This window comes from Hyperoodon ampullatus, assembly GCF_949752795.1.
Source record: "Hyperoodon ampullatus genome assembly, chromosome: 3".
NCBI classification, from domain to species: Eukaryota; Metazoa; Chordata; class Mammalia; order Artiodactyla; family Ziphiidae; genus Hyperoodon; species Hyperoodon ampullatus.
The window spans coordinates 31,577,718-31,701,442 of NC_136916.1; the positions used below are offsets into that span (position 1 = coordinate 31,577,718).

General features: G+C 45.2%; 3 protein-coding genes across 3 annotated transcripts; 2 read left to right on the top strand and 1 right to left on the bottom strand.

The window, feature by feature from the left end:
• Window positions 1-43,538: 43,538 nt before the first annotated feature.
• Window positions 43,539-63,036, bottom strand: MCEE (methylmalonyl-CoA epimerase; the record flags this gene model as incomplete). The annotated part of the gene is made up of 3 exons (XM_079700596.1): window positions 43,539-43,933; window positions 54,306-54,643; window positions 62,997-63,036. 3 exons carry the CDS (start codon window positions 63,034-63,036, stop codon window positions 43,781-43,783), a joined length of 531 nt encoding a protein of 176 aa, XP_079556722.1. The 3' UTR covers window positions 43,539-43,780.
• A 2,770-nt stretch (window positions 63,037-65,806) lies between these two features.
• MPHOSPH10 (M-phase phosphoprotein 10) lies at window positions 65,807-79,798 on the top strand (the record flags this gene model as incomplete). The annotated part of the gene is made up of 10 exons (XM_079699061.1): window positions 65,807-66,376; window positions 66,928-67,082; window positions 67,604-67,775; window positions 69,855-69,996; window positions 70,842-70,909; window positions 72,347-72,484; window positions 74,999-75,109; window positions 77,848-77,955; window positions 78,977-79,207; window positions 79,569-79,798. 10 exons carry the CDS (start codon window positions 65,807-65,809, stop codon window positions 79,716-79,718), a joined length of 1,845 nt encoding a protein of 614 aa, XP_079555187.1. The 3' UTR covers window positions 79,719-79,798.
• Window positions 79,799-91,853: 12,055 nt separating this feature from the next.
• FAN1 (FANCD2 and FANCI associated nuclease 1) lies at window positions 91,854-120,254 on the top strand (the record flags this gene model as incomplete). Its single annotated transcript, XM_079699505.1, has 13 exons — window positions 91,854-93,111; window positions 95,631-95,771; window positions 98,460-98,661; window positions 100,229-100,462; window positions 105,127-105,258; window positions 106,679-106,787; window positions 107,911-108,030; window positions 111,380-111,544; window positions 111,980-112,127; window positions 115,729-115,832; window positions 116,368-116,562; window positions 117,177-117,305; window positions 120,008-120,254. 13 exons carry the CDS (start codon window positions 91,854-91,856, stop codon window positions 120,143-120,145), a joined length of 3,075 nt encoding a protein of 1,024 aa, XP_079555631.1. The 3' UTR covers window positions 120,146-120,254.
• Between the last annotated feature and the right edge of the window lie 3,471 nt (window positions 120,255-123,725).

Below are 123,725 nucleotides of genomic sequence, written 5' to 3' on the forward strand. Positions count from 1 at the left end.
GCTTCCCTGGTGGCGCAGTGGTTGAGAATCCGCCTGCCAATGCAGGGAACACGGGTTCGAGCCCTGGTCCAGGAAGATCCCACATGCCGCGGAGCGGCTGGGCCCATGTGCCACAACTACTGAGCCTGTGCTCTAGAGACCGTGAGCCACAACTACTGAAGCCCACTCACCTAGAGCCTGTGCTCCGCAACAAGAGAAGCCACTGCAATGAGAAGCCCGCGCACCACAATGAAGAGCAGCCCCCGCTCGCCGCAACTCGAGAAAAGCCCACGCGCAGCAACGAAGACCCAATGTAGCCAAAAATAAATAAATTAATTAAACAAAACAAAACAAATCTGATGCAAACTGGGCCCCAGTGGGACATGGGGGGGTAGGGAGGATGGAGGAGATGGGGGAGTCGGGCGGGGGGTGGTCATGGGGCTTTGTGCTCTCCATCCAATACCAGCACTGCCCTGAAACAGCAGCCCCCTCGGGCAAGTCACAGCTGCCTGGTCCTCAGCCTCCTCACTGCCAAGTGAAGACCTGTCTCTCGGGCTTGGCGGGAAACTATTTAAAACAGCACATGCAGAGGGAGAGAAGGCAACAGCACAGAAGTGCCCAATGACGTGTGTTTAATTCCAGTTGGCTTCTCCATCCAAAACCACCTTCGAATGCCAGCATGCTTCCGTTTTCAGAAAAACCACAAGATGCAAACATCTCTGTGGTCAGGAGACACCGGCATCTCAACCCCGTATTTTTTCTTTCTTAATTTTGATCCTTTAGACGCAAAACCACAGATGCAGCCCCTTACATCAGAATGGCACTTTACACTTTAGGAAGCACTACATTCTCTTACTAGGTTGTACATGAAGCTAGCAGAGCTGACCCTTCAAACTCTCAGTAGAATAGGAGAAGCCACAGCAGGCCTAGGGCCACCAGCACCCCACAAAGCTCCGGTCTTCATGTACCAGTATCTCAAATCAGTTCAATGCTGGATCTCGTCTGGACCTCAAAACTGTCTCGGCGAGAGCTGTCATGCACATGTGACAGATGCTGAGAAAGGTTCCCAAAGCCAGTGACTCGCCCAAGGCCCCCGGGATTAGTGGCAGAGCCTTTCTCCTTATAAAACCAGAGCGCCTTCCCCAGCAGGGCCAGAACACAGGCAGGGAGAATCAGGTGGGGGAAGGCTGGCAAACAGGGTCAGGCAGAGCGGCCGGGAGCCTGGAGACGTCGGGTCTGACATAAGGGAAAAGACCAGTTTAGAAACCTCCAGATGGAGGAGAAAGGGAACCTGGCCAAGTGGGGCATCAGAGTTCCCTGGTGGCGCAGTGGTTAAGAATCCGCCTGCCAATGTAGGGGACACGGGTTTGAGCCCTGGTCCGGGAAGATCCCACATGCCGCAAAGCAACTAAGCCCGTGCACCACAACTACTGAGCCTGCACTCTAGAGCCCGCGAGTCACAACTACTGAGCCCAAGAGCCACAACTACTGAAGCCCGCGCGCCTAGGGCCTGTGCTCCGCAACAAGAGAAGCCACCACAACGAGAAGCCTGTGCACTGCAACGAACAGTAGCCCCCACTTGACACAATTAGAGAAAGCCCGCATGCAGCAACAAAGACCCAACGCGGCCAAATAAATAAATAAAAAGAAAATAAAATATTAAAAAAAAAAAGAGGGGGCATCATTCCCAGCACATCCGTAACCCAGCTGACTGCAGGGACAGCCCGAGTGCAGAACATCCAGACAACCGAAAAATCCTAAAGGGAGTTTCTGTGAAGGATCAGAATGCCCACTCCTGGGGCTGGATTGCCGTCCCGGCCACGCTGTCTTCTGGCCTATGTGACATCTGACCTGCCCCCCACCATTCCATGGCTCTCTCCTGCCTGTCCACTGCGGGCAAGGCTCTGTTCTAGGCTCTGGCAGTGAATCCAGCTTGGTTCTGGCGCTGGGTCTTGGGAAGGGAGCAGCAGGGTGCCAGGCTTGTGCTGGAAGGAAGCATGATGCTCCTGGGATTTCATTCATTTGTTCATTCATTCATCCAACAAGTACCACTGAGGATGTACAAGGTGCCAGGCACTATTTTTCCTCCGGGGATACAGAGGTCAACAAAGTCTCTGTGTTGGAGCAGTAAGAGACAGAATAAACAAAGTATAAATAACAAACTGTATTTGGTACAAAGAAGAAACACAAAGCAAGGTTAACATGAAAGGGGGAAGTGATGCTAATTTATGTAGGGTGGTCTGGGAGCTGAAATACAGACAGAGAAGGAAGTAAGACAGCAAGCCAGGTGGACATCTGGACGAGGCATGTGCCAGGGAGGGGAAGGGCAGGTGCAAAGGCCCTGAGGTAGGCAGGAGTTTGGCAAACTTGGTGACCAAGGGATAAGAGGAAAAGAGCCCATATTCATCTGGGATGATCAAGGATGGACACAGGGCCCCAGGCTAAGGTGGCAGGTGGGGATGGAGTGGGGACAATGCAAAGCAAGCCTGGGCAGTGAGTCTGCCTGACCAGAGCCTGGACAGTATGGTTGGGAGTGAGGAAGAGAACTTGAAAAAAAATCAGGCTGAGGAATGTGGGTATGGAATGGGCACTGGGGAGCCACTGCGGGCTTGAGTGACAAACACCAGACCAGCCCAACCTGGGACACCCTGCAGCTGGCACAGAAATCACAAGTCACACAGCAACAGCACCCGCCAAAACGGAGGGGGTTCCCAAGCAGACTCAGGAATTTCGAGCCCCACAGAGAGAGCCCAGCTGCGTGACACTGAGGTCACTGCCCTCCCTGGGCTCCCTTGTCATCCAGGAGGACAGGGAGAGCAGAGGACTGGCTGCTGGAGAGGCAGGGAAGACGGCGCCCACGACAGCTGACTCAGCCTGTGCCTGCAGGCTGCTCTGCTGGACCAGACCCAGGGGGTGGGCGGGGTCTCGGGAGAGGAAGGGGCCAGAGAATCCTCCCTGTGGGCACACGCCCGACCACCGACCATCAACCGGGCACCAGAGCCCCCACTTGGCAGCCAGTCATCTCAAACATGACCTAAGTTGGGGATGGAGCCACATGGAAGCCAGTGCCCACGCCACTCCCCACCCCAGCAAGGTCAGGGCTACCTCCCACTCTCTCAAGGCCAGGCTGCAAGGCAGGCGTGCTGCTTTCTGCCACTTGTTCCGGAAGGCCTTGAGGCCAGCTCAGGGCCTCTGTGCCCACCTGCTCCTAGCCCTCCTGACAATAAAGGTTTCTCCAAGACTTCAGACCCTAGTGTCACCAGAGGCATTGACCTGTTGAGGCTCTGGGTCAGGTGTACGGGGTCAAGGATAAGAAGGCGGGGCGCCCTGGAGGCGCTGAGGCCTGGAGGGGGCTTGCGACGCCAGGCTCTGCCCCCACCCTCCCCCAACAGGCCTCGGGGGCCACCCAATCTAAACAAAGCCTGGCTACCACCACACGTGCTTCTCCTCTGAATTCCTCAGTTGTGTCTAGGAAACATCAAGGTGTTTTAGCACTCCCTCTCAGCTTCAGGGGTATGACTGGTGTCTTTTACAATTATCTTTTATTTTTATCCAGCATTTCTTAGCTCAGTTGGCAAATTGGATTATTTATGCGCCTCCATTTCACAATCCATCCCCACCAATTATTCCTGTGAAACTAATTTTTTTTTTTTTTTTAAAAAAGGGTTCGAAGTAATCAAGAGAGAGTCATGCAGACAAGTTAACAAGCCACAGCTTGAGCCCGGGGTGCCCGAGAAAGCAAGCAAGGTGCAAAAGAGTAAGAAACTGACCGGCCTGGGCTTCTCCAGCCTGCCAGAGCCCACCCCGGCTCTCACGCTCACGCTCACACACACACACACACACACACACACCCCATCTGGTTCAGCCCACACTTCTCCCAGGCGAAGAAGCCCAGTACCCTGGAGATAGAGAGGCAGGCACTGGGGGAGGGACACCACCCTGCTCCCCAACCAATGAGCAGAGGTCTGGAGAGACAGGGCACCCCAAAACTAGTGCCACCGCGCAGACCTGGCCCAGCCTGGAGACCACTCCAAGGGTCTCTCTGCCAGTACTGTGGTGCCCACCAGGGAGGCTGCCGCTCAGCAAGCTGACCCCCAGCAAGCTCCAACTCGCCCTGGACACCACCCAGAGTCCCAGGAGGCTATAAGCCGCGGTCCTTCCCCGCTCAGGAGGCCCCCTCCTGAGTGCAAGTGGAGGCAGTATGGACAGCCCCCCAGGAGTGAGGGCACAGGGTAGGGGGTCCTGGCAGCTGTGGACTGGGAAATCCCACTGTGTCCCCTGCAGGATGGACACCACCCACAAGAAGGCGAGAGACCCCCCACCTCACCTCACCAGAAGGACCACTAACCCAGAGGCCTAAGAAAGGAGCCGCCCACCAGGTTCTGGGTACCCAGAGAGCACATCAAATGTGAACCCCGGGAAAAGCTGTCCTGTTCCCACCCTCGAAGCTTTCAGGTCGTTATTTCTAAACGCAGTGTTTATCTCAAAGGCGGTGAGGGGTGGAATTCTCAGAAAGGGGACAGAGCCTGAAGAGGTCAGGGACAGCTCAGCCCACAGGGTGAAGGGAACAAAGGAGATGCCCGGTTTGGGGTACTTGACCGTCCCCACGGCCATTTGTGAGTTCGCTTAACCAGATCTGAGGCTGGCCCCTGCCAGGCCGTATCCGAATAGCTTTGAAAAAAATCAAGTCTTCCTTCTGCAAGTAAATACTAAGTTGAGACCAACTAATCTCAGCCTCCTCGCTCCGCGAGGCCCCGGCTGAGTGGGCCCCTCGAGACCCTCCCTCGGCACCGGCACCGGGTCCAGGGCAAGTACGTCCCCGGCCTTGGCACACCGAGGCCCGCCCGGCGCACAGCCCAGCTCGGGGGCGGGGGGCTCGCCGTTCGCCTTGACCATCAGAAGCCCAACCTCCCAGCAGCAGCCTGGCCGGGGTGGTGGAGGGGTGGGAAGGGAAGGGGCTAGGACGGTGGGGCAGGTCCGCGCCGCGCCCCCAGCCCCGCGCCGGCCGCCCAGGGGAACCTGGCCGTGGAATTTTTAATTGAGGAGTTTCTCCAGCTGGGCCTCGTTATAAAGGGAAAACGGGGAGGGCTCTTAGACAGGGGCTCGGCTTCCCAGGAGGCAGGGAACCCAGAAACGACCCCAAACTCGGGAGTTGCCGCCCGGCACGGGGACTCGGTGCCAGCGCCCAGCGGGGCCGCGGAACCCTCCACCGGCCCGGCCAGCGCGGCGGGACCCGAGCAGGCAGCCACCGCCGGCCCGCGCCCCGGGTCCGCGCCGGGTCGCCCGTCGCCGCGGCACCCCCCGCCCGGGATGCGCGAGCCGCCGGCTCGGCCCCGCCGCGCCCGCCCGCCGGTCCAGGGGGTGCCGGTTAGCTCCCCCCGACCCCCCGGCGCCCCCCGCCCGCGGCGCCGCGCGATCGCGCCCTCCGCGCCCCAGCCCCCCGCTCCCGCCTGGGCGCCCTCAGACTGCGGCCGCGGGCGGGTCGGGCGGCCCGGACTCCCGCTTACCTGGCGCGGGCGCGGGGCCGCGCGGGTGCACTGCCGCCCCGGCCCGCCGCCGCCGCTCCGTCAGCGAGGCCGAGCGCGGGGCCGCCGCCGCAGCTCTTTGTGAGCCGCGAACCGAGATGCTGCGGAGCCCGGGAAGCTGGATAGCAGCGGGCGCGCCCCGGACGCGGCGTACGGCACGCAGGGCCGCCCCTGCCCGGCGCACGCGGCACGGCCCGCGGGTGCAGCCCGCACCGGCCTGCGGCTGGCAGCCCGCGCCGCGCCCCGCCCCGCCCCGGCCTCGCCCGCGCCCCCCGCCCGGCGAGAGCGCGCGGCGGGAAGACAGGGAGGAGGACAAAGATGCGTGCGTGCCCAGCCTCTTCCCCTGAGCCCGCGCCGGGACAGTCAGCGGGCAGGAGGGCGCACCTGGGGTCCGGATGCTGCGGGGCCGGCTTCGGGACTGGGGCCCGAGCCCAGCTGTGGAAGCCGCGGCCCCCCAACCGCCCCGGGTCCTGGGGAGCACACAAATTCTCGGGCGCGCCCGGGACCTGCGGGATCGGGAGCCGTTGGGGTTTGGTCCTCCGGCGGGTGGAACAGGTGACAGCGAGGCTTTCTTGCCCCCGCACCTGCCCTGGGCGCCACGCTGCCCCCTGGCGAGCTCCCGAGCGCGTTCGGCGGAGGGGCCCCGGCGACCGCGCCCTGCTCGGCCCCGCGCGGCGGCGTGGCGAGAGGGAGCCCCAGGCCAGAAGCCCTGGGGGGATCTCGGCCATGGAGAGCCCCTTCCGGACAGGAGGACCCCTGCTGCCTACCCGCCGCAGATCCCCCAGTCGCGGGTTGCATGCCAGATCCCTGGGAACCATCCCGTCACCCCGTTTCCAATGTCCTGTGCTGCCTTGGCCTAGACCACTGGCCTCCACTCCCCCAGGGCCTCGCCCCAGCCCTTTCCCTCCTTGCAGTCCTGAACGGAGAGGACCCAAACCACGTCCACTTCCAGCTCCCCACACACATCCCAAGGAGAGGAGGTGATCCACCCTACAGTGGGAATAATCCCCCTGGAACCCCCTGAAGGATATGCTGGAGACGCTGGTGTCACCTTTGACCCCTCTGGCCATTTCATTCGGTCCCACACAGTCGTGTAACCTGCAGGCTCCACCTGGAGGAGTTCGCAGGGTGCCTTGTCGGTCCGAGCCAGGCTCTGGTGACTCCCTCGCTCAAATCCTGATTATTTGCCTTCTGTTGTCTCTTCTTTTGGCTGGATTAGGGTGCCACTGCGGTGGGGGCAGTTGTGAGGAAGGAAGAGGGGGCCTGCGTGGGCCTCATCCTGCTGCCCTGAGCAGAAGGCCTGAGACAGGCTGAGTCCCCAGCTGGACCAGCGCAGACTTGGTGTGGACTTGCTGTGAATGGGCCCTGTGGGCCTGTCTCCCTCCCTGCTCCCCAGCTCCTGCTGGCACCCCCAGCGCTCACAGTGACCCAGAGGGCCTGAGCCTCCAGTTGGGTGGGAGGGGGGCAGAGGTGTGTCCCGGTAGGGCAGCTTTGCAGCTCAAGTGCTGAAAGAAGGCCACAAAGGCAGAGCCCAGAAGCAGGCCCAGGGCAGGTTCCTGACCCATCCCCCTGGCCCCTGAGGTAAGCTGTCTTTGCTGTTTGTGGTCCACTCTTCCCATGGTCAAGCTCTGGACCAACCAACAGGGTTAGACCCCAGCCCTGCACACGGGAGCCACAGTGGCTGATGTTCACAGTCCATGGGGTCAAAGGCACAGGCCCGCCCCAGCCTCACTCAGGACTCCTGAGTCTGCCGGGCTCCAGCCAACCATCCCTTTTCAGAGGATTTTTAAAGAATCTTGGAGTAGGGAAGGCTCTTCTCCGTATTCCACAAAACTGAAAAGCTGTAACATAAAAGACTGTTAAATTTGACTTCATAAAAATCCCTGCCTGGCAATCACCACCATAAGCAAAGTCAACAACAAACCAGAAGCAAAATATTTGCAACTCATTTCACCAACAGTTAACTTCCCTAATATGTCAATAGCATCTAGAAATAGAAAAAAGGACAACTCAAAAGAAAAAATAGACAAAAGTAAGGAGCAGAGAGTTCACAGGAAAGGAAATACAAATGACTTTTAAACATCTGAAAAGATGTCCTCTGTATTCAGAATAATAAATGCAAATTAACACTATACCTAGATGCCATGCTTTTTGCCTGTTAGAAACCCAGAAGTGCAATAACACAATATGTTCCAGAGGGCAAGGGGAAACCCGAACTTCGGCACTTCTCCTGGGAAGTGTAAATCAGCACAACTTCTATGGAGGAATATTAGATCACTTCTATCAAAATTACAAATGTACAAGCCCTTTGACCTAAGAACTCTATTTCTAGGAGAGGTTTTTTTCTTTTTCTTTTTCTTTTTCTTTTTTTTTTTTTTTTTTTGGCTGAATTGGGTGTTCATTGCTGTGCGCGGGTTTTCTCTAGTTGCGGCAAGCGGGGGCTACTCCTCATCGCGGTGTGTGGGCCTCTCATTGCAGTGGCTTCTCTTGTTGCAGAGCATAGGCTCTAGGAGCGAGGGCTTCAGTAGTTGTGGCACGTGGGCTCAGTAGTTGTGGCTCACGGGCTGTAGAACGCAGGCTCAGTAGTTGTGGTGCACAGGCTCAGTTGCTCCACGGCATGTGGGATCTTCCAGGACCAGGGCTCAAACCCATGTTCCCTGCATTGACAGGCAGATTCTTAACCACTGTGCCACCAGGGAAGCCCATCTAGGAGTTTTTAAACATGTATACCACACATGTGCAAGCTAGCCATATTATTTTGCAGAGTTATTCATTGCATTATTGTGTCACAAATAACTGCAAACAGCCTCGGTATTCTTGACTGGAGGACTGTTAAAAACGTGAGGGCACATTCAAACCCTGAAATACAAGGAGAGAACAAGGAACCATATGATGAATTAACATGGAAGCTTCAAGATAGTTTGTTAAGTGAAAGCACAAAGAGCAGAAGATGTGATCAATGTGCCAACGTGTGTAAAAACAGAAAAGGGAAAAAAGAGCGAGCATACACCTGCTTGTGTGCCATCATACAGCCTCTCTGGAAGGATCACAAGAAACTCATAAATATTGGTCACCTGTGGGAAGGAAACTGGTGGCTAGGGCAGGAGTCACAGGAAGACTTTTCACTGATTACCTTTTCTATTTTTGAAGTATATAATATTATTATCTATCCCATAGCAAAATTTTTTAATTATCATTCATAACCCTGGTTCTTAACCCTTTGGAGAGTAACAGACATCTGAAATCCCTGGTCTCTTTCCCCAAGGGAAGAAAATAGACCCCATTTGATGCCACTAAAGTAGCATCTTCCATAGCATCTTAATCCAAACAAACTTTTTGTCCAACCCAATAGATACCTCCCTGGCTGTAGGGTTGAACCACTGGTCTTGCTCCCTGTCGCCACTTAGTGGCAGTATTCTTGAATTGCAGGCTTGGTGCCCATCCCCTTCAGCCAAGAGAAGTTCCCCAGCTAGGCAAGAATTCCCACAAGGCAGGAAAGTGGAGCCAAAAACCTGTCGATTCCTCAGCACTTGGAATAACTTAGTTTTTACAAATAATGCACACCTTCCCTATATCGGGCAGAAGACTAATCCTCCGCCTCATAGGCTGGGGAGGACAATCCCGAAAGACAGAAGGTTAATTTTTCTTTCATCCCCCCCGCCGAGTGTGTAAGTGATTGATTGACACACACATGCCCTCTCTCTGTGGGGTCAGCAGAACCGCTCTCCATAAGTTACCCCTCGGCACAAGCCTCATTGGGTCTCACCTCGCGTCAACACCAAACATTTGTGCTCATCTTCCTTACCCCTTCATCCTGTGCAGTCGAAGTGCCTTGAACCAGGAGCCAGGGGTCCTGTATTCCAGCCCTAGCTAAGACACCAGCCAGGACAGGGCTCCAAGTAGGTCACCTGGGCCCTCCCTTGTATGGTTTCCTCCTCTGTTCAGGTGAGCGAGTTGACCTCGAAAATCTCCAAGGTCCAGGATGGAACCACCCCCATGGAGGTCTTTGATTCTTTTACCCTCAGGATTTAAGTCGCTGGGGAAATTCACTAGAGTGAATTTGAGTGAACTCTCTAACCTGTTAGAGTTATATCCCACTCTAACAGGTTTTTCCTTTACTTTAGCAGACACAGAGGGAGGTAGTATGGAAATGCCTTTGCCAACCACGGAAGCAAAGGACATTCCCTCAAAGTAAATACTGTTGATTTTTTTTTTTTTTTTTTTTTTTTTTTTGCGGTACGCGGACCTCTCACTGCTGTGGCCTCTCCTGTTGCGGAGCACAGACTCCAGACGCACAGGCCCAGCGGCCATGGCTCACGGGCCCAGCTGCTCCGCAGCACGTGGGATCCTCCCGGACCGGGACACAAACCCGTGTCCCCTGTGTCGGCAGGCGGACTCCCAACCACTGCACCACCAGGGAAGCCCAATACTGTTGATTTTTTCAACCGACTTCAGGACGTAGATTCTGCCCCCAAATTCAGGCTTTATAGCAATAGGTGGATGATTATAACTATGAACCCTCTGGCTCCTGACCCTCCAGATTCAGACCTTCAGTGACCACACAGAATGGGCTGCAGGACACAGGTATCTGTGGAGCAATGTGGAGTACGGGCCTCACCCTGAGGTGGGCCTCTGAAGAGGGGTCCACCACGCAGGTGCTGGCGTGTCTAGAAAAAGCAGAGGTTTGTTGTTTTTGTGAGAGAAGTTACCCACTGCATTTTGATAAAGGTGGGGACAAAAAAATCACCGCAGTGCAGACCTCCTTTATTCTAGAGACTCTGTTGTGCAGATGATAGAGGGGAAGTAGTACAGGCCGTAAGGTGGGGAAGTAGTACAGGCCGTAAGGTGTGGATGTAGCTCGTATGTGAGGGATGGATGGTAAGTAGATGACATGGTGGAGACAGCTGAGTTGATGTCATAGGACAGTACCTTGAGTGAGTCTGATGACAAGGAGTGGGATGTGGCATCACCACCAACGTGAGTGGGGGACAGAGTGTGGGCAGATTGTGACAGGTGTGAGGCTACTCCTCGACACCCCTTATTATGTGACTTGGGTCAAGTGGGGAGGGTGTTGGAGGTGGGTCATTCTTCACACGGAGATCAGACTTCTTGGGACGGATGGGCCAAGACTCCAAATGCTGTTCTCCAAGATGCAACATGAAGGCAGACTCGTGGGGACCCGGATGAACAACATCAAAGCCTGGAGGGGCAGGAGGGCAGAGGGGCTGGGGACATAACAATTCCCCAGGGGAAGGGGGCATCTAGGCAGGACTGCAGGACCCAACCTGAGAGTTCCAGAGGGGTCTGCTTTGGGCACGGCCAGAGAGGGTGAGTTTGGGAACCAGTGGGCAGGCAGGGGGCAGAGCCCACTGTGGAACTCCATCACAGCGGAGCCAGGAGGGCTGTCTGGACCTGTCTTGAAAGCTCACCGTGGGTGTCAAGGAGAGCATTTGGAAGGGATCTGAACCCCCTCGGCAAGGGATGGCTTGGGACAGCTTCCTGCTGAGAGGCAGGTACAGCATCAGTGATTAACAACATAAGCCAACAGAGCCCCCGATTTGTAACCGGTATTTGTGTGGGGAGGTGAGGGGCACCCCGTTTTGCTTTTCCCTGAGCTGCAAATATAGAGGATGTTTTCATGCAGCAACGAGTTGCTTGTCTTCTGGTGACGGCCACTCGGATGTCCCTCTGAGGGACCACCCTTCCCGCATCCTCCACCCTTCCTGTGCCACCTGGGCTGAGCACGTGACCTGGCCCAAGCCAATCTGTGTATTCCTCCCCCCTGACTCTAAGGCTTAACTCAGGGGTGGGTATGTGATCCCAGTGACTCCCTTAAGATTCAACCTGAGGACTTCTGCTGAAGAGCTACACAGGAGATACCCTTTCCTCTGAGATGATGAGCAGTGAGGATAATGCCAGCCTGGAGCTGCCAGAGCTCCCCACGAAGGGGCTCCTGGGGAGCAAGGCTAAGACACAGGAAATCAGGGTTGAGGACAGAAGCATTAGGCCCCCATGATATCACTTGAAGCTCTGGATCCAGCCATGCTTGATCTCCTGCCACTAGACTTTTCAGTTCCATAAGTTAGTTTGAGTTGAGCTCCTGTCCCCTATAACCTGAAGAGTCTTGTCTGATACGATGAGAATCATGATGCTTATTTGTTGTTGCTGGAACCGGTCAGCACTAGGAAGAAACAAAGCCGTGAGATTCCAGAAAGAGCAGCATCTATTGTTGTGGAGCCTCTTTCCGTGCCAGAAGCAACCTCACTTGAGCTCCTCTGGAGCCTTGCAACCACCTCTAGGAAGGGACCTAAAGAACAGGGACATAACGCTTCTCCAGGGGCAGCCCCGAGCTGGAGGACCTCACCCCAGGCTCAGAGTCCATCTCTCCTTCTCTTCCATCCTGCTGTGCTTTGTTTGTCCAAGATTAATCACATTTCCCACATCAGATCATGGGGCCTGACCAGACGATTTCGTGGTGATCAGGAAACATCTGGAGTCATTTCTGGTTGTTGCAGATGGGGCTGATGCTTCTGGCATCTAGTGGACAGAGCCCAGGGGTCCTGCTAAACATCCTGCCGTGCACAGGACAGCTGCCCACACACACAGAAAAGATCTGGTCCAAGCTGAGATGTCAAGAATGCCAAGATTGAGGAACCTACTGTATTACCTTCTAGTGGGTCCATTTATTTAGATGAAAAAAATCTTATACATTTATAACAGTTAACCACAAATAGGGAATGACTTAAAGTAAGGAACAGACATTGCTATATCTCTGTGGTATGGGAAGACAGAGAACCAGACAGTGACAGGACTGTGACCCCAGCTTTTCTGCCCAGCCTGAGATCTTGGAGGATGCTCAAACCCCACACCCCATGGAGTGGGGGGCTGGGAGGCAGGGCCCTCCTCACAGCCTGCCCCATCCTTCACCTCGAATGGCCCCAGCCACACCCCTGCCTTGCCCCTGCACCCCCAAACCCAGACCTGGAGCTGACCTTCCCACATCCAAGTGCAAATGCTGGCCTGGCTCCGGGAAGGAGATGGTTCAAGGCAGCTTCCTCGGTTTCTCTTCCACAAACAGGACTGAGCTCCTGCTCTGTGGGCCGAGGCCTGATGAACTGCTCTGCTGAGCAACAGGGACAACCCTGACCCCTGCATCAAGGGCAAGACGACAGTTGGAAGAGTCCCTGGTGGGGGAAGGCCCACACGGAGGGCTTCCTGGAAGGAGTGCGGGTCCCTTCCCCCATGCCCCTCAGGTCTCTCCACCCCATATGCCACCCCTACCCTGCACCATCCTGCACTGGGTCCCACTGGTTTCCTCTGTCTTGAAACCTTTACACTGAATGCAGCGACCCTGGGAAGCCTCCTTACAATTTCCAGATGAAGGACTCGGAGGCCTTGTGCCTCTGCAGGGGGCTTGCTTTCTCTCTGGCGTGGACTCTGATGCTTTCTCAGAGAAGCTCTGGTTGAAGCCATTCCCAGCAGAGCCTTCAGCCTTGGCGGGGGCCGGGGGGTGGGGGTGGGGGGCGGCTCAGGCAGCCTGGCTGCTGTGCTCCCCGTGGCCCTGAGCCAGGAAGCAGAAGCAGAAGAGCAGGGCATCCTCCCCTCCCAGGGGCCTTTGTGATGCCAAGGCCAGGCATCCTGGAGGGCCCTTCCTTCAGGGCCCCTTGGGCTCTCCAGATTGCTTCTGGGGCTGCCCACAGGCCAGGACTGGCCTCTGAGTACTGCCTGCTCGTGCCAGCCTGTGTATTCCTTCTTGACTTTTCCTGTGGTCTGCAGTTCCTAATTTATTTGCATGATCGTTTAATTAACGGTTCAGTCTCTCTCTCTCTCTCTCTCTCCCTCCCTCCCTCTCTGCTTTGCACAATGCAGGGCACATCCTCAGCTCATGGCCCAGTACCTGGAACATGGTAGGCCCTCGGTAACCATTTGTTGACTGAACAAACACAGGGAAGAAAAATATTGAAGAAGGGGCTCCTGTCCCCAAAGGTCTGTCTGACCAGCCCTGTCTGGGACCTCAGACCTCACCCTGACCACCTATTTAAAGGGTTGTCTCCAGCAAGGCCCCGTCATCACTTGCATATGTTTATCCAGGGGGCACACGGGGCTTCAGCGAAAACTGATTGAGAGGAGAAAAGGGGTTGTTTGAGCCGCCCGGGTCGTGGTCCTTGACTGCGGCAGCCCCGGCAGCCAAGACATCTTCTCTGTGATCGGGAGGCATCAGTGGTCCGTTGCAGCCGATGCCAGCAGTGCCAGCTTGGCCCTGTGCTCACGCCTCCACCAGCCTTGGTGGGCTTTTCCTCCAGGCCTGTCTCTCCAGCCTCCTTGGAGAATCACCGTCCATATACTAGAGCAGAGAGCTGGACTTGCCTGGGATGTCCATCCCCCCTGGGGCAGAGACAGGTAGGGAACAGGGAAGCTCTCTTACTGCAGGGGGGAACGAACCCCGAGGTGGAATTGACCCTCAGAGCGCCCTGTGGGATCCAGCCCCCCTTCCTCAGCTTCTCCCACGGCCTGTCCTGGCCACCCCCACCCCAATGGTCTCTCCTGGGAACTCTTTCCTAGAAGTCCCCTGCACAGGTGTCTCACCTCTGGCTCTGCTTCTTGGGCTCCAGACCAAAGCTCAATGGTCCAGCAGTGGCCCTAGGAGGCCAGCCCTGAGGCTGGGACTCTGGAGCCAGGTGACCTCCAGGCAGCTGTGGGTCCAGTGCCGAGGGTCCCAGTGGCCCTCCGTTCCGGAGCATTGCTGTTCTGAGAAGCCAGGAGGAAGGGGATGCACAGAACCGGGCAGTGTTTCTGGTGATGGAAGCGAGGAGAGAAACCGAGAAGATGCACAGCTCGGGTGGATCCTTTACCAGTTTAGGGCCCAAGGCAGCATTTGTGCAAACCCTTGTCTCCTGCAGCCAGAAGAGGAGAGTCGGGCTGGGGCATTTGGGGAGAAGCAGGACTACAGAGCTGCCTGAATCCACAGCCCCAGCCATCCACCTGGGCCAGAGTCAGGCCCTGATGTGGAAGGAATGGGGTCCCCTTGGTGTGGGAGGGTGTCCCCCGAAGACAGCAGTGAGAGGACACACTCCAGGCTGTGCACCTGGCCACCCACTTTGTGTGAAGCGTGAGGTGGCTCAAGGCTGGACATCTTTACAGGCAGCAGGGAATGGTCTGGCTGGTTGGTAAGGACCCATGCAGCAAGACTGGAGGCTCTGCAACGTGGTGGCTGCACGTGGGTGACCCTACAGGAAGAGGCGGTCTGCGGCAGGATCTTGGTGTTGCACAGAATGCAGTCAGGGAGCACCCAGGAAGCACAACACAGCCAGGTGGATGGGGCACAGAGATGACCCAATGTCCGTCCTCGGCCTGCCCAGGACTTTGCCCAGGCCCACGACGATCAGGGGTGTTGGCAGAGAAGGGAGCTGCAGCGCAGACTTCCTCCCACCAAGGCTGATCCAGATCCTACAGAGCATCCCACCATCAGCCACAGAGACCACGAGGAGCCCCTGATGTGCCACCAGCCCTCACAGAGACCACCAGCTGCTCAGGGGCTGAAATCACAGCAATGTGTCCTGATTGGGATCAGTGTGTATTCCGGGGGGGATTAGCATCTCCTGTAGGAACCACTACTCAAGGATTCATGTGTCTGATTCACCAACCTGGATCCTGCACAAATTACCTGGGACCAGGGAGCCTTCATAGCCCAGAACATGTAGGGCGCAATGGGCATATGACCATAAGATCCGTGTCCCCACCAAACTCCACAACCAGGAGCTTTTGGCCAGTGGAGAAGGGGAACAGCCTCCGGAAGTTGTAGCTGAGTTGCTGGCTCAGGGATCCGCCCTGCAGGACTGGGGACTGCTTCTGGGGGGGTGGGAAGGGGGGGACTGCAGCCAAAGGTCTGTCACGACCTGATGCTCAAGTATAGGAACCAGCAGCACTCCTGGTAGGAAGGGCCCACTCATCATGGTTCCCAGGGACCCACGTAGGGGAGCCATGCTTCCCACCACCATGATTTTAGGTTCTGTGGGTTGACTGAGGGTCGAGAGGTCCTCATTGCCAGAAGAAAGACTCTTCCCCTAGGACACCCAGGAAGATCACACTGGACTTAAAGCTACAGCTTCTACCTGGTAACTTGGGGCTCCTTGGGCCAGGAGACAAGCAGGTAAAGCAAAGGTCTTTCCCTGGTCTGGAAAATTGACCCTGATTTTCTTGTCGAGAAAGGAACAGGAGCAGTGTTTGGATCAGGGGCTCATCGTGGCACCTCTGGGTGCTCCCACACGCAGGGCGAACTCTGACTAGACAGCCCTGCAGCCATCCTGATATGCACGGCAGCCAGGGGCTCCTATCACCCAGAGACAGAGGTGATCTCACCGGGCTCCCCCACCCCACCAGCAGTACGGCCAAGCCTGAGCCGAGTTCAGACCAGATGGCAGCAGAGGGTACTAATTTCCTGGGGCTCCCATATCAAACTGCCACAGACCATGTGACTTAAACCACAGAAATGTATTGTCTGACTGCTCTGGAGGCCAGAAGTTCAAGATGGAGATATCAGCTGGGTGGTTTCCTTCTGAGGGCCAGGAGGGCTCTGGGACTCTGTCCTTGGCTTTAGGTGGCCGTCTTCTTCCTGTGTCTTCTCATCAGCTGCCCTCTGCTTATGTTTGTCTCTCTGTCCCTGTTTCCCCTTTTTAAAAGGACATAGTCTGGGAATGTAAACTGGTGCAATCACTATGAAAAATAGTATGGAGTTTCCTCAAAAAACTAAAAATAGAGTTGCCATATGACCCAGCAATCTTACTCCAGGGCATATTCCCAGACAAAACTATAATTCAAAAAGATACATGCACCCCAATGTTCATAGCAGAGCTATTTACAATAGCCAGGACATGGAAGCAACCTAAAGGTCTATTGACAGATGAATGTTTAAAGAAGATGTGGTACATATATACAATGGAATATTACTCAGCCATAAAAAAGAATGAAATAATGCCATTTGCAGCAACATAGATAGACCTAGAGATTATCATACTAAGTGAAGTAAGACCAACAGAGAAAGACAAATATCACATGATATCACTCATATGTGGAATCTAATCTTTAAAATGATACAAATGAACGTACTTACAAAACAGAAACAGATTCACAGACATAGAAAACAAACTTATCATTACCAAAGGGGAAACATGGAGGCAGGGAAGGGATAAATTAGGAGCTTGGAATTAACATACACACACTACTATATATAAAATAGATAAACAGCAAGGACCTATTGTATAGCACAGGGAACTCTACTCAGTATTCTGTAATAACCTATATGGGAAAAGAATCTGAAAAAGAATGGATATATAACATCTCTATGTAAACTGAATCACTATGCTGTACACCTGAAATTAACACAACTATACTCCAATAAAATTTTTTTAAAAAAAGGAACTCAAGTGATTCGATTCTTCCCACCCAGAGAATCCAGGGAAATCTCCCCATCTCGAGGCCCTTCACCACATCTAGGAAGTCTCTTTTTCCTGTAAGTGTCCAGTGTCCAGAGTCCACTGTCCAGTGTCCTGTAAGTGTCCAGTGTCCAGAGGTTAGGATGTGAGCATCTCGGGGGGCCATTGTTCTGCCTACACAATATACAACTGTCTAAAAATGTCTGTTCCAAAGGAGCAGTGTGCATCGTGATTGAGCAATTCCGGCCAAGCCAGGACTCAGCCCGGGGCTCTGGCCCTGGACAGAGGGTGGGGAGGCAGGGGTGGGGAGAGAGACAGGTGACCTCAGCCCTTAATGGGGACTTCAAGGACTTCAAGGGCTGTAGGGTGGGTGGCCAGTTCTTACTACACCAGAGACCCGGCTGAAAGAAAATGACAAACTCTGAGTTAAAGCTTGGAGCTTACAGAAAACCAGAGAATTTCTATCATGCGCCCAGAGAATCTGTTATTTGCCATAGACATAGAGATACCCTTGCCAAAAGTCAGACACGGGCTTTGTGAATATGGCAGAATTACAATGTCAGTTGAATTCAAAGGTGTGATGGGTATCCTATGTGGACATGCTTTGGAAACAAGTATGACCCTGAGGTCTGGGATGCAAACATCTGAGTAGAGTCTGGGGGAGGTAAGAACCTCGACCCCTGAGTCTGTCAGGACCGGAGTCTGTTTCCGGCTGCTGGGAACAGCCTGCCGGCCTGTGTCTCAGGAGACCAACCTCTCTTGCTCAAAGACCCTGTGCGTGCTCTCCTCTGTGGACCAGGTCTGATGGTGGGAGAGGTCACTGTTGAGACAGACCCGGGTGTCCTTGGTGATGGTGGGATTCCACAGAGGCAAAAACCAAGTGGCAGTGTTTAACTGCCAAAGGGGGCGTATGTGTTGTAATGAGCAGGAAGACAGGCATAACCAGAATGCTTTGACCCATATGACCTCTGGTGGTGGCTAATGGACCCCAAAGAATGAAATGAATAGGGGCCAAATGTCCAGACCCAAGGCAGTTCCCAGACCCAGAGGCCCTTGATTATAGGGGAGGCTGAGCGTCTGAGGAGGATCCTGCAATGTTGCCGCAAGTATATGCTGTCAATCTCCCTCCGACCCCTCCCTGGAGGAGCTCTGGGCCATTGACTAGGGTCATGTATGCCCTGGATAAAGGGCAACGCCAAGACCTTTGGAGATTTCTGGACATTGTCGCTGAAGTGACATTAATTCCTAGGAAATGTTTAGAAAACTCTTAAGAAAGCAAAATATCACTGGGCTCTACAGGCCAACTGGGGGCTCGTGGTCATCAGGAGAGTGAAGTTTCGGCCCAAATCTGACTCCCAATGGGTCTAACAGGCCTGCAGACCTACCCTGCATTTCTTCCCAGTTCCAGACTGTGTCACTGGAATAAACATCCAGGGGCCCTTGCAGAGTTCCCAGATTGGCTATCACACTGATTGATGTACGGATATGGAAAAATCCTTGCATCCCTGGGATAAATCCCCCTTGATCATGGTGTATGATCCTTTCCATGTATTGTTGAACTGTAGTATTTTGTTGAGGATTTTAGGGTCTATGTTCCTCAGTGATATTGGCCTATAATTTTCTTTTTTTGTGGTATCTTTTTTTTTTTTTAAGTTTATTTTTGGCTGTGTTGGGTCTTTATTGTTGCGTGCCGGCTTTCTCTAGTTGCAGTGCATGGGCTTCTCATTGTGGTGTCTTCTCTTGATGCAGAGCACAGGCTCTAGGTGCGCGGGCTTCAGTGGTTGTGCCACGTGGGCTCAGTAGTTGTGGTTCTTGGGCTCTAGAGCGCAGGCTCAGTAGTTGTGGTGCACAGGCTTAGCTGCTCCGTGGCATGTGGGATCTTCCTGGACCAGGGCTCGAACCTGTGTCCCCTGCAGTGGCAGGCGGATTTCTTAACCACTGCGCCACCAGGGAAGTCCTGTGGTATTTTTGTTTGGTTTTGGTATCACGGTGATGTTGGCCTCATAGAATGAGTTTGGGAATGTTCCTTCCTCTGCAATTTTTTGGAATAGTTTCAGAAGGATAGGTGCTATCTCTTCTCTAAATGTTTGACAGAATTCGCCTGTGAAGCTATATGGTTCTTGACTTTTGTTTGTTGGGAGTTTTTTAATCACAGTTTCAGAAGATGTTGTACATATTTATATACAATGGAATATTAGCCATAAAAGAGAGTGAAATAACACCATTTGCAGCAACATGGATGGACCTGGAGATTATCATACTAAGTGAAATAAGTAAGACAGAGAAAGACAAATATCATGATATCACTTACATGTGGAATCTAAAATATGACATGAATGAACTTATTTACACAACAGAAATAGACTCATAGACTTAGAAAATAAACTTATGGTTACCAAAGGGGAAAGGTGAGGAAGAGGGATAGATTGGGAGTTCGGGATTGACATATACACACTATTATATATAAAATAATCAGCAAGGACCTAATGTATAGCACAGGGAGCTCTACTCAATATTCTGTAATAACCTAAGTGGGAAAAGAATCTGAAAAAGAATAGATACATGTACATGTATAAATGAATCACTATGCTGTACACCTGAAACTAACACAATATTGTAAATCAACTATACTCCAATATAAAATAAAAATTAAAAAAATAAAGGCTTGTGCAGAGGAGGTGGGAGGGGGTGTGCAGGCATCAGGCCAGGACTACGAGGCCTCGTCAAAGACTTTATCTAGGAAGAGGAATGGGTGAAGCCATCAGAATGCGTGGCAGGTGGCCTCTCGGCCCTCGATGACCTGCACCTGCTGAGATTCACGTCCCATGTGATCCCCTCCCTTTGAGTGTGGACTGGACTTGTTGACTTGCTTCTAATGAACAGAACACAGCAGCAGTGATGGGGTGTCAGCTCTGAGACTGAAGTACAGGCAAAGACCGTGGTTTCTACCCTGGATGCGCTCTCTTGTTCTCTCTCAGCTCACCAGCTGCTTACAAGGTGGCCTGAGCAGTGACGACCCAGGGATGGTCACGGCCAAGTCCACATTCATGAGGCCGCAGCAGGTGCCCCAGCCCCAGCCGAGCCTTCAGGGAACTGCAGTTCCTAGAGTTCAGCTACCACCTTGCAAGAGGCCACCACCAGGGCCCATGGCTAAGCCATCTCCAGATTCCTAACCCACAGAAACCTGGTGGGGTGGGGGTGGGGGGCAGCAGCAGGGGGCGGGGGGAGTAAATGTTTGTTGTTTGAAGCTGCCAAGTGTGCGGGTAATTTGTTCAAGCAACTGGTAACTAATGCAGAGCATATTCCCTAGGGGGGCTGGCATATTTCATTCATTCATCAAAGACTAGGGAGCTGCTACATGCCTGGCATGTTGTGGGTGCTGCCATAATGCATTTTATAAATTTTTATGTAGCATTTTTTTTTAGTAGGCAACACTGTAACATGGCTTGAAACTAAAGTAGCAGCAGAGGACAGAGGGGAAAGCCCCCCACACACACACAGACACCCAGCTCCCTCACCAGGGCTTAGTGTTAACAGTTTCCAGGGTGCAATTCCAGAGAGATGTGATGCACATACAAACAAATGTACACAGATCCACAGCACCGTTCTGCAACTTGCTTTCTTCACATAACCATTTTCCTTAAAAAACATTCTGTGTTTGTACAAAGAGAACTTCCTCATTGTGTTTCACAGCTATATAGAATTTCATGATATGAATATACCCTTATACATCTTATCCTGTCCCCCGCTGATAAGCCTTATGTTATTTCCAGTCCTTTGCTATTACAAACAATGGTGCAAATAATTATCATATAACACTTGGCCTTCTAGGATAAATCTCTAAAAATGGGTCTCAAAATATGCAAATGTATAACTTTGATAAACATTGTCAAACGACCATGACAATGGCTGGACAGACACTTCCTAATTTCATGGCCTTCAGCAGCGGACGAGAGTGCCTGCTACCCACACAGGCGTCACTAGTGTTAATCAAATGGTCTGCCTTTGCCCATCTGATCGGAGGTCTGAAGTTATCCTTCCCGTATGAGGCCTGAGCTTGAGACTCTTTTGACACGTTTAATAGCTGCTAACACGATTACAGATGTGGCTGTAAAAAATAATAATAAAATTAAACGAACCAACAAACACTCTGGCTGCTGAGTGTAGAACGGACTGCGGGGACCAGAGCGGAGGTGAGGAGCCCAGACCAAGTGGGTGGAGCGCAGCAGATGGTCCAGAGCTGTTTGAAAGACTCGATAAAGTGGCCTTTGTGAGCGCTGGGAGCCCACAGGCTCAAGCGCGCACTGGAGAGCTGGCTGGGGAGGGGGCGGGGAGGGGAGGGGGCGGGGAGGGGAGGGGAGGGGAGGAGGAGGGGAGGGGAGGGGAGGAGGAGGGGAGGGGAGGGGAGGGGAGGGGAGGAGGAGGGGAGGGGAGGGGAGGAGGAGGGGAGGGGAGGGGAGGAGGAGGGGAGGGGAGGGGAGGGGAGGGGAGGGGAGGGGGAGGGGAGGGGAGGGGGGGAGGGGAGGAGGAGGGGAGGGGAGGGGAGGGGAGGGGAGGGGGGAGGGGAGGAGGAGGGGAGGGGAGGGGAGGGGAGGGGAGGGGAGGGGAGGGGAGGGGGAGGGGAGGAGGAGGGGAGGGGGAGGGGAGGGGAGGGGAGGGGAGGGGAGGGGGGAGGGGAGGGGGGAGGGGAGGGGGAGGGGAGGGGGAGGGGAGGGGAGGGGGAGGGGAGGGGAGGAGGAGGTGCCAGGATTTGTCTTCAGGCTCCGCCTTCCTCCCACACCTTAGAGGAGTTTTACATTGTTAACACGTAACTTGGATTTCACATATTTAAAATACCAAGCTAGTAAATCACATATGCAGAGATATGTTAATTCTTTCCCTGCGCATCTACAATGTGCGTCAGAAAGTGGGAGGCTGGGAAGCACAGGGGTCCCTGGTTCAGGCCTGGATGCAACTGCAGGGGATGCTGGTGGACCCGGCTCCCCGAGATTGTCTTTCTCCCATCTGTCGAGCCAGTTGGGGATATCTGAAGTGCTTCAACTTTTCGTTTCTGGGTGTGTAATATGAATGTTCTCCAGGTGGCTGTGTCCCATCCGGTTCTCAGTCTCTTATTCCAAGTGGAGGAGGGAATAACTACGAAAAAGAAAAAAAGTGTGATTTTTAAAGTCATGTATGTACATGGCTTCTTGAAGAGAAAAAGACAAGCACTTTAAAATACCAACTAAACTGGACGGATGATTTGGTGCCGATCCATGCTGTTTTCATTCTGTGACCCCAGACTTCCCTCAGCCCTCCAGCTGTGATTCCTAGCTGTGAGTATTGTCCCCGAGCCAGGAAAATCAGAGAAGAGGTCGGCCACATTCCTGGCTTTGATATTTCAAAGGCAAGGTCTGGGGCTGGGAGAGAAAGGGGAGCACAGTCCCTGCTGTCTGTCTGGGGCTGTGACTCTCAAATTGTGGTTCCCCACCAGTCTGACCTGGTTAGAAGTGGAAATTCTCAGACCTCACCCCAGACCTCCAGAATTGGAGTTTCTTGGGGGCAGAGCCCAGAAACCTATATTTTAACACCCTACAGGTGATTCTGTTGCACGCAGAAGTTTGAGAACCACCAGCTGAGGGGCTCCCCAGGCCTCAATGTGCAGCAGTGGAGGAAGGACAGGCCAGGGGCTTCCTGGGCGGAGGGGCCTGGGGCAGCAGCCTCGCAGAAATAAGTGAAATTTCTGCTCCCAGGGAGCAGGCCTGGGGAAGGCAGATGGCGCCCCCAGCTAGGGGCCCCGGGCCCAGGACAAACTGAGCTGAGACCTGGAGGTTGACCAGAGATCCAGGAATCACAGGCACCTCAGCAGATGCCAGCAGGGAGGGCTGAGCAGGCAGGAGAGGAGACCCTCACGGTGCTGCCAGCGTGAGACAGAGGACCGCCCCGCCCAAATGAGGCCCGGATGCTGCTCCCACACTGCCATCCCCACAGCAGTCTGCAGCCAGGTTTGGCTCCTGGCCTCTGAAGTCTTACTATTTAGTGGTTTCAACGGACAAAAAGCTACTGTCAAGAGAGCAGCCTGACCACGTGCTGAAATCTTTCCCTTCTATGTAACATCTGTGTAGAAAATATTGTTAAAGCAAAGTAAAGCATGGCTTTGATCCCTGGTTGGGGAACTAAGATCCCACATGCTGTGCTACCAAAAAAAATAATAAAATAAAATAAAAAAGAAAGAAAGAAAGAAAAAGAAGAACGGGACAAGCTGCCAGAGAAAACAGATACATTACAAATTACTTATACATAAATAAAAGTTAGACTACGTCGGATTTCTTGTTAGCAGCCTTTGGTACACAAAGATAATGAATAAAAGCTTTAATGTGCTGAAGGAAAATACCTGTGTAATTTGAGCACTGAATTCCATACCCAGGAAAATTATCTTTTGAGAGAGAATGGAACAAAGAAATTTTCAGACACACTTAGAGAATTTTCCACCTTTGCAGAAAGAATTACTAAAGGATAATATAAGAAGAAAAGTGAATCCAGGAGGAAGTAATAAAATGCCAGAAACATTAATGAACATAAGTCAATAAAACACTTTAGTAGGGACTTCCCTGGTGGTGCAGTGGTTAAGAATCCGCCTGCCAATTCAGGGAACACGGGTTTGAGCCCTAGTCTGGGAAGATCCCACATGCTGTAGAGCAACTAAGCCCGTGAGCCACAACTGCTGAAGCCCACACACCTAGAGCCCGTGCTCCACAACAAGAGAAGCCACCACAGTGAGAAGCCCACACACCGCAACCAAGAGTAACTCCTGCTCACTGCAACTATAGAAAGCCCGCGCGCAGGAACGAAGACCCAACACAGCCAAAAATAAAAAATAAATAAATTTATAAAGAAAAAAAAACTTTGGTAAATTTAAATAAGTTTTGATTTGGTGGAGTTGGGAGAGTGTCTGTGAACAGCAAGCTGGGATTAAAATCCTCTGGAAGGGGAACAACAGAACCTCTTCTGGCTACTTGAAGTAGAAAAGGAATCTATTAAATGACATAGGATAAATCGCAGAATCTGCAGGTGGGCCAGAGGCTCGTGCTTGAGGCTATATGGCAGAAACAGTGCACAGGCTACACTACAGGACCCCACACAGGAGAATTCCTGTTATGCCTGTTGCCACCTCTATTAGTCACGAGCATGTCAGCTCTCTGTATTTCAAGCTGGATGTCTACCACTACTGCGGCTGGAAGGGGTTTCATGGTGCTTACTTCTTGAGCTCCCTTCCCTGAATAAAATCTTATAGGGTCTGACTGATCACATGCATGTGCCCCGGATGCAAGGGAGGCTGAGAATGTGAGTTTCTGGTTTCTGCCGTGGGGAGACATGAGCTCAAAAGATAAGAAGTTCCTCCAAACTTAGGAACTTAGGAAAGGTGTTAAGAAGATGCTGAGTAGCCCCCCAAAAGATGAAAATGTTCTGCTATGGGCAGGAAAATAAAGTTTAAAAAGAAAAACATTTATGATTTATTCAATGATAAAATACATTTATACAACTATTATGTATCTGCTAGGAAGTTGATGACCCACTCAAACTGGGTAATTTGAAAAGAGTTTATTAACACTAATTATTTGAAAGGAAAATAAACCTTTTGTAATTATGATAAGAAAGATCAACATTAGAGACAAAAAGGGATGAGAGATATGACTATACACACAGAAGATACTTTAAAAAATCGTAATACATAAGAGATGCATTGCCAGTTTTAAGAGGATGGAGTTTAGATTTATTTGCCTCCTCCTATTATAAATCACCCTGAAAAAGTAAAACATCAGGAAACAGAAATATGAAATCTATTTCAAGTAAAGGAGACTTCTCTGATCCTCAGCCACAGTATGGGAAGATACATAAACATGTGTGTGTGTATGTGTGTGTGTCTGTGTGTGTGCACACGTACTTTTCCAACTGAAAATTATTTTCAAATTGGACACAAAGAAAAAAAACAAATTTAGTTATATTCTGCTTATAAAAGACACATGCTCAAAATGCTTGAATATACTATATATAAAATAGGTAAACAACAAGGTCCTACTGTATAGCACAGGGAACTATATTCAATACCTTGTAATAACCTAAAATGAAAAAGACTATATATGTATATGTATAACTGAATCACTTTGCTGTATGCCTGAAACTAACACAATATTGTAAATCAACTATACTTCAATAATAAGCAAACAAAAAACCAAACTGCTTGGAAACAAAAAATTGATAGTAAAAGGACTGACCAAGCAAAGACTAACTAAATGAAAACAAGTGTAACTATATTAATATCAAATAGACTTTAATGAAAGAGTAATAGAGAGAGAGTTTATCATAATGTTAAAGGGTGAAACCACTAGTAAGAAAAAGTACTTCTAAGTTTGTTTATACCTAATAACAGCCTTAAAATACACAGAGCAAACATTAACAGAACTAAAAGGAGTAAATTAACAATTTAATTTACTTGTTGTGGGGAATTTTAATATCTCTCAGTAACTGATAAAACAGACAAAAACATCAGTAAAGAAACAGAATCTTTGAACAATCCATTTAACAAACTTGGCCTAATTGAAATATGTGGTACACACTGAACATGCAGAACACATATTCTCTTTGAGTCCACATGCAACATTTATAAAAATTAGTCATCTTACATCATTAAGCAAATAACAACAAATTCCAAAGAGGTTTTTTTTTTTTTTTTTTTTTCTTTTCCCGGTACGCGGGCCTCCCACTGCCGTGGCCTCTCCCGTTGCGGAGCACAGGATCCGGACGCGCAGGCGCAGCGGCCATGGCTCACGGGCCCAGCTGCTCCGTGGCGCGGGATCCTCCCAGACCGGGGAACGAACCCACGTCCCCCGCATCGGAAGGCGGACTCCCAACCACTGCGCCACCAGGGAAGTCCCCAAAGAGTTTTAATCATACACATATTTATTTACTCACAGAAGAATTAAATGTTTGGAAATTAATCAAATCATTTTTAATAACCTATCAGTCAAATAAGAAAATGCAAGGTAAATTATAATATATTTTGAAGTGAATGATACTGAAAATACAATACGTAAGAACTTGTGAGATGCAGCGAAAGCCATAATTAAAGTGAATTTTTTAGTCTTAATTGTATATGTTAGAAAAAAATGAAAGCCTAAAAATCAGATAAAAAAGAATATAGGGCTTCCCTGGTGGCGTGGTGGTTGGGAGTCCGTCTGCCGATGCGGGGGACACGGGTTCGTGCCCCGGTCTGGGAGGATCCCACATGCCGCGGGGCAGCTGGGCCCGTGAGCCATGGCCGCTGAGCCTGCGCGTCCGGAGCCTGTGCTCCACAACGGGAGAGGCCACAACAGTGAGAGGCCCGCGTACCGCAAAAAAAAAAAAAAAAAAAAAAAAGAATATAGAAGAATTAAAAAGAATAAATGTGAGCATATTAATTAAATTAATGGCATAGAAAACACTATGGTATGGTAAATATGGTAAACAGATTTTTAAAAAGGCCAAGATTTGCTTTTTTGTAAACACTAATAAAATTGATCATCCCCTAGCAAAATTGATTAAGTAAAAAGACAGAAGATACATATTTCCAATATCAAGAACAAAAAGGGCATCACTGTACACATTACAGGCATTAGAAAGATGAGTGGATATTATGAACAACTTTGAAATTTTAGATAAAATGAATAAATTCCCTCAAAAACACAACTTACCAAAATAAATAGTCATATTTATACAAGAAATTAGATCTGTAGTTGAAGCTATTGTAAGACTTATCTTTATGATCTTGAGGTAGGCAAAATTCTTAAGAAGGATACAAAAAGTACTACAAATTAAGGCAGTGAAAAGGCAAAACACAGAGTGGGAGAAGATACATATATATATCTCCTGGCAAAAGAGTTATACCCAGATTATATAAAGATATAAGGAATTCCTAAAACTCAATTAGAAAAAGATAGATACCAAATAGAAAAATTGGGCAGAAAACTTGAACAGACACATCACAAAAATGATATGCAAATGATTAAAAAATATGAAAAAATATATTTCCAATCACATTAAAAGTAAACAAGATGTACACTAAAACTATAATAGCACACTTATCTGAATAGATAAAATGTGAAAGATAAACAATATTAGGTGTTTGCCAGGACGTAAATCAAAAGGAACTCTCATACACTGTTGGTAGGAGTACAAATTTGTACAACCATTTTTGGAAAACATTTAGCAATACCCACTAAAGCTGAAGGTTCACATACTGTGTAACTCAAAATCAAAAACATGTATAAGAATGTTCATGGTAGTACTATTTATAATAGACGTTACCTGAAAGTAACCTAAATGTCCATCAACAGTAGCACAGAATAAATTTTAATATATTTATACAATGAAATACTATAAAGCAATGACTATAAACAAGTGATAGCTTCACACAATAATGTCCACAGTTTGTGGGAGAGAAACCCCATGAATATATTTATGACTAAATGAAGCCAGATCCAAAATAACATATCCTGTATAATTTCATTCACTTAAAGTTCAAATCTATAATATTAGAAGTTAAGATATTCCTCTGGATAGGAAGAAGGGAGAAAGGATTGGGAGAGTGTGTGAGAGGGATTTCTGGGGTGTTTATAAAGTTCTATTTTTTAATCTGGATGGTCGTTACAAGGCAAGCTTATTTTGTCAAATTCCTCAAAGTGTAAACTTATGATTTATTCATGTTTCTTTATGCATGTTATATTTCAATAAAATGTTTATTAAAAGTAAAAATAACGTAAGGTGACAGAGTAGGTTTTATTCCAGAAATATAAGAATAATTTAGCATTATAAAGTCTATCATAGTAAAGAATAAAAATCATATGAGCTATTCAGTTGATGCCTCCCAAATTAAATGAATTGGATTTCATATGTGCTAACCAATAATAATAAAAGTGATATTTATAACCTGGTAAGAGCACCATAGAACATACCACTTGTTGCTTCCTTGATACCCATCACCTCTTCTTCTGTATTAATGGACGAGGTAGCAACATGCCCAGTTATAAGACTTACTGCTTACAGCTGAGGATTGTAACATAGCCTAGATGCAGCCAAAAAGATGAAAATTGGAAGTCTAACCCTGAAACTTTCGAGAAATCTATGTTTTTCAGATAAAAGGAGACATAACTCAGCCTTTTGGCCTTCCCCTTCCTCCTACCCAGAATGCAACCCAAGACCTGGAGGAACAGCAGCCATATTGTGATTATGAGAAAAAACACATAGTAAATAGAATACAAGGAAGTTGGAAAGAGGCCAGGACTGCCTTCCTCTACACATTTTAGGTGACAAAAATGAGACCTATATTTCTTTAAGTCATTGAATCAGGTTTCTTCTTTATGCAGCTAAATGCAGTCCTAACTGATGTATCTACCAAAAATCTACCACAAGCATCATGCTTAATGAACAAATAATAAAAGCATTAAAATCAGGAACAATACAATGATGCCTATTCTCACAGCTACTAAGTAAAATTGTATAACTATTCTATTTGATAAAAATCTAACAAGAAGAAAAAATATATATATATAAATATTAGAAAGGGAAGTGAATATTATTATTTGCAGACAATATGATTGCCTCCCTAGCAATCCTAGGAAAACCGACTGAGAAACTATTAAACTATTAAGAGAATTCAGCAAGATGATCAGATATAATACCAAACATACAAAAATCAAAAGATTTATATATTACATCTGTGACTAAGCAAAAAATAGGAAAGAGGTAATTTTTTTCTTGTCCCTCTGACTGTTTTTTTTTTTAACTGAAGTATAGTTGATTTACAATGTTGTGTTAGTTGCTGGTGCACAGCAAAGGGACTATTTACAATAACCAAGACGTGGAAACAACCCAAGTGCCCATCCACAGATGAATGGATAAAGAAGATGTACATATTCAATGGAATACTACTTGGCCATAGGAAGAATGAAATATTGCCATTTGCAGCAGCATGTATGGACCTAGAGAATATTTCACTTAGTGAAGTAAGTCAGACAAAGAAAGACAAGTACTAAATGATATCACTTATATGTGGAATCTAAAAAAATGATACAAATGGATCTATATATAAAACAGAAACAGACTCACAGACATAGGAAACAAACTTATGGTTAGGGGAGAGGGAGGTAGGGAGGGGCATATGAGGAGAATGGGATTAACAGATATAAACTACTAAACATAAAATAGATAAGCAACAAGGATTTACTGTATAGCACAGGGAATTACATTCAATATCTTTTAAGAACTTATAATGGAATGTAATCTGAAAATATATATATAAGTGAATCAATTTGCTATGCAGCAAAAATTAACACAATACTGTAAATCAACTATACTTCAATTTTTAAAAAGAAATTCAAGTTAAAACAAAAAATGAAATACCATTGCTTTCCTTTAAGTTGGAAAATAATTAATTTTGATAAGATCAAGCATGGATAAGATTTTGGGTAAACAAGTACTCATAAATGGCTGATGGAAATGTAAGGTTGATCACTTTAGTCGTATCAATTAAAAGCAAAAATATAAAATACTATGGCCAACAATCCCATCTCTAGGGGTCCACCTAGGTAGCAAAAGACACTTGGAGCTAAGGAGATTTGCAGAAGAGGTTCTCTGCAGCACTGTATGTAACAGTGAAACATTGGAAATAACCTAACTGCTTATTAGGGAAACAGCAATGGTGTTATATGGTGAACCAGTAAGCAGAGTGTGTGAAATGCTGTTGTTTACAGAGGTAAGTTGTGAGTGCATTGGAAGGAGAAATTAGTTCTGACCGTGAGTGTTCAAGAGAGGCTTCATGAAGAAATACAATTTGAGCAAATACTTGAAGGACAGTTGGGGATTTCTATGGGCAGAAAAATGGAGTGAAGGGTATTCCAGGTAGAGAAAACAAATGTGTAAGACATGAAGGTTTAAAATAATGTTCAGGCAATACAAAGCTCTATGAGTCATTGTTATAGAGACTGGGTAGCTGAATGCACCCTACCTTCTTCTAGGGGGAGCCTGGGATGCAGATGTGGTCAATGAGACAAAAGAGGATGCTGTGTTGCTTCTGTGGCTTTCCTGATGAACAAAGACGTCATGCCTGTGTCCCCTTCCTTGTCTCCCTGCTCTACATTCAGATATAATGGCTACAAAGGTATCTTCTAGTCCAGAAGGAAGGGTAAGAGAATCACAGAGGTGGTTGACCCTGACATCATGGAGCTCTCAACCAATGCCTGTAAATGCCTCTCTCTAACTGTGTGAGAAAAAGTAACTATTTCTTTAAGTCACTCTAGTTAGGTTTTCTCTTACTTGCAGCTCATACCATTCCTAATTGATTTACTATAATCTTGTTTAAAGTATGACCATGATTGGGAATTCCCTGGCGGTCCAGTGGTTAGGACTCCACGCTTCCACTGAAGGGGCACAGGTTCAATCACTGGTCGGGGAACTAAGATCCCGCATGCTGCGTGGCGTGGCCAAAAAAAATAAATAAAATAAAAGTAAAGTATGACCGTGACAGAAAAGAAGCAAAGAGAACCCCCAAGATGATAAAAATCTCAGGGTAACAGCTGCTGACTGTTGATCTCTCAAACTACCGCTGGAAACACCTATTGATTGGATAGACTAAGTCCATTAGGACTGCTGCAGTAAGGGAGAAAATCATTTTCACAGAAACTTAGTAATGTCTCAAAAATGGGGAAATCAGAGAAGGATAGGGCCTGAGGTTTTAGGGCCTGAGCTGAGTGATTTTAAGGAGGGTCTTGCAAGGTGAGGGGGTGATTGGGTGGGCAAAGTTCAAGACATAATGGCTTTGGATCATTGGGCACCGTGAAGGAAGGTTCTTGGAAAGCCCTGATGAGCAAGTCATGAGTCCTGATAAATAAACTATGTTAGTTCGTTCACTTAGAGCATGTACTTCCTGAAATAAGTAGTAAGTTAATTTGCCTGGTTTCAAGAACGTTTGGTAAAGGGATAGGAAAGTATTTTTGCTTTGGCTGAGTGCAGAGGACAACTCAACCATACTGGAACAGGTCAGAAGGCTTCAGGAGAGACATCTTAAAGAAGACGAAAGTGACATCACCCTTTGAGAAGCATCTTAAAGATGTATCTTGGAGAGGGTGTGGAAAAAAGGGAACCCTCTTGCACTGTTGGTGGGAATGTAAATTGATACAGCCACTATGGAAAACAGTATGGAGGTTCCTTAAAAAACTAAAAATAGAACTACCATATGACCCAGAAATCCCACTACTAGGCATATACCCTGAGAAAACCATAATTCAAAAAGAGACATGTACCAAAATGTTCATTGCAGCTCTATTCACAATAGCCCGGAGATGGAAACAACCTAAGTGTCCATCATCGGATGAATGGATAAAGAAGATGTGGCACATATATACAATGGAATATCACTCAGCCATAAAAAGAAACGAAACTGAGCTATTTGTAATGAGGTGGATAGACCTAGAGTCTGTCATACAGAGTGAAGTAAGTCAGAAAGAGAAAGACAAATACCGTATGCTAACACATATATACGGAATCTAAGAAAAAAAAAAAAAGGTCATGAAGAACCTAGGGGCAAGACGGGAAAAAAGACACAGACCTACTAGAGAATGGACTTGAGGATATGGGGAGGGGGAAGGGTAAGCTGTGACAAAGTGAGAGAGTGGCATGGACACATATACACTACCAAACGTAAAATAGATAGCTAGTGGGAAGCAGCGACATAGCACAGGGAGATCAGCTTGGTGCTTTGTGACCACCTAGATGGGTGGGATAGGGAGGGTGGGAGGGAGGGAGACGCAAGAGAGAAGAGATATGGAGACATATGTATATGTATAACGGATTCACTTTGTTATAAAGCAGAAACTAACACATCATTGTAAAGCAATTATACTCCAATAAACGACGTTAAAAAAAAAAGATGTATCTAACATCTTGAGATAGGTTAAGACAGTTGAAAGTTTTGGGTCACAAATAAGTAAGCAAGCAGACAGACAAAAGTCAATTATTTACTCAAAGGAAAACAAAGCATTTTGCAAGGAAGTAAATCACAGTACAATGTATGACTCTGCCTGGAGTGTAATAATATAAATACCTAATATTGTTCTAACCAAAATTATTATGTTTGCATATGAGAAGAGAATTGGGTGTGTGTGTGTGCGAAAGCACACTGGGGGCAAGGGATATATAGAAAGAGATAAATTTTTATCTTCCATAGTGAGTAGTCAATAGAAAATACTAAGAACTAAAAAATTGAAAAATAGTAATAGAAGTATGTTATTCAGTGATATGAAGGTAAATACTAAAAGAATCAGCTCAGATATTTTAAAGAGCTTGCGTCTGGGGAGGGAAAATGGGAGAATAGGGTGTTGGCATTGGAGGATTCATGTTTTCCATTGAAAAATGTTTGATTTAAACTATGTGCCTAAAAATCTGTAATAATAAATTTTTAAATGTTTTAAAACTGTAAGACAAAAAGCTGTCATCCATAGCCTGTGACTGAGTTTGGATCAGGACTGGCTTTTGTGGTCTAATCATTTTCCACCCACTTTAACTACACCTTCTGCTACAAATTTTCTTAGACAAATTGATCTTGAGCACATGTCAAAATTTATTAACTTGCTAGTAAGGTAATCAGTAAGGGGGTGAAAGCGTGCCTAGTGTCAGGTCCGAAAGGGTATGAAAATTGTGGGGTTATGTATTTGGAAAACAGAATGCTTACATAAGCAGCTAGTTTTTTAAAGTAAGCAATTAAGAATGCAGCTTTATTTCACATGGTCATAGAAACACTGTGTTTGGGGCCTTCCCTGGTGGCACAGTGGTTGAGAATCTGCCTGCCAATGCAGGGGACACGGGTTCGAGCCCTGGTCCGGGAAGATCCCACATGCTGCGGAGGAACTAAGCCCGTGTGCCACAACTACTGAACCTGCGCTCTAGAGTCCACGAGCCACAACTACTGCGTCTGCATGCCACAACTACTGAAGCCTGCGCACCTAGAGCCCGTGCTCTGCAACAAGAGAAACCATTGCAGTGAGAAGCCCGTGCACTGCAATGAAGAGTAGCCCCCACTTACTGCAAATAGAGAAAGTCCACGTGAAGCAGTGAAGACCCAATGCAGCCAAAAATAAATAAATAAATTTATAAAACAAACAAACAAAAAAAACCCTGGGATCCCTCCTTGATTAACCACAGGTTAGGAAAAAGTTACAGTAATGGAAATTTTAAGGAAACCTGAGTTGGGCTCTGAAATTCAAGTCCAGTCTTTCCTCCAAAGAGCCATTTTCCCATGCCTTTGAAATGCCTCTTTGGATTCCTCACTTCTTTAGATTTTGATGATCAAAATTCTGCAATTAGAAACCTGAATATATGAGTATCCAGATTTGGCTAAAGCAATTTGTGTTGGTTTATACACATTGTGAAAGCCATTTTAGCTAACTAATGTATCCCTTCATTTTTGGTTCTTAGGAATCTTTAACCCAGCTGGCTTTCTCTGAAGTCTAAACACAGAAAAGCAAGGAAGATATGGAAATTGTTTTAGTAATTCTGGAACAAGAGATTTCAAACCTCCTTTGAAAAAAATGATACAAAAGTCTGATGCCTTTATGTATTTCCCTGGAGAGTGAAGCATTCTGATAGCCATCAAGCAAGTGTCAAGTGGAATCACTTACAAGGAGTTGTCTTTTCTGGGGGCCTTACTTGGTCTGCAATCAGCAACCTTCACACCCTGAGATTGGTGTCATCACCTTCATGTAGAGCAATAAATGTGTGCATCTGTTACACTAAGATGAGGCTCAGACAGGTCAAAGATGTGATTTAGTTGCCTTTATCTGCTGTAAGGAAACTTATCAAGACTAATAAGCTGTAATTTTACATTTTATTGAACTTCTTTGTAAAATTAATTTCAATTTATTCAACAAAATTAATTTATTCAACAAAATTAATGTTCAAAATTGGTTTATTCAACAAAAATTTACTGAGTACTGACTGGGTGCAAAGTGCTGTGTAAGGCACTGAAATACAGCCATGAACAAAACAGCTTATACCTTAAAATGTACCCACAGGGTCAGCCATGAACTCTGCTAATTAACTTTTTAAAGTAATTTAAAAAGATAAAACATAGTATTTCAAACCTATTTGAATAAACTTCGAGAGTACATTAGCTTTTTTCCTCAATGAAATACATTGCTGAGTTATTCTCGACATGAGTTATGAACACTTGGTCTTTTTTTCTGTACTTATACTAATTAAAGCTTCTTCATGTAGTAGTGAGGGGTTTTGTTTGTTTCATTTTGATGGTCAATGGTACTTTATTAGGATGCTTTTGACACTGAATAACAGGAAACTCAAACTGGCTTAAAAACTACGGATATTAATTAGCTCATATAAAAGGCAGTGCAGAGGGAGAATGATTTTAGAACTGAATAATCCAGCAGTTTAAAATGTCATTGAAAATGGTAGACTTCCAGTTTCTGGTCCAGCATGTAAGGACCTCAGAAGTCCCTACTCCACCTTAATGGAGTTTTTTAATGAAAAGCTGAACAAACTAAAAAATCAATAACTCTTCTCAGATCTGACAGAGAAGTGAGGTCACAGGGCAAACTACAGCCCCCAAAATTGGAGAGACAGGAAGGAGGACACAGACAATCTCAACTTACCAGAGGAGAAAATACTAGTACCAGGGTAGAAAATGTGAGCTGTAACTGATGCACTGCAGGAGGCTCAGTGCAGACAAGCCTGTGAGTTAAAAGGGCTCCAGTGCAGGCAGTGCAATTCTGTGAGTTTTACCTCCAGAAGTTCTACCACAGTCTCTCAGTGGATATAACAGAAAAAAGTCCCCTCAACTTTCTGGCAGAGAGAGGGGGAAAGTAACCATTTTGAAATATGCCAGAGCATTCTGTTCTTTTTAACAAGGCCCGCCCTGGAGATAAACAATTTTTCCAGAGCCTAAGCTCTTGGTATCTTGTTAGAGCCTAGCCAGCCTGGGGGAAGGGAAATACCCAAGTCCAGTGCCCTCCAGCCATCCTGTCCCATCTAAGGGGGAAGTGGGAGGTCTGAGAGGCACCTGTGAAGGTCACAGCCCTGGGGCACAGTCACTAAAGACCTAATATAGGACTATTGAATGCTTCCCCTCCTTCCACAAATTACCACCACATCCATACTAGACAGATTTATGGGAGTTCCTTTTACCCAGTACATCATAAGTGGCTTTCAATAACAATGACATAAAGAATTACAAGGCATACTAAAAGGTAAAAAGCAGTTTGAAGAGACTGAGCAAGCATCAGAACCAGACTTAGGCAGGGAGGTTGGAATTATCAGACTGGGAATTTAAAATAACTATGATTAACATGCTAAGAGCTCTAATGGATAGACAGCATGCAAGAACAGATGGGCAACGTGAGAAGAGAGATAGAAATTCTAAGAATCAGAAAGAAATGCTTGAGATAAAAAACACTGCTACAGAAATGAAGAGACTGGACATGGCAAAGGAAAGAATCTCTTAGCTTCAGAATATGTCAAGAAAAACTTCCAAAACTGAAAAGTAAAGAAAAAAGACTGAAAAAAAAATAACAGAACATATATATATTATAGATAGATAGATAGATAAAATGGAAATAACAGAAGAAAAATAGAAAGGAATAGAAGGAATATTTGAAGCAATAATGATAAGAATTATCCCATATTAATGTCAGATACCAAATCACAGATCTAGGAAGCTCAGAGAAAAACAGGTAAAATAACCACAAAAAATTTTATAATAACCACACCAAAGCATATCATATTCAAACTACAGACAGTCAGAAATTGAGAAGAAAAAAAAAATCTTGAAAGAAGCCAGAGGAAAAATCACCTTACCTATAGAGGAGCAAAGATAAGAATTACATCTGACTTTTCCTCAGAAACAATGAAAGCAAGGAAAGAGTGGAGTGAAATATATAAAATACTGAGAAAAAAGAAAAAAAAACCTAACAACTTAGAATCCTATATCCTGCAAAATTATCTTGCAAGAGGGAAGGAAAAATAAAGGCTTTCTCAGACAAACAAAAATTGAGGGAATTTGTAGCCAGTAGACCTGCTTGCAAGAAACATAAAAGAAATTCTTTGGAGAGAAGGAAAATGGTAAAAGTCAGAAACTTAGAGCTATATAAAGAAAGAAAGTATTAGAGAAGGAATAAGAGAAGTAAATATAAAAACTTTGATTTTTCTTATTCTTAATTGATCTAACAGGTAACAGTTTGTTTAAAATAATAATAGTAACAATGTATTTGGTGATTAATGAAATGACTGACAGCAATGTTCCAAAGGAGGGAGGAACGAGAAATATTTTGTTATTATAAGGTACTTGCACTACCTGCTACATGGAATAGTGTTCTTTGAAAGTGGACTTGGATTAGTTGTAAATGTGTATTATAAGCTCTAGGGCAATAACTAAGAAAAAGTAAAAAAAGGAGAAAGAAAGAAAAGAAAGAAAGAAAGAAAGGAAAGAAAGAAAGGAAGAGAGGGAGAGAAGGAGGGAGGGAGGAAGGAAGAGAAAGAAAGGAAGGAAGAAAGAAAGAAGGAAGGAAGGAAAAAAGAAAGGTAATTAATGTGCTAAGAAAAGAGAAAATGGAATCATATGAAATGTTCAATGAAAACCACAAATGATAGAAAAAATGTAGAAGAGAAAGATGGAATAACAAGGGCAAAAAATAGAAAATAGTAACAAATGTGGTAGATATTAATCCAACCATATCAATAATCATTTTAAATGTGAATGGTCCAAATACACCAACTAAAAGAGTTTAAAAATCACAATGAATCAAAAAACAAGACCTAACTATACATTGTCTATAAGAAATCCACTTTAAATATAAAGACACATATAGATGAAAAGTAAAGTGATGAATAAACCATGCTAACACCAGTCAAAAGAAAGCTAGAGTACTTACATTAATTTCAGACAGAGCAGAGTTCAGAGCAAGGAAAATTACCAGGGATAAGAGAGGCATTACGTAATGATAAAGAGGTAAATTCTACAAGAAGATATAACAATCCCTAATGTGTAAGTGCCTAACAACAAAGCATCAAAGTACATGAGGCAAAAACTTATGAACTTCAAGGAGAAATAGACGAATCCAATCTTACAGTTACAGACTTCAATACCCCTCTATCAGGAATGGGCAGATCCAGCAGGCAAAAAATTGGTAAGTACATAGTTGAACTCAATAGCACCATCAATCAAATGGGTATAATCGAAATGGATAGGATGCTTCATCCAACAACAGCAGAACACACATTCTTCACAAGCTCACATGGAACATACACCAAGATAGATGACATTCTGTGCCATAAAATACATCTTAACAAATTTAAAATAATAGAAACCGATATATTCTCTTTGGCCACAGTGGAATTAAACTAGAAACCAGTAACAAAAAGATAGCTGAAAAATCCCCAAATACATTGAGATTAAACAACACACTTCGGGCTTCCCTGGTGGCGCAGTGGTTGAGAGTCCGCCTGCCGAAGCAGGGGACATGGGTTCGTGCCCCGGTCCGGGAGGATCCCACATGCTGCGGAGCGGCTGGGTCCATGAGCCATGGCCACTGCGCCTGCGCATCCGGAGCCTGTGCTCTGCAACGGGAGAGGCCCTTGTACCGCAAAAACAAAAACAAAAACAAACAAACAAAACACACTTCTAAATAACACATGGGTCAAAGAAGAAATCTCAGAATAAATTTTAAAATATTCCAGACTAAGTGAAAATTAAAATATAACTTATCAAAACTTGCAGGATATAGCAAAATCAATGATTAGAAGGAAATTTATAGCAATTTATTTGAAAAGAATAAAATCAGTAATCTAAGCTCCCACTTTAGGAAACTAGCAAAAGAGCAAATTAAATCCAAAGTAAGCAGAAGAAAAGAAATAGTAAGAATTAGAGCAGAAATCAATAAAATTGAAAATAGTAAACCAATAAAGAAAATCAACAAAACCAAAAGCTGTTTCTTTGCGAAGATCAATAAAATTGATAAGCCTCTATCCAGGCTAACTAAAAAAAAGAGAGAGATGAACAAATTACTAATATCAGAAATGAATGAGCAGATATCACTACAGAACCCATGGACATTAACATGATACTAAAGGAATGCTATGAACAATTCTATGCCCACAGACTTGATAATCTAGATGAAATGGAGCAAAATTCACAAAAGAAATAAGTCAATCTGAATAGGCCTATATTGTAAAGAAATTGAATCAATAATTAATAACCTTCCAAAACAGAAAGCACCAGACCTAAATGAGTTCACTGGTGAATTCTACCAAACATTTAAGGATGAAGTTACACCAATTTTCTACAATCTCTTTCAGAGGATAAAGAAGAGAGAATATTTCCTAACTCATGCTATGAGGCCAATATTACCCTAATACCAAAACCAGAGAGAAACACTACAAGAAAATTACAGACCAAAATCTCTCATGTACATGGATGAAAAAATTCTCAATATATTAGCATATCGAATCCAAAAATGTATAAAAAGAATTATATACCATGACCAAGTGGGATTTACCCCCAGGTATTCAAGGCTGGTTCACCATTCAAAAATGAATTAATATCATCCATCAGATCAACAGGCAAAAGAAGAAAAATCACATGATCATATCAATAGATGCAGAAAAAAGCATTTGACAAAATCCAGCACCCATTATGACAGCTAACTTTATGTGTCAACTTGACTGGGCTAAGGGATGCCCCAGTTAGCTGGTAAAACGTTATTTCTGAGTGTGTCTGTGAGGGTGTTTCTGGAAGAGCTTAATATTTGCATTGGTGAACTGAGGAAAGTAGATGACCCTCTCCAGTGTGGGTGGGCATTATCAAATCCTTTGAGGGCCCAAATAGAACAAAAAGGTGGAGGGAGGAAAAATTCACTCTCTCTGCTTGAGCTGAGACATCCATCTTCTCCTGCCCTCAGATATCCACACTCCTGGTTCTTGAACTTTTACACTCAAATCGGGACTTATAACACTAGCTTCCCAATTCTCAGGCCTTTGGACTTAGGCTGAATTATACCAGTGTTTCCTGGTTCTCCACCTTGCAGACAGAATATCTTGGTACTTCTTGGCCTCCATAACCATATATATGTATATATATATGGGTTCTGGAGAACCCTGACTAATTAATTCACTCATCCATGATTAAAAAAAAATCTTAGCAAGCAAAGTATAAAGCATAAGTTCCTCAACTTGATAAAAAAAATTTACAAAATAATTTACCACTAACATCACACTTAATGGTTAGAAACCCAAAGCTTTCCTGCTAAGATCAGGAATGAGGCAAGGATGTCCCCTCTCACCACTTCTTTTAAACTTTGTATTGGAAATTCCAATTATGCAATTATACAAGAAAAGGAAATAAAAGGAATACAGATTGGGAAGGAAAAAATACAACTGTCTTTGTTCACAGATGATATAATCATCTATGTAGAAAATCCAAAAGAATTGCCAAAAAAACCCTCCTGGACTACTAAATGATTATAGCAAGGCTGCCGCACACAAGGTTAATATTCAAAAGTCAATTGCTTTACTATAGCAGCAATAAACAAGTAGAATTTGAAAATAAAAACACATTAACATTTACATTAGCACCTCCCAAAATGAAATACTTAGGTATAAATCTAGCATAATATGTACAAGATGGATATGAAGAAAACTACAAAACTCTAGTGAAAGAAATCAAAGATGACCTAAATAAACAGAGAGATATTCCATATTCATGGATAGGAAAAAATATTGTCAAGATGTCAGTTCTTCCCAACTTAATCTATACATTCAATACAATCCCAAACAAAATTCAAGAAAGTTATTTTGTGGAAATCAACAAAGGGATTTTAAAGTTTATACACTGAGGCAAAAGACTCAGAATAGAGAACTCAATATTGAAGGAAAACAAAATCAGAGGACTGACACTACCTGACTTTTAGACTTACTATGAAACTATAGTACTCAAGACAGTGTGATATTGGTGAAAGAACAGACAAATCAATGAAACAGAATAGAAAGCCTAGAAATAGACCCATATAAAGACAGTCAACTGATTTTTGACAAAAGAGGAAAGGCAATACAATGGAACAAAGATAATCTTTTCAACAAAGGGTGCTGGAACAATTGGACATTTACATGCAAAAAAATTAATCTAGACACAGACTCTGTACCCTTCACAAAAATTAACTCAAAATAGACTATAGACCTAAATGTAAAACGTAAAACTATAAAATTCCTAGAAGAGAACACCTAGGTGACACTGGTCATGGTGGTGATTTTTAAAATACAACACCAAAGGCATGATCCATGGGAAAAAAAAAAAAGAACTGATAAGCTGAAGAAAGAATTGATAAGTTTGACTTTATGAAAATTAAAAACGTCTGCTCTGTGAAACAGAATGTCAAGAAAATGAGAAGACAAGCTGCAGACTGAAATATTAGCAAAAGACAAAAAGGATAAACAAAAAGACATAAAGGATTGTTGTTCAAAATATACAAAGAACATTTAAAACTCAACAATGACAAAAACTCAATTTAAAAATGGGAAAAAGGCATGACTGGTCCCTCACCAAAGAACATACACACACACACACACACACACACACACACACACACACACACAGAGATGGGAAATTAGCATATGAAAAGATGCTCCACATCCTATGTCCTCAGGGCAATGCAGATTAAAACAGCAAGATATCACTACACACCTATTAAAATGGCCAACATCCAGAACATGGACAACATCAAATACTGGCAAGGATGTAGAGTGATAGGAACTCTCTTTCATTGCTGGTGGGAATGAAAAATGGTGCAGCCACTTTGGAAGACAGTTTGGTGATTTCTTACAAAATGAAACAAATCCTTGGTATTTACCCAACTGAGCTGAAAAATATGTCCACACAAAAAAACCGCACACTGTGTTTATAGTAGCTTTACTTACAATTGCCAAAAAGTGGAAGCAACCAAGGTGTCCTTCAGTAGGTGAATGGATAAACTGTGGTACATCCAAATGATGGAATATTACTCAGCACTAAAAAGAAATGAGCTATCAAGTGAAATGAAGCCAATCTAAGAAGGCTAAGTACTATATAATTCCAATTATATGACATTTTGGAAAAGGCAGAACTATGGAGACAGTAGAAAGATCAGTGGTTGCTGGGAAAGGTGAATATATAGAGAACAGAGGATTTGTGGTCTAGCAAAACTATTCCGTATAATATGTAATGATGGATACATGTCATTTTACATTTGCCAAAACCCAGAGAACGTACAACACCAAGAGTGAACCCTAAGGTAAACTATGAATGTTGGATGATAATGATGTCAGTCTAAGTTCATCAACTGTAACAAACGTACCATGCTTGTGTGGGTGTTGATAGCGGGGGAGGCTATATATGCATTTGTGGGGCAGGGGTTATATGGGAACTCTGTGCTTTCTGCTCAATATTGCTGTGAACTTAAAGCTGCTCTAAAAAATAATAAAGACTATTTAAAAGGAAAAAACATAAATGTTCTACACAGAAGAGTCAATTGGATATGTCAACAATTTCCAATATATAAACTCTAAATTATAATTTTGATGAAAACTTAGGCAATCATGTATTTTAAAATATTATCATACTGAAAAAAATTGAATTTTTCAGAAAAATGCAGTAATGAGGTCTTGCAGATAGATATGGCTAAGGCATTTATTAAAATATCTGAATAAGTATTGTAATAAGAGTAATTAGTTTGCTTATTTATTTTTTTTATAGCATTTTCATGTTTAATCAGTATTCTTTTTTTTTTTGCGGTACGTGGGCCTCTCACTGTTGTGGCCTCTCACTGTTGTGTCCTCTCCCGTTGCAGAGCACAGGCTCGGACGCGCAGGCTCAGCGGCCATGGCTCACGGGCCCAGCCGCTCCGCGGCATGTGGGATCCTCCTGGACCGGGGCACGAACCTGCGTCCCCTGCATTGGCAGGCAGACTCTCAACCACTGCGCCACCAGGGAAGCCCTTATTTTGTTTTTAATGTTTGTAAAAGCCATATAAAGGTTTTAAAATTATATAGATGTAGTGGATAAGTATTTTTAGTTTTCAGAAATAACTTTTCAGTGAAAATAGTTTTTTTCTTAACTAAAAAAAAAACCCCCACCATTATAATAGATTCAACTTGTTACTCAATAATAATTTCTTTGAAAATGTCATTGAAAAGGGTTTTTTTTGTTTTTCTGTTCTGCCAACCAGAGTCACCCTGACCTATGTGTTTTTTCCATAGTTCTAGTTCCTGTTTGCTTGTTCACATCTGGACAGACTGATCTCTCATGGCTCTCACTGAAAAGTGGGAAAGAACACTCCCAGAAGCCTCTAGAAACCTTTATTCACGGTCTTTGTGCAGATACAGATCACACACTGTGAACCCATCACTGGAAGGGTGATGGAATGTAAGTCCAACTTGGGGACTTTGGACATTCTTCAAGTGGGTTATTTGGACATTCTTCAATATTCCATTCTGAATTATCTATATTTATGAGTATATCTCTTTGTTTCGTATTTTCAATGGTAACTCTAGGGATTGTAATACATATGTGATGTTTATTACAGTCTACTAGTATTAGCATTTATCTCTTCAGGTGGAATGTTGAAACTTAACCACCATTTAAGTCCCTTTATCCCCGTCCCCCCATGATACAGTTATCTTAAATATTACCTCTACAAGCATTGAGAATGTCAGATAATGCTATAATTTTTTATTGTAACTTCTAAACGACAAGTTTAACTAGATGTTATACCTGTCTTCCATAACCACAAGCTCAGCATGTGCACACTACTCATCACTCAACATCTAATCATCCATGAATTTAAGACCAACCACTTTCCCATACATTGTGCATTCCATACATACCTCCGGGATCCCTGAAATTCATCTGATACTTGTTTCTCTTTGGGAGTCTGACCAAAAACCTGATATGCCTCTAACTAAGCACAATCTCTGAGATCTATATTCCTTTCCCTTTCCTTTCCTTTTCAACTCATTCATGTTGTTTTATAAGTACACTTAGTTCATGAAGTAGTTTTCCCAACTGGACCATAAATTTCAGGGCAGTGGGTTTCTATTCATTTTGTATATTCCTCTAGGACCTGTTGTGGTGTCCTAGTACTTGACAGATATCTACAAATTCACTGCCCTTTCCATGTTTACTGATTTAAAAAAAAATTCATCTATCTATGCATCCACTAGATCAGGCACCAAATTTTCCACAGAACTTCTTGCTCATACATCTAGCACTAGCACCCAAAATACTGGCCCATAAGGAACTTGAGCTGTTCCAGAAGAGCAAAAATTCTGAGGTAAAAACTCCTTAACCTTAAACAGTTTGCTCTACAAACCTCTCTATAACATCCTTAGGAATCACTTTGTCCCAGATATGTAGCCATGCACAGCTGTCAGGTGTCCTCTGTGCATCCATTCTTAAACACACACACACACACACACACACACACACACACACACACACACACACACAGTACTCAATTATCCCATTTTAGAACAGGAATAATTTATTTCTATGAATATGATTTTAATAATATTCCATAAGTACTTAGTAATCAAAGGTTTCTCCAAATCAGGAAAAAAATCAAAGTAATTAGCAAATATTTTATGTGTGTATATGTATATATACACACACATATAATTTTAAAAAATCTCTTTCTGTGATTAGATTTAACTTTTAAGTGATGGAAGCAGTGAAGAACTCAATGTCAAAGCACATTTTGATAAGGCTTTTTCAGGGCAATTAATTTAGTTTCTTGAGAATATAAGTCACACTTGCTCCAATTCCACAAGGACTCCACCACAGTCTTTAGGATGGAGAAAAATCACTGGTTTTCCATGTGCTCCTATTTTGGCCTCTTCACTTAGAATACGAATCTTCTTTTCTTTCAAATCCATCACAGCCGCATTTATATTATCCACCTTGAGAAAAGGAAATAAATAAGAACACATTTGAGAACATAAAAATACCAAATTATAATATCGTAAGGCTTAGAAGAAACTGCGAGCTCTCTGCCTTTGGGCAGAACCATTCTTAAACCATCACAAAAATAAGCTTAATACTTTTAGAGAAGGAAAAGGAGTTGCTAAATTTTCCTAGGTAAGCAAGCACAATGCTTAAGAATTTTCACCATTAGTAAACGTTTCTCCTTACAACCTAGATAATGTATGCTACACTTCATAGCATGTTCGTCTAGCAGTACTATTGACGATACTGCATAAATTGTTTTTCCTAAGAGCCTTGGGTTCTTCATTTATAAGAGGGACATGAGGCCTGCCATATAAATGGCCAAGAGATTAAAATAACAGATAAGAAGCTTTGAGCACAGTTTATAGAAGGTACTCAGCAAATATGAGTGCTTCCCTGATCTCCAAACCTCTCACCTGACAAACTGTCTGGTTATTACTTTTGAGATTAGAACTTCATATACATGAAAATCACTATTAAACTGTCACCAAAATGTTTTTCTCCATTCTAAAAAAATCCAAACATTTATAATTTTGCAAGTCTCTTCTAAAACATTTCTATTTTCTTCATACTTATTAGCAGTCTAGGAAAGGGGCAAATCTGTTTCTAAATACCTGATGGAAGAGTAATTCTCCTCTGTCTTGGAAAATCATCCTCTTACACTTGGAACCCAGTAAGTGGATAGAAAGGGATAGTAAGAATCCCTGCATTCCTAGGCAGTCATACATCACCCTGGAGTTTAATGATCTAATAGCATTACAAACAATAATAAAAAAAATCCAGAGAGAATTACACCCATGTACCCAAATATAGATTTAACAAATGTTCATATTTATACAATCTTACTTTCAAAGAGCCCAGGATTATATACTGGATTCTAAAACTGGTCAAACCACTGATAAGGATACTAAATATTACTATAAATAAACTATAATTTCTTCAGAGTACATTCTACTCGTACATTCCTGACAATGTTTCTTTTTAAACCTGATAGCTACTTCAAAGTCATGCCCAGACTATGATGGTCATTTCATGCTATTTTGAAATAGCTGGTCTAGTCTCATCTTTCTCAGAACAGTAGGATTCCTGATAGCTTCCCTTTTTGTATCTGCATATAAAGAATTTCATTCTACTGAATTTGACTTCTTTTTCCATTTTCCCAAAGTTAGTCTAAATTCAGTCTTTCCATTTAAAGATAATTTTAAAATTATACAGTACATGAAAATTTAAACATACAGGTAGAGCTAAGAACCCCTTGACTACCATTAATAATACTTCCTGCTCCAGAGGTAACTACTATCCTCAGTTTGATGTATGCTCTTCCAAATCTTAAAATATATTTATAATCCTTACATATGTATGAAGTAGTAAAGAATCTGGTTTTGTCTACGAGGGATCTGGCCTTGACTTCTGGGAGATAATTTTTGTAACCTTGATAGGAGTGTCTTTGCCCTTGACTTGTGGGAGATAACATATAACCTGATAGGAGTGTCTCTGGTTGGGTAGAAGCTGACCAATCTGGATCTTCAAGTAGAGCTGCCATCATAGTCTTAGGGTAGGGGCTGGCCATGCCAGAAACCATGTGATTTAAGGTGGGAGCTGTGGGTCACATGATATCAGCAGATCTGGAGACTGTGTTGAACCATGTGGGCAATCAATCAATCAACCATGCCTAAGTAGTAAAGCCCCAAGAAAAACTCAACATTTCAGTTTGTGTGAGCTTCCCTGGTTGGCAATACTCAATGCATACTGTCGCACATCAATGCCAGAATGGTCACGTGTCCTGAGGAAAATGGGAGCTTTGCATTTAGAGCCCTCCCAGATGCTGCCCTCTGTGTTTCTTCCTTTGGCTGTTTTGGTCTGTATCATTTCTCTGTAATAAACCATAAGAATGAGCGTAATAGCTTTCGGGGACCTCTGTGAGCATTTCTAGGGCGTTATTGAGCATGAGGGTGGTTTTGGAAAACCCTAAATTTGCAGATGATGTCGAGTAAGGGCGGTCTTCTGGAGGACCGTGTGTCCTCTAAACTTGATAGCTGGCTCTGAACTTTGCAGTCTGACTAACTAACATGTATATCAATTAAAGTGTATACACACACACACACACACACATACATACATTGTGTGTGTGTGCATGTGTGTACAGGGGTACATGATGCTTTCTGTATGCATTATTTGTATTTGATTTTTTATGTAATATATCTTAGCAATTTTTTCATGTCAGTACATATAGGTCAACAACTTTTAACCTACTACATAGTGTCCTAACTAATTACTTTATAGAAATACGAAAGGTGACCTAATCATTCCCCTACTAATAAACATTTAGGTTATAAGAAGGGAAATCTGGACTCTTCTTAATGGTTAGACAATAACTTGTCCTTCTCTAGTGTTGCCTATTGAACAAAAGAGTTTGGTGACAGTTCATGGACAAGATTCCACTGGCGTTTGAAGGTATATGCACATAGCAGGGACTGGGGAAGATAGATAAAAATATGTTAAAGCAATATTAAAAGATATGGAAGACAGATTCAGATATTCTAGAAAAACTGAGCTAAAGAAAGAGACCAGATGGAGTGACAACAGCAATATTTGAATAGATACTGATAATTTTCCATAATTGAAGAAAGACTTGAGTCCTCAAATTAAAAGTGCACCTGAGAATAAAGCAGGATAAATAAAGATAAACCAATACCTATACCTATAATAGAGAAACTGAATAACATCAGTGATACAGAGAATATCTTAAGAGCTCTCAGGGAAAAACAACAACTCCCTACAATTGAACTGAACAAATTCTTACTAGTAGGAACGGAGACCAGAAGATACAGGAGTAATGTCAAAGTACTGAGGTAAAATTATGTCAATCTAGAATTTTAAACTAGCTAAGTTATCATTCAAGACCCCTGCTTACACACACACACACACACACACACACACACACAAAACTAAATAACAAAAAGGCTCAAAGGACATATACCAACCAGCAGCAATGTGTGCCCATTATTGGGATTTTAATTCAAACACACTATAAAAAGTTATAGAAGAACAAATCTGAATACCTACTAGGTATTTCATGATATTAGAGGATTATCATTAATTTTGTTTTAGGTGCCATTATGATTTTGTATAAATACATAAAAAATGCAATAAACACATACACACAACTAAAATATTTATGGATGAAATTACATGAGGTCTAGAAATGTCTTCACATTAACATAAGAAAAGGGAAGTGTGATAATGTGATGGAAGGAGTACATATGGAATAAGATTATCCATGAATTGATAACTGTTGAAATTGGGTTTAGGTACATGAGAGTTCATTATATGACTGTCATTTTTTGTGTTTGAAGTTTTCTGTAAGTTAAAAGAATTAAGGCTAACTACTAAACAAATCGAACTAGAATTTGTAATCTCTAAAATAGCAGAGGAAGAAAGAATTTAAAAAAAAAGTTTCTCAATTCAATAGAAGGCAAAAAGGAGAAAAGAAATAAAAACCAAAAAAAGTTAAAAAGTTCAAGTACATTAGTAGTTATTATAAATGGAGAAAGGTTAAATTTATGAATTATAAAATGAGATTATACAAATATAAAAATTTTTTAATATATTTGTTGATTGAGAGAGATATACTTAAACAACAAAAAAAATTTAGCTATATGCTCCTTTTTAGAATATAAATATCTTCTAGGAATAGACATAAAGAAAACCACAGGGCTTCCCTGGTGGCGCAGTGGTTGAGAGTCCGCCTGCGGATGCAGGGGATACGGGTTCGTGCCCCGGTCCGGGAGGATCCCGCATGCCGCGGGGCGGCTGGGCCCGTGAGCCATGGCCGCTGAGCCTGCGCGTCCAGAGCCTGTGCTCCGCAACGGGAGGGGCCACAGCATTGAGAGGCCCGCGTACCGCCAAAAAAAAACAAAACAAAACAAAAAAAACCATAGTCAATAATAACCCATCTAAAAAAAATCTGCTTTTATAGTCCTTTGTACAATTACAATTGTGTAACATATAGCTCTGTAAGACCTTAAATGTCATTGGTGAATATCTGGGCTATTCATTTCAACTTCTTATCAGTTTTGGGGGGTATGGTAGGGTGGGGACAGGCAGCAGGGGGTATTGTATCTGTGTCTGGGAATTTATTTTGATTTTCTCCTGTAATTTGGAAATTAAGAGTGACAGTACTCCAAATAAAAAAATGTTTGGATTGTCACAGTCAGAATTCAGAACCTTCAGGTAAATCTTATACTCTCTTTGGTCCTCAGCTGCCTCATCTGAAAATGGTAATGCAATCTTGTTTGTTGAAAGACAAGAAGTTGGACTAAATAATATCTTTTTAAAAATCTTAAGGTATGTAATTCACAGTGACCAAAATTTATGAACAAGTAATAATGTGCTACTTTTAATGGTGCATATTTTGATTAATCTTAAAAATATAGGCTTTTTATTTTATATAAAATTATAATAGTGCTTATTGATACCAATAATGAATGAATTTAATCTTCAAACTGATATAAATCCATGGAAGTTAAAATTAAAAGTCTGAATGAAATATTTCTGTTTCAACTGTCTTTTCCCAAAAAACAAAAAACTAAGTGAATTATGCAAACCTAACACTGTTCTCACTTTGTATTGTGTTCAGAAGGTTCCTGTGTAGTCTTGGGAATTATTTCAGAAGGGCACACACCCTCTGCTCCCAACATGCTTCCATACTTGCTATGTGGTCTGGTGTTGGCTATATAGAAAGTTTCCCAAATGCTGCTCTGAAATTTTCACCAGTTGATAATAAAACTTTGAAAAAACTAAATATCTTAATTGACAGAACTCTTTTATTCCAAGAGGATTTCTCCTTTTTCTTCTCCTCTGTTTTTTCTTGGTAATAAAATGCCCTTTCTTTTCCAAAATGATGTCAGCAAGAGACAGAATTTTTAAAATTTTTCCTTATTAAATAACAGAGAAAGTTAAAAAACCTAATCAAACTGCCCACTTCTTTTGTTCTCTGGAAATGTTATCATTCTACAAAAGCCCCACGTCTGGGAACCCATGATACACAGATCACTTGTAGAGCTTAGCAATTCCCTAGGGTTTACTGTAAAGCCAAAATGAGAATGGAGTTTTTCAAAAAGTAGAATTTTCTCTCTTCTTCATTGAAGAACAGACATTTCCCAGCATGCAGGAAATAAGTTACCTTGCTAGTCTCTCACCTTAAAGTTTTTTTCTTTCATAATCTAACTTCCTTTGTGTATTTGTACCACCATCTCCGACACTGGGGAGCTATACCCACTCACCTGATACGCCTCCCCTGTAACCAGTCCTTACCCTGCTGCTGCCCCTGCCGCAGCAACGCTCGCTTCACCCCATGTGTCCTCCCCCTACCCCATCTGGTTGCTTCCTCACCCCACCTAAGCTCCCATTCCCTGGGCCTGGCCCCCTGCATCAGGGCCTCCCACCCCACTCCCCGTACTCAAGTCCTCGCCACCTTGCTTGGGTCCCCCCCTCCTGCACAGAGTGGCCCCAACGTGTGTACACCTTCCTCACCCTGCTCAGGCCCTGACTGCCCAGAGCGGCCACCCCATGCAAGGACATCCGCAAGCCCGCTTGGCTTCACCTCCCCATGAGTCATTGTCTCCCCCGGCATTGACACACTCCACACACAGCTCATGCCCCGCCTCCCCACGCCAGGTGCCCCCTGCACGTGCGTGCACACGCGCACACATTCTGCTCAGGCTCTCACACCCTCTGCTCCCAACATGCTTGGGACCCCACTCCCTGCATCGGGCTGGCCCCCGGCACTGCTGCCCTGCTCACTCTGACGCCCCAAGCCTGGCGGCATCCTCTGCTCAGACCCGGACACCCTGCGCTGGAGGCTCCCTACGCGTGGGTACCCTACTCGGCCTCCAGCTTTCCTACAGCAGGCAGCTCTGCTCGCGGGGGCGCCTCATGCCACGTGGCCCCGCACCCCGCTCTGGGCTCCCCCGCTCTCCCCAGCTCTCCCCAGCAGCGTGCACTAGTGTTTGGCTCTGCTCTACCTAAAGTCTCCAGGATAGCACGAAGGGAAGGGAAGAAGGGGAAGGGGCCACGACTGTCTTTTTATTTTTTATTTTTTTGCGGTACGCGGGCCTCTCACTGTTGTGGCCTTTCCCGTTGCGGAGCACAGGCTCCGGACGCGCAGGCTCAGCGGCCATGGCTCACGGGGCCAGCCGCTCTGCGGCATGTGGGATCCTCCTGGACCGGGGCACGAACCCGTGTGCCCTGTATCGGCAGGCGGACTCTCAACCACTGCGCCACTAGGGAAGCCCTGTTTTTAATAGTATTTATTTTCCCTTTTGTTTTGGCAACTAGAAGGAAATATTTGACAGAACGAGTGGGTACACTAATCTTACCTTGAGTTTTCTCTTGATTCATTTTCCTCTTTGTTCTAACTTGCACTGTTACTTAGGTTTATCCTTTGGTATCTCATAGGCTGTATTTTGGCCAGTCACCTCTAATCCTCTGTGGGAAGTGCAGGGCACACATAAAAACGTGCAGCAGCGGGCAATGCTGAGAGGACCGGGACTTTTTTGTTTAGCTACACATCCCGGCACCTAATGCAGTGAAAGTCACAGTGACTCTGAAAATGCTTAACGACCAGGAACATAAAAGACAAAGACACCAACCAAACAGAACAGAAGGGACCTTATCCGGGGGCAGAGTCCTGGAGGACCCCCGCTGTACTGCGTAGTAAGCCTTCAGTTGCTGAATTGTGCGTGTGTGGTGGGGGGAGATGTCTGAGGGGTCTCAGAGAAGGGTCCTTCTGGAAGGAGGATGTTACTCAGAAGGTTTAGAGCAGCAGCTATTTACCGACCAGCATGGAAGCACTTGAATATTTTTAAACAGTACTAATTTGTTGAATAAGTGAATATTTTCAGTGGCCTTTAAGGTTTTCACTGTGACATACCTTGCTAAGTTATTTAGCGAAAGCAGGGGTAGTTCTATTTGATACCAGAAACTTCTCCTCAGGGAGAGGCCTGCGGAAGGTCAGAAGCACACATGCACGTCAGCACAGCTGTGCCAGACAATTGAGGCTGCTCGGTCCGCACGTCAGCAAGAAAAAGACGGAACAAGATGACCTCCAAACTTCCTCTAGGGAAAGCCAGACACACGTGTATTTATCACCTTCCACCTTTCAAGTACCCCTCTCTCGAGTCTCCTTCTATTCACAAAGGCTAGACAGGTTGCCTCCTCTTGCAGAGGGAATGCTCCTGGTTCCCATTTCTGGCTATTTGAAAATAAAATCGTTCTAGAGCTTCTAGAAGTTTCACACACATTCCTTCTGTTTAGAACACATCACTACATGGATGGCTGTAGCACTTGTAAGACGCGGCCATAGCTTCTCGGCTTCTCCTCTCCCCCTGCATCTGGGCAGCCTTGAGGACTTGTTTATGACCAACAGACAGCGGAAGTGCTGCTGTGGGACTTCCAAGGCCAGGACGGAAATGCAACACAGTCCCACCTGGCCTTCTTGGACATTCACTCTGGCCGGTAAGGAGTCAGCAAGTCCACTGCCTGGTAAGAAGTCCGACTGTCCTGAGAAGTGCCCTCAGCTTGTGGAGCTGCAGGGATCACACACATGTGCTCTGCTGGGAGGCCCAGCTGCACACCCGGCGTCCAGCCAGCAGCAGCCGCCAGCACGCGCGTGGGACACCCGGCCCGGCGGAGCCTCACTTCCATGTTTGACCGCAGCCGCAGGACAGACCCCAAGCAAGAACTGCCCAGCAGAACCCTCCCCCAAACTCCCAACCCACAAAATCCCCAGCAACATACAATAGTTGTCATCACACCCCAAAGTGTAGGGATAATGTATTATGTGGCCACAGAAACTGGAACGACCAAAGAAATATTTTCTGACGAGTTCTATCACCTTTGTACTTCCAGTGGGAGACAATTTCAGACCTAAGTTGTATTAGCAGGAGAGACTAGGTTACACTACGGTAAAATAATTAACTCTGAAATCTCTGCAGGTTCATTCAACAAAAATGTTTTTCCTGTTCAAGGATCGGTGAGGAATTCTGCTCTCTCTGGTGAGTTAGGGAACCAAGCCCCTGCGTGTGGTGACAACTTCATTTCACAGGTTTCCACAGCAGGTGACAACTATTCTCAAATGACTCCACCTTAAAGCATACCTTCATTCAGAAAAAAGTGTCATGCTATCCCTGCAATACCACTTTTAAAAATTTTAACTAGCATAAACTGGTGGCCTCCAGTACCCACTTTCCATTTCCTCCTTTGAATTATACCAGGCCCCAGGTTTTAGCAGGGCATGTAAGTGCCTGACTACAGACTACACGTGAGGTCGAGTGTGCCATGTGACCAAACCAACGACAGGAACAGGAGTGATATGTTTGGTTTCTAGATCACCCCCTGAAGATACCTGCCCTGTATTCTCTCTCTGCCTTTGGTGAGGCCTGGAGCTACCCTGTAAGTCATATGTTACTGACAGCAGAGCTGTGCCATCAGCCTGGGACAGCTCATGTTAGACTGAGAATAGAAAAATAAAATCTACCCAGTCAAGACATTTTATTTTTTACAGAGAGACTAATAATAGGGTGTGTGGCATACTAATGCAGCAGCTAACTAACCACTCTTCACAACTTCTCCTATCATCTACCTTCATTTCATACTGACAAACATTTTCATTTCCCCCCCTTAATCTGGACTTTTGAATTCACTTTTACATTACTCAACTTCCACTATTTTTTACTTAACTGAACTTCTAACTCACAGTGGCTTCCTTTGAAGGCCTGGGTTCTCTGATGTAGAACACAGACAGTATAGTGTGGGAGAGAGATGAGTGCGTTCAAGGGCTGATGATCCTGCTTCTCATCCTGCGGAGTCTTAGACAAGCCCTCAAGTCCACTGAAATAAAGACTTGCAGCCAAAATTAACCTCCTAAAAAAGGGATAAAGGTTAAATATTGGGCCTTGTTTAGCTCCTTTGTCTACCATCTTATGGCTTCCCCACCTGAAATTTTAAACTCAGCTAATCCAATGAAGGCAATCTGGCGCCATGGCTAACACTGCAGATCCTGGAATCAAAACAAACCTGGGTTTGAACCCCACCTTTGCCATGTCCTACATATGTGACTGCAGACAAGTTAACTATTCTAACTACTCGCCTGTCAAATGGGGTTAATATAGCCCTCAAGGGTAGCTACGAGAAATAAATAAGCCACGTCTAGTATTTCGTAGCCTGCCAGAGGACACAATGCTGGTAGTTATGATAACCCGATGCCTTTCTATGTGCTTTCCTTCTGCCTAGAATACCTTCCTCCCTTTGTCCACCTGGGGATTCCTTCACATTCACTGTAACTCATGCCCTGCAATACCTTACCACCTCCTTGGCCTGCCAGGAGCAATCAATCTTTCCTTCATTGCACAACTAAGAAGACACATTAATTCTGCTTATCCCAGTGCACTATAAGCAGCTGTCCCTCCTGACCGCAGGCACGGCCATGCCTTTCTTACTCACTGCTGAATCCAAGCCCTCAGTGGAGTACACTCGGTAGGTTCTCAAATATATTTGCAATGTAAACTGAATAAATCCTTGGGTTCATGCTGGAACCAAACCCCCCCTCTCTCCTGGATTGGGAATGAGGCCTAACTATGAATTATGTCATTCCTTCTATCAAGAGACTTGTCCTACCAAAATAATTTAAATTGAAGCATAATTGGTAATGCTGATATTCCAAAAGCAGTTATCTGAACATGAACATCTGCAGATAAAGGCTCTCTAATGAGAATGTTCTTGTCTAACACTTCATGTTGTTTTTCAGGAATTGTTAGCAGATGCAACTGAGAAGATCTGAGAAATCACAGTCAGTAATTGAAAATGTATTGCCTTTGTAATAAGGAACAAGATATTAGAATTTTAAAGATAGAAAATAATTATAATACTTAGCATGTATATGGAAATTCTTACTTTATAAAGTCTTGTCACTTGTTTCTTCTAATTGCCTTGTGACAGCGAAAGCAGTGTGTTCCTATCGCATGGAAGGTCATATGTGGTCAATAAATACTACAGCAAAGATGCAAATCTGTTTTGGCCAACTTCAGTGGCCTTTGTATAGTTGAACCCAGACTTCAATAAAACATATTTTCATTATTATTTGCAGTTTTCTAGAGGGAAAGAGAATATATCTATAGATCCATCCTTGAAGAGAACCAATTTTACCATTTCCCTGGAAGAACTTAATGGAAGTTTCTGATGACAGCGGCAATATGTAGCCTTCAAAAGTAAAAGACATTTTAAAAGAGAAATTTACAATACCAAGGATTAAAACAATTAAAATACCTCAATGCAGATGTGATGCATTCCTCCAGCCTTGTTTTTCTGCAGAAAACCTGCAATTGGACTGTCATTTCCCAGTGGATGAAGCAGCTCCATCTTGGTATTTCCCAGGTTGACAAAAACAACGGATACTCCATGCTCAGGAAGAGGGACCGTCTCACCTACCTGGGCCCCGAGAACGTTCTTATAAAATGCCTTGGCCTTTTCCAAGTCTGGCACTGCTACTGCGACATGACTGAGTCGACCGAGGTTCCATACAGGACCAGACACTTGATGCGAGGACAGGGACATGGAAAAAGTTCTTACTGTTGGAACTGGAGTTTGAAGTCTGGGAAAAAGCCCTGAAAAATGGAGCAGGCATTGAGATCCTTCTTCTGAGAATTGATGCCCTTCTAAAATTAATTTTTGAAAAAACAAAATATACTCATATATGTAAAAATTATTTACATGCCTTTTCTTTTTAATTAGTGAAATTAAATCAGAGTACATAAATGAAAAAACTTATGTCAGAATTACTCACTCTGCTCTGAAATAACTGTCTGGAATTTAAAAAGCTAATTCTGCGCTTTCTAAATTCAGGACAAAGGATGACATTTTTCATAATAATTTATATTTACCAATAACACTTAAAGGATAGCTGCATATCATTACGGATTATTTGCTATTCTCTGCATTTTTTTTTTTTTGCAGTATGCGGGCCTCTCACTGTTGTGGCCTCTCCCATTGCGGAGCACAGGCTCCGGACGCGAAGGCTCAGCGGCCATGGCTCACGGGCCCAGCCGCTCCGCGGCATGTGGGATCTTCCCGGACGAGGGCATGAACCCGTGTCCCCTGCATCGGCAGGCGGATTCTCAACCACTGCGCCACCAGGGAAGCCCCTCTCTGCATTTTTTAAAGGGTAAGTTTGAATGTCATAGTGAAACGACATACACTTAATGATGAGAGCAAGCAATTTTCTTCTCTACCTACAACCAATTTTTTGTCTTACGTTCTGCAGTAAGTTCATCGAAGTTAGAACTATAAATACCTTTTAATGTGTACTTTATTTGGATGATTACCAACGAAGGAAAATATCTCATTATTGGGGGAAAAACAAGCAAAGATCAAGAGGGTACTTAAACTTACGAGAGTTTCCTCTGAGCGATATTTTTAAATGTTCTTATAATTCTGAAGGAGTAGAAGCAGAACTGCTTCTAATGGGAAGAAACCTTTCATCTGGAAACTGAAGCAGCCTGCAATGTGTCCTCCCCATGTACTACTAGTTCTTCAGTCCCCAAAATACTGGACTTTAAGAGCCAGATTCTCCCCAGAATGAAAACTATACACATGCACGAGGTCTAATATAATCCTGCAAAACTACATCACTTAATAAAAAAGTATGAAACGGCAAATTGAAGAATACATATTTTAAACAAAGGGCTATTAGCTCTTAATGAAATAACACTTTAAATAGTACCTAGTATTACAGAGCTTCAGCTAACATAAAATTAATTCCCCTTTACTAAAATTTTTGATAACAGGGAAATTAAAGTGGCACTATTTGATCTGATTTAAGACCATATACCTTGTCGGGAAGGCAGTCTCCTCAGCCGCAGGGGGCCTGGAATGCTTCCTCACCAAGAGATAAAGAGCCCACAGCCTGAGTGGCTCTTATCACCTTGTGGGGACTCTCCCTCTTTCAGAATCAATAAATGCTCCTTTGTCTCTGCTTAAAGCATGACTGTCACAAGGCCAGCTCCATTGTCACACCTGTCCTCCACAGGGAGGGGACAGGGTTCCTTGGACTGTGGCAAAGGGGAGCGTGTACAGGCAAATTGTCCTGCTCTGGCCACTGGGAGAGGCCCGCTGGCTGGGGGGGACTGACACCCAATACTGAGGTCATCCAGCTCTGTCTCTTCTCTACGCACTGTCCCACCCGGTCTTGTGTTCTCCTTGGTGACTCCGGTTCTTTGGACTCATTGTGTCATCATGAAATTGTGTACTCCAAACCAGTACACACATACATAAATGTACCATTGAAATCAAATTTTATAAAAAGAATACCTAATCCTTACTAGATGTGATGTGCTCTAATATTTTCTGTTCTATTGTATTTTATTTTAGCTTCTTAAAAAATACTGGTACTACCCACTAAATATCTACCTTGCTGGTTTGCTGTGAAAATTAGATACTTGATGTAAAAAATGTAATGCTACAGTGCAAGACATTTGTAACAGGTGTACAGTAAATTCAGCCATCCTTATTGTTAATGACACACAGCAACTGTTTGCTGGTTGAGTGGCATGCAGGGTTCTGTGGAGACCAAGAAACCATCTGAAGGGCACAGTGCTACCAACCAACAAAACCATCAGTCAGACTGCTCTTCCCTTCCTTCCTTGCATCCCTACTATGTGTGCAATTTGCAATTCAAGTTCAATATAGAACATATCTGTATTAAAAAAAAAACTGGAGATACAGTCGACGAGCTGTAGAGTAATACATACGCTAGTGTTGTTTTGCTCTGTGAAGCTTTAAGAGTATGTCAAACAGTGAATCTGGGTATTTCTGAATTCTCCTTACCAGTGATAACTTTACAAGAGATGGGGCAGCAGGAGGTTCTCTGGCAGGCATTCTATCGCCAGCAATGGAACGTATGGCAATGTCAAGGAGTAAATTACAATACGTCCAAGTGAAGGTGAAGCTTTATATCCTATGCCAGTTTGCTTTAGGGACATTCCAAAAACTCTGGCACTGAAAAGGAAGCCCAAGCAACTCATGCTATTAGAAGCCTCACTACAGTCCTTCTCCATAACTTCCCTATCATTTGGAAATGAGAGGAGGGAACAGTTTACAAGAATGACTGATACTTTTTCCTTTTAACAGAACACAAAATCTTCTTTGTGTGTTAGGAAAATAGAAAGATAATAACATCTTTATATAATGTAAAAATCAAGATTTTATGGCCATGTTTTAGTTGATCTTATTTCTAGAAGTGTAAACTAGTTTGTGAAAGGAAACATCACTTTATTGGTTTTATTTGGTCCCTAAAGCATATATTCTAGGAATAGGACAAAAATAAATATGGTGATACTGGTGAGAATTCAATAATTCCACTTCTTTAAAATGAAGGGTAGGGGACTTCCCTGGTGGCGCAGTGGTTAAGAATCCGCCTGCCAATGCAGGGGACATGGGTTTGAGCCCTGGTCCAGGAAGACCCCACATGCCATGGAGCAACTAAGCCCGTACACCACAGCTACTGAGCCTGCGCTCTAGAGCCCGCGAGCCACAACTGCTGAAGCCCGCAGGCCTAGAGCCCGTGCTCCACAACAAGAGAAGCCACTGTGATGAGAAGCCCGCGCACCGCAACGAAGAGTAGCACCCCCCCCACCGCAACTAGAGAAAGCCTGTGTGCACCAACGAAGACCCAACACAGCCAAAAATAAATAAATAAATTATAATAAGAAGGGTAAAGGATTTAAAAATGGCCAAAAAGCACATTAAGATATTCAACATCATTCGCCATTAGTGAAAAACAAATTAAAACAACAATTAGATATTACTTTACACACACACAAAAAAAGTGTTAATGAGGAGTCTATGAGTGAAATGTGAAATCCTACAGACGAAGCAAATTGGGGTAAGAAACAGAATAAAGGGGTTACAGTGATATAGATTCTTATACTTTAAAAATTGTGTTGCTGAAGAATTTGTTGTGAACTGAACTTTAAAAATATTAGTTTCTCCTTTGACTTTTGCCAACTTTTAAAAGATATTTTTATTTCGGATTGCACCCCAACTATAGGAATCCACAGCTTTTAGTTTTAGGCTTCTCTCAGAAAGTACAATAGAACTACATTACTTTGAATTCCATAATGTGTAATTCGTGACTATTCCAAAAAGGATTACTTCCCATGAATAAACTACAATGTATACATATGTGTGAATAAAGGTATGAGACACATAAAAATAGGAGTGTTAAAAAAAACAAACAACAGGATTGTAAAGATGAACAACTGACTTTCACTCACGTCAGGAATCTGATGTACAAGAAATGGATATGTTACCAAATCTGGTATGTAGATTAACTCTAATTTCAAATTTTTCAATATTGTTTCTTGCTAAATACTTTTAGTGCTTTGACTTAAAAATAACATTGCATTCCTTTCCATTCAGATTGTTTTTATTTCAGACCAGGCTTTCTCAACATCGACTCCAAGTAAGAAAGGTTTAGCTGCAAGGGTCTATACTCAAACACATTAAGGGTACTTACTATTTAAAGAAACTATATGTTAAATTTGTAGATAAAGTGTCATAGAATGTGAATAATCATTTGAAATAAGGTTTTCTTAACAGAAATATTGAGATATTATATTGAGATATAATTTATATACTATAAAGTTTACCCATTTGAAGTGTCCAATTCTGTTTTTTGTATATTTGCAAAGTTGTACAGACTTCACATAATCTAATTTTAGAACATGTAATAAGTGTTTTTTAAAAATTAATTAATTAATTAATTTATCGCTGCGTGGGGTCTTCCTTGCTGCACGTGGGCTTCTCTAGTTGCAGCGGGCGGGGGGTGCGCGGGCTTCTCATTGCGGAGGCTTCTCTTGTTGCGGAGTATGGGCTCTAGGCGCACGGGCTTCAGTAGCTGTGGCTCACGGACTCTAGAGTGCAGGCTCAGTAGTTGTGGCGCACGGGCTTAGCTGCTCCGCGGCATGTGGGATCTTCCCAGACCAGGACTCAAACCCGCGTCCCCTATGTCTGCAGGAGGATTCTTAACCACTGCGCCGCCAGGGAGGCCCCTGTAATAAGTTTTTAAGTTTGAATTTTTGCACATCTGGTTTGAGGAGACAGACATACTTAGAAAGTCGTTCATTACAAGTGCCTTCAAGTTAGTTTGGTAAGAAACCTATTCATTTTCAGCATTCAACCAGAGGCACCATACACGTATTTTCACCCTGTTTAAAACTATGATTAGGAATAATTTTTTACTTATTGCAGTTAGTAAATAGACAACAGTTCTGTTACCCCACTTCCATGTGACTCCATCATAGATCTATCCTCACAGTCATGTAACTTGGCCACTCTTGTCTTTAACAGGTTCAGCTTCCATTTTCAAAACTAACTTTTTTCACAAAGCCAATCCTTTGCAAGCCAAATTGAAATGAATTGTGTGTGTTTAACCTGATTTTGTTTTCTGAGCTTCTCCTGTTTTTCTGCTAGTTTCATGCTCCTTAAAAGTGGGGTCATAACATAAAATTACCATTTGACCCAGCAACCCACCTCTGGATATATACCCAAAAGAACTGAGAGCAGGAATTTGAAGAGGTATTTATATACCCATTTCCTAAGTGTATATTCACAAAAGCCAAAAGGTGGAAATAACCCGTATCCATCAACAGATGAAAAGATAACTAAAATGTGGTCTACACATACAATGGAATATTAGCCAACCTTAAAAAGGAATGAAGTTCTGACATATAACAACATGGTTGAACCTTGAAAACATTAAGCTAAGGGAAACAAGCCAGTCACAAAAGGATACACACTGTATATAAATTGTATACACATTCCACCTATAACAGGCACCTAGGGTAGTCACACTCAGAGAGAGAAAGTAGAATAGTGGTTACCAGGGGCTAGGGTTTGGGATAATGGGAGAGTTATTGTTGAATGGGTACAGAGAGGTTCAACTTGGAATGATGAAAAAGTTCTGGAGATGATGACGGTTGCACAATATGAAGGTACTTAATGCCACTGACCTGTATACCTAAATATGGTTAAAACTGTAAATTTTAAGTTAGATATATTCAACCACAATGAAATAAAAAGTGGAGTCATCTAAGGTTCAAGCCTCTAAAATAGGATAGATCAAAGCCAGCCTTTGGAATACACTATTTTCATTTTGCTTTCCCTTTATGCAAAGATGTGCATATAAGTTACAAAAGAAACATGCATCTTTATTAGTATTCAGTTCTTGCAATAAATATATGACTTGGAAGTTATATTCCCTTCCCCTTAATTTCCCCACAACAACTACTGAATAAAAATATTTCTAAAAATACATATATAAAAATGCCTCTTCTCTAATATTCAAATTATTATTTATATGTTCACCTTCAGGTTTTGTGTGTAAGTATGATATAAGAGGTAGCACGCTTTATGGTTAAGAATGTGGGCTCTTGTGCTAGACTGCTCTGGTTCAAATCTTGACGCTACCATTGGTGTGTACCTTGGGCTAGTTACTTACCCTCTCTGTGCCTTTGTTTCTCATATAGGAAGATAATACCTACCTCATAATATTGTCATGAGACTAAAACGAATATTACATACAAAAGGTTTAGAAAAGTGCCCCGCACAAAGTACATTATAAATTCCAAGGATTATCATTACTGTCACTTTTAGAAAGGTTACATCAATAACTAGCTTATAAATGTAAGCATCTCTGACTTCTAATGCATTTTATGTTTTTAAAGGAAAAAGTTGACAGTGCACCTACTCTATACACAGTACTGTGCTTACGTTCAAACTCTTATTTAATAACTAAAGATTGTTTATATTTGGAGAATGTTTCGGCACACATAGTGCTCCTGTAGTCACTGTTTCATTTCATCAATCCACAACTTACTACTTTTTATGACAAGGAGATTACTCTTCTTTCACTCTTGAAAATCTACTCGTGTGGACTCTGATTTTAGAACATTGTTGACAGTATTTCAGTATTTAGTGACTACTGACATCCTCATGGAATAATGCTGCTGGAAGCTATTATAAGCATAGTATTCTTTTCACTTTTTGATACAGGAATACTGATTTACAATTTTTCCAAGTTGAAATCAGTTGCTTTAGCAACCCTCTAATTCGCCCACACTGCTCATGACTGTTGTTTCATCTTGGGAACTCTTTTTAATATCTTATAGAACCTATTACCCCCAATGCAGATATGGCCCAGTCTCTAGGCATTCTCCATACTGCTGGGATCTTTCATCGGTGTAGGACAGATCCCATGGCATAACATCTCGCTGATCTGACCTCTCCCAATAAAGACGCACAGGTTTATTTTGTCATTACTTTTACGCAACAACGCTACCACACAATCTTGCCTATGCAAACTGTGATCACAAATTCTGAAGCAGGAGTGTATCATGGGGTGGCCCAGCTCTGCCTATTAGTCTCAATGGCCATAAATTACAGAGAATAGTAATAGTTCAGTGAGTACTTCAGATTTTTCCCACTTAGAGAAAAAAAATAGACCTGATTAATTTCCTTGCAGGTCACACTGAGTGGCAAAGCTGGGCCTTAAGCCTAGGTCTGTCTGACAACAACGTTGATGTTGTGCAACCATGATATTTAATTTTCTCATCCCTCTGACATTCTTTACCATTCTTTGAAAGTTCTCAGTTTTTAATATCTTCACTGTATGTTCTATGAGCAATGTCTATTTTCTAAGAGACAGCTTTCTAAGAGATGAGATGACTGTTTTATGAGTTCTTTTGAAAAGGGCTATTGCAACGGTATGTGAGCTCAGATGCTGCCTTGTATATTACCAATGGGAGGAAAGAGGGGCCAGGAGGGCATGTTATTATCAAACCTTGAGTATCACCTATTAATTAGAGATTAATTTTTAATAAGTTGTGCTCAGCCTATTGTTATATTTTTTCCTGTATACGTATCACCTCTTTAAATGGATCCACAGCTGAGACAGCTACAACTATTACGGCACATTTTGCATGGTTCTCATCACTTAGCCCCGGTGATTTGCAATGATAGATGCATAAGACATTTTGTGCCTGGTAAGAAAGACTACAGAGATCAATAAAGAACTTGTTCGGTTTGAGACAGGACTTCGAAGGACGACTTGAACTGTCAGTTTGAATAGGTGGAACATACAGCACTTTCTAGGAGAGAAACCTAACATTATTGAAAGTTCATCCCCTCAAACACTTTCTTAAGGTGCTCAGCTGAAGGATTTGTCACGAACGTTCAGGAGTAACTCTGAGACGTCACCACTCGGCACTTCTTTCCTAACAGGGAACTTCAGATTAAGGGAAATAGTTGCCCCCCTGATGAAGGATGAAGAAAAGAAAAAGAGAAAGAGGAGAAAGTAGATGGACTGGGGTGACAGAAAACTTGAGGCTTCTTTTTTTTAATGGTGGTGTAGAGAACTCAAGGCACCTTCCAATCAGTCTACTGCTTTCTTCCCTGATTTTATACAAAATAAGGAATATCTTAGGCCATGTGGTTAAAAACGCTCCTTCCGTATTCTTTACACAACTGACCTTCCAGAGTTCTCAGCAGGATGCTGGCGGAGCCCAGAGTTCAGCCTGCGTTTTCACAGGACTTGTCCTTCCTCTGGTTTCTCCCCCGTCTCTCACGGGGCGCGGTAAACACAACCTCACTGTCCCTCTGCCATTTACTGCATTTGCTTCTGGTCCAGCCTTGCTGCCCCTTAGCCGGGTGCCCTCGCCTCCGGGGCCACTCAGAGAAGTGGTGACTGTGACACGCAAACACACAAGGAAAACCCCACGCTAACCCAGTCGTCCCTGGAAGGCTGGCTCTCTCTGTCTAAAGGTGCTGACAGCCGCCAAGGAACGCATCTCGAGGGCAGAGCGCAGCAGACCAAGGAGCGCTGGCCACGGCGCGGCCTCCTCTGGCCCTGACGTCCCGTCCCGCACACCCCCCTTTGGACAGCCCCAAGCCCGGAGTATTCACCTACGGCGCTCGCAGCAGCCGCCTTCAGCACACGGGCCATCTTGGTAAGCGTTAGCTAATTCCCGATGTACGCATGCGTCGGAAGGGCGAAGGCGCGGCGGGGGGCGGGACAAGAGCCCGAAGGGGCGGGACAGACAAGACTAGGGGGGCGGGGCGAGATCCTGGGGGCGGGGCAGACGAGGCTAGGGGAAGTGACAAGTGGTGCTGCGTTTCCGTGGGTGTTGGGAGCGGGTCCTCTCTTTTACTACACAACGTATTGAAGTCACGGAGTGCATCTAAAGCAGAAACTTAAAAGGAGGACGCGACACCTCCTGTGGGCTCCTCAGAAATACAAAACAAAAAGTTTGGAGAAAGTTCATCGAGCTGACCAATGGCGATTTTCGGTTTCCCGCCCCGCCCCCCCCGAGCCCCCCCCGAGCCCCCCCCACAAGGCCACCCCCGCACCCCTTGGTGAAAGTTCTCGGGCTGCCATTGGCTGTGGCTGGGGGTGGATCCGGAACCTGTTCGCCGCGGAACCTTCGGCTAGCGGCTGCAGTTGGGCGGGGGTGCGTCTTTGTGGCGTGGTTTCCGGGCGGCTTTCCTTTGCATGCGGCTCTGTGTTCTGAGCGGCAGTCAGCCATGGCCCCGCGGGTGTGGCGTCGGCGGACCCTGGAGCGGTGCCTGAGGGAGGTCGGTAAAGCCACCGACCGCCCGGAATGCTTCCTCACGTAAGTGCTCGGAGCCCGGGCTCTGGTGCAGCTCAGGACTCGCATGGGCGCGGGCTGCGGGCCCCCGGCAAGTGCCAGAGTAGGGGGAAGGCAAAGGGAAGGGGAGCTCCCTTTTCCTTAGATTTCAAGTAGTTTACGCTCTCCTAGCCTATCACACTTTTTTAGATGGTTAAGAGCTGTGTAGTGTGGATCTCCCAGTCGTGTGCTGTTGAAATCAAACTAACTGGGTTATTCCTGTTTCGAGGCCTCAGTTGCCGCCCCCCGCCCCCCCCACCCCCGCAAGACGCACCGGGTGGATTGCTCTTTTTTCCATGTGCTCCCAGAGCACCCAGTGCTTACTTACTCATCAGACTTAATTGAAAGTATTAACTTGTCGCTTATCTATCCACCCCACGACTTGAGCTTCTCGAGAGTTAAGGCTGTCTTTCGTCTCCCTTCCCAGCACGAGCTCGTGGTATTTTGTTCAAAGACTGTGAAAAGATCTAGGAAATTATGGCTCTCAGATTTATATTTGAAACCCGACCTTGAAGCTCACAGCAACTACAGCCATACACTCTCAGCATCTCAGATTTAGTATATCCAAAATGAACTGTTGGTTCTGTTTGCTCTCTGTCCTCTGCCCTCCCTGAGATCCTTTCCCCATGCTCACCACCTGCCTTCCCTATCACAGTGAGCAGCATCTCTGGCTTTCCAGTCCTTCAGACACGAAACTAAGCTACTTCCTTGATGTCTTCCTTTTTTCTCAATTCTACATCCAGTTATTAGCAAATCCTGTCAGTTAGTTCTCTGAACTATGCTATCCTGAATTTGATTATTTCTCACCGTATTCACAGCTGTAATCCCAGCGCAGTTCTGCATCCTTTGCCCGGATGCCTGCATCAGCCTCCTGATCACCCTAATTTCATTCCTTTTCCTCAACAGGCCTTCTTTCCAAAGCATAAATTTAAATCATTTTGCTTCTCTGCTTAAAAACCTTCACTTCTAAAATGACAAACTCTTATGTCTGAGACCTTCACGATCTGTCTCCCACCCACCTCTCTAACCTTCCCTTCTGTCTCCTTCACCGCACTCCAGCCAAGCTGGGCTTTCTGCTCCTCAAACTCAACCAGTGCGTTTCTGTCTTAGGAAATTTGTTCTTGCTGTTTCCTCTGCCTGGAGTACATGTTTCCACAGCTTTGTAAGACTGTCTCCTTATAAATAGGTATCATCTCAGATGTCACATCCTCAGAGAGGTATTCTCTGACCACTCTTATCAAAGCAAGTATTGACCATGGGCTGACTGAATGGAGTGGCCTGTAATATAGCAGAGTTGAGAATTTAAGGTTAAGATTCACTCTCTATCTTTAGGCAAATAGATCTGTCACAGTTTCCCTGTCTAAAATCCAGATAGCAGATTCACAGATACTTGGTTGACACCTTTTATATACTAATGTGGTTCTTTGGCAAGATAATACACTGTTGGGGGCCAGAATTTATACATACTTAAAATTAACATTTCATGTGCAGCAACCTGGACCTAGAGAATATTATGCTTGGTGAAGTCAATCAGACAGACAGAGGAAGACAAATACTGTGTTATCACTTACATGTGGGATCTAAAAAGTAATACAAATGAATGTATATAACAGAACAGAAACAGACTCACAGATATAGAAAACAAAATGGTAGTTACCAGTTGAACGGGGGAGCAAGTTAGGGGTGTTGGATTAAGAAATACCAACTACTATGCATAAAATAGATAAGCAACAAGAAGCAACAAGAATATACTGTATAGCAATGGAATTGTCTTGGCCATTTTCTTGAAATAACTTTTAATGGAGTATAATCAGTAAAAATACTGAATCACTGAAACTAATGTAATATTGTAAATCAGCCATACTTCAGTTTTTTTTAAATTTGATTTTGCCCAAGAGTTGGGCTTTTTAAAAAAAATTCTGAGTGCTGTGAACCTATAATTATAAATCTAATTTAACTTCTCCCTGCCCCCTTAATAGCATTCAAGATGAACTGGCATCAAAGTTTACTTCTTTAACAAAAGTACTTTATGACTTTAATAAAATACTAGAGAATGACAGGAAACGTGGAAGTCCTTTACAAAGACTGATGATAAATAATTTTGATGATGAGCAGATTTGGCAACAACTGGAATTGCAGAATGAACCAATTTTACGGTACTTCCAGAATGCAGTTAGTGAAGCCATTAAAGATGAAGACATCAGTCTTCTCTCAGAGAATGAGGTGCAAGAGTGTGAAGAGGATGCCTCAGAGATGGAGGCCGGAGGCGAGGAGGACCTAGAACAAGATTTGGAAGAGGAGGAAGAGAAAGTGTCAGACCTGAGTGGTGATGATCCTGAAGAGGATGAGAGAGCTATAAACTCAAGCAAATTGGATCTGAGGAAAAGCCCAGATTTCAGTGATGAGGACTCTGACCTTGACTTTGATATCAGCAAATTGGAACAGCAGAGCAAGGTGCAAAACAAAGTGCCTAGGAAACCAACAGAAAAGTCCATAGTAGATGATAAATTCTTCAAACTCTCTGAAATGGAGAGCTTTTTAGAAAACATAGAAAAGGAAGAGGAACAAAAAGATGATGAAGAGGAGGAGGATATTGATTTTTTTGAAGATGTCGATTCCGATGAAGACGGAGGACTGTTTGGAAGTCAGGATCTTAAGGTAAAGTTTTGGGAGAGGACAGAGCATTCGTTCTGCCTCCTCAAATTAGATGGGGTTCTGTTTCTCCAGAAGAGGTTTAAAATACTTCAAAGCTCACCAGGGCATAAGTGAAATATTTAGATCAGTTGAAAAAAAAAGACTGAAAAAATTAAACCAAAGCCATTGTTTCCTTATCACAGAATACTTGTTTTGTAGCTTCAGATCCACAGTCACACATGTTAGAGAGATTCAGAATTTTCCCTCAAACATGGATTTTCATCAAGCACTAGAAATAAGAGTGAAAAGAAGGCATTTGTATACTTTATTTAGGCAGGGATATTTTGGAAATAATTGTAGTTAGAAGATTTAGAGAGAAGAATATCATGCTCTATCTAATCAGTCATAAATCAATCTATACTGCCATTCAGTTTGTTGTGGTCTAATAGTTCTTAGGGTTTATTGTAGTGTTTTTAGTTGCCAATTTCCCCTGTACAGTATGCATACACATTTATGCATGATTTAATGTATTTTTCTATCCTTGATTTAAGGTCTTAAAAGTATTTATGTTTTAGTCAGGTAAAAGTTCCAGAAACCTGAAATACAAAGATTTCTTTGATCCAGTTGAAAGTGATGAAGACATAGCAAGTGTCCATGATGATGGTGATGAACTGGCTTCAAGTGAAGAGGAAGAAATTGCTGAAGAAGGAGAAGAAAGCTTTTCTGAGATGTGAGTATTTTGAATCCTTTACACTGTAAGCTGGAGGTACCCCATCCTATTTGTGTACTCCTGGGTGTCAGCTGTGATTGTCCTAAGAATTGGGATTCTCTAAGATCAGAGAGTAGATTCTCTAAGATCAGAGAACCTCAGGATAGCCAGAGGAAAGTCTCCAAATTTGAAGGGACGTCAGAGATGATCTAGTGCAGGTAAGCGTCACTGGCACTAGCACGCAAACCCTTCTTACCAGGAGCTCTGATTTGTTTTTTTGTGTCAGTAAAAATACCCTGTTGTTACTTGGTGAGATAAGTTTGTATTATAGATTGATGAAAAATTTGTTTTCTATGTATTGGACACTTTGTTCTGTTTCACCTAAATCCTTCTGTTCCTTAGTAACTGAATGACTTTAGAAGTTCTAAATATTTAATTGCGTTAAGTCTACAAAAGAAGAACTTTAATTACTAAGTTTGTTTCTTTTTGTTTTTCTATCGGAAAGTGGTGTGTTTCCTTTCATAAGTGTTTTGGTCTTATAGGGATGAAGATAATGACCTTGAAGAAAGTGGAGACAGTAAACAACATAAAGAAACCTTGAAAAGAGTGACCTTTGCTTTGCCAGATGATGAGGAAACTGAAGATACAAATGTCTTAAATGTACAGAAAGACTCTGATGAAGTCAAATCCTCTTTTGAAATAAGACAGGAAAAGGTAATAATTAGGAATTTTAAGGGATTTTTTCATATGCTTGACATGACTGTGGAAATCACAGACTACTAACTAATCTATCCAGTTTTGTTTTTTGTGTTTTTTTGGTGGAACACTTAACTGTCCTTAAAAAAAAAAAATCTTGCAGCTGCTTTCTGTAGCACACTGTATAGAGATAACCATGTGGGAAGCAACTAATTTGCAAAAATCAATGCTGCATTTCCCAACCTGTGGCTTTCAATCTGGGGCCCATCTGTAAAACTTGTTTCTTTTCTTTCTCCGTGCTGTCTTTATATCTGGGGCATGTTTTTCCTAAGTAGCTGTCCTGTGAGCCTCTCCTGGTAACTGTTTCACTTGCTCTTAAGGATACTGCCTATCTCAGATGGCTTCTGCGAGTTGCCAAGTAGCCAGAATTTTAACTAATACCGTCTCAAACACATCTTCCAAAGTCGATAAAAATTATTTCCTTGTGACAATTTCAGACGAACAAAATGTTATTTGAAAACAATAGATACAGCCTGGCTCCAAATATTTGGCTTTTATCATTTAACTATCTTAAAATTAGATCACACAGTTCGAAGTGAGACTAGGCAAATAACTAAAGATACCAAGGATATCAAAAGAATCATTTTAAAAAGAGAATCTGGGGGGACTTCCGTGGTGGTTCAGCAGTTGAGACTCCACAGTTCCACTGCAGGGGTTGCGGGTTTGATCCCTGGTTGGGGAACTAAGATCCCACGTGCTGCATGGTGCGGCCAAAAAAAAAGAGAATCTGAGTTAAATACATGATTGTCAGATTGTTCCCAGAAGAAAAAGTCTTAAGAAAAAAAAAAATTGAAAGAAAATATGAACTTTGTTCTTGAGTTAGTGTCCTTCCCTCCCCACACCCCTGCAAAAAAAAAAAAAGAGAAGCAGGTTTAGTTTTACTGGGGAATTATATCAAACCTTCAAGAAGTAGATAATTTAGTTCTGTTTGATCAGTTCCTACATATAAAGAGTAAAGCTTCCAAACTTTTCTTGTGAAGCTATTGTAACATGAATACCCAAACCTGACAAAGGTAACATTAAAACACACACAGTCTCACTTATGAATATTGATGCAAAAATCCAAAATAGCTCAATGAAAGAATAATGCTACCACAACCAGGTGGGCCTCATCCTCTTGATTCAGGATTAGGAAATCTATTAATTTAATACTTGTTATAATAGGTTAAGGAGAAAAACCATATGGTCACCTCCATATATATCAGAAATGACATTTAATAAAATTCAATATCCATTCCTAATTTTTTTTTTTAACTTCTAGTGAAATATAAACACATCTAGCCAAAAGGTGCCATCATGTTTAATGGTAGAATTCTAGAAACATCCCTTTAAAATCAAGAATAAGACTATTCCCATTACCACTATTACTATTTCCACTGTTACTTAAGATTCTTATAGAAGTGTTATTTAGCCAGGACAACTACAAAAGAAGATGATAAGAGGTGAGAAAAACTGAAGTGAAAGCATTAATATTTGCAGAGAATACTAGAAAAACCAAGCAGATGAATTGAAAAGCTATTAGGAAAAATAATTCAGTAGGTAGCTGAAAAGGCTGGCATTTTATACACTGTGAAGTCATTATAGATGCCACGTTTTTAGAAGTAAGAGATAATTTGGATTGTGGGTGTGGAGTCAGGAGGGTCAGGCTCCATCAAATATTGATGTTCTAATAAAAAATTACTTAGTCTTGGAATGCTCTAATAATTAAAATTGATAGTGGCTTGTGAGTAAATAGGTCGTTTGACTAGAACAGAGCCCAGAAATATACCCAAATGCTGCTGGGAGAAGTAAGTAAATTATAAACATGGCATTCCAAATCAGTGGGGGAAAGAGGTTATCCACAGCTCCTCATCCCACCTCAGGGGACGGGAATAGGTCACTACTGGCATCATTAAAAATGGCAAGGGCAAAACAGAATTGTGTTCAGGAACAGTACATTTCTTGCTCTCCCACTATTAAAAATATTAGTTGCTTTTACTCAACTATAAGTCTAGTTTTCTTCCCTAAACATGTAGTAACTCTTTTTCTGTCTCTTAGATGAATGAAAAAATTGCATCTTTGGAAAAACAGTTGTTGGAAAAGAAACCTTGGCAACTTCAAGGGGAAGTGACAGCACAGAAGCGGCCCGAGAACAGCCTCCTAGAAGAGACCCTGCACTTTGACCACGCCATCCGTATGGGTGCGTGTGGCCACCGGGCTCCTGCAACTGTTTGTGTCTGTGCCTTTTCTATGGTTCTCATAGATTTGGAGTAATATTTCTTTTCCCCAAACTTTATTTTAAAAACTTGTAAACATATAGAAAAGTTGAAAAAATAGTACAGTGGACATATGTATGCCATTCAGCTGGATTCACCAGTTGTTAAGTTTTGGCCATATTTGCTTTCTCCCCCCATTTATGTGTGTGACTGTGTGTGTGCACTTTTTTTCCCGAGTCATTTGAAAGTAAGTAGCCAACATCATGACACTTTAGTCCTGAGTACTTTTATTTTTTTCTAAGAACTAAGACATTCCCTTGTACGGCCACAATACCGTTAATCCACCCAACAATTACTAATATACTAGTGATGCCTAATGTATAGTCCATAATCAGTCCTGCTAGTGATCTGCTTACAGTGCCTACTGTCATTGTCCAGTGATTAAATTGTGATTCCAGCCAGAACCCTGATTATCTCATTGAATTCTTTCTTGTACCCGTTAAGTCAAAATGAATTTCTATTTTATTTAGTGCTAGAGAATGGAAAAGAGGGGGCAAGTCCCCAGGGGCATGGGTTAAAAGTGTTAGCATTTGCTACCGTATGTATTTTGTAGTTTTGTGGTTCTCAAATTTCAGGGAGCATCAGAAAGGCTAGTTAAAACACACAGAGGTATCCCTTTTTCTTCCTCACTTTCTGATTTAGGAGATGTGGGGTGGGTCCAAGAATTTGCGTTCCCAGATGGGGGTGATGCTGCGGTTCAAGGACCACCCTTTTCATACCACTGCTTAGTTTCTATATACCTAATGAGTACATGTCCTGTTTCCTTTAGCACCTGTGATCACAGAGGAAACCACTGTTCAACTAGAAGATATCATTAAGCAGAGGATAAAAGATCAGGTCAGTAAGAATGAAATTTAACTTAATTCAAAATTCACTGAAATGTTTAGAAATATGTAAGAATATTTTGGGAGTAGGAATAACACTCTTTATTTTCATAGAATATTTGTTCTATCAGTTCTTCATTTAAAACCCCTAAGTCTACACCAGAAGTGTCCTTGGCCTTTGTTGTGTGAGGCACTGCCGTCACACAACAAAGATGGGTGTCGTGCCTGAGGAGAATGGGGTGACCAAAGAGTTTTTGTTTAAAACTTGATCTTATTTTGTAAACTTAGAGTAAAACTTGGGTACATGACACGTGCACCAAGAGATGGCTTTTTTTTTTTTTTTTTTAATATTTATTTATTTATTTGGCTGCGTTGGGTCTTAGTTGTGGCATGCAGGATCTAGTTCCCTACACAGGGATTGAACCCGGGCCCCCTGCATTGGGAGCGAGAAGTCTTAACCACTGGACCACGAGGGAAGTCCCGAGATGGCTTTATAACATGTTTGTTTGTTTAAAATAGGAAGGGTTTGAAGGATGGGGACTGTATGCGGAAAATCTTTAAATTTGAAATGAAGCAAACTCTTGTCTTGACTGTTGAGCAAACCACAATGAGGAATTGTGGAGTTCAAGTTGGTAACCAGGAGAGAGACGTATTTAAAACAAAAAAGGGTACTTGAGTGATGCCCTTTCTGCATAATACTTACTGTGACTTGAGTAGTCATTTCAAATGGTGAAAATGAGTTCCTTTTTGCTGTAGTTTGCTTTTGCTTACTCTGGAAAGATTATATTCCAGCGGAGGATTCTTTTTTTTTTTTTTTTTTTTAATTTATTTATTTTTGGCTGCGTTGGGTCTTTGTTGCAGCGCACGGGCTTCTCACTGCGGTGGCTTCTCTTGTTGCGGAGCACGGGCTCTAGGTGTGCGGGCTTAAGTACTTGTGGCGCACGGGCTTAGTTGCTCTGTGGCATGTGGGTTCTTCCCAGACCAGGGATCGAACCCATGTCCCCTGCATTGGCAGGCGTATTCTTTTTTTTTTTAATTTATTTTATTTTATTATTTATTTATTTATTTTTGGCTGTGTTGGGTCTTCGTTGCTGCACGCGGGTTTTCTCTAGTTGCGGCGAGCTGGGGCTACTCTTCATTGCGGTGGCTTCTCTTGTTGTGGAGCACAGGCTCTAAGCCCGCGGGCTTCAGTAGTTTGGGCGTGTGGGCTCAGTAGTTGTGGCTCGTGGGCTCTAGAGTGTGGGCTCGGTAGTTGTGGCGCATGGGCTTAGTTGATCCGCAGCATGTGGGATCTTCCCTGACCAAGGGTCGAACCTGTGTCCTGGCAGGCGGATTCTTAACCACTGCACCACCAGGGAAGTCCCTCCAGAGGAAGATTCTTAAGGGAGCCTAGAAAGAAGTTACAGATTTTATTTGTCAATTTGTGTTCTGTGTGTCTTTCATATTTTAGGCTTGGGATGATGTCGTACGTAAAGAAAAACCTAAAGAGGATGCATATGAGTATAAAAAGCGTTTAACACTGGACCATGAGAAGAGTAAATTGAGCCTTGCTGAAATTTATGAACAGGAGTACATCAAACTCAACCAGGTAAGGACACTGCTAAGGCGAAGCCGTTGTCATTCAGGGAGGAGAGGTGGAGAATCACCTCTGCAGGTTCTACCTGCTCGTCGAAATGTGTGAAATACCGAAGTCTTGAACTTTGGGGTCACCTTGTGTAGTGTGAGACAGCATGCTAGGAATAGAGGGGCTGCAGTGTTCCCACTGAGTGTCAGGGGCAGAGGGCATTTGTTCTGCAGTTACTCATTGGTCACCTGCTATTTTCACAGCTAATTATTAACTTTCCAGCAATTATGCTACAATTTAAAAACCATTTCTCATTTGTACTTTAGAAGTTGTTGATAAATTTTATAAGATTATTTGTGAATTCCTTCATGTATTTAGGTCTGGTGAGTTTTTGGTTCTTGTTTCTTTTTACTTAGAGTGTTAAAAAAATACTTTTAGTTAAATAGGACAAAGTCATATTTCCAAAAATGTTGTATTCCCAATATAACAAATTGAATTATTCCTTCACATTTGATTTGCTGGGAATGTGGTCAGTATGTGCCTGGGGATGTGGTGGCATTTTTATCCTGCAAGAACATTTAAGATTCCATCCAAATTTTGTTAATTAATGCCACTTAGGTAGCAACAGCAGATAGGGCCCTAATGCCACTGTGAAGCTGAAGAACTGGAAGTATTTGAATTAAAATTTTTCCCGGCTGCCTTGCCACCCAAGGTGGTAGTTGAAGGGAGATGTGTACAACCTCAGTCAATGCTTAGTGAAAATCCAGCTACTATGAGGAAATTCAGTAAATACAGGAAGTATTTAGTAACCATGAGAGGTAAAAATGAAATTATGTAGCTTGTATCAGGTCTTTAAGTGATAGTTTTATTTCTGTCTTGGACATCAGCAGCCAGTTCACAAGTTTCTGAGTGTGGACTCAATTTAGGCTAATCCTAGACTCATTCATTCCATTAAGAGTTTGTCTGGCAAGGATGATCTGAATTTCCTGAAGTTTGGCAGCTGCCCTGGAGGGAATAAGCAGAGTGCTGATAAACAGCATGTGAATGAACCTTAACCCTTAGGTCTGTGTGTGTCAGGAAGATGCTGGATGTCAGATGCATTGTTTCACAGATATAACCTGGGATGAGGGCAAAGGACGTGGTTAGGATTTTAAAACGTGTTAAGTTTAAGGAGTAAAAAGCAGTAGTATGTGCTTGGACATGGCTGGAAGGGGGCACTGACAGACACTGGACACACAGACCTGGGTGTGTCTCTGGCATTAGGGTAACCGGGGTAAAGAGCCAGTTGCTTCCCAGTGGTGAGTGGTAGTGGTGGTAGTGGTTTTTCGTGGGTTCATCAATAAGTAACCAAACAAAAACTTTTGGCCTCTTAGAATAGCATTTTGGGCATGGGGAAAGAGAAGTGTGAAATTTACCTTTTCTTAGTGGAAAGAAAACTGCTCTCAGTTTTTTCCAATGTGATTTAATCAGAAAAACCTTTAACAAATTACATATACATTTGTCCCTGCAATCCAAATGAATATTTGGATAATTTTACAAAATCTTCATTAACTCCTTAGTTTTGTTTTTTGCTTTGTTTCTTATTTTTAATTGAGTTGAGATTCACATAACAAATTAACCATTTTAAAGAGAGCAGTTCAGGGGCATTCATGGTGTCGTGCAACCACTACCTGTATCTAATTCAAAAATATTTTCGTCGCCCCGAAATGAAACCCCACACCCACTAAGCAGTTACTCAGCCACCCCTCCCCTGACAGCCACCAATCTGCATTCAGTCTCTGTGGATTTACTTACACTAGGTATTTCATGTAAATGGAGTCATACAACATGTGACCTTTTATGTCTGATGCCTTTTATTTAGCTTAATGTTTCAGGTTTGTGATGTGTCCGTAATTTATCCCCTTTTTTATAGCTGAATAGTATTCTGTTGTGTGTGTACCACGATTTACTGATCCAGTCACCGGTTGATGAGCATTTGGGCTGTTTCTGCCTTTCGTGAATAATGCAGCCAGGGACATGTGTGTCCATGTACTTGTTTGAGTACCTGCTTTAATTCCCATATACCTAAAAGTGGAATTGCTGCTCCTATGGTGATTCTCTGTTTAACTTTTGGAGGCACTGCCAGACTCGTCTCCACTGTGCCTGCACCATTTTACGTTCCCACCAACACTGCCTAAGGGTTCTGGTCCTTCCACAACCTGGCCAATACTTGTTATTTTCTGTTTTGTTTCTTTTTAAATAGCCATCCTAGTGGGAGTAGTTTAGTTACTGACAGAAGTAAACATCAAGGGAACTAAACTGTATGTTCTAAATGTTAGTGGTACAGTTGCCACAGCTTCTCAAGTGCACGTCATGTTTCTTCTTGGGTGGGTGCTAGCGCCGCCCTGGTATTGGTGACTTTGATCTTGCCTTGGAATGTTTCTTTGGAGCTGAAACCTGGCGACGAGAAACTAGTGATACCCTTATCGGCCTTGAGTGTTTTGTCCTGTGATGCCTGTGACGCTGCTTAGTCTGATAACGTTGAACTTATTTCCTAAGCAAAAAACAGCAGAGGAAGAAAATCCAGAGCACGTAGAAATTCAGAAGATGATGGATTCCCTCTTCTTAAAATTGGATGCCCTCTCAAACTTCCATTTCATCCCTAAGCCGGTAAGTGTGTTTACGTCTCAGTGAACAGACAGAGCAGATGTGATTGTAATTCCTCTTTGAGCTTTCGTGAGACTCGTGCTTTATTTGGTTTCAGGATACAAACCTGCAGGAATTCCCCATAAATTACAGGCAGGGCCTCCCATGAGGAAGGCTCGTGTCTGGTCCCATGACAGTTCTGGCTCCGCCCTGCTGGTCTCTGCCAGACCCTTGGCCTTAGCCACGGGGTCTCCTCAGTTCCCACCCTTCTTCCTTGTCTGGTCTCTGGTTGCTTGTGTGATGGTCTTGGGAGCGTGTGTGTTGTCTGTACCTGGCATTTATTGAGCACCTGCCACCTGTCAGATTAGGTCCGTCATGTCCACTAACTCTTAACCCACAGAACCTGAGGCAAATACTACTCCTTCCACTTTGCAGGTGAGGACAGCAAGGCTTCGGGGTGGGAGGTGAGCCCTAACTCCTGGGCCCTTGCTCTCCCCACTGCGTGCTGTTCCCCCTCTGCCTCTGCGACTCCCGCCCAGACAGCTCAGTGCCCATCTGTTCTGCAGCTCCCTCCTGCTCACCAACTTCTGTGAGCCTGCAAAACATGCTGCACCAGCCTTCTGGTACTTGCTCGCCTGGTGCCCCCTGGGGTCACTTGTGTCGTCTGGAAGTGGGATGTCGAGCATCAAGGGCTAGTCCAGAGTCAGAGACCTGAGTCTGTCTGCCTCTCAGTGGCTTCGTGATGTAGGCAAATTGCCTGACGTTCTGTCTGTACAGAGGAGGTGGTAACCTCCGAGGTCCTTTCCGATCCTTTGATGGTCAGGTAACTTTTCCTGTGTGAGTATTTGGTCATCACCTGCTTCTTTGTTTTTGTTTAATCTTGGTGGCCTTTACATGAGGGTACGTTTTTGGTGGTGGGGCCCATCTTGAGAGTCTCAGAGTGCTTGGTCTGACCATGTATAGTGAGCAGGGTGAAGAGAGGAGAGGGATGTCTCCACCTTCTCGGCCAGCAGGTCCTGCTGTGGATAGGTCTTATCATGTGGAGAATGCGATCCCTTCCCTCCTTACAAGGCCCCGCGGGATGTGACTCCTTCCCATCCTTCTGGTCCCCGTGGTTTGCTCCCCGGCCACCCTGGTCTCCTTCCTTCCCCCCGGGCTCCTCCATCTGTAGGGTCTCAGGTTTGACACCTCCTCTTCCCGCGTCTGTCTCTGCCCTTCTCCCTCGTAGCCCTGTGGCACAGGTGCGCTCAGTGGTGGATGGTTCATTGCTCACTACTCATCTTCAAGCCCCACAGTTGTGTGTTTTGTTTTGTTTTGTTTTTTTGGGTACGTGGGCCTCTCACTGCTGTGGCCTCTCCCGTTGCGGAGCACAGGCTCCGGACGCGCAGGCTCAGCGGCCGTGGCTCACGGGCCCAGCCGCTCCGCGGCATGTGGGATCTTCCCGGACCGGGGCACGAACCCGTGTCCCCCGCATCGGCAGGCGGACTCTCAACCACTGCGCCACCAGGGAAGACCACAGTTGTGGGTTTTTTTGCGGCTGTGTTCGTCACACCAGCCTGGAGCCAGCTATGGGGAAGTCCTCAGACATCCCTTGGAATCTTGGGCCACATTATAAAAGCCTTTCTTATTTTTTTCCTTGTCAGAAATGTTATTTCTGGTCTAGCTTCCTCTTGATATTGCTTTTTTCGTATTCAGGTTGGTATTTCACAAGTCATCTCCACGACTGTTAACCAGTCATCAGTTTCTGTTATTTTTTGGGTTGTCTCCATTTTCTCCATATTTCTCTTTAAGTTGTAGAATGGAACACAGTGCTCCTAATAAATAAATGAACAGTGGTCCAGGGGAAGAGATGATTTCTTTCACACTCTGACATTCTTCTCTTATTTAGAGTCCAGGACCCTGTTGTCTTCAGGGCTTGTTTTTGTTCCTTATGAAGGATCCTGGGGTGCATATCTGCCTAGTTAACTGGAACGTGGGCAGGCCTGTGATAGGAAATGAGCTTGTGAGGTGGACAGCGCTGTGCTTTGGGACAGAGCCCTGTCTCCTGGGGCTCAGTCTCGTGTTCGCTCAGGACACCTACTCTTTCCCACTTCATCCTTTACTCCACTGTGGACTCCGTTGCCCCTGCATCAAGATGAGCAGCACTAGTGTACAGAGCAGTAGTGTAAGTCTTCCATGACCACTGTCCTTTTACTACCGTGAGTGGGATGCAACCATTGTAATTTCTGAATCCCTTGGGCAGTTCTTTCAAGAATAAAAAAAAAAACTAAATGACAAACAAATGGCCCTTCAGTTAGTGTTGCATTCTTTCCTCCTGTTTTTATAATTTGTAGGTTGTGTTTATTTCAGTACTGTCTTCATTTTCCAAAACAACTTAGTATCATTTCATATTTCTCTTTATAACATCTGTTTTTAGTTGCTGGAACATGTTGTTCCAATAAGCACCTTTCCTTGCAGCTTTTTCCATGTATTTCTCATAGTGAGCTTTTTTCCTATACCCAAAGGCAAAATAACACTTACAGACACCAATAGATTCTGTTAAACGGTGGATAGGATTGTTTGAGAATATACACCTACATGGCAGGTGGAAATAATTTACTAACAGATGAAAGAACGTGTGTTTGAATATGGCAGACATGTCCTGCAAAAGTATAGAAATAATCTCCATGAAGTATTGTATGTATTATACTTCAGTAGGTTCACAATTTATTTATGTGAGGACCACTTCTGACTTCCTGTTAAGTGTGTTGTCTCTTTTCTAGCCTGTTCCAGAGATTAAAGTTGTGTCGAATCTGCCAGCCGTCACCATGGAGGAGGTCGCCCCAGTGAGTGTCAGCGATGCAGCCCTCCTGGCCCCAGAGGAAGTCAAGGTGAGAAGCCAGTGTTGAAGCTTTAAATATCTGTTTATAAGTTGGTCGTTTATAGTCAGATCTCCATTTAAGCTCATTTTCCTTGAGCTTGTAGTCCCTATTCTAACATATCTCAGCAGTTTCCAAGTATAATCAAATTAATAATATAGAATATTCAAATACGAGTCTTCTGTAATCAGGTATTATTATGAGATACAGATTGAGAAATATTATAAAAGCTAATTGTAAATATCCAACATCAGTATCTTGTTATAATTCAGTTTGAATATTAGAAGTTTGAGGTTAATTAGATGTTAACTTAGGTGTTAGGTTTAAAACAAACTGCATATATTTAGCAATCCTTTGATATTAATCAGCATTTCCCCCTTTGTGTTGTATCCATGTAATGCTTATCAGTAATAGCATTTGGATCTTGGAAGGAGTTGGACATACCACATGCAGGCTGTCCCTGCCTTGTGAGCATGGGAGCTCTTGCCTTGCACAGTAATGGTGGCTTCTGCCGGGGCCTCGGCCTCCTGGCGCCTGGCAGCACGGCCCTCCTTTTTTGTGCTCATTTGCTTTGCTCCACCCACACTCACCCCTTCAGAGCCCCTGCCACCTCTGCTAGGCTGGGCTGGCAGCAGAAGAGAAAAGGGAGGAAATGGACCCTCACCAGCTACGTTTCCTGCCATCAGCCCCCCATGGCTGCCAGCAGCTCAGAGCTGGGCTGCTGCGGGCAGGTCACTGCAGCCCCGGCTGGGGTCTCCGTGCTTCTCCAGGAGGTACAGCCTGACACCCCTGCTCTCCAGGCTGCCTTTGTGAAGGAGTGTTGGGACTGAACAGTCACCGTCAGAGAACGCATCCTGGGTCTTAGAGAGCTGAGTGACCAGAGCCCTTCAGAGTGTAGGCGGGGATGCTCTGCTTCTCACACTTGGCCATCGGTGTACAGCCCATCAGCCACATTCCATGGAGCTGCTTCTCTTCTAATTTCATGAGTTGTTAGTTTAGATTAACGTGTGTGTTTGTGGTTGTTTTTCAATAGGAGAAAAATAAAGCTGGAGATACAAAAACAGCTGCTGAGAAAACAGCTACAGACAAGAAACGAGAAAGGAGGAAAAAGAAATATCAAAAGCATTTGAAAATAAAGGAGAAAGAAAAGCGGAGAAGACTTCTTGAAAAGAGCAACCCAGACCGAGCAGGGAAATACACCAAAGCAGTAGCTTCCGAGAAGTTAAAACAGCTAACCAAGACAGGCAAAGCTTCACTGTTAAAGGTGAGGATGGGGCAGGAAAGCTGCTGGAAGGGGAAGGGGGAGCGGATGGCAAGCTTTAGGTGATCTGGGTGGCGGAGTAACCGAGCCAGCCACCGCTGCACACCTGTGGAGGGGAGGGGACGGGAGAGGCCGTGGGGACTGGCTGGGTTTCTAATGCAGGGTCCTCACGGTCACCTGACATTGTGAGACCATTGTTGCAGCGTAAAATGTATATAATATCTCTGCACTAACTGATGTAAGTTTTCATAATCTTGTCTAGTTCTTTTTCATATTTATACTTTGATGCCCAGTTCTAATCCTTTGGTTTTTTTCATCTTTAAGCACATCTTACAACATGAACTTGTATTATTTTTAATTGCAGGATGAAGGTAAAGACAAAGCCTTAAAATCATCACAAGCATTCTTTTCTAAATTACAAGATCAAGTAAAAATGCAAATAAATGATGCAAAGAGAACGGAGAAGAAAAAGGAGAAAAAACAGGATATTTCTGTTCATAAATTAAAGCTGTAATAGATTTTGCATATAATGTAAATAGTAACATGTAAGCTTATATTCTGTCATTGTTCTGTTTTGTAATAAAATTTTTGAGAACTTTTCTTTGCGTGGACGGCAGATGTTTGAGAAGAGCAAGCCTTCATCTGGGTATGTGGCGGGACCTCTCTTCCCAGACCCTCCCCACAGTGTGCCCGCCCCAGGCCCAGCTGGTGAGGGGGCGGGCCTGCATGCTGGGAACCCCATCACAGCCAGCTGTCCACAGCAGAGGTCCTCACGTGTCTTCAAGAGGCCTTGATTTTCTTCTCCCACTGCCCTGTCATCCTTTCACAGAACAGTGGGATTTCCATGCGTGTGCCTTACATTCTTCCCCTTAAGAAGTGATCTCATGTCATGTGAGCAGAGGCTCGCGGAGGCTGGGGAGGCTTGTCCCCGTCAGATGCAGGAGGATGGGGGTGATTCGGCCATGAGAGGAGGTGAGCTTGCTGGGAGGACAGACTGGCGGTCCTCGGAGCCTTCCACGACCACCGGGTGCTCCCTGTCTCCACCTCCCACCCAGGGAAGACCACCTTTTGTCTGATAGGGTCTCACATTATGCTTTTTTAAAAATTTTATTTTATTTATTTATTGTTTCTGGCTGCGTTGGGTCTTTGTTGCTGCACGCAGGCTTTTTCTCTGGTTGCGGCGAGCGGGGGCTACTCTTTGTTGCGGTGCACAGGCTTCTCATTGTGGCTTCTCTTGTGGAGCACGGGCTCTAGGCGCGCAGGCTTCAGTAGTTGTGGCACGTGGGCTCAGTAGTTGTGGCTCGTGGGCTCAGTAGTTGTGGCTCATGGGCTCTGGAGTGCAGGCTCAGTAGTTGTGGTGCACGGGCTTAGTTGCTCCGCGGCATGTGGGATCTTCCCGGACCAGGGATCGAACCCGTGTCCCCTGCACTGGCAGGCGGGTTCTCGACCACTGCACAACCAGGGAAGCCCTCACATTATGCTTTTGGTAGAAATGCCTTAAGCCTTATGTGGGTAGAGGTTGAGAACAAAGCTGAAGCTGAAGCAATAGCGAAAGCCCTTCTCTTTCATCATCAGCGGGACAGTCACTGTCAGGAGCCTGGAGGTTTGTGGTCTGCGGTCCTGCTGACACAGAAGCTGGCCCCTCAGGGTGCCCCAGTCAGTACTGAACTGTCATTTGTTTCAGGTCTTATTCAGGACACAGTTCTCTACCCTCCTGTGCCTTTGTCTTCTAAACAAAACAGTTGGAGTAACCACCTGGTCTCCCTCTAGCCCTAGTGAAAGTGTCAGGATTTTTAGTGGTGATTGGAGTGGCCCTAGGAGTTGCTATTTTCTTCCTAAAAACAGTTTGGGGACTTCCTGGTGGTCCAGTGGCTAAGGCTCCGCACTCCCTACAGGGGACCCGGGTTTGATCCCCAGTTAGGGAACTAGATCCCACATGGTGTAGCCAAAGATCCTGCATGCCAACGAAGATCCTGTGTGCCACATCTAAGACCTGACGCAGCCATGTAAATAAATAAATATTTAAACAAAACAAAACACAGTTTTCCAGTTCCCACTCATGGCTAGCTTAGTTCTCTTTCTCTTGATTATTATTTTTTTAACTTATTGGAATATATTTGATTTACAGTGTTGTGGTAGTTTCAGATGTACAGCAAAGTGATTCAGTTACATATATTTGTATATATACTTTTTTTACATTCTCTTCCATTATAGGTTATTACAAAATAGTATAGTTCCCTGTGCTATAGAGTAGGTCCTTGTTGGTTATCTATTTTATATATAGTAGTGTGTATAATGATTATTTGTTTCATAATAATTTGTCAGGATCAGGATGTTTGATCCTGGAGCAGTGATTCATTTTTATCTGTCCAAGTTTGATACTTGCAGAGTAAAGTCACTTATCTTCACATTTTCCCCCCACATCTGGGTGAGATATATCAATCCATTTGCTTCTTTAATATCACATTTGATATAAAGATTATATTCATTCTAAATATTTGATTTGTGCCAGGCACTATTGTAGGTACCAGGGTTATAACTGAGCGAAACAGATAACAATTCCTAACCTTATGAAGTGTGTATTCTGGTAGAATATTTACATACATTTCATTTTCTATATAAATTAGAAGCACAATAGAACATCTGTGAAATCACCTTTTACCTAAAAACAAAACAGTGCACTATCTGCTTCACTCATCTGTGTAAAGAGGTAAAGAATTACCACAGTTCTGAATTTCACATTTATCATTCCTTTGCATTTGTTATATTTTGCCATACATTCACATATCCATAGTCAATGCATTGTTTAATTTTCCTAATATGTGAATTTTATGAAAATAGAACATTATATCGATGGGTTGCTTTTTCTCTGTTGACATCCCTCAAATTTATCCAGAATCCTATTCATTCATTTTCACTGCTGCATAGTATTGTATGAACATACTACAGTTTTATTTAACCATTCTCTTGAAGACATTTGTTTCCAGTTTTATACTATTATGAATAATCCCATTTGGACATCACAGTGCTAGTGTAGGCTCTAGCCTCTAAGGTACTTTAAAATTGCTGGGTAGGAAGTCCAAAAGATAACGTGGCATTGTTTCTCAAAGTCGTACAAATTTGCACTTAATCATATCTTTGTCAGCACTTGGGGGGAATTAAAATTTTTTTTGCTATTCTGGTAGGTATAATATGATGAATCTGTGTGGTTTTAATTTATGTTTCTCTACTAATGGGATTGAGCATTTTGTTATGTGTTTATTTTCTGTATCGTTTTTAATTAGCTTTTTTTAATTAATTTTTTTGGCTGCGTTGGGTCTTCGTTGCTGTGTGCGGGCTTTCTCTAGTTGCGGCAAGCAGGGGCTACTCTTCGTTGCGGTGTGCGGGCTTCTCCTTGCCGTAGCTTCTCTTGTGGAGCACAGGCTCTAGGAGTGCGGGCTTCAGTAGTTACAATATGCGGGCTCAGTAGTTGTGGCTTGTGGGCTCTAGAGCGCAGGCTCAGTAGTTGTGGCGCACAGGCTTAGCTGCTCTGTAGCATGTGGGATCTTCCTGGACCTGGGCTCAAACCCATGTCCCCTGCATTGTCAGGCAGATTCTTAACCACTGCGCCACCAGGGAAGTCCCTTAATTAGCTTTTAATTTTGATATTTTAAAGTTCCCGGAAAATTCCAATAAATTTAGCCCCATTGGCTTTATTATTCTTTCTTTTTCTGAACAATTTGAGAGTAAGTTGAAGACATCATGGACCTTTACCCCTAAATACATCATTATGTATTTCCTAAGAATAAGAATAATCACTTATGGGCTTCCCTGGTGGCGCAGTGGTTGAGAGTCTGCCTGCCGATGCAGGGGACACAGGTTCGTGCCCCGGTGTGGGAAGATCCCACATGCCGCGGAGCGGCTGGGCCCGTGAGCCATGGCTGTTGAGCCTGCGCGTCCGAAGCCTGTGCTCCGCAATGGGGAGAGGCCACAACAGTGAGAGGCCCATGTACCGCAAAAAAAAAAAAAAAGAATAATCACTTATATATAACCACAGTATAATCACCAAAATCAGGAAATTTAACATTGACACAGTGCAGTTATCCAATCCACAGTCCATATTCAAATTTGTTGTCCCAATAACATCCTTTATAGCTCTTTTCCCCAGTGCAGGGTCATTCCAAGGTCACTCGTATTTAGTTGTTACATCTCTAGCTTCTAGTAATCTGGAACAGTTTCTGAGCCTTTGTCTTTCTTAACTGTAACATTTTTCAAGTATACAGGCCAGTTATTTTATAGAATGTCCCTCAAAATTGGATTTGTCTGTTTTCTGATGATTAGATTCAGGTTAGCATTTTTGGCAAGAAAACCATAGCAGTGATGTGTCTTTAGTATCTCATCAACAGAGGTTTGATATCCGTTTGTCCCAGTGAAGCTGGTGAGGAAAATGATTAGTTTGTTAAAGTGATGTCAGGTTTTCCCACTATAAAGTTATCTTTTCTTTTTAATAATTAGTAGTTTATGACGGAGATACTTTGATACTGTAAATACCCTGCTCACCAAACTTTCACAAATTTGAGTGTCCACTGATGATTTTCTAACTCCCATCATTTCTTCTGTATCTATTGACATTCTACTGCAAGGAAGAGCTTTCCCTTCTCATTTATTTATATCAGTATAGACTCAGGTTTCTATATTATTTAATGTTTATAATCCTTTCTTATCACTTTCGATGTTCCAGTTGTCCCTGACTTTACAGTAGAAGGCCTTCAAGGTGATTCCTGGGTCATGATAGGTCCCCATCATTCTTTGAGCACTTCCTTACTTTGTGGTGCTACAAAACATCCCAGGCTTTATCCTGTATTTTTACTGGATTTGGCCATTTTTCCAAGGAACCCTGGCTCCTCTTAGTGGAGAATGGTATTTTGAAACAAAAGGTCTAGGTGCTAGGTATGCTCACTGCTACTGTTGCTACTAGGTCCAATCAAAAGACAGAGCTGCGAAACTGTGTGTGTGTGTGTGTGTGTGATGTATTTCATGCATGGGTTCATATCAATACCTCCAATTCTAATCCAGTACCACAGCACATTATATTCTAGTTTCATTCTTTCCGTACTTGTAACACCTCTTCTAACAGTAAGAAATCTTACTCCCATTGTCTTCAGTATATTTATTCATTTGCTTCTAGATGATATAAGTAGCAGTTTCAGAATTATTAAACTTATACCACTGGGAAAAGGAAAAAATATGTGCTCTACAGGTACGCATAGATCTCTGTATTTCAATTAGTCCAGAGCTTTGATAGTTCTGTTCAGTTATTCTATATCCTTACTTACTTTTGGGGGGGGAAGGGGGGTCTAATTCTACCAATTAGAGAAAGATATTAAAATCTCTATGATTGTGCATTTGTCTATTCCTTTGATGTGTCAGTTTTTGCTTCATGTATTTTGAAGCCCTGTTATTAGAAACATAACGATTTATGATTTTTATGTCTTCCTCATGACTGACCCTTTTAACTTTACAAAATGATCTCTTTCTCTGGTAATACTCCCTGTCTTTTTTTTTCCCCCGAGGACATGACTTCTTCAGCAGCTTTTTCAGATGGTAGCAGTTTTCTGATTTGTTTTTCCCCCAGTCTTCACTTGGCCTGGAGGTGGATGGATTAGATGCCCTTGCTTCTCATTGCCCCTTCCAGACCACTCTCTCTCTCTGCCTCCCTACACCCCTCCACTCCTGTCTTTGGTATTCTCTTTTCTTCTATTCTATTTTATTTTTTTATTGAAGTATAGTTGATTTCCAATGCTGTGCCAATCTCTGCTGTACAGCAAAGTGACTCAGTTATACACATATAGACATTCTTTTTTTATATTCTTTTCTATTCTGGTTTATCACAGGATATTGACTATAGTTCCCTGTGCTATAGAGTAGGACCTTGTTATTTATCCATCCTATATATAGTAGTTTGTATCTGCTAATGGCAAACTCCCAGTCCTTCCCTCCCCCACCCATCTCCCACTAGGCAACCACAAGTCTGTTCTCTATATCTGGGGGTCTGTTTCTGTTTCTTAGATAAGTTCATTTGTGCCACATTTTAGATTCTACATATAAGTGATATCATACAGTATTTGTCTTTCTGACTTACTTAGTATGATAATCTCTAGACCCATCCATGTTGCTGCAAATGGCATTATTTCATTATTTTTTATGGCTGAGTAGTATTCCATTGTATATATGTACCACATCTTCTTTATCCATTCATCCATCAATGGACTGTTAGGTTGTTTCCATATCTTGGCTGTTGTGAACGTTGGGGTGCATGTATCTTGTCAAATTATGGTTTTCTCTGGATATACACCTAGGAGTGGGATTGCTGGATCATATGGTAATTCTAGTTTTTCATTTTTTATAAATTTATTTATTTATTTATTTTTGGCTGCATTGGGTCTTTGTTGCTGCACACGGGCTTTCTTTAGTTGCGTCGAGCGGGGGCTACTCTTCGTTGTGGTGCATGGGCTTCTCATTGCGGTGGCTTCTCGTTGCAGAGCATGGGCTCTCGGCGCGTGGGCTTCAGTAGCTGTGGCACGTGAGCTCAGTAGTTGTGGCTCACAGGCTCTAGAGCTCAGGCTCAGTAGTTATGGCACACAGGCTTAGTTGCTCTGTGGCATGTGAGCGCTTCCTGGACCAGGGCTCGAACCCATGTCCCCTGCATTGGCAGGCACATTCTTAACCACTGCGCCACCAGGGAAGTTCCAATATTTAGTTTGTTTTTTGTTTTTTGGGAGTTGTTTTTTTGGGTTTTTTTGGCTGCCCCATGCAGCTTTTGGGATTTTTTGACCATGCTGCAGGACATGCAGGATCTTAGTTCCCAGACCAGGGGTCAAACCCGGGCCCCCTGCAGTGGAAATGCGGAGTCCTAACCACTGGACCACCAAGGAATTCCCGTAACTCTAGTTTTTTAAGGAACCTCCACACTGTTTTCCATAATGGTTGCACCAACTTACATTCCCACCAACAGTGTAGGAGGGTTCCCTTCTCTCCACACCCTCTCCAGCATTTGTTAAATAACAACACTCTTAACCCCCCTTCCCCCTTTAGTTCTGCCCTACCTGTCTGTTCTCCTTCACTGCTAAACCTCTTGAAAGAGTCATCTATACTTTCCGTCGTTGGAGAGGAAAAACTTTTCCTCTGCTCTCTTAGGTTGAGTCCCTAGGGGCCTGTGAATTAAACTGACAAAAGACAGATTAACAGGAGAAGTTATTCATATACGTATTGTAGTTTACAAAAGAAGCAGCTAGGTAAGTGGTTAAAGTTAGAGATTTATACACCTAATTTAGCAGGGAAAAGAAAGGGGGTAGAAATGTCTGTTAGGGAAAAGCAAATGGGTTTCTAGAAGAGCAAATGGGAGATAAGAAAGTCTGTGATGGGCTTCCCTGGTGGCACTGTGGTTGAGAGTCCGCCTGCCGATGCAGGGGACATGGGTTCGTGCCCCAGTCCGGGAAGATCCCACATGCCGCGGAGCGGCTAGGCCCGTGGGCCATGGCCGCTGAGCCTGCGCGTCCGGAGCCTGTGCTCCGCAACGGGAGAGGCCACAACGGTGAGAGGCCTGCGTACCGCAAAAAACAAAAAAAAACAAAGAAAGTCTGTGATAATAATTGCAAATTCAGGCGCAAGGGGTCTTTCCATCTTCTTGGCCATAAAATTCCCCCAGAGAGGGAATTTACTCTTGGTTTCCTTCCTGGTAATAAAAGCCACCCTGAAGAGGGAATTCACAGCAGCCTCATTTCCCAGAAGTCTCTGCTTTCCATCAGGAAAGAGAAGCTCTTACAAGGCTTCTTTCTGCCTCTGTTGAATCCCAATGTCTTCAGCTTAAAATGATCTTCACACAAACTCCAGGGTACTGAATGGGTCCCCACATTGTCTCCAATTCCTGTCTCCCCATTCTTTCTTGAATCTTCTGCAATCACCGTTCCACAGCTTTGGCTTCTGTCAGGTAACGGTGCCATCCACACTGCTGGATCTATGGCTGCTTGCAGACCTCACCTCACTTTCCTTCTAGCTGCATCCGACACCCCCTGATCCTCAGCACATACCACACACCTGTTTTCTGGATGCAGCTCAGACTCCTTTGCTGCCTCATCCTCACCTTCCCTCCTTTTCTTATCAGAGTGTTCAGCCTTCTGACCTTTCAATTCTCTATCCACAGTCATTCCTTGGTGCTGTATATTAATACCATATAGACCCTGATGACTCCCCAGTTTATATTTCCTGGCCTGATTTAGTTAATAAATTTAAGTATCTTTTAGCCACAAGAATGTCTAACTGGCATTTCAAACTTACATGTGGCTGTAGTCTGAATGTTTGTGTTCTCTCCTTCCCCAAATTTATATGTTGAAATCCTACTGCCCATTGGGATTGTGTGAGGAGATGGAGCCTTTGGGAGCTGCTTAGGCCATGAGGCTGGGGCCCTCATGAATGGGATTAGTGTCCTTAGACACACACACACACACCCCCAGAGCTCCCTAGCTCCTTCCACTACACCATGTCAGGACATGGTGAAAAGTCTGGATCCAGAAGAGGGCCTTTACCCAACCATTGCTGATACCATGTCTCAGACTTCTAGCCTCCAGAACTGTGGCACATAAAATTCCATTGTTTATAAGCTACTCAATCTGTGGTATTTTGTCATAGCAGCCTGAATGGACAAAGACACACATCTAAAACTGAACTATAAACCTTTCCCCTTCATCCTCCCAGGTGATAGGCCAAAGACCTAAGAGCAGTCCTTGAATTTTCTCATACCTTACACTGTCTACCATGAGCAAATTCTGTTGGTTATACCTTCTAAATGTATCCAGAATCTGACTGCTGCTTCTTCTTTTTTTTTATTGAAGTATAGTTGATATACAATGTTAGTTTCAGGTGAACAGCAAAGTGATTCAGTTATACATATATATATATATTTTTTCAGATTCTTTTCCCTTATAGATTATTACAAAATATTGAATATAGTTACCTGTGCTATACAGTAGGTCCTTGTTGGTTATCTATTTTGTATACAGTAGTGTGTATCTGCTAATCCCAAACTCCTAATTTATTCCTCTCCCTCTTTCCCCTTTGGTAGCCATAAGTTTGTTTTCTATGTCTGTGAGTCTGTTCTGTTTTATATATAAGTTCATTTATATAATTTTTTTTTAGATTCCACATACAAGTGATATCCTGTGATATTTGTCTTTGTCTGGCTTAGTTCACTTAGTATGATCATCTCTAGGTCCACCCATGTTGCTGCAAATGTCATTAATTCATTCTTCTTCATGGCTGAGTAATACTCCTAACTACTTCTTATGAGCTAACCCTAGGCACCACTGTCCTTGGATTACTCCATTCGCCTTTTGTTTTCCCTGCCTCTCCTACCCCAACCATATGTTGCTGAACACACGCAAAGCAGATGCTAAAATCCATATAATGATGCACAAGGCCTTATATCAGGTGTCAGCAAACTACAGCCAGAGACCAAATCTGGTCAGCTGACTCTATTTGTAAATAAAGTTTTATTGGCACACAGCCACACTCTTTTGTTACATACTATTTATGGCTGCTTTCACACTGCACACTGCAGACTTTGACCAGAGACCCTATGGCTGGCAGAGCCTAAAATATTGACTACCTGGCCCTTTACAGAAAAAAAGTTCACTACCATTGCCCTACAAGACCTGTCCTCTGCTATCTCTCTTCCTTCACTTCTGCTCCAGTCTTCCTGGCCTTCTGGGTGTCCTTAGACTTGCTAGGCAAGCTTCTACCTGGGGGCACCCTCTCTGTTACACTCCCTGAGGTTGTTTCTTCTGATTACAACTCTCTTCTCTGGAACATCCACTGCCTTCCCTCCTTCAAGTCTGCTTAGATGGTACTTTCTCAGTGAGGCCTTTCCTTACCGCTCTTTCAAACTGTAATGACCCTCCCTTCCCCCACCATGATGTTTCTGCTTGATTTCTCTTCAAAGCACCGTTGATAAAAAAATTAATCAGTCGATCTAAAAAAGAAATAGAAAATTTTATCCAAGCCAAATTGAGGATTATAACCCAGGAATAGCCTCTCAGAAAGCTCCGAGAACTGTTCTGCCTTTTAGAGATCAAGGCACAGTTATATAAGTTTTTGAGACACAGGTCTGTACCTTAAATGACGTATTACTAACAATGTACACAATCCAGATCTATACAAAGTGCGTAGTGGTCATGGGTCATTGTGGCCCCTTACAAGATTAAGAAGGAAAGTTATCTCCTAAGGAGTTGTGACCCTTAATGAGATTAAAAAGGAATGTTATCTCCTAAGGAGGTCTGATTAATGCGGATGCAGAACACACAATATTAATGCAGAGGCCCAAACGGGCAAAGGAAACATTTATGTTTAAATTTTTCTCATCTTGCCATAAAATAGGAATTTTATTTAATCAGTACTTGCCTTTTAAACTCTCTACATAATTTACGTATATTTTGTTTTTTCTCTACCTTCCCCCATCAGAATGTATTCTCCATGAAGGCAGGATTTCCCCCCATTCCTCATTCTGTTCACGGCCATATTTTCGGAGCCAAGGACATTACCTGGCACGAGGGAGGCACTCAATACATATTTGTCGATGAATTCCCTGTTCACGTCCATTTTCTCTTTGGTTTGCTCATTTATTCATGCATTCATTTGACACATATTTATGGAGTAATCACACAGTGCTGGCCACTGCTGCAGGCGGTGGGAAAGGACTATAGACAGGCGCCCCGCGTTCAGGAAGCTTCCATCCGGGTCACGGTCAGGGGGTGTTGGAACCAGCTGGCATCAGCACTCAAGCGCTGACTGATAAACTTTCAGTAAATTTGCCGTTGTTAAATATAGCCCTTGTTTAATTTAATTTAATTTAATTTAATTTAATTTATTTTTGCGGTACGCGGGCCTCTCACTGCTGTGGCCTCACCCGTTGCGGAGCACAGGCTCCGGACGCACAGGCTCAGCGGCCATGGCTCATGGGCCCAGCCTCCGCGGTATGTGGGATCTTCCCGGACCGGGGCACGAACCCGTGTCCCCTGCATCGGCAGGCGGACTCTCAACCACTGCGCCACCAGGGGAGCCCCATAGCCCTTATTTTAAATTATGTAACCTGGCTATATTAAATTAAACTATATTAACCCAAAGAAAACAAACTATATTAAAACAAACTAAACTACATTTTAATGTAAGCAATATCCAAACTCACCACTCCCTAATTACCTGACTACATTTTATCATTCTTTTATTTTTATTTTTTAATTGAAGTATGGTTGATTTACAATTTTTCAGGTGTACAGCAAAGTGATTATATATATATATATATATATATATATATATATATATATAAAATATAAGTATGTATAAAGGTATATATACTTTTTCAGATTCTTTCCCATTATAGGTTATTTCAAGATATTTAATATAGTTCCCTCTGCTACACAGTAGGTCCTTGTTCTTGTACTATTTCTTTGCTCTTGAGGTTATGGGCATCTATTGCATCAGGCGGCGAACGGCATCTCCTCCGGGAACCCCAGCACGCGCTTGCTGGCTAAGTCGAGTCCACGCCTGTGTCTCCTCCCAGGAGGCCGGTTTCCTCGGACACCAAATGCTCCCCGACCAGCAACCTGCCCACCTTCCCGGCGGCCCGCCTCCCCCAGGCAGAGTCTTGGTTGACCTCCTCTGGGTAAGCCTCCCTGGACCCGGGATGCCTTTAAGGTGGGAGGGAGGGGCGATCGATCGCTCGAGCCTCCTCTGACTGAGCCTGTGGAGGTCGAGCCGCGGGGATCGGCTGGGAATGCCTGGCGCGAGGAGCAGGTTGGAAGCCTGGGGCGGCCGGGCTGGGGTCGCGGGCGCTGGGCGGGAGCGGGGAGAGCTGGTGGCTCGGGGCGGTGAGGCCGGGAGGGGGTGGGGGCGGGGACAGAAAGGGGGGCAAGGAGGGAGGGAGGGAGGGGGTGGGAGGAGGGCAGCCGAACCGGCGGCGGAGGCCCAGGTGCGCATCCCAGGTGTGCGGTCACGGCCCCGCGGGGAGGGCGGGCGTGGCTGAGTCCGAGCCTTAGGTTCGGCGGCCAGAGCTGCGGTGGGCACGGCGGGGGCGGGGGGCGTCCAAGCATGTGGACAGATGCCCGAGACTTTGGGCGATTCTCTCTGCAGGCCTGTGAGGGCGGGATAGGCATTCTCTCTCCCGGAAAAAGTTAATGATTCAGTGCTTTTAAAAAAGGACCTGGCATAGTCAGGTGTTCCCTTTTTAAAACGGCTGATTTTCGATCTTAAAGAGAAGTCTTAGAACTTATCCCCATGTCATTTCTCGGCTAAGGGACACACTGAGGTCGCGTGGACAGCTGAGAGTAGGCCTTGGTCTTAGGTTTCAAGCGCAGGGTTTTTCTCATCCCATGAGATACTGCCATTGGACGTTTTAGAGCTTACTTACCCCCTCTGTTGTGGAATTCATAAAAATGCTATTAATCCACATGCGTTTTATTTTGTAGGGAGAAGAAACTGACTAAATGAATAACATGAAGTCCAATAGAATCCCACTTTTTATTATTTCAATTCAGGAGAGTAAAAGTAAACCATTGCTATCTTTCCCTGGTGATTTCTTGTGTTTTACTACTTGAAACACCCAGCTTTTCTAATACTCATGATGTCTGTAGGGAAATCCTCAAAAAAAAGACCTCGTAGAAGTTTATCAAGCAGCAAAACTAAAAAAAATGAATCTAACTCTATTATTGCGTTTTTTAACAACGTACCGCCTGTTAAACTTGCCTGCCCCATTTGTAGTAAAATGGTGCCAAGATACGACCTAAACCGTCACCTTGATGAAATGTGTGTTAACAACGGTAACATCACTCCAGCTGACCCTGGGCAAGTTGGCTTAAGTTCAAATGTGTCCACAGTAGATTTGACCAATATTGCCTTAGAAGATGTAACGCCAGAGAAGTTGTCACCAACAAAGATCAATTTAACCCCTGGCCAAAGTGATTCAGCAAAAATGGGCATAGAACAGCAGACCAGCCCCTATTTTAAGAGTAATAATGACGCAGTGTGCAGAAATCAAGATGGGCTGAGACATCATAACGTGAAAGTCATCCCTCTGGGAAGCCTGTCATCTAAATTGTCCAGAAGATACATAAAGGCTAAAAGATCAATAGATAAGAATGAGAGATTCGCCAATCAGAGTCCGCAGAGTTCCTCGTCCACAGGGGTTAGGAGCCTCGTTGATCAGTGTTCAGAGATGGAAGGCCAGGATCAGCTTTTGGAGAATAGTTCTCAAAAGGAAAACATGTTTGCCTGTAATTCTCTGGAGGACACAAGCACTCCCGAACATATTGTGGGAGGCTCTAAAATAATGGAAGCTGAAGGCGAAACGGCTGCCCAGGAATGTGGGAGATCAACTCTCACCCCCACCTTCTCAGATAATGCTCCCGTGTTACTTTCACCAGATTTAACTCTTGGGCATAAATTAAAGTCTGCTTCAGAGGACCATCTTGCAAAGCAGGAGAGTATCAAAGGAACAGATGATAAAGGTGTTGAAAACTGTGAAGCAGGTGGTTGTGAAGAGGTAAAAATGACTTTTGTTTCACAAGCTCCAACCCAGTCATCACATTGGGAGGCAAAATCTCATAATTCTACACATGATGCTTCTATATGGAGTGACAGCCAAGCACTTCCTCCAGAAGGTGACAGTGGCTTAAAGAATGAAATCACTGACCGAATTCCTTTGGAGCAGGAGTCAAGCTGTGATGTTTCCCATGTAACAAGTCCAGCGCCACCGGACCATCCTTACTACCTTCGGAGCTTCCTCGTGGTGCTGAAAGCTGTGTTTGAGAATGAAGAAGACAGGATGCTCTTTGATGAACACGAGAAGGGCGTTATAACTAAATTTCATCAATTATCAGGTATCTTGAACCTGTTTGCTTTCGAGGCTTTGTTTCCCCTTTGCTGCCCTGATTTGGTCTGAGATGTGATGGGCAGAAATCTCATGACCACAAGCAGTCAGTGTGGTTTTGGGAGTCCCCCTGGGAGTACTCATGGGAATCACAGCCAATGAGAGTTCATCTAGAGAAAGATACACCTGTAAAAGAGACAAGATTTTGGGGCCTGGTGACGTCTGCTTCTGCAGCATCATCCTTACAAGCTGTACTTTGGTTGTATTGGAAGCAGTTGTTTGTCCTATTTCTGTATATTTGATGGTTGTAAAACAACCTTTCCCAGATTAGAAAAAAAAAATACAGTGTGATTTAGGAAAGTGTACTTTGCATTTCGGGCATGTAATCAAGCTGTTAGGTTTTGTTGTTTTTGCAGGCCATTTCCTCAAAAATGAAAATAAAATACAGGAAAAAACAAACCAAGATATACTCAGGCATATTTTTTTCCTCCAACAATATTTTAGTTGCCTGGACTCTGCCTTTGAAAGTCAGGGTGTGCAGGAAGTGGAAACTTTCAAGCTAAATTGGTACATTAAAAACTTCTTTGGTCTTTGTTTTTTTTTCTTTTTATATTTTGTAAATTAGTACGTTTAAAAACATGCCTCAGTTCCTTGGCAGCCGGCGGTGGCTCTGAGCCAATAGCGCAGGTTTGGAGCAAGAGCCCCCCCCTTGATGGCTGCTCATCCAAAGGGCCTTGATGGCTCTGTGCAACTGAGTCCCTCCCGAGTAGGAAAGCTTACTTGGGGGCCAAGCTGACCTCTAGTAATAGTAGCAGGTCTGAGTCCCAGTAGAGTAAAAAAAAGAAATCTTGAGTGTTACCAATAATGGTTAAGAGAAAGGCTTCGGTTTTACATTCACACAAGGAAACTGGCTCTGCTTGTGTTACTTTTTAACACGTGGGTCATACTTCTCTGCACAGCTCTATTTTTTTTTAACATTAAAAATTTTTTTTTCTTTTTTATAAATTTATTTTTGGTTGCATTGGGTCTTCGTTGCTTTGCGTGGGCTTTCTCTAGTTGCGGCGAGCGGGGATTACTCTTCATTGCGGTGCGCGGGCTTCTCATTGCGGTGGCTTCTCTTGTTGCGGAGCACGGGCTCCAGGCGCGCGGGCTTCAGCAGTTGTGGCTTGCGGGCTCAGCAGTTGTGGCGCACGAGCTTAGTTGCTCCGCAGCATGTGGGATCCTCCCGGAGCAGGGCTCGAACCCATGTCCCCTGCGTTAGCAGGTGGATCCTTAACCACTGTGCCACCAGGGAGGCCCTTTGCACAGTTTTATAAAGTGTCCACACAGCTTCCATCTCTACTTGCACTCGCCTCCCCCGACGTGGGTGTGAATGACCCCCACTGACTGTCATATCCGGGGTGGTCACAGATCTTTGGTTGGGTGCTGCTTGCATTCATGTGAGCATTTGTTTGAATAGCTGGTGGCCCGTGGCTTCAGTATGACTGAGAAGTAGGAGCAGTTTCCTAGTGTAAGTTCTGCAGATTCTTGTGGCTTGCTCTCCACAGAGAATCATCTACAGTGTCTCTGTTGTAAAAATAACTACTGCAAGTCGATTTTTCCTCTTTAAAGAAAAAAGGGAAATAAATGTTGAAGATGTAACAAATACAGTCACACCATTTTATTTTATTTTTAAAAATTTTCAGCTGCGCCATGCAGCATATAGGATCTTGGTTCCCCGACCAGGGATCGAACCCATGCCCCCTGCAATGGAAGTGTGGAGTCTTAACCACTGGACCGCCAGGGAAGTCCCCATACCATTTTAGAGTTAGAAATTTAAAGATAATTTGGGTAATAGGAAAACTTGAGACCAGATTAATTAAATAGCTTGGTGGAGATCACTGCCTTAGAGATGGCCACCCCACCAAAGCTAGACTTTTTTTGGAAAATTCTTTTCAGATGATTTTCAGCCAAAAATAGAATAATGCATATTAAACCGAAAGGAGAGAACAAAATAATGGGAACTCTGGGGAGTTTCTCTTGAGGGAGTAGGAATGTTCGCTAGAAAGTGGGGAACCCGGGTCTTACGTTTTTAAATGGACAATAATCATTACCAACTTTGGAACTTTTTTTATGGTTTATACACTAATTATTGAATACCTCATCGAGTTTAATCTTTTCACCAACTTTGGGAAGATGGTGTTACTGCCCACCACCACCCCTTCCTTTTTATAATAGAAGAGAAAAGGGAGTCTCAGTTCCAAAGACTTGCACAACTCGGGGGGCAGGGCTGGCTTTGCGTCCTCATGCTTCTCCTGTCCTGCGGTGACAGGCATACAGGCCAAGGAGACATCCCCACGGGACTCTGTATTTGAAATAAGTTACGTCTTCCTAAGGAAGAAAATGATTTTCTTGGAAGATCTGTTGAGCCAGCCTCTGTGTATTTCTAACAGCCTGTTTTACTCACCTCAGTTTACAAAAGTAAATTATAGTATATGTTTAAGAGAAGAAATAGAAGGTTTTTCACTATTTTTCTTAACTTTGTTGCAGCTAGCGGTCAGAAGTTATATGTCAGACTTTTTCAACGTAAATTCGGCTGGATTAAGATGAACAAACTGGAATATGAAGAGATCTCTGCTGACTTAACCCCGGTGGTTAGGGAGTTGACGCATGCAGGCTTCCTGCAGACGGGTACGGTTTGTCCAGGGGAACCAAAGTGGAAATCCGACGCAGGGAATCCAGTTTCTGCAAAATGAGGGTGATGTTAGTTTGGTGTCATCTCCTGATTGGTGCCTGATAAATAGTAATTGTGTATGTCTTTTTAAATTGAGTTTTGAATCTTCTTAGGACAACAAATTATTCATGTGTTTTTAAAGCCATCCTCAGCCTGAGTTAAGACTCCTAGGATAACAAAAGATTGCCTGCTGCTGCGTTCTGATGGTCCCAGGCTTAGTCCCGTAAAGTCACCTAGGGATAGGTGGGTGGCTGGGTCCACAGGGTAAACTCATCCCTCCTGGCTCTCCTTCCAGCAAGAGCTTGACTCATCTTACCCAGTTTTCTCATCTTTATGATGGAACAAAGCTGGTTTGTTTGAAGCTAGTATCGCCTCTAAAACCTTAATTTGCCCCCCATGCACATACAGACAGCTCTTATAATTTGTAGGTTGATTGTCTCAGGAATTGTTTCACTGATTTAAGCCCATGTGAATATGAGGTAACCTTGGTTGTCTCATCAGTAGCTTTCATTAGGTACCTACATGTGTTGAGTACAATATTGTACTGGAAACGTGGGTATAAGGAGCATGAAAGATGTGAGTCCTGGGTTCAAGTTGTTCACAGTTTAGACTGAAATAGGGGAATCAAGCCAAAGCCAGACGGTTTTTGTGCGGCAGAGTTTGTAGTGCAGAGCAGTAAGTAAGTGCAGTTAGGGTGACGTGGTGGGCCTGGCTGGGGGGCGTGGGAGCCTTGGGGGAGAGGCCTGGAGGCTCCGTGGATGTGAGGGCTTGTGAGGGATCAGGCAGCGGGACCCCGGGTTCCCTCACATCAGACCATCAGGGGCACTGGAGAGCTTGTGTCCCCACCTGACCCGGAAGATTAGGTGCAGGTTCCAGAAATCTACAGGTGTAACAGGCAAGCCAGGTGAGCCTTGACTTACCTTTATTTATTTTTTAATATATTTATTTATTTATTTACTTTTGGCTGCATTGGGTCTTCGTTGCTGCATGTGGGCTTTCTCTAGTTGCGGCAAGCGGGGTCTACTCTTCGTTGGCTCGTGGGCTCTGGAGCGCAGACTCAGTAGTTGTGGCTCGTGGGCTTAGTTGCTCCACGGCACGTGGGATCTTCCCGGACCAGGGCTCGAACCCGTGTTCCCTGCATGGGCAGGTGGATTCTTAACCACTGCGCCACCAGGGAAGCCCTGAGCCTTGACTTACCTTTAAATGACAATTAAGCAACAAAAGCAGAACCCCAGTGGCCTGACGCTGCCCTCAGTCCCGCCCAGGTCCCACCGGGTCTGCACAGCCCAGTGGGGTGTAGCCCTGGCCATCCCCTCACTCTGCTCCCTGGTTGCTCTGGCTGAGTGCACCCCTCTTTCAGAGCCTGTGCCTGCTCCCTCTTGGCTCACCCCCTCATGTCATCCAGCTCTACTCTGTGTCACCTTGTCAGGGACTTGCATGACCACCTAGTGTCAGATAACGGCCACCTCCCGCCAGTCCAGTTTGCCTTGCCCAGCTTTGCTTTTCTTTCTTCTTTTTTCCTAGTTCATTCTTCCTCCTTTTATTTATTTATTTAAAAAAATTTTATTGAAGTATAGTTGATTTACAGTGTTGTGTTAATTTCTGCTGTACAGCAAAGTGATTGTTATACATAATATATATGTATTCTTTTTATATTCTTCTCCTTATGGTTTATCACAGGATATGGAATATAGTTCCCTGTGCTATATAGTAGGACCTTGTTATTTATCCATTATATATATAATAGTTTGCATCTGCTAATCCCAGACTCCCAGTCCATCCCTCCCACCCCCCTCCCCCTTGGCAACCACAAATCTGTTCTCTATGTCTGTGATTCTGTTTCTGTTTCATAGATATGTTCATTTGTGTCATATTTTAGATTCCACATATAAGTGATAGATGGTAATCGTCTTTCTCCTTCTGACTTACTTCGCTTAATATGATCATCTCTAGGTCCGTCCATGTTGCTGCCAGCTTTGTTTTTCTTTGTAGCAGTTGTCACCCCTGACATATTTATTATGCTAGGAGATAAGCTCCCTGTGGGCACAGATGCAGTTTGTTCACTGTATGCCCTGGGCAGGTGCTACCTGGCAGGCAGTGTACACCCAGTGAGGACTTGCTGACTGGAGGAAGATGGCCCTGCCCTAAGCTGTGGATACTGTGAAGGCAGAGACCAGCCAGCTCTGATTCAGCTGCATCCCGGGGGTCAAGCTTGCTGTCTGGGTCCCCTAATAGTGTAATGTACACATGTGTGCCAAGCAAGTGACCCCATGAAAGTCTTCTCAGCCCCAGGCCTGTGTGGAGAGAGGACAGCTGATGAACAGTTGACTCTGACCTGCTCTGGAGAGGCCCAGCCGTAGGTTTTGTTGTGAGCGATATACCAGTGGCTATCCATGTGGGTCTTTATTTTATTCAGATTTTCTTTTACTTCTTAGTGAGAAGTTCTGTTGTTTTATAACCTTTGTGAAATATCTGTTTTCCATAATTTTTAACAATCAGTTTGGCAAACTAAAATTTCTGCAGTAGCATTTCTACAGTGAACCATTTTATTTGCATGTGAGTTTTCTTCTTAAAGTAAATAAAGCTAGAAAACAGTAAGCTTATTTAAAACTACTTAAAAATTTTTTTTTTTTTTAATGTTTCAGAATCTGAGTTGCAAGAACTGTCTGAGGTGCTTGAGCTCCTTTCTGCTCCGGAACTGAAAGCCCTGGCAAAGACCTTCCACTTGGCGAATCCCAATGGGCAGAAGCAGCAGCTGGTGGATGCGTTTCTCAAATTGGCCAAACAGCCTTCAGTCTGTACTTGGCGCAAGAATCAGCCTGGCATTGGTGCAGTGATTTTGAAAAGGTTTTGTGGCTATTGTTATAGTAAAAACATTTGAAATGTTGATAGCACGTATTTAATTTATTTTTATTAACTTATTTTTAGGCTGCTTTGGGTCTTCGTTGCTGCGCATGGGCTTTCTTTAGTTGTGGAGACCGCGGACTGCACTTTGTTGTGGTGCGCGGGCTCTAGGTGCGCGGGCTTCAGTAGTTGTGGCATGAGGGCTCAGCAGTTGTGGCTCATGGGCTCTGGAGTGCAGGCTCAGTAGTTACGGCGCACGGGCTTAGCTGCTCCACGGCATGTGGGATCTTCCTGGACCAGGGCTTGAACCCATGTCCCCTGCATTGGCAGGTGGATTCTTAACCACCGCGCCACCAGGAAAGTCCCGATAGCACATATTAACTCTTATGATAGGTGGTACGTGTTTTCAGATTGTAATTGTTTTTTTCAATTGCAGTTAGGTTGAGAAGGCAGTGAACCATTATAAAGACTGGATTCTTTCTTGGTTTATTATTCCTAATTCTTAAGATACCACACTGATTTCTAGGACCAAGAAAAATCAGGAGGCAAGAGATTAGAGGCACTAGGCCCTTGGCAATTCTAATATTTTGTTATTCAAGAAAAATGCAGTTTTAACTACTATTCTTAAAGGAGTTTGGAATGTCGGTCCACTGGACCTCCTTGGGACTCTGCATGGAGATGGAGGAGGAGAGTGTTTTCTGGCAGTCTCTGTAGGTGAATGGTCCTCAAGTAAATGGTGGTGTGATGGGAATCCCACCCCTGTGTCCTCTTGGCTCTGGTGGTGGCACTGATCTCTGCACACCCCAGGGGTGCAATTCTGCTTTTGGCTTAATAGCTTTTGGGCTGGTAGGAAAGTGTGAGGTCCTCCACTAGACCAGTGGCTCTCAACTGGGGGCGACTGTGCCCTCCAGGGGACACCTGGCTGCGTCCAGGTGGAGGCGTTTTCATTGTCATGACTAAGGTGGGTAGTGGGTGCTACTGGCATTTAGTGAACGGAGGCCAGGGATGCAGCTGAGCATCCTCTAATTCACAGCCTGGGCATCCCACCCCCAGGAAAGAGTTACACAGCCTGGATGTCAATAGTGAAACCCTGCCGTGTGTGGTGTTGCAGTTGTTGGAGCCGGAGGGCCCTGGACTTAACATGCCGCCTTAGCAAGAGCCTTTGGTAGTGACGTTTTACATAAATACCTATTATTTCATCTCAAGTGTCACTGGAGTCAAGATTTGAGAATTGCTAATGTCAAATAGATAACACTTTTATGAGTTTTCCTGGTATTTCACATGTTCAGTTTTCCTGGTATTTCACATGTTCAACCCTATCCTGCTCTTTTATTGAGGCAAACAGTGCGTGAAATCGTTTGCAGATACAGTTTCATCTAATCCTCACTGTGTTCCTAGGTGGGGCTCTGAGCCCCAGAGAAGTTAAGAAATGCTTTAAATCACGCAGTTGGAGGTGGGAGATTTGCTTCAGGCTTAGAATAATGCATGCTGTTTAGCTTGAAATAATTTGTGAAATCTGACATCCAAATGCTTAAAAGCCAGAAAGTTATTTCTACATCGTATTTTTCAGAGCTAAAGACTGGGCGGGACAGTCTCTGAGAGTGTGTAGAGACCCCCGGGCAGTGTTCTCCCGGGTCCTGCTGCTGTTTTCACTGACCCACGAGGTGGAAGAGGAGGAGGCGGCCTGTGGTGGGCAGGGCCAGCTTTCTACCGTGCTGCTGGTCAACCTTGGCCGCATGGAGTTTCCTAGGTATACCGTCAGTCGGAAAACCCAGATCTTCCAGGATAGAGAGGATCTCATCAGGTAAGGGCGTGTTTGCTCTCTATGAAATCTGTGTATTTTAAAATTTATGTAGAAGGCTTTGTTATTATTTTTTGCCATCCACAACAGAAACATGAGTTCATAGCCAAAATGGGTTTTTAAAAAATTTATTTATTTTTTAATTTTTGGCTGTGTTGGGTCTTTGTTGCTGTGCGTGGGCTTTCTCTAGTTGGGGCTAGCGGGGGCTACTGTTCGTTGTGGTGCGCGGGCTTCTCATTGCGGTGGCTTCTCTTGTTGCGGAGCACGGGCTCTAGGCGCACGAGCTTCAGTAATTGTGACTCACGGGCTCTAGAGCGCAGGCTCAGTAGTTGTGGTGCACGGGCTTCGTTGCTCTGCGGCATGTGGGAATCTTCCTGGACCAGGGCTCGAACCTGTGTCCCCTGCATTGGCAGGCAGATTCTTAAGCACTGTGCCACCAGGGAAGTCCTCACTTTTGATTCTTGATTTAAGGTTTATGACTCAAATTTAGCAGAAATTGATTCTGATATTTGATTTTAGGAAAGTTGTTTAAGTGTTGTCTAGTATGTGCTTTAAAAAATAAACTATTGGGCCTCCCTGGTGGCGCAGTGGTTGAGAGTCCGCCTGCCGATGCAGGGGATACGGGTTCGTGCCCCGGTCTGGGAGGATCCCATATGCCGCGGAGCGGCTGGGCCCGTGGGCCATGGCTGCTGAGCCTGCGCGTCCGGAGCCTGTGCTCCGCAACGGGAGAGGCCACAACAGTGAGAGGCCCGCATACCACAAAAAAAAAAAAATAAATAAATAAATAAATAAATAAATAAACTATTGAGATTATTATATCAAAACAGGGTCAGTATAAACTGATTTTAGCCCATTTTGCCATAGTTATCAGGAAGTTCAATATCCTATTTGTGTTCAGTTAGAATAACTTTTTTAGTCAAATCTTCTACTAAGAATATTTCTTCTGACTGTGTTTTCTTTTGTCTCACGTCCTTTTACGTCTTTGTTTTTAGTGACTTGGTGCTATTCTCTTTGGTGAGAACTCTGAAGCCAGGTTCCAGTCTCTCTAAGGAACCATGAATCTACTCTGTGCCTCAGTTTCCTCATCTGCAAAATGGGGAGATAATAGTACATTCCCACAGATCTGTGCTGATATGTGTAGCGTGCTTAGAGCCTGGCCTGTGGGGATTGCTCAGTGCGTCTTAGTGGTATAATTGTCATCATTACTGCGTATCTAAGGGAGGTTGCTTTTCAGTTCTATGGTTGACAAGTTCAAAAGTGGGGAGGCTAGGGAGAAAAAATAAACCATCACGTCTTTTTTTTAGAAAGTAGTTATCCTATAAATGTTAAAAATAAGTCAAAATTCTTTTGTTATGCAGAGGGCTATAGCACGTAAATGAAATCTGGTTGAAGTGACTTCAGGAAGGGTGATTATACAACACCAGTAGCGTGACACCTGGCCTGAGGAACCTTTCCCACCACCTTGGTACTTGAAATAATTGATCGTTTCTTTTCTTTTCTCATTTATTCAGTGCCCATGTGTTGAGTGTTGAGTACCTATTACGTGCCAGGTGGTGGAGTTGCAGTGTGAACAGATAGGGTCTTTGCCGCCATGGGGTTATGTTTTACTGGGGAAGATGGGAAAGAAAACAGAATAATACGATAACTGCGGGGCAGGCTGGAGAAGTCCTGTGTAGATAGTGTGAGGCAGAGAGTGTCCCCAAAAGGTTGGGATTGAGGCTTGAGAATGAGGAGGAGCCGGTCCTGCAGGGGTCTGGGTGCCCGCGTCCAGGCTCCGTGGGCAGGAGAGAGCTTGCTGACCTCTGGCCGGAACCTCAGGGGCCGTGTGAAGGGGAGGTTGGGCAGGACCGCAGGTCAGGGGACGCTGGGCCTCAGAGCCCTGGTGAGCCGACTGGGTCATATCCGCTGGATGGAGAGCTGGGGAAGGGGTTTAGGCAGGTGAGGGATCTGGTGCACGTTTTACAAAAGCGTCCCGTGGAGTGGCAGCTGGGGGGTGGCAGGAGACTAATTGAGCCTTGGTGGTCCGGATGGAGGTCTTGGCTGGGCTGGCAGTGGCGGGCATTGTAGAGAAGTGAACGTGTGAGATGTTTTGGGGCAGAAAAGACGAGACTTGATTCTGATTACATTGTGATTGTGATAGTGATTAGATTTGTGGGGAGGAAAGGAGTGAGTCAGGGATGACTCTGGAGTTTTGGCGTGGGTGGTGGTGCCATCAGATGAGATGGGGGACTTGGAGGGAGGGCTGGGATGCCGGGTGGGGATGCCCCCAGCCCCATGACTGAAGCTGCCCCGTGTGGTACTGGGCGTGCCGACAGGAGCCCAGGAAGGAGCTCGGCCTGGAGAGGAATTGGAGTCACCAGCACGCGGCCGGGGATGAGGGCCCCGAGGGAGAAGAGGAGGAAGGAGCTTGGCAGCCAGCGCCGAGGGGTTGGGCAGCACGGAGGAGCCGCCGGGAGGGCGGCAGGGAACCAGGGGTGTGTGTGGTGGGCGGACCCGGAGAAGAAGGTGTGTCAGGATGGGGCTCGATTGAACGCCAGAGGAAGGGCAGTGAGGTCGAGTGGGATGGCCCGTGGGGGTGGGCGGTGGACGGCAGGAGTCGCGCGCAGGGAGGGGAAGGTCGGTTCCAATGGGCTTCGGAGAAGCAGCCCCTGCTGTGGCAGCCTGCGATGGCAGGGTGGTCTAGTTCCCTGGTGTCTTAAGGGTGGGAGATACTCGGGGGTGTGTGTGGATGTTTGTGCACGTGCAGATAAACCCACAGAAAGGGAGAGGCAGACGGTGGAGGAGGAGGAGGGGACCCCCTGGCCCCCGGAGCACCTGCGGGAGGACCCGGGTGTGGGCAGGGCTGAGGCTGCCGTGGTGGAGGCTGGGGACCCCTTGAGCAGGGCTGGGCCAAGGTGTGTGGAGCACATGCCGAAACCAGCCGGCCTGGCTCTGCGATCGTCTTCAGCATGATTCGGGGAGTTGGTGCAGGCCCAGAGGAGTGAGCGGCCAGGGCACCCTGACCAGGGTGGGGCTGTGGCCGGTGTGTGTTCTTCCCCGGGTGGGGGGCCGCTTGCCCGGGCGTGGTCCGTGGGCCTGCAGGATGGGAGGTGCTATGGCTGGGACAGGGGCCGTGCTGGAGGTGGGGCCTTGGTGAAGGTGGGGAGTTGCTGTCAGCAGTGAACGAGCTGGAAGGATTGGGGACGGGGACCAGTGGAGGAGATGCTCGAAGTCAGCATCTTGAGGGTGACTTGGTCCATTGGGGACAGAAGGTCTCAGTGGCCACGGGCACGTGGGTGGCTGAGAAGAGGTTGGAGAATCGTGTTATCGGGGAGGAAGGAGGTGGAGAATTCTGAAGTCGTGGCCATCGTGCTGGGAGACCCAGGGAGACCAAGGCAGAGGGGACGGGGACAGGGGTGGGGGGCGCTGGCAGGTGCCCGCAAGGAGGAGGCGTGGGCTTCGGAGGTGGGGGCTTTCAAGGAGGGAAGGAGGATTTGGAGGCGGAGGTGGGAGGGAGGAGGATGCTTCCATCCGTCTGGGCCCTGAGTGAGGAGAGCTGTCCCTGCTTGAGGGGGGCTGCGGGGAAGCCGTGCTCTCAGCCAGGTGTAGGGAGGGCAGGAGACAGAGATCGGGGTGCAGAAGGGATGCTGTTCTCAGCAGCGCGGGGGTAGGGGGGAGGTTTGGAAGACGAGCGGGAGGGCTGGTGACCGTGCAGGTGGCGATGGCGGCACCGTGGGGCTGGCGCTGGGCTTGATGGGCTAGTGAAGAGGGGGCTTGGTTCAGGTGGGCGGGAGGGCACTCCTGCCGGGCGGGCCAACCTCCGGGCACCCTCTCCCTGTTTCTCTTTCCTTATCGACCTTAGAATTGTCCAGTTGCACATTATAAGAGAGTTAGATCGAAGAGTTCATGAGCAAATTTTTATATTTAGAGGCCATTTCTTTTACTCTTTTTTTTAAAAAAAATTATTTTATTCAAGTATAGTTGATTTACAATGTTAATTTTTGCTGTACAGCAAAGTGATTCAGTTCTACATGTATCTTTTACTCTTATGTGATAGTATTTGCACATATTGCTCGTGCATGCTTTTTCTTTTAAGTGTGAGTCAACACGATGACTGTGCCGTCGAAGTGTTAGAGAACTGATTGGGCGAATGTCTCAGGTGCACTGAGAAGTTGTCTTTCTTCACTTAAGTGTGTTCATAACACTTCAGCATTGCCGTCTCCCAAAGACTGTCCCTGAAGTTATTTTTGAAAATCCCAAATAGTTCTCTTAGTTCGGGCAGCATCCCTCTGGCTACCTCTGGCTCAATGATTAAATTACCAAATCTATGCTTGTGTGTAATTCTGAAGTCAGTTACCTGTTTACAAGGTTGCCAGATTGCTGAATGAATGAATGAATGGATGAGCATCAAAAGTCAGAAAGGAAGCACGGATCAGTATTACATGCATATAATGGGATGTGTTATGTAATAGTGCGGTGTGAATGTTTTCATCTTTCTGGCTGGGTAGCCTGTCTGAGTTGTTCTAGGCCACTCCCATGGGGTAATATGTCAGATTATTACTGAGGTAAAATGTAACGCTCGTATTTTCAAAAGCAGAGTTAGATGTGGTGGGCAGGATGTGGAATTTTGTGTGTCAGTGCTCGTTCACCCCTGAAGCTTGGATGGCCTGGTCCCCCCCACCCTGCAGGTACGCAGCAGCCGCGCACATGCTGAATGACATCTCCACTGCGATGGCCAGCGGGGCCTGGGAGGAAGCCAGGGAGCTCGCTCGGTGTGCAAAGCAGGATTGGGACGGACTGAAAGACCACCCGTCCCTGAGGTGAAGTGGTTCTCGGGTCCCTGTCAAAGTTTACTGACTAGCCGAGTTGTTCGAACTGCTTAAGGTCTTTCTTTTCATGAAGAGCACACTCCTTTTGTTCTGTGGTGAAACCAACATGTGCAGTTGAATTTCCTCCTTGCTTTGCATTGAGTCAAAGTGCTGGGTGAATAGGAGGGCATGTCTGGAGGTTTGGATTGAACTTAAACACTTGGTCCCTTTGTGGCAGACAGTAGCTTGCCGCCTTTGGGTGGGCTGGCCTCTCTGGGGGTTGGTTAGCTGAATTTAACCGTGGGGGAAGCCCAGCCGCAGGACAGAAGCTGTGGGAACTGTGCCAGGTGTCTTCTTTCTGCAGGAAATTCCAGCAGCTGTAAAATTCTGAAAAAGAAAATGAACATTTACTTCGAAAGTTCAAGTACACAGCGTGTGATCCTTCATTTTGTTTGGTTTAATAAATGTTAACCATATTCCATATGGTTAAGAGATTTTTTCCTTTCTTTGTTACATAGTGATGAGGAAAATTAGTATTATTAAATATCTTTTTCAAAAAAACATTTGGAACTGAAGTCTGTGCAGAAATAATATGGACTTAAAAACCATAGCCAGGAAAATGGCGTTTACTGTTAAGAAAAAATAACTGAATATTTTGTCCATATTTTGTTTGGGAGTTACTCAGACAAAACTGAGCCATTTACTTAAAGGCCTTTCTAGAAAGGAGATGACCAATCGACTTCTTACCCAGTGATGTGCTCGTACATTGGAGGATTTTCTTAAGATAATTCAGGAAAATTGTTAACATTTCTCAGACCAAACAGAAGAAAAATGTTTAAAACAAGTTAATAGGTGATTTTCTTTGTTTAAAAAAAAGAAAAGACCTCGTGGCCAGGAAGTTGGGTTCCTGTCGGACAGAGGTTGGTAGCCTCTTCCGTGGAGGGCCAGCTGGGCAGTGGTCAGGCTCTGCCAGCCACATGCTCACTGGCCTCTGCTGTCCTGCTGTGAACGCCCCCCCACCCCAGCGAGTGGGCGGGGCTGTCCCAATGCAGGTGTGTTTGCAGACATCGAAATGTGAGTTTCATGTAATTTTCACAGGCCACAGACTATTTTTTTCCTTTTGACTTATTTTAACCATTTAGAAACATGGAAATCACGCTGGGTTTGTATAAAATCAGGTGGGGGCCCTGTGTCTGGCCCGAGGGCAGGCGTTTGCTGACCTCCAGCTCTCATTTCACGCCGCTGTCTGGGGGACCTTGGAAGGGTGGCGGTGAGAGCGTAGATTTGTGGTGTAGCAAACTGCACATGACAGGCAGTGTTCCGAATACATCTTCTTAAAAGGTAGGAATTCAGTCTGCTTTGTCACTTCTTGTGATTGTCTTACAGTACATAAACTAAAGCACTAAACTGCTGGTGTATATCTTTGTTCTAGATACCACGAGAAATTACCACTCTTTCTCCGGTGTTTTACCGTTGGTTGGGTTTATACAAGGATTTTGTCCCGAACCGTTGAAATACTGCAGAGACTTCACATGTACAAGGTGAGTGCACAAGCCCCCGCCCCCGGCTCTTACTGAGGGGGGGCCTGCCTGGCTCTTGACTTCTTCCAAGTACTTGGTCAGCACATGGCGATGCGACGAGGGCCTGCTTCCTGTGGGCACCTGCCATCTCCTGGTCAGTAGGAAGACGGCCAAGGGTGACCTGCTGTTCCGCCAGCTGTGAGCTGATGCTTGTGTGCCAGGATGGCCAGGTGATGGTCAGAGCCCTGCGGGGAGCCGCTGATGGTCTCTGCAGCCGGAGCGTAGCCGCCGTCAGAACCCCCTGTGTGACAGGGAGGGTCTCCCCAAACCCCTGAGGCAGAAACCTCACCTCTCCTTGTGTTTCCCTGGTAGCAGTAGTGGATGGTCTGGAAATAATTTATAATCACAAATGAGAAGTTCGGTCATATCCCTCCTCGTATTAAACATTGTGAGATTGCTGGAGTTAGCTTCTGTTGTATTGACACTTGTGTAATTGAAACATGGTGTTTTACAAAGAGAATGTGCTAGGGCTGGGCCAGTGGGTCCCCCAAGAGGAGTCTGTGGACCTGCCCCAGAGGCTCTGTGGGGTTGGCTTTGGGGAATCTGCGAGTGTGTCTGTGGGGTTTGTGCCTTTTTCTCAGGAGATGCGTTAGATCCTTCAAAGAGATCCGGGAACCACCAAAGATGAACATGAAGCGTGACCAGTAAACCTAGACCAGAAAGTCCCCCTGTTGAGGTGGGGTGTTTGGGTGAAGACCCCCTCATTCCTGTCCTGCCCCCTGCCCGTCACAACCTCGGCCCTGTGACCGGCTGGGTTCCCAGAAGCACGTGGGCCTGCAGCCCAGCCACTGCTCCTGCCCGGAGTCTGACCACATCCGGCCCGCGCTGCCGACCTGGTTTTCAGAGAGTGCTGAGCTGCACAAGGTGGCGGGGGGCCTGCTGAGAAGCAGGGGGCGCCTCCGGAGCTCAGGCCACTCCCGAGGGACGTCCCAGGGCCCCTCTTGGCAATCTGGGTCCTGAGCCTTACTTTAGAATGGAGAGGGATGCTGTATAGATATACTTTGACAATTTTCCTGACTACTCAGTATAATGGCAGACTCTTGGTGTGTAGGTGTCTAATGCGCGTCCCTTGTTGTTGCCACAGGAAGCCGTCAAGGAACTTGAAAACCTTTTGTCCCAGAAAGTGTACTGTCCTGACAGCAGAGGCCGGTGGTGGGACCGGCTGGCTCTCAACTTGCACCAGCACCTGAAGCGCCTGGAGCCGGTACTCAGCCGCGGGAGCCGCCCAGCCTTTGTTCAGTTTGGCATACATTTAAAAATATAGCAAACTGTTAATACCTTAAAAATCTAAATGTAATTAGAATGTTGATTTCTTTTTTTTTTAACTTTTATTTTATATTGGACTATGGTTGATTTAGAACATTGGTTTCTTTTTTTTAATTAATTAATTAATTTTTAAATTTTGGGCTGTGTTGGGTCTTCGTTGCTATGCGTGGGCTTTCTCTAGTTACGGTGAGCGGGGGCTACTCTTCCTTGCGGTACGTGGGCTTCTCATTGCAGTGGCTTCTCGTTGCAGAGCACAGGCTCTAGGCGCGCGGGCTCAGTAGCTGTGGCTCGTGAGCTCTAGAGCGCAGGCTCAGTAGTTGTGGCGCACGGGCTTAGTTGCTCCGCGGCCTGAGGGATCTTCCCAGACCAGGGCTCGAACCTGTGTCCCCTGCATTGGCAGGTGGATTCTTTTTTTTTTAGACGAGAGTGAGTTTATTGAGAACGAAGAGCAGAGCTAGTGAGGGGCGCTGCAAATGCAGCCGGCCGACGTCCTGATAGACCAGGGAGAACTGACCGGCAGGCGGATTCTTAACCACTGTGCCACCAGGGAAGCCCCTGGTTTCTTTTTTTTTTTAATTTTTATTTTATATTGGACTATGGTTGATTTAGAACAGTGATTTCTTAAACATCCTTCTTTGTCCGTGTTCTTCCAACCCCAGAAGAAGTAGCAGGGGTGCGAACATGGGGGCGACAGTGGGGTTGGTTGGTGTGTTGGTAGCGGGATCGTGTCGGGATTCAGGGATGAGGTTCTAGGGGTGGAGGGAGCTGGAGGGTTAGATGTGTCCGCCTTCACACAGTTTTGGAAATGGTGGTTTTGGAAATGGTGGTTGTGTTCACTCGTTGCCCGGGGCCTCCTGGGAGAAAGATGGATGGAAGGCGTTCCTCCCACTGTGAGACATGGTGTCTGACTCAGCAGGGCGGGCGCCTTGCCTTCCAGTCACTGCCTTCTCTGTGGCGGGGACCTTGTGAGTCCGGGGACACCGTTGGGTGCCAGTTGCTGCAGCCAGCAGGGCGGGGCCTCCCGAGGCGGCGACAGTGGCCCTCTGTGTGGCCACCTGCGGTCCCCTGTCCCTGCCAACCTCGTGTTTGCATTGAGCAGAGGGCACTACGGCTCTGGGAGCTTTAGTTTTTCCAGGGCAGGTCAAGTGAATCAGGATGATGGAGGGCTGGAAAATTTGAACACGGGGGTGGACGATGACATACTATTTTTACTGCCTTAACCTGAAAAGGTGCCTTGTTACCTCAAGTACTTCCAGCCGGGAGAGCTGTTTCCTCTCCCGGAGGCGGGTGTGGTGCCCCCGCCTGGCGCTGATTCGGGCTGACAGGGCAGGAGAGGCCTCTGGTGGCCCCTCACCCAGCGTGGACAGAGGGTGTTTGCGCGCTGCCTGTCTCTTTCATTGAAATAAAGGTTCCAAAGAGTTGACAGACTTTCCCCTTGCTCAGATCTGCTGATAGGAGCGTTCACTCCTACTCCGAGGTTATCTTTGACACAGATGGAAAACCCTGGTTCCTGTTTGCCTTTTCCCAAGAATCTTCCTGGCCACGCTCATAACCCCTGTTATTTTGTCACCGTTCCTTCCCTTCTCTACTTCAGTCTCCAGGGAGGGCACCTGCCAGCCCAGCAGAGGCTCATGCCTGCAGGTGCCCAGCAGCCGGCCAGGCTGAGCCCGAGGCTGCCCCTCCCTGCGGCCAGCCCGGCTCCCACGGGGCTACAGAGCTGGCGGCAGGGCCTTATTCTCTGCTTGATTTCTCTGGACCACCCCACTCTGATGGCCTGATGATCTTCACTGATTTTCAGGGCTTTTTAAAAACTTTTTATTCTTTTATTGTAGTAAATATATATAACAAAGAAAACTTGCAGTTTAACCATTTCTAGGTATATGGTTCAGTGGCGTTAATTATACAGCTGATCCTTGAACAACTCGGGGATTGGGGCGCTGATCCCCCCTGCCCCCGCACAGTCAGGAATCCACGGATAACTTTGTAGTTGGCCCTCCATTTCTGAGGTCCTTTGTCTGCACATCCAACCAACGGTGGACCGTGCAGTGCTGTAGTCTTTATTGGAAGAAATCTGTGCATATGTGGACCCGAGCAGTTCAAAACCGTGTTGTTCAAACATCATCACTGTCTGTTCCCAAAATTTTTCATCTGCCAAACAGAAACTCTGCTCCTGTGAAACAGTTACTCCTGTTCCCTCCTGCCCCGGTTCCTGGTTACCTCTAATCTGCTTCTGTCTCTAGGAATCAATCTGCCTGTTCTGGGTATTTCCATGAAATACCCAGAAGTGGAATCACGGAATCTTTGTCCTTTTGTGCCTGGCTTATTTCAGTCAGCATAACGTCCTCAAGGCTCATCCATGTTGTAGCAGGTGTCAGAATGTCCTTCCCTTTCAAGGCTGAATAATAATACTCCATTGTGTATACTCCATTGTTTAAACGGACCACGTTGTGTTGATCCATCCATCTGTAGATGGACACTTGGGTTGTTCCCACTTTTTGGCTGTTGTGAATAGCACTACTGTGTACAAATATCTGTTTGAAACTCTGCTTTCAGTTGTGGTGGGCGTGTACCTGGACGTGAGGTTGCTGGGTCACGTGGTAATTCCGTGTATGACTTTGTGAGGAACTGCCCAGCTGTTTTTCACAGTATTTGGATCATTTTTCCATTGTTGCCAGCGAAGCACGAGGGCTCCAATTTCTCCCACATCCCCGCCGACACTTTTTATTCTCCATTTTTCTGAGTACAGTCATCCTAGTGGGTGTGAAGTGGTATCCCATGTAGTTTTCAGTATTTTTGTTTATTTGTCCAGCCCTGAATAACCTTAGAAAATGCATAACTCCTTCAAACCTAAGATTCTTCTCCCTATAAATGAGGCTCCCTGGGACTGGGAGGTGGTCAGATGGCCGGGCTTCTGCCCTAGAGGCGCCTGCTCTGCATTCCGAGCCCCTGGGTGGTACCCCGAGCGCGCCCCGGACCAGGTCCCTCTCCCCAGCCTCCTCTGTCTCCCGAGGGTGTGGCAGCTGAGATCTGCTGTGTCCACACGTCTGACCAGGACATAGTGTCGGGGGCACGGCTGCTTGTGCCCCAGACATTTGCATCGGGGTCTGTGCTTCTTCTGTGCTCGGCATGGGACCTAAGGGAATGTCCTTGTCTCTGGAAGGGCTGCTTTGCCCACCACTAATTAGCAAAATGAATGATTAATTAACAGTGGGGTTTCCCGTCACATGAAACGAGGGGATGCTGCACGGGGACTTCAGGACCCTGACAGGCACTGTGCTCTTTTCTAGGCCATCAAGTGCATCACAGCAGGGCTGGCGGATCCGGACGTGCGGACAGGCCACCGCCTCTCGCTGTATCAGAGGGCCGTGCGCCTGCGGGCCTCTCCCAGCTGCCAGAAGTACGCACACCTCTTCCGTCAGCTCCCAGAAGTCACTGTGAACGACGTCAAACATGTAAGTAAATATTCTTGGGGCGCTTGGGATGAATTTTTGTTTTTATTCCTGAACACAGCCTTAGAGAGGTTTTTAGCGTGTGTTCCTTGTCGACTCCAAAGACCCTCTGGCTTGCTGTGGGCAGCGACCTGGCCTCGCCACCGTCCTCACCTGGGCATTGGGAGGCTGGGCCGGCAGGGGCTGTGACTCTGTAAACTCCTGAGTCAGCAGCTCACAGCCTTTCCAGGTCCCCCTGCCCAGTCAGGGCCCCAGAGAGCAGGGGACCAGGCGGTGACCTGCGTCCTCATGGGCGCCAAGGTGCGGGTCACATGGCCTGGCACTGTGCTGAGGATGGGTGGCCTTTCGGGGGCGGAGGACAGTGTGTCCTTGGGGTAGCAGATCCAGGTGTGCAGGGCTGGAGCAGGAGGAAAGCTAATGACGGTCCTCCCCTCGCAGGTGACCGTCACGGGCCGGCTCTGCCCGCAGCCTGGGCTAGGCAAGTCTGTCTTCGTGCTGGAGGCCGGGGGGACCGCCCCTGCCACCATCCTGTGCTCCGTGGAGGAGCTGGCGCTGGCCCATTACAGACGCTGTGGCTTCGACCAGGGTAACGCCGGGGCTGTGTGGCCACAGTGGGTTGTGTCCCGCCCCACAGCCAGTGTCTGCACCTGCCACCCGTGAGGGCAGCGCCTTCTGGGGGGACGTGAGGAGCAAGGGAGGCCGGGTTGCCCTCAGAGCTCGTGTCAGGCAGGGGGACAGGACGGGGCAGAGGACCACGAGATGCTGCCAATAGCCAGCTGGTCAGAGGAGGGCAGCCGGGGCCAGGCTGCTTCCAAGAGGGACCGGCAGTCTGGGGGGGTGGGTGGCGTGAAGGGGATGGAGGGCCGAGCCCTGACAGGACGTCACGCCTGGGACCAGAGACATGGTTGGGAGAGGTGTGGGTCAAATTCCTTGTAAAATGAGCTCTCCAGCCCATGTGAGGGAGGAGAGCAAATGTCAGTAAGAATTGGAGCTTTTCCCATCTTCCTTCCCAAGAAACGTGCGCGATCACCCGCCCCTCCAGCCGCGCCCACTCTGCTGTGTCTCCTGGGAGCTGAGGCCTCACACAGTGAAATGACGGACATGACCTCGCAAGAAACACCACTGGTTCCCGCTGAACCGGCTGCTGTGTGTGTGTGTGTGTGTGTGTGCACGGGCGTGTACAGCTGCAGGGCAGGTGGTCTGCGGCCCCTCAGGAGTGAGTGAGACTTTGCTCTTTGAGCCGCTGATGAGATGCTCTCTGTGTCTCAGGCCAGATGTGCAGAGGGACCAGGACCAGGTGCCCCTGGTTCTCTTCTTTCTGGGCTGCTTGGCATCCTCTTTGTTCAGACTTTGTAGGTTTCACTCAGAAGCCGTTTTCTGAACCATGTAGAGCCCAGGTGGGAATTAATTCTGCCTGGTTCCAGGAACTGGGAGCCAAGGACTCCCATCGGCCATCGCGGGGAGGGGAGGAGGGCTGGGGAGGGCACCCAGCATCTCTGCTGCTCGGGGGTGAAGGTGCCAGAGGGAGAGACCCCGCGGCTGGCTGATGCACTGGAACCTCAGGGAGGTGATAAGCATCCCTGGCCGGGGAGGGGATGCGGCAGGCCAGCCAGGACGGGCCCGGACCTGGATCCTGTCCCTTGCTTCCTCCCAAGCCTGTGTGTCCTTTGTCCCCTCTGAGTGCTGGGAGCAGCCCCCAGCCCCTCTCCCAGCCCCCGGGCCATCCTGGGGACGTCCCTGGCATGCGGGTCTCAGCCAGGAGACGCCGAGGGCAAGGGGTCCACGTTTGGGAGTTGGGCCTGGCCATTTGAGAAACACCTGAGTAAGACGTGGTGACTCGTGTGCGACGGCCTGTGTGCTGTCAGCAGCCCAGGCACCGGTGTCCAGACACAGTGGAGGGGCCGCGCCCATCTGCCCACGCGTGCGGGGCCTGCGCCGGGTTCTGAGGGTTGTCACCTGTGGGTCTGCTCACCTGAGAGCAGCACCGAGCTGTGTTAAGATCGTCTGCTTGTCCCTCCTGTCCACTGGAGGTGGCTCGGCTTGTGTGTGTCCCTGTCAGCCCTCTTCCCTTCTTCGATTTTGGCCTCAGAGAAGGAGCTGCAAATTCAGTGCTTTGTCTAAGGCCAGACTGAAGAAAAGACCATGAGAATTTGCCTTATAATTGGTAAAAGGAACCGGTCAGTCTCTGTCCTTAGTGAATGTACTGAATAGAAAAGTAAGATAAAAACCGTGAGGGAACTGCAGAGGAAGCTGCAGCTGCCCGTCAGGACAACGACGACGGCTGGGCAGTTACCTTGGAGGGACTGGGGCGGGGGGGCTTTAGCCTTTTTTAAAAAATAACTTGTTATTAATGTCATGGAAGCCGCAGAACATGCCTTTCTGGGAAAGCAGAGAGGTGTGTGGAGCTCCCCGCGCCCCCTGCTTCACCCAGCCCTCCTCCATCCGCCGTCCCCCCTAATGTTGGAAGCAGACCCCAGACCTTGGCTCCTGTGGTCACTCCCAGGGGGCCCACGGGTTCGGTCCACATGTCCAGGCCACACCCCCCATGTCTGTGCTGAAGGGTCACTAGGTTGAAGAACACTCAGGTATCTTCACTTATGTGAAAATCAGGACATCATTTCACTGGCGTGTGATGTGATCGTTCAGATGAGTGAGGACACAAGCGACCCTGCAGGAGGGGACCTCGTAACACACGGCCTCTCTCTGCTGCGTGTCCAAGGTGATGGTTAAGATGACCCTGTGTGACGTCTGTATCACTTACCGGGAAGGTGATGCTACTGAGGATGGAGTGCACGCGCCAGTCAGGACAGAGATGCGGGAGACCCGGAGGGTCAGGAATAAAAGAACAGAATGCAGGATCGGTCCCCGCGGCGGTGGCGGGAGCCCTGTAACCCGGCGTCAAGGGAGGAGCAGCAGGCCCTGGGCAGGCGGCTGCCGGCTGTGAGCCGCACGCAGCGAATGCTTTCAGTTTAGCCATGAGCTGGAATGTCAATTTTTTTATAAAATATTTTTTTCCTTTATTAAAATTGATGCAGTGAACCTGAGCAGAACCCTGCTGTGGGTCTTTCCTCTGGAGAAGGTTTGGTGTGAGGGCGACCTCAGACCCTCTGGGGAAGTTTCTTTCAGAGTTCCTCAGAAGGATCTCCCCAAATGATTGGACTTAACAGCACCAATGCACGCCGACGGCTCAGGGTTCAGGGATGCTGCTGTCCAGGGTGGAGAGCCAGGCTTGCCTCCCTTGGGCCCGGCAGGCGTGCAGGGCTCCAGGGCGAGGCTTCAGCTGGCGCCCGAGCGGATAGCAGAGGATGGCCTGCGGGGCAGGGGCCAGCTGAGGGGGCGCACAGCGCAGCCTGGACAGGGAGGTGGGCCAGGGCTGCCTCCAGTGGGCCTTGATAGGGACCTGTGCTGCCTCTGACCTCGTGTGCGATGCCTGGGGCCCACTGGCCGGAGAGATGCCGCAGCCTGTTCAGGGGGCGCAGGCGTCAGGTGCGCCGAGGGGCCAGGTGGGGCTCGGCTTGTTCCAGGAGGCCCCGGCCCTGCGGACCCTGCTCTGCCGTTCACATGGCCTGGGGCTGGGCCTGGCCTCTGAGGTCACCGCCCCATTGTGTGGTCTGGATGTGGGGTGAAGGGGGCGTCTGGACTAGGTGGTCTCTGACGCAGAAGCTTTCTGTAAAACCCCGTCTTAGAAACCCTGGGCACGGTGTCCAGGCCGAGGCAGAGGAGTACTGGGTGGAGGAGGCAAATGGGGTCAGAGGGCACAGGCTCCCAGGGCGCCCAGACTCCTTCCCAGAGGGCTTTTCCAAGTGAGGCCGAGGGACCCCATGCCCCAGAGCCCCTCAGGGGATACTCCCCGCCTCCGAACCCACCGAATGGAACCCCCAGAGCCCGAGGAGGGAATCTGCTTTTATTTATTTTTAGACGTGTTCTTTAGGTTTTTCCACTCTAGCTCCAAAACATGCATTTGAATTTTCTCATGATTACTAAGATTTCTTGCCTTTAAACAAGGCTTCTGTATATAAGCAATATAATGTAAAAAAATGACCTAGGAATGGAACAGAAACAGCATTTGCATTTGAATGTAAAATATTTTCTATTTTCTTCAAATTGAGTAGGCAGTAGGATATGGTGGTGGTTTTTAAAAAACAGAAGAAATGGATTTTTCTTGTGTGTGTGTGACTTTGTCTCAGGGATTCATGGGGAAGGGTCCACCTTCAGCACGCTGTACGGCCTCCTCCTATGGGATGTCATCTTCATGGACGGGATACCAGATGCCTTCAGAAATGCCTACCAGGTAATCATGGCACGTTTTCAGGCAGCAGAGACTCCTGCACGCGCGTGAGTCACTCCCGCCTGGGTGCCCCGCCTCTGCAGCCATCAGAAACTTGCCCCTCTTTTGGATCCTGGTGCTAATTCCACCATAAGAATAGCTTTTAATTTTAAAATGTGATTCATACAATCTAAAATGTAAGTATGTTAAGGTTTAAACTTTAAGCCTACTTTACTGGAATCATTCCGTTTGAAACTTTTAGTGTAAGTTCCTTCAGCTTCACCCTGGTGGGCCCAGGTGCTCTCACATGCTTTGTCACATGTGCCGGCTAAGAGTTCCACCAGTTTAACCTAAAAGCTCCTTTTGCAAATTATTACTCTAAAAAACCCAGTGTAATAAGTTGCTTTTGTATCAGATTACTTAGGTAATTTTTACATGTCTTTTAAGAAAAAGAACGTGTCAACTTCATCAGATTGGCCAGTTTCCAAATTTGATCTTGACTCTTCTCATGACTCCGGCCTCCCCAGGCACAGTGTGAGCTTATTTTCCCTGCACACAGGCGGCCCCGCTGGACCTCTGCACAGACAGCTTCTTCGCCAGCAGAGCACCGGCCATCGAGGCCCGGCTGCGGCAGATTCACGGTGCCCCCGTGGAGAGCCTGCGGGCCTGGGTGGCAGCCGCGTGGCAGGCCCAGGAAGGCAGGGTGGCCTCCCTTGTCAGCTGGGATCGCTTTGCTTCTCTTCAGCAAGCCCAGGTGATGGTCTGCAGGCAGGATTCCGTGATGCGGGGTGTCCTTTTGGCAACTGTAACAAAACACACACACGTATGCCTACGTGCACGTGTATGTGTGTGGGTATATGTGCACACACACACGTGTGTGTGTGTGTGTGTGTATGTGTGGTACCCCAGCCCACAGGCCTTTGTTACTGAAGGAACAATCACAAGCATGAACAAGCCTCAGTTATGCCTTCTGCCCATTTGGTTGGCAGCTTCCCTTGGCCTGGCCTGTGGCCCCTGGAGGGTGGACACCGTCCCTGTCCTGTGACTGCTGGCCTCTGAGGGTCATCACTGTCACATTCCTGAGTGCTTACCCCAAATTCCCTCTTCCTTAGCTGCTCCCTGGATGTTCCCGACCGGGCAGAAGCTTGGTAACTGACCCAAGGAGAAGTGGTCCCCAGAGCTTGCCGGGGGCATTTTAGCCCCTGGCTCTGGAGCCCCAGCACAAGCAGCAGAAGGGCACTTGGTGTTCCTGGACACATCTCTGCTGAATGACACATGGAGTCCCTGCCCCATCTCACAGTCACTGGGGTGGGACTTCAGGGTCTCCGTCCCAGGGGAGGGCTGACTGTCCCTGTGTTTCGTGTCCAGGATCTTGTGTCCTGCCTGGGGGGCCCCATCCTCAGTGGTGTGTGCCGGCGCCTGGCCATGGACTTCCGACACTGCCGAGGGGGCCTCCCTGACCTGGTGGTGTGGAGCTCCCAAAGTCACCACGTTAAGGTCAGTTGAGCCAGAATGGAAAGTCATGTTGGTAACTTTAATGATCAACTTAATCAAAGGCCACAATCTAGGCATTTCTAGCATGGTTGTTGACAAGGCTGAACCCCTTGAAGGCTGCTGGACTGAGGGCTGGGGTTGTTTGGTGGCTGGTTGGCAGAGGTGCCCTCGGTGCTGGCATGTGGGCCTCTCTGCAGGCAGCTCCCCCGATGGCAGCGTATTTCATCTGAGCAGGTGAGTGAGAGGGGCCAGGGTGTGAGCAAGACGGAAGTCAGTCTCTTAGCAGCTGATCTTGGCAATGAAGTTCCATTGCTTTTGCTGTGTCCACTGTTAGCAGCAAGTCCATGCTCAAGGTTGGAGATTTTGCAGGTGTGAGCACCAGGAGGCCAGGATGGTTGGGAGCTGTTTTCTAAGCTCCAGGAGTGAGCACTTCCTCACGTGTTGTAGACTGGATGCCTCCCTTGCCTCACCCTGCTGCCCATCACAGGCTGGTGGCTTCCTTATTATTGAGTTTTGAGATGAAAAAAACCTCTGGTACAAGTCCTTTTTGACAAAGTCACAAACTAATCTGTTCTTTAATGAATCATGCTTCCAGTGTCATATGACGTCTCTGACTGTAATTGTGGATTTGGTTCTTTCTCCCTTGCAGTTATATCAATGTTTGCTTCATGTATTATTCGATGTATAAACCTAGGGTTGTCATGTCTTCTTGATGAATTTCACTCTTTATCATTATGAAATGACCTTCCTTTATTCCTGGGTTCTTTGCTCTGAAGTTGAACTGATATATAGCCACTCCAGCTTTCTTTTGGTTAGTGTTAATGTGATACTTTTTCTATTCTCTTACATTTAACATATTTTTTCTTTATATCTGAGTTTCTTATATATCCTTGTAGGCAGCATTTACCTGGGTCTTACTTTTTAATCTAATTTGACAACCTCTGCCTTTTAATTGGGTATTTGGAACATTTACATTTAATGTTATTCATGTTTGGCTTTAAACCTGTCATCTATTTTTGTTTTTTTAAAAGGATGCACTTATAAATTAATTTGTTTGTTTATTTTTGGCTGCGTTGGGTTTTCATTGCTGCGTGTGGGCTTTCTCTAGTTGTGGCAAGTGGGGGCTACTCTTTGTTGCAGTGTACAGGCTTCTTATTGTGGTGGCTTCTCTTGTTGTGGAGCATGGGCTCTAGGTGTGAGGGCTTCAGTAGTTGCAGCACTCGGGCTCAGTAGTTGTGGCTCGCAGGCTCTAGAGCACAGGCTCAGTAGTTGTAGCGAACTGGCTTAGTTGCTCCGCGGCACATGGGATCTTCATTTATCATGCACATAACAACAGTATATTTTTATGCACATAACAACAGTGTATTTTTATATCTCCTCTCCCAGCCTTTGTGCTATGTTCATACATTATACCTCGACACGTTATAAACCCTGTGGCACATTATTTTTGCTTTCTACAGTTGACTGAGTCTTTATACTTACTCATGTAGATACAAATTCTAATGTTTGTTATTCCCTTATATAGATCCAGATTTCCATGTACTATCATTCTCTTCTTGACTGAAGAACTTCTTTTAACATTTCTGGAAATGGAGGTCTGCTAGTAATGAATTATTTAGGTTTCATATACTGATATTTTAAGACTTTTAAGTCTTTGTTTTTGAAAGATATTTTTTTCTGGGCAAAGAATTCTGTTGACAGTTTTTTTTCAATACCTTAAAATATTGGTCCACTATTGTCTAGCTTGTATTGTTTTCAACGAGAAATCAGTAGTCTTTCCCCTCTGGCTTTTAAAAATTCTGGTTGCTTTTAAGAGATTCATTTTTTCACTGATTATGCAGTTTAGTTATGATGTTTCTTAGTGTCGTGTTCTTTATGGTTCTGTGCTTGGGGTTCACTGAGCTTCTTGGATCTTTGGGTTTAGTTTCCATCAGATTTGAAAAATTTTTGGCCATTATTTCTTCAAATATTTTTCTCTGTCTTCTTCCCTTTGGGGACTCTAATTAAACTAGTCTTAGGTTGCTGAAATGCTCTCATTAAAAATTTTTTTTCTATACTTCATTTTGGATAGTTTTTATTGCTGTGTTTTGAATTTTGGTGATCTGCAGTGGACAAAACTGATACAGTTATGCTTTCATGGAGCTGATGTGTAATGAGCAGTTTTATCTTGTGATAAACACCAGGAAGAAGTGCATAGGAAGGACCCTTCTTAGAGATGAATTTAAGCTGAGCATGGAAGGAGAAGACGTCAGACATGTGAAGAACAGGGAGACATGTCCTAGGCAGTGGGAACAGCAAGCATGATGAATGTCTACCCTTTGGTTGGGCAGATATTGTCTGTCTCGGGAACTGAGAGGAAGCCTTTGGTGTGGTTGGCGGGCGCCAGATTACAGTTTTGTAGGTCATGGCAAGAAGTTTGGGTTTAATTGCAGACCTGACAAAAAGTGATTGAGGGGTGTTAAGCAGGAGAGTACAGTGCAGTGTGTGCTTTAAAACTATTTTTCAACTGCTGTATTACGAATCGATTTCCTAATTCTCTGTGAACTGTCTGGTTTCTACAGAAAAGGAAATTTTCTCATTGAATTTCATATGTGTATGTTTAGTTGCTATACATATGTAAGTACAGCAGCATAGAGGATAAGCCATCTAAATAGTTGTCAGTGGAAACTACCGTAGTTTACCTGAATGACCCTTCTGTCTCCCAGCTGGTGGAAGTGAAGGGCCCCAGTGACCGTCTTTCGCAAAAGCAGATGATCTGGCTGGATGAGCTGCACCGGCTGGGGGCAGACGTGGAGGTCTGCCACGTGACTGCTGTCGGAGCCAAGAGCAGGGGCCCCATCTGAGAGCTGTGGGCTTGGGAGCATCTGAGAGCATCAGAAGCATCAAATGTCACTACATCTTATTTAATTTTGATTTTGTTGTTGTCATAATAAACCTGGCAGTGTAAGGACTCATCACTGTACAGTGTCTGTGTATCACAAACCTTGGTATTGGCTTCAGCACACTCACTGATTCCACACAGCAGGTAATGAACTTTTAAAAAGGTCAAAACCTTGGTGGCTGTTTCAGGAGCTAGATGCATGTGACTTATAGGAAAGCTGGAATCCCCCCCACAAAAGGAGATGATTCACAGCTTTGGGTCTTTTATAAAAGGAGCATACACAATGTTTCTTTCCAAAAAGTATATTGGAAATGGAGATTCCTTAATTTATCTGTTTTTCTATACTGCCCTTACACATTTGGCTGCTAAAATTCTTGTTTTATGATTATCCAAGAAGGGCATAAACAGATGAAACTCTGATATCTTTAGGAATTAAGAAACAAATTCTCATTAACTTCCTTATTATTTCTGTCAGTGCTTGCTCTCATTGGGCCTGTGTCACCAAAGGGAGGGACAGTTGTTATCAAAGGCAGTTGTCCCTTTTCGTCCTTCTCCTTGGGAACATCCCTAGTGACTAGAGGCAATTTCCTGTATACGTACAGATCTCATTTTAGTGTGCTTTGCAGATACTGCGTTTGTATTAAGTCGAAGGTCTGGAGCAGCCCTGTGTCACGCGAGTCTATCAGCCCATTTTTCCAGCAGTATTTGCTCACTTCAGGTCTATGGGTCACATTTGGGTAATTCTCACAATATTTTAAACTTCTTCATCATCATTATATTTGTTATGGTGTGACTTGCTGAAGGCTCAGATGATGGTTAGTATATTTTAGCAGGACAGTATTTTAAAATACTTCAAGGTAAGAACACTTTTTTTAGACATAATGCTACTGCACACTTAAAAGACTACAGTATAGTGGAAATATCACTTTTATATGCACTGGAAAGGCAGCAAATTCACGTGACTTGCCTTATCGAGATACTCACTTTATTGTGGGGCTCTGGAACTGACCTGCAGTATCTCCAAGGTGTGCAGGAACAGGGCTGCCCGTCACTGTCGGAAGAGCCTTGGGCTGGGGAAGGTGGACGCAGGAAGGGGTTTATCAGAACGGTATGCCCAGGCGTGGCGGGCCAGGCTCCTGCTCCCAGAGACTAGTTCCAAGACCTTCTTAAGGCAGTGGTACTCCCCAGCTTTTTAATTTGTTAAATGGAAGGACGAGTTAGAGACTGGTCCATGAACCCACATGGCCGTGACAACAGCCAGCTGTGAACTGAGGTTAGAGATGTTACCCATCTCTGCCTTGCTTTACAGCAGGCAGAGCGTCGGGTGGACGACACATAAACACGGCTGAAGAAAACACCCTTGCTTCTTGATGCTCTGTGTTCTTGCAGGGGATTCGTATTGACAATGAAGGCAACGATTCCTGTGGAAATTTTATTAGCACTCAACACTTCCTTCACATTCACCACTGCTGAAAAGCAGGGTCTCTCACCTTCCTGCATATCCTACTTTAACCCAAGTCATAGTCAATTTTAGGCACAAAGGTTTTCATTTTCTCTCAAAATCAAGTTTTAACTGCTTGAGGTTACTGCTACAGCAAGCAGATTTTGTTGAAGGACGCGTTGAATAGTTTTCATACTCTGTTAGCACAGATTAATATACTTTCTTAAATAAAGTTAGAAATTTTTGGTTTTAAAATTGGTTTCCATCACAAAACAACAGTAAGACGTGGTACACCTTTAAGTCCGATCCTAGCGAGTCCAGAGCTGCCTGACGCCTGTGTGGCCCTCTGTCAGCACAGGCTCTATGTCCACGTCCAGAACCACATTCGGACTCTGTCCCCACACGTCCTCCGTGCCAGGAGCGGTGCCAGGCAGCTCTGCAGGGGCCAGGACTCAAGGCTGTAATAGTTGTTTTTCATATTATGCACGATAAAGCTGTGGCACAATAATCATTATATAACAACTGTTCAGCAAAAATAAAACAAAAAACTATATTTTACTACATTTGATTATCGTACAAAAATATGCACATTTTCTATTTTAAAACAGTATTAATAGTACCTAATCATTTTTAAACTTGCAAGTTAACCCCAAAAAATTACTAAAAGGGTTAAAATAAATGTGAGAGGGAAGAAAGATATAAAGAAGTAAATGCTCAACCCCAAAAAACAATAACAAATTTAGAACAATTTGTAATAATAAAAAAGCAGCCTAATGAAAAAGGAAGAAGACTTATTACACTTCCAGTGGCAGGATATGCTGTGGGGTTTTCAGGGCACCGGAGCTGGTTTCCAATCAAGGACTTTAAAACGTTTAATGGCAACAGTGCTATTTATATAAACTAAGCCCTTACTTTCTAGACAAGTTGGCAAAACACTGGGTTTATCCACATGATGGATTTCTTAAGACTGCATAGGAACTTCTGTCCCTGTAAGTTCAGAGACATTATCCAACCATTTTTAAAAGGCAAATAATTCAAATAGAAACATCTATTTGTTACATATAAAGGTAAAACACACTGTTTTGAAAAAACTTGTTTTAGAAAAGGACATAAGCTAACTAGATACTTCACTATAAACGTTTTTTAAAAAGCTTAAGATGGCAGTTTAAGAAACTCTAAATAACAGCTACATTGAAGACATCCATCTTTTACACAGAAGTGAGGGGTGTCAGGGGGAGGCTGTGACTGGCATGGCCACAGTAAGCTCCAGCTCTGGCCCACAGCTTTGGCTCGGTTCTTGTGACACAACCTGAAAACGGGAATTTGAGACGAGAGCACACCTGTCTGCACCTCTGAACACCTGTCATAGGTTGGGTGGGGCGGGGTGCTCTCACCATTTGGTACAGTGGCAGTATTTTTTTTTTTTTTTTTTTTTTTTTTGCGGTACACGGGCCTCTCACTGTTGTGGCCTCTCCCGTTGCAGAGCACAGGCTCTGGATGCTCAGGCTGAGCGGCCATGGCTCATGGGCCCAGCCGTTCTGCGGCATGTGGGATCTTCCCGGACCGGGGCACGAATCCGTGTCCCCTGCATCGGCAGGCGGAGTCTCAACCACTGTGCCACCAGGGAAGCCCCTCAGTGGCAGTATTTTGAGAGAAGTCTGTTGTTACTCTCCTGTCCTCCCTTCCTAAGCACTAAGCACTCAGGTGACCTGACTCAAGACCTCATCACTGATTTCCACGGGAAAGTGCCCCCAGGAGTGCTCCCCACTGGACTCTGACAGGGCCTCTACTTTGAGGGTGGGTGTCAGTGATGCTGCCGCACCGACCCGGACCCTGCCTCACACCCACTGTGTTCGGTGACTGTCAGAGGGATGTGTGCCTCTGGGGACCCCTGGCTGTCGGTACGATGCTGAGTGTGACCAGCCTCTTTCCAATGTGCAGGGGGACTTTGACACCCTAATTTAAAAAACAAATTCTGTTTTACTCTGTGTTCTTCATAGCTTAATATTAATGTCAAAGGCACTTCTAAATTTAATTAATTATCTATAGCAAATGCTTTTAAAGTCAACAGTGCATATCATTTTAAAGTTAGTCCTAAGGA